At 41.8% G+C, this 144,179-nt stretch overlaps 4 protein-coding genes and 1 long non-coding RNA gene across 26 annotated transcripts in view; 3 read left to right on the top strand and 2 right to left on the bottom strand.

The window, feature by feature from the left end:
- Positions 1–14,184, bottom strand: part of abcc2 (ATP-binding cassette, sub-family C (CFTR/MRP), member 2) — an 87,815-nt gene extending 73,631 nt beyond the window's left edge. Inside the window, exons 1-4 of the mRNA XM_010863984.4 lie at positions 14,034–14,184; positions 13,516–13,579; positions 389–562; positions 1–126 (exon numbers count right to left, since the gene is read on the bottom strand). The exon at positions 1–126 is cut by the window's left edge and continues 21 nt beyond it. Of these exons, the coding sequence (XP_010862286.2) occupies positions 1–126; positions 389–562; positions 13,516–13,560 (345 nt within the window). The 5' untranslated portion in view covers positions 13,561–13,579; positions 14,034–14,184. The remainder of the gene's footprint in view (positions 127–388; positions 563–13,515; positions 13,580–14,033) is intronic.
- Positions 14,185–34,970: 20,786 nt separating this feature from the next.
- On the top strand, positions 34,971–86,379 carry lrrfip2 (leucine rich repeat (in FLII) interacting protein 2). Of its 21 annotated transcripts, XM_020045093.3 has the most exons (28): positions 34,973–35,518; positions 36,979–37,138; positions 64,363–64,449; positions 64,659–64,721; positions 65,653–65,715; positions 65,803–65,844; positions 66,010–66,087; positions 66,750–66,815; positions 69,528–69,593; positions 70,269–70,382; positions 71,000–71,062; positions 72,115–72,171; positions 72,302–72,349; positions 72,841–72,912; positions 73,284–73,400; positions 73,985–74,026; positions 77,913–78,044; positions 78,482–78,553; positions 81,054–81,224; positions 81,620–81,712; positions 82,011–82,103; positions 83,098–83,199; positions 83,618–83,750; positions 83,902–83,951; positions 84,044–84,164; positions 84,821–84,900; positions 85,092–85,196; positions 85,288–86,379. In XM_020045093.3, the coding sequence occupies exons 2-28, from the start codon at positions 37,049–37,051 to the stop codon at positions 85,396–85,398; spliced, it is 2,331 nt and encodes a 776-aa protein (XP_019900652.2). In that variant the 5' UTR covers positions 34,973–35,518; positions 36,979–37,048; the 3' UTR covers positions 85,399–86,379. The 21 variants fall into 21 exon arrangements, with proteins under 21 accessions (XP_019900648.2, XP_019900645.2, XP_019900644.2 ...); XM_020045089.3 differs by having other exon boundaries at positions 34,971–35,518; positions 65,653–65,844; positions 84,044–84,134; XM_020045086.3 differs by having other exon boundaries at positions 34,972–35,439; positions 65,653–65,844.
- A 214-nt stretch (positions 86,380–86,593) lies between these two features.
- On the bottom strand, positions 86,594–93,888 carry mlh1 (mutL homolog 1, colon cancer, nonpolyposis type 2 (E. coli)). Of its 2 annotated transcripts, XM_010863985.4 has the most exons (19): positions 93,634–93,886; positions 93,112–93,202; positions 92,898–92,996; positions 92,648–92,721; positions 92,464–92,536; positions 92,042–92,133; positions 91,887–91,929; positions 91,532–91,620; positions 91,275–91,387; positions 91,088–91,181; positions 90,849–91,002; positions 90,332–90,618; positions 90,019–90,149; positions 88,398–88,506; positions 88,184–88,247; positions 87,694–87,858; positions 87,484–87,576; positions 87,277–87,390; positions 86,594–86,849 (listed from the first exon to the last, which is right to left on the bottom strand). In XM_010863985.4, exons 1-19 carry the CDS (start codon positions 93,738–93,740, stop codon positions 86,694–86,696), a joined length of 2,148 nt encoding a protein of 715 aa, XP_010862287.1. In that variant the 5' UTR covers positions 93,741–93,886; the 3' UTR covers positions 86,594–86,693. The 2 variants fall into 2 exon arrangements, with proteins under 2 accessions (XP_010862287.1, XP_010862288.1); XM_010863986.4 differs by lacking the exon at positions 86,594–86,849 and having other exon boundaries at positions 87,289–87,405; positions 93,634–93,888.
- A 119-nt stretch (positions 93,889–94,007) lies between these two features.
- Positions 94,008–96,243, top strand: LOC105005801. The gene is made up of 3 exons (XR_827345.3): positions 94,008–94,590; positions 95,206–95,254; positions 95,640–96,243. It is a non-coding gene; the product is annotated as an uncharacterized LOC105005801 (long non-coding RNA).
- Positions 96,244–125,905: 29,662 nt separating this feature from the next.
- On the top strand, positions 125,906–142,360 carry LOC105008807 (protein FAM83H). The gene is made up of 5 exons (XM_034292819.1): positions 125,906–126,643; positions 127,161–127,624; positions 127,796–127,960; positions 128,501–128,625; positions 141,566–142,360. The coding sequence occupies exons 2-5, from the start codon at positions 127,181–127,183 to the stop codon at positions 141,594–141,596; spliced, it is 765 nt and encodes a 254-aa protein (XP_034148710.1). The 5' UTR covers positions 125,906–126,643; positions 127,161–127,180; the 3' UTR covers positions 141,597–142,360.
- The last annotated feature ends 1,819 nt before the right edge of the window (positions 142,361–144,179 follow it).

Here is a 144,179-nt window from a genome sequence, read left to right as displayed (position 1 = left end):
AGGGTTGGCATAGAATATCCCAGGGTTCCTCACAGTCGTGGCGGGGTCTCTGGTTGGATTATAATCCTCTCCTAACGTTACAGCAAGACTTGCTATTGCGGTCAAAAACAACAGCCCAACCACAATCTAAGGAGAAGGGTGAATTAGAGGGGTGAGAGAGAGGACATTTTTAAATGAATGTCACAGATACAGATAACAACAACCAAAATGTCCAGGAACAGGTCTAAACAGTCAGTAGTATTTTCACAGAGATTACAATTATTTTATTACACCCAATTGCAATAACATCAATACAATGACTTTTATGACATCCTGGACATTCACCTTAAGTATTTTCAGTATCTGAATTTTCCCACTTGAGTGTGTCATTGACAGGGGGTTAGTTTACCTGTTTACAGAGGTAGAGCTTAGACAGGTGTTTATTAGGTGTGGCTTTTGTGCAGAGGACTGCCAGGTGCAGGGGGGCGCAGAGCCACAGGAAGCCCAGTGGAGCCCATACCAACACGGTCTGCTCGAAACACACTGGCAGGTCTGGGTCAGCGCGCTGCAGGAGCGACAAATTCTAATGCAGAGGAAACACTGGCGTTACGCGAGCACACGTACACATGCAAACATACACACGCTCAAACACACACGCACAGGTCCAAACCTGACCTGTGCACTGACCCAGAACAGATTAGGCCCTCCCTCCAACTCCATAATTTGCAATTTAATTCAATATGACTAACAGGTAATTATTAATCTCAAGACCTGCATCCCACCTGCTGGGCAAAACATTTGTGTTTGTGTGTCTGTCTGTGTTTGTGGTGGGGTGTTTGATTATGTGTTTGATCTTTTGCTTATTTTATTATACACGTGCAATGTTCTGGTTATATTTATTTTCGACTAATTGTCGTCTTGCAATATTATGGCTTTAGTCTTGTTATCATTGTAAATGACAATTGGTTTTCAAATCATATTACATGATGAAGGTTTTGAAATATAGCTTTATTGAACACTGATAAAAACCAACAATCATGAAAAAAGTTGGATGTGTGCTTACAAAATAGGAACATTTGTGACAAAAATAACAAATGAGAAAGGAGCGATAGTAGCAAATGAACGCCTCTACAGAACACACTACATTACAAGTGTTATTTCATAATTGCTTATGCCTAAAAAGTATAGAAAATGGCTATTATTCTCTACAAATTTGCTTTTGTGACCTGGACAGTGATATTTTGAAATGTACCTATTTCCAATGGGAGAACGGACAAATTGTTGTATTTTCATTCACATAAATCCAAATTAACGTTGGCTATTTATAATAAAGTAATACAAAAATGACTACAAAAGATATATAAGTGAGTATTTTTTCGAGATTTACGATTATACTGTAAATAGTGTTGGTGAACGTCACTTTTCAAAGTAACTACTTACAATTACTAGTTACACTTCCCATAAAGTAAGGTTATTTTACTTTGTTACTTGCTGCAGAAAGTAATACTTTAATCAAGAATCTCTTAAATCAACAAATTATTTTGTATTGCAAATGCCTCCACATTTTGCCCTTACACCCGGTTCACAATGTTCGCAATCTTGCTCTGATACATCACGCAGATCTGGGCAGACTATTGCAGCGACTATTGCAGCTGTCCTCCAGCATAACGATCAAGAACATTTCACAAAGCTTTGTGTCATTCAATTTGGTTTGAATAAATGGTCTTCCAGCCCAACTTATTTATACTACTTTTACCGTGAAAATAGATACATTTTGGAGGGAGTAACTGAGAATAAGTAAATTCAATATACATTTTGGTCAATTATATTCTGAAAATATAAAATAAACATGTATTGCAATAACCGTAATATTTAAAGATTTAAATATTTAAAGACTTTTTAGAATAAAGATAGGATCAAGAATTATAACCAGCAATATTATCAGAATTGTCAAGTCCTGATGTGTTTCACCTCCTCCCCTCACCAGGTGTTACCGGTTCCCCATTAGCCCTGTGTACTTAACCCCTGTTCTCTGTTCTGGCATTTTCCAGATCGTCTTGTACAGTTGTTTCCAGCGTTCTATGTCTTGTGTTACCCACTCTGCCTGTCATTCTTTTCCCTGGTTGCGACCCCTGCCTGTTTTTCTGGATTACGAGCCTGCGGTTTGAAAACTACAATAGTGTAATATTATTCATTTATTTTTCATTTTTTATTATAGATTATTTGCTGTGATTTGGTAACTTCCGGTTCTGTGAAAGGATTCTGCTGCAGCGAAGATGAAATATTTCTCGAACAGAGACTTCAGTCGCTAGGGGGCTTTTCCGATTCCACTCTGTTGTGACGGACTTCATTGGAATGAATGACGCAATGTAATGGAGTGCATGAATCTCATGTGAATGAGGCATTATCCCTCACTCACACATACACTCACCTAAAGGATTATTAGGAACACCATACTATACTGTGTTTGACCCCCTTTCGCCTTCTGAACTGCCTTAATTCTACGTGGCATTGATTCAACAAGGTTCAGTACATTCTTTAAAAATGTTGGCCCATATTGATAGGATAGCATCTTGCAGCTGATGGAGATTTGTGGGATGCACATCCAGGGCACGAAGCTCCCGTTCCACCACATCCCAAAGATGCTCTATTGGGTTAAGATCTGGTGACTGTGGGGGCCATTTCAGTACAGTGAACTCATTGTCATGTTCAAGAAATTTGAAATGATTTGAGCTTTGTGACATGGTGCATTATCCTGCTGGAAGTAGCCATCAGAGGATGGGTACATGGTGGTCATAAAGGGATGGACATGGTCAGAAACAATGCTCAGGTAGGCCGTGGCATTTAAACGATGCCCAATTGGCACTAAGGGGCCTAAAGTGTGCCAAGAAAACATCCCCCACACCATTACACCACCACCACCAGCCTGCACAGTGGTAACAAGGCATGATGGATCCATGTTCTCATTCTGTTTATGCCAAATTCTGACTCTACCATCTGAATGTCTCAACAGAAATCGAGACTCATCAGACCAGGCAACATTCTTCCAGTCTTCAACTGTCCAATTTTGGTGAGCTCGTGCAAATTGTAGCCTCTTTTGCCTATTTGTAGTGGAGATGAGTGGTACCTGGTGGGGTCTTCTGCTTTTGTAGCCCATCCGCCTCAATGTTGTGCGTGTTGTGGCTTCACAAATGCTTTGCTGCATACCTCGGTTGTAACGAATGTTTATTTCAGTCAAAGTTGCTCTTCTATCAGCTTGAATCAGTCGACCCATTCTCCTCTGACCTCTAGCATCAACAAGGCATTTTCGCCCAGTAGTTTAGTTCCTAATTCGAGTTACTGTATTAAACACTACAAATCAATTAAATGTTTCTTACTGGAGACAAATGACCAGGTGTTCAACTTGATAAATTAAATCGCGGTCCTACCATCTGGAACAATTGATTGTTTTGGCCTTGGTCCTGACGAAAGTAGCTACGAAATTCCTTTCCTAAAAGCCAAAGCTCTTCAATCAGTTGGTGAAAGTCGCCAACTGGTTTTCGCGATCTCAGCCATTGGTCTCATTGTTGAATGAGCCTATCAATACTATCTTGACTATTTAGAATTGTAGTAACCTCCAATTTTAGAGGGAGATTATATTATATAGGCTGTCAAACGTGATATGCTTGCACAATACATTTTCTGAAATATGTAGAGGAGAACAGGGTAAATTGTCACACAGGTAAATTGTCACACTGCTCATACCTCCAACACCAGAGGTGCTCTCTCAAAAATCTAATTGTGTGACTACAAGTTCTATGGTCAACTTCCTATTCACACGTGATCAAGAACACTGTAATCTGAGGTGAGCACACGTTTCTTATTTTTCCCCTTCAAAAGTAAAAATGTGCCACTTTAAATTTTATTCAATAAAACCTTGTCAGCATTATTTTTGCACTGAGTAGAGTAAACAATATCATGTCTTTTATATTTTATCTGCAGTCCTATGTTGAGCTTAACTTGAGATTTAGCCAACATTAACACACATGTCAGTTTGGGGCAAGTTGTCTCAATGACCTTGTCACATGTGACAACTTGCCCCGGTATAAATAGACACATAGAACATGCTCAAAAACATTGTAATTCCTTTTAATTAGCTCTGATAATATTATTAAATGTTACTGTAAATGGATTATTATATATACGTATAGTTTAAAGCAGCTGACATTTCCATGGACTTGCCTACACAAGACAGGCTCTGGCTTGTCTATGTGTTTGTTTGTGTCTACAAACAATCACTCAATACAATCAAATGTATTTATAAAGCCCTTTTTACATCAGCAGATGTCACAGTGCTTTTACAAAACACCTGGCCTTAAACCCCAAGGAGCAAACAACAGAAGTGTTGAATTTCAGTGGCTAGGAAAAACTCCCCAAGAAGGCCATTAATTAGGAAGAATCCTAGAGAGGACCCAGGCTCAGAGGGGTGACCAGTCCTCTTCTGGCAATGCCAGGTGAACTTATTAAGATTACAATTGTAATAATTTATAAATGCGTGTGAGTCTAGAGTCTATTTAAACTTAGTCCAGGTTGGAAGCATGACCAGATGGACAAGGAAAGGGACCAGACGGGGGAAGGGGAGGTGTCAGCACAGTGGCAGCTGAAATCGTCAGGCATCATCTCGATCTGCAACACAACTAGGAGGACTCTGGACAGGAACAGCAATGGGTCCCCCAAGCCAAGTACTCCGCAGATGTGGGCCAGGACCTCATGCACTCCTAAGTTCAAAACGGGAGGAGACTGGGAAAATTCAGAAAATGCACTCCTCATATCAACAAGGATTTATAGTGGAGAAGGAGAACTGACCCTACTCCCCCAGCACAATAATATAGCAGCGTAAGACCTTGGGACTGAGACGGGGGGGTCTGGCGACACTGTGGCCCTACCTGGGGGAGGCCCCGGACAGGGCCCAACAGGCAGGAAATTAATCCACCCACATTGCCAAGCATCAACCAAAGGGACCAACCATCCTGAATGAGGGCCGAGTATTGCCAGCAGAGTAAAGCCCAATTGCACAAGTGCGCAACAGAGAGACAACAACAACCCAGTGACTCCGCCCCCGAGAGGCATTGGAGGGAGGGCATCCAAGTGGCGATGGGAGCCCACCTGTCAAGACAGCAAGGGTAGACAGTATTTCTGGTCACCTTCACGCCCCTGGGCCAGGCTACACTTAATCATAGACTGTGCCGTAAAGAAGAGTCTTTATTAGACACTTGAAAGTTTGAACTGAGTTTGCATTTCTAACTTTAATTGGCAAATAATTCCACAGTAGTGGTGCTCTATGAGAAAAGGCCCTGCCCCCGGCTGTTTGTTTAGAGATTCTAGGTCCAATTAAAAGGCCTGCATCTTGCGATCGCAGGTTACGTGTAGGTATGAATGGCTGGATCATTTCAGCGAGGTAAGTAGGAGCAAGTCCATGTATGGATTTATAGGTTAACAATAAAACCTTAAAATCAGCCCTAACCCTAACAGGCAGCCAGTGTAAAGAGATTAGTGCTGGAGTAATGTGTTCACATTTTTTGTTGTAGTTAGCAGCCATGTGCAGCACTAATTGAAGTTTATTTATTGATTTTTCAGGGTAATCGGAAAGTAGAGCATTGCAGCAATCTAGTCTAGAAGTCACAAAAACATCAGTTTTTGATAGAAACCTTCAGATTTTTGCAATGTTTCGAAGATGAAAATAAGCAACTCTTGAGACATATTTTATATGTTCATCAAAGGAGAAGTCAGGGTCAAGGGTAACACCAAGGTTTCTTACAGTTTTTTGGGATACGACCATGCAGCCGTTGAGATTCACAGTGAGATCTGCTAATAAAGCTCTTTTTTTCTTGGGTCCTAAAACGAGCATTTCTGTTTTTCTTGAGTTTAAAAGCAAGAAATTCTCTGTCATCCACTTCCTAATATCTAAAACGCATGCTTCCAAAGTAGCTAATTTCTCCATGCCTAATTGAAATATGTAACTGTGTGTCATCAGCATAACAGTGAAAGTTGACATTGTGATTCCAGATTACATCACCCAGAGATAGCATATATAGTGAGAACAATAATGGGCCCAGAACCGAGCCTTGAGGAACACCAAAACATACCTTTGACTTGTATAAAGTATTTCGCAGTGTTGAGTTTAGATCCTTGATTTGATCGTTTGCAGATTTATTTACTCTGTCCTTGATTGTAAGAATATCAAGGAATCCATTTGTAGTCCGAGAATTTATAATACAGGTTTTGAAACTCATTGTTTGCGGTGCAAATGGATTTCTTGTTTAAACAGTGAATGTAATAAGATAGTGATCCGATAATCCAGGATTTAGGGGGGAAATTATTTGATCTATAATACCTATTTCTCGTGACAGGACTAAATCTAAGGTATGATTGTGGCGGTGTGTTGGACGTATGTATTTTTCAAAATATTTTATAAGAAAAAGTTAGCAATAAGTGCTAAAAAGGTTCGACATTCACCTTTCGCTACTACTTCCGCCCTGCTTCCACGCATGCAATTTGAGGCATAGGTTGGATAAATCCAACGCATACACAAGACCAAACGTCCTGCAACTGGTTCTGCACTGAAATGCTGCAAGCCAATTGCAGAGTTCCATTTGAAATGAATTAACTTCCGGTGTATCACAGCGCATTATCGCTGCATGTCTAGACAGTGTTGTGAACGCATCGTTTTGTTGCAAGCCCTTTCCATATCGCTACGCATTATTTTGTGATTCACGACGCATCTATAAATAGTGGCTGATATGTGCAGTCACCGGTTATCCTGCCCTTTTCAATTTGTCAGACAATATTTATAGAGACATTAATGCTACAAATAATGCAGGGAGGAAGATTTCCTATAATCGGCTACGAGCTCAGTAATTTTAACTTTTTGGCTATAAAAAAGTTCTGAACGTTTTGTTATGTAAGCAACTGCACGTTTCTCAGCTCGTATGCCTGTCACTTGAGGATAACTTGCTAGCTTCATACAAACTATTCTGGCTAGCTGGTAGTTTGAATGTGTGTAGAGCAGTGTATTTGGCAGCTTTATGTTCGTTTTGGTCATTATAATTATGTAGGCCATACTTTTTACAAATAATATTTAATATATTTACAAATATATTCACTTAATTCCGTTCTGATAATGCTTTTTTGAGGAGATGAGATGCATAACTTAATAAATTGACAGTTTCCGGTTTGAATGACGTACACGTTTTGACGCAAGAGTAGGAAAAATCTAACGCAAAGGTTACGCATGGTGCTGCATGTCTTTGCATCATAACGCACATGTTCATTGGAAATGACTGAACTTCCGTTGTTACGCATATACATGACGAATAATACCAAAATATCCTGTGATCTATTCATCTATAAATCCGTTCACGCATTATGAAAATGTAGATGCGTAGGCTGCTAGCATTTACATCATGATTTTCGGCATGTACATTCAAAACGTTGTACTTTCTGTCCAAGGCGGGGCGGATGGTTGGGCTAAGCCCCGAATGTATAGTGATCCTAGTGATGCCTATGCACACACCACAGGCGATTTCATCAGGATGGGGTACAATTATTTCAGCGCTTAGCACTAGTCAGTTGTTTGTTTGGCTCCGACTCATGTGTGGAAACATTACAGCATTATTATAATTATTATAATTGTCGTGAAAACTGGGACAATTTGGTAATTAATGTTGAAAACCGGGACAATTTAGTGGTTTGCAGATGTTTTTTAGTGGTTTTGTCGGGACCAGGACACGTACGCGGCTTGATTCAGGGACAATCCCGGCAAACCGGGACGTCTGGTCACCCTATTGTAGGAGGTACTACAATACTGAACAGTCCATAACCTAACTAACACGTTGGGCGAACAACTACATTTAGTAGTACAAGAACAGAAGGAAATGTATAACGTCACACTTAAGGTCTATCAAGACAATTTAAGAAACAATATAGCGTGGTCAAGGATTGTTCAGACTCTCAGACCTACAGTTGCCCTCAATCAGTTACATACATTCAGTGGCGTTTTTATATGTAAAAATATGGTGGGGCACAAACCATTTCAAAATATAGGATGCATACCAGTAAAGCTACAAAAACCCCTCTTGCTACTGATTTGTTTATTTAACACATCAACAAACAGCATGGCTCCACAAAACACTTTTAACAACAGAGTGGCTTGCTTCTACCAGGTGTTGTAGTACACATAATGGAGAGAGAGACCTTTTTGTGTAATTGTTCTCCTTATGGGGGACCTTAGAGTGGGCCCAAGCGCACGACACCAGACACAAATCAGAGAAACAAAAAAGGTGTTTTAATGGTGGCTGGGATGAAAGGACCGAGGCCAGGCCAGAGGGGTTGGGGCTGGGCAGGTAGGTAGGTTGGTGGGTAGGGCGAGGCAGACAGGACAGCGGGTGGAGGTGTTTGGAGGCTGGATAAGGTGGATCTTGGTAACGGGGAATAAACAGGGTTAGTTGGAAGGAACAACTAAACTGGGTGCTTAAACTATGATTTGGAGTGGCCGGGAACGTTACTGCCTAGAAGTAAATAACAACGATCTAGCACCCAACAGATGGAAACCAGGGTATATATAGACAGGCTGATGAGGGAACGAATAGCAGGTGGAAACCAGGGCATATATAGGCAGGCTGATGAGGGAATGACTTGAGGGGCAGTGGGGGAAAGCCCCACATACATGTACAGACAGGAGAGACAGCCTGGCCCGGAATGTGAGGAGGTGGATGCGGAGGGCGTGACACTTCTCTGTCACACACATGTAAAATTACCACTGTCACATTTACAAACCTAAATTAGGAATGCAACCAAGCTCTGAACCATTGTGCCTACAGGGCCATACACGGACAGCAATGAGCTCAACACCACTGAAGGCCACAATGAAGTGGAAAGACAACTTTGTAGGGATACAGATCCATTCTATGACAAAAGCCTTAATAGATAAGCATGGACACTGACACTTGTCTATATCAATCGATCCAGCACAAAAATATGACCAATACATGGACCAGCACCACAAAGTAAGGATGACAAAATATGCTTTCACTCACCAAGGCTGAAGGCTCACTTGAAGAGAAAGGTGGCACAGTGGTTCTTCCGCTGAGCAAACTTTTCGATTACTTTGGGAATTAAGTCATGAAGCTGCTGAATCAGCTGGCTTTCGATGGACAACATGGGCAATGCGTTGAGTTGCGGCTGTCCCATGGTATTGCGAGTGAAGGTTTTTACCCTCTTCAAGGTGGAAAAGTTCTTATCTGACTCGGATGTCGTCATAGGTGTTGTTACGATCATTTTCAGCAGAGTGACAATCTCCGCAAAAGCCTCCTCTAGGTTGTTTTTATGGATGGATCTTAACAGAGACAGGGCCATTTTACCATTGTGAAGCTCAGTGTGGGGCGGTACAGAGTGGTCAGCTCAGACTTCAACTTTTTCTCGTTTCCTAGATGCCACAGTTTCACCACACTGTCAAGCTCAGATGTAGGGAAAGACAGGACAAATTGTGGGAAGAGCAAGCTGTCAACCAGCTTGGCAGCGATCAAGTGTTCACTTTGTGAAAACCTCTGAAACACCTGGGAGATGATTGTGTCGCATGCCTCCTTCATCACCTGCGCTGTGTTGGTTACCCGTTGGCCTGGCTCGCCCATTCATCAGTTTGCTTTCGTATATTCTGGACATTCTCCTTGAAACGGGTGAGCGCACTGCTAATCCCAGATGCATCGATGCTCTGTTTTTGCAGTGTTGAATAAAACATCAACTTCTGGGATAAGGAAGAAGAAAAAAATCCAGCAGCTGCAGAAAGGCTTGGTCCCTGAGTTTTTTAGACAGGTCGTATGCCTCACTTATGGTGGCCTCATCCCATCCTGGTTGTGTGCGTATGTCCTCCATTCACAGGAGCAGTGCAGCGCAGTTTTCCCAAACTGGATTAAAGTTCCATCGTACAGCGAGTGGTCTTGGAATGCGTCTCTGTGTTGCCTCAGCACATTTCGGAGCACCAGAGAAAAAGGTGGCAAAAGCATTCCTCTGATTTCATGTGTTCTATGTGCCATCTTAAATCCTTGTTAATGTTGTGCAGTTTACCGTTCTTCTCTTATAAAGCAGGCCTCCCCTGGTAACCACCGTGTTTCACGTCACAACGCTATGAACTGTTGGCAATTCCCTGCAGTCCTGTTCTCCACTCATTACCTGTATTAACTGCACCTGTTTGAACTTGTTACCTGTATAAAAGACACCTGTCCACACACTCAATCAAACAGACGCCAACCTCTCCACAATGGACAAGACCAGAGAGCTGTATAAGGACATCAGGGATAAAATTGTAGACCTGCACAAGGCTGGGATGGGCTACAGGACAATAGGCAAGCAGCTTGGTGAGAAGGCAACAACTGTTGGCGCAATTATTAGAAAATTGAAGAAGTTCAAGATGACGGTCAATCTCCCTCGGTCTGGGGCTCCATGCAAGATCTCACCTCGTGGGGCATCAATGATCATGAGGAAGGTGAGGGATCAGCCCAGAACTACAGCCCAGGACCTGGTCAATGACCTGAAGAGAGCTGGGACCACAGTCTCAAAGAAAACCATTAGTAACACACTATGCCGACATGGATCAAAATCCTGCAGTGCATGAAAGGTCCCCCTGCTCAAGCCAGCGCATGTCCAGGCCCGTCTGAAGTTTGCCAATGACCATCTGGATGATCCAGCAGAGGAATGGGAGAAGGTCATGTGGTCTGATGAGACAAAGATAGAGCTTTCTGGTCTAAACTCCACTCACCGTGTTTGGAAGAAGAAGGATGAGTACAACCCCAAGAACACCCTTCCAACCGTGAAGCATTGAGGTGGAAACATCATTCTTTGGGGATGCTTTTCTGCAAAGGAGACAGGACAACTGCACCGTATTGAGGGGAGGATGGATGGGGCCATGTATCATGAGATCTTGGCCAACAACCTCCTTCCCTCAGTAAGAGCATTGAAGATGGGTCGTGGCTGGGTCTTCTAGCATGACAACTACCCGAAACACACAACCAGGGCAACTAAGGAGTGGTTTCGTAAGAAGCATCTCAAGGTCCTGGAGTGGCCTAGCCAGTCTCCAGACCTGAACCCAATACAAAATCTTTGGAGGGAGCTGAAAGGTCTGTATGGAGGAGTGGGCCAAAATCCCTGCAGCAGTGTGTGCAAACCTGGTCAAGAACTACAGGAAACATATGATCTCTATAATTGCAAACAAAGGTTTCTGTACCAAATATTACGTTCTGCTTTTCTGATGTATCAAATACTTATGTCATGAAATAAAATGCAAATTAATTACTTAAAAATCATACAATGTGATTTTCAGGTTTTTTGTTTTAGATTCCGTCACTCACAGTTGAAGAGTACCTATGATTAAAAAAAATTGCAGACTTCTACATGCTTTGTAAGTGGGAAAACCTGCAAAATCAGTAGTGTATCAAATACTTCTTCTCCCCACTGTATATAGAGGTGAAATGATTTGCACATCATTGCATTCTGTTTTTATTTGCATTTTACACAGTGTCTCAACCTTTTTGGAAGTAGGTTGTATATGACACATTCCAATTTGTAAATCTGCCTTTCACAAAGCTTTTCCAGGCAACATGGGAAGAAGAACTGAGCATTGATATTCCTACATACTCATTTTAGACTACACCATTTTAAGACTAAGCTACACAAGATCTTCTCCCAAACTTCCGGCGTGTGTGATGAATGTCAAGATGTGGAGGCATCAGTACTGCACAGTTTTTACCTAGTTCCTGACCTGTACTGCTACTGGTCTGGACTCTTCCGGAGCATATTGGATGTGCAATATGTTCTGATAGATCTAAACCGCCTGTTGATAATTCTTGAAGTCTGATTATTACGTAAACCTATTAGGTAAACCTATTGTATCTAATATCAGTTAGGACCCTGGTTTCCCACCAGAACAGCCTGAATGTTTTTGCAGCATGGATTCAACAAGGTGCTGGTAATATTCCTTAGGGATTCTGGTCCTTACTGACTATAGCATCATACAGTCCCTGCAGATTCGGTCATGCATTCATGCTGAAAAGCTTCTGTTCCATCTCATCCCAAAGGTGCTCATTTGGATTTAGATCTAGGGACTGTGCAGGCCATTGGAATAAATCATAGTTACTGTCATAGAACCTTGAGATGATGCATATTTTGTGAAATGCCACATTGTCCTGCTGCAATTGTGCATTTCACAACAGGTAGATAATAAAGGGATGCATATGGTCATCAACAATGGTTAGGTACACTGTGGCCCTGAAAATATATGCAATTACAGAAATGTGTGCCAAGACTACATTGCCCAAAAGGCTGTACCATTGACGAGATGCTGGATGGATCAATGGATTTATGCAGTTTACACAAAATGTTTACTGAACCATCTGACTGTTGCAGCAGAAATCTTTTAATCTATTAAAAATACATCTGTCTCTGGTGAATATTTATAGGCTGGTTGATTAGCTTCCTGCCTTCTTTTGATTGCAGGATGTACGGCATAAATGCCTGACATCTGTGTAATTGACCGGAAAACCATATCGTCAGCATTTTACAAAAAAGTGTGTGTTTTTCCCACTTTTAAAACAGAAACAGAAAACAGAAAAAAGAGAGAGAACAGGAAAGGAATAGACAAAACAAGAAAAGTTTAATCAATACAAACAAAGTCTTTATTTCAACAAAGTGATACTACTTCCAATAATTAACTACTATTTGGTTGTTGTTCATTGTGAAAGAGAGAGGCTGCACTCTGACTTACTAGCAGTACCATGCACCACATGTCTAAAGTGCTGAGTCAAGTTAACGTCATGATCTCATAACCACCCAGTTACATGTTCACTCTCAATCCCTCTGTCCCTGTCCTGACCATGTTTGTAGTGAAATAAGGTCAGTAGATGGATTTAAACAAAGATAGACTATTATGACAAAGCCACTATTAATAATGGGCATTAAACTACATTAACCAGTTCTCCAACAAATACCTTAATGTAATTTGCATGGACTTTTGAGTCAAGTAGAACCCAATTTCTTAAACTGCTTATGAAAAGGATTTTGTAAATAAACGTGATTATTTTATACATACATTTTGATTGTTTCATATTAGCAAATTTTTTCTAAGGTCAAAAATACACAGCAAATACAGAGATTTTCAAATAATACTCATATTAATTTAGAAATTCCTTATAGAAATTGTGTGTACAATCTTTTGGTAAAACATTATTTTTGATATCAACAACGAAAATGCCTTTGGAAATGTTTTTGTAACCTACTAATCAAACAGACACTATTGCCCTCCTGATACAGACCTAACAAATCTGCCTAGTTTCTCTATTTTATCTGTACGTTATGTAAAAAAAGCCATTGTTCTAATAGCCTCTCCTTTTAGAACATATAAACTTTTTGAAGTAAACATCTACTGCCCTCCCAAGAGTCTGCATTTTCAGGCTCTTCCACTACATATCTGAATGTCGAGCTTCTGAGATATTTGGCAGTTTTACTCACCCAAAAGGTAGAACCGCAGAACTCCTCGAGAGCAGTAGCCGGCATGATGTCTTCAGAGTCAGCTCTAGTCAGGAGGACGCCACAACACAACAATGCACAAAACACACGCTCCACAGTCTCACATCAGGTCTTTCTGAAAATTCTGCTCCAAAAAATTTAGAAAACACACGCTTTCTTCACACACACAAACTTTAGGTTTGTCTCCAAGCTGACCGAGGAGCTGGGACACAGTTCGGCCCACTCTGTCCAGAAGACACACACACACAGCACTACACACTCACAGACGCAGAGATAATCACAGGATTTGATTTGAGCTATGAAGCTCTTTAATGTAGAAGAGCTCTCGCAGTCTCCTCAAAGCCAAAGGCAAAAGGACAGTAGTTTTCCCCTAAGCTGTGTAGAGCGAGGTTAATGCTTAACTCAGACCCTGATTGATGAGATTATGCCCTTTTTAAAACGCCTGTCCCTAAAGCATGTGTAATAAAATCATTAAAATCATTCACGGAATAAACACTTACATGAACACCTATGTTTCTCCAATAGAATCACAACAATAGCCTAGATCCACCACCCCAAATGGTCCACTGACATTCACTGATTAAAGACCTGACTAAAGTCAAAGGATTTATTGTGTGTATAAATGACAGAAGAGACCCAAGATTGTGTAAAGCCCTCTACTCTTTCTCTCTAATTCCATTGTAAGTGGTTGAGCTGAGTTGTGTATACAACACAAATGTTTCCTCAGAAGAGGAAGTGGGGAGGGAGGAAAAGAGGGAAAGGGTGGGCCTCATTAATCCAAACATAGCCTCTCTCTGAATTTCCCATCAGTTTCCTACACTTCTGCACAGACCGATTTCTATGAGTTCAAGTCATGTCTGATGAACATCACAGGATAAGTAATGTGCATGACTAGATGGAAGGAAAACCAAAAAAGTGTTGCCTGAAAATGTTTTAGTACCCAATGAGACAGTGTTGGAGACATGCACATGCTATATGCCACACACACACACACCTCTCCTCCTTCCCCACTTTATTTCTTTATTTAGTGGGCTGTAATTGTGGTCTTTATGGATTATTGTTTCTGGTTGATTATCTTTAGGTGTTTGTATAAAAAAAATCAGGTTACACTTTATTTTGAGGAGTCCCAATTTCCATCTGTAGAGGTTGTATATTAAAAGTGTGAACAAACTTTCAGCCAACTTTAAATAAACTATCAGTTGACAAACAACTGCTTGCTAAGGTGAAGGTTAGGTTTAGAATAAGGTTTAGGGTAAGGGTTAAGGTTATGGATGGAATAAAGGTTAGGTTTAGAATAAAGATAAGGGTTAGGAATAGTAGACAGTTAAAATGATACAGATAGTCAGTACACAATCTGTAGAGCATTTACATATGTCACAACTCAGATGTGGACCCAAATGTACGACACAAGAGGCAGTAACTACCGTTAAGTTGTTTAATAGAAGTGAGACGGCAAGCAAGAATGGAGCAGTCAAAACAGGCAGGGGTTCAGTACACAGCTAATCTCAGCGAAGGTACAGGGGGATGATGAGCAGCAGAGTAGAGTAGGTAAACAAGCTGCAGTCTGGTACACAGGAAAACTTGACACAGAGCACTGGGAACACAAAGGAATGAAGAAACGACTTGGAAGAAGCACACAAAACAAACTGGCAATTGGAACAAACAGAGAAGACAGGTTAAGAAGGCAGGGATAACGAGGGAATGGGAGACACCTAGTGGGAGTGGGACAAGACCACAGGTGAACAGAATCAGGGTGAGGGTATGACAACAGGCCCACTTTTGGGTCTCTCAAAATAAAGTGTTACTGAAAATCATGGTCATAAACTGTCATTTTAAACCTGAATGCCAAAAAGGTTGAGCATGCAAACTAATTGATGATTTATTTGGGAAACTTTTTTTGTATTTAAATAATTACATAAAATGTAAGACATTTTGGTGGTTGGGTTACAATATGAAAGATCTTGGGAGCAGATCTTGTGTGCCTTCCTGCTGCCTTTTTACACAGTTTGTAAAGAATTTTAAAAAAGAATGTTGTCACATTCTTATATTTTAGAATGTTTCATAATTCAGAAACTTCTCTTAAGTTGAAGGTTACAAATCATAGTTCAATTAACATTCTTTTAAGCTTCTAAAGGAGATCAAACCAAACTCTGAAACGTCTTGTTTAAATTAAAAGGGGTGCAGTCAAAAATGTATTAACTCACAGACTAACTGACAATTTATCCATACATGACCCTCTGCCCAGAAGCAGTGTATGATAGTTAATGATTAGTGTGGATGAAAAGAACAGATTACTCCTAGTCACACTGACTCAATAAGTCAGTTACACACACAACCAGAAACATGCCTTCATGTACAACCTCTCCCGTTTACTCTCTTGCACAGACACACAAACACTTAATGACAGTACATTTCCACAGTAGTGGATAAAAATTCCTGTTTAATTGCAAAGAGTTGGAAAACAAAATCTGATCAGTTCTGAGTAGAACCAGAAAATAATTATGAAAGTGAAACATCTGTAATTAATTAATCACTTGACATGTGAGGCTGCAGCAAAGTCACTAATATTGCTTCAAATTTACAACTAGGTTACCTAGTCATGACCAAGATGGTCTGATTTGCTTGTTAAAATTATGACTTCTAGGAAGCAAGAACATTGACAGTTCCTAGGTGATTGCATTGCTTGCAGTTCCTAGGTGATTGCATAGTCTACAGTACTTTCCACAAGTATTAGGACATTAAAGTCAAAATTGCTATTTCTACTGTACCAGGCATGTTGTATTGCAGTATTCTGTATAACATGCTCAGCTGTCTGCTGAGCATAACCATCTCTGTTGGGCTGTCAGAGATGTGACTGTCACAGTACGGTGAGCAGCAGCGCCACTGTGCTGTGCACCTTCAGTTCCCATCATTATACAAACGCATCACGTCTTTAATCATACACACAGTATGTGTTTAAATTTTTCCCCTCTGCTCCCCACATTTGTCGATCATTGTCTGATGAGTGTGTCTTTTTTGTTTCTTAAAGTCAGCCCTTTTCTTTCTCTATGTTTTAATTGTGCTCTGTGTTTGTTTATTAAAAGGTCAACATCGACTACCTTCTGCCTGCGCCTGGTTCCTCTCCTCCGCACCCTTGACAGAAATGATCAACCTTCAAAATCAGCAGGTTGTAAAGGAGGAAAACAACTTACGGAACCGCCGCCTCCTTGAGTGCATGCTCGGCACGATGCGCTTCTGACAGCTGGAGCTGGAAGCTCCCTTTACCGAGGTGCGCATTGGGCAGGCGATTGTGGAGGTGTGTGGTCACCGTCAGATCATCGGGACCAAGGAGCTGCTGGCCCGGTATCGGTTTCGGCTGGAGAAGGACATATTCCCCCCTGAACCAAGGCCTCCTTGGGTTATGGAGACCCAGAGGCCTCCCCAGGATATGTGTAGGGGGGGGGGCTATGGGGGTGCCAGAGGAGAGCCTTGACAGCACCCCCTCTATGTCCAGTGCCAGCTCCAAGGCGCTGGCTGTTCCCTCCTGCTGCCCAGGAGCCGCCACCACCCTCTCCTGTCCCGGCCGCTATGCCGCACTCTCCGGTTCAAGCGGTCCCACCGCCCCTGGCCACTCCGCTGCCCCGGTCTGTCCCGGCTGTTCTGCCCTCTCGGCTGGTTTATGCCGAAGGGGGTTCTGTGCTGCCCCGCCCCGCCTCCCTTGGGCCGGGGTTCGTGTTGGGGGGGTACTGTCACAGTACGGTGAGCAGCAGCGCCACCGTGCCGTGCACCTTCAGTTCCCATCATTATACAAACGCATCACGGACTTGTTTCGTGTCACATGTCTTTAATCATTCACACCAGGTCCCAATCATCTCATTAATGTTTAAATGTTTCACCTCTGCTCCCACATTTGTCGATCATTGCTGTTGTTGTCAGTTATGTGTTATGTAACCGATGAGTGCGTCCGTTTTGCTGCTTAAAGTGAGCCCTTTCCTTTCTCTGTTTTGGTTGTGCTCTGTGTTTGTTTATTAAAAGGTCAACATTGACTAACTTCTGCCTGCGCCTGGTTCCTCTCTTCTGCACCCTTGACAGTGACTCTTGCACTGAAATGTTTTCTGTACAATTTAGTAGTGTTCCCAAGTCACAGATCCAGAAGTTTCATCAACGAAGTCCACAGAATTGCAGGTAAGCAGAAATCTAAGCAGAAATCAGTTCATTTAGTGGGTTTCCAGGGGTGATTGGCTGCATAGATGGCATTCATACTCCTATCACAGCTCCTTCAGTAAATGAAGGAGATTATGTGAATAGGAAGTCTTTCCACAGTGTTAATGTGCAGATAGGCCAACAAAGAATTATACTTTGTTCAAGAATTGTATTCATTTTGCTTAGAAAATGTCACTTACTACTTTAATATATGTTGCATGTAACCACTGAAAGGTGTTTAAAAAGGTAGGGGAGGCTAAGCAGTATCACAATTGCTTGTACTGATATTATACTTTTCCTGTTTGAAGTGTATATATATATATATATCTATTTTATCTTCAGCTTCTTCCAAGTACGTTTTGTGGCTGTTGGGTTGCACTTGCATGAATAGATGACCTCACTTGGTCCAGGCAAACGAACTAGGCAGTGAAAAGAGCCCAAAATCAACTACAGGTGCTGGTCATAAAATTAGAATATCATCACAAAGTTGATTTATTTCAGTAATTCCATTCAAAAAGTGAAACTTGTATAATGTATACTATCATTCCACACAGACTGATATATTTTAAGTGTTTATTTCTTTTAATTGTGATTATTATAACTGACAATGAATGAAAATCCCAAATTCAGTATCTCAGAAAATTTGAATATTACTTAAGACCAATACAAAAAAATGATTTTTTAGAAATGTTGGCCAACTGAAAAGTATGAACATGAAAGTATGAGCATGTATAGCACTCAATCCTTAGTTGGGGCTCCTTTTGCCTGAATTACTGAAGCAATGTGGCGTGGCATGGAGTCGATCAGTCTGTGGCACTGCTCAGGTGTTATGAGAGCCCAGGTTGCTCTGATAGTGGCCTTCAGCTCTTCTGCATTCTTGGGTCTGGCGTATCGCATCTTCCTCTTCACAATACCCCATAGATTTTCTATAGGGTTAAGGTCAGGCGAGTTTGCTGGCCAATTAAGAACAGGGATACCATGCTCCTTAAACCAGGTACTGGTAGCTTTGGCACTGTGTGCAGGTGCCAAGTCCTGTTGGAAAATGAAATCTGCATCTCCATAAAGTTGGTCAGCAGCAGGAAGCATGACGATTGTGTTGACCTTGGACCTCAGAAAACACAGTGGACCAACACCAGCAGATGACATGGCAACCCAAACCATCACTGACTGTGAACACTTTACACTGGACTTCAAGCAACGTGGATTCTGTGCCTCTCCTCTCTTCCTCCAGACTCTGGGACCTTGATTTCCAAAGGAAATGCAAAATTTACTTTCATCAGAGAACATAACTCAGCAGCAGTCCAGTCCTTTTTGTCTTTAGCCTAGGCGAGACGCTTCTGACGCTGTGTCTTGTTCAAGAGTGGCTTGACACAAGGAATGCGACAGCTGAAACCCATGTCTTGCATACATCTGTGTGTGATGGTTCTTGAAGCACCGACTCCAGCTGCAGTCCACTCTTTGTGAATCTCCCCCACATTTTTGAATGGGTTTTGTTTCACAATCCTCTCCAGGGTGCGGTTATCCCTATTGCTTTGTACACTTTTTTCTACCACATCTTTTCCTTCCCTTCGCCTCTCTATTAATGTGCTTGGACACAGAGCTCTGTGAATAGCCAGCCTCTTTAGCAATGACTTTTTGTGTCCTGCCCTCCTTGTGCAAGGTGTCAGTGGTCATCTTTTGGACAGCTGACAGAGCTGTTGTCATCTCATGTCTTTCATACCTTCAGCAGTTTACAAGCAGTGTGCGTCCGTTGTTAATTTTAATTACGGTATTCGAAATGTTATTATATACAGGAGTTGTATTTACATATTTACGAAGAAAACAAATGTATCCACATTTTCAGACCTGCGTGAAGTTGGCCCCCCACCCCACGCAAAACTAGGGCAAATAGGCTTAATCATATATATATATACACACACACATAACCACAAACATGGTTATTCAGGGGTGTTACAGGAGGGCTATTTGATAAGGAAATTTACATTGAGCTATTTTCTGTAAGGCAATGTGTCTTTAGCAGATTTTACTTATTATTTAAATTATCCATGAACAAAACTGCCATAGGTGAAGTTGGGAGTGACTGTGTATTGTCTTTTAAATTTGTACATCTAGAGTCATTGTTTGTTTTTTAATACGTTTTAGAAAGAAAATATTACATCTTTTCTTGGCAATGAAGAGGTGTACAATGAAGAGGTGTACAAGAGAAAAAGAAAGAAAAGTAAGATTGGAACCAGTTCACATAAAATGTCCCATGTATGTGAACTGGCTAATAGGAATTCTTGCCGGCTTGCCTGGTTTCTTGTTTAAATACATTTTGCTATGGTTGTAAGATATCAGTGATTTTGAAGACTGTGAAATTCAGTTATGAAATACATTTTGAATCCTCCTTAACTATTGTTTTATAGCTTTATTGATAGGTAATGGTACACGTTCAGTATATTTCACGGTATGAGTTCAGGAGTAACTGAAATGCATTTTGTAGTACTTTTACAGATTTACGTATTTTGCCTTCAAAATAAAAGCCTGTGATGGGTTCTGTGTGTTGTTTATATTTTCAAAGGAGAAACTATGTGGGGTAAAATCTAAATTAAACAAATTACTATTTGAATAATACATTATATAAGGTAAAGAAGGTGGAGCAAATTCAGAAATGGTTAGAGCTTAAGTATGTTAATGTAGAGAACCTTTCTAATATAAATAAAATCAGATTTGTTATATTATAGTGCAGCTTTGAGTGCTTGGTATTGGTACTCAGTATCAGCAAGTAACCAAATATAAGTACTCGTACTTGTACTCGGTCTGAAAAAAAGTGTTATCGGTGCATCCATAATAAAATCCTTCAAAAACGATTAATTTACAACTTAATAACAATTAATACCCCTTAATTAACCTCTTGAAAATCCATTAAACACCACCTTAATTGTATCAATATTAATGGGAGAGTTAAGTACATTTTAGGGTGAAAATTAAGGGATTTTGTTTCATAGTGGTTAGAGATGGGAAGTTCGACCCTTTCTACTGACTCAGATCTTGTTGAATCTTTCTGTAAAAAGTTTGATTCTTTCGAGTCATTTCGTTCATTTGAGTCAGTAATTCCTCCAACTCCGCTAGCAGACGTTGAAATGAACCAAACAACCGTTCAATTGAATGATGAACCTGACAGTCAGTCGTTTACAAGCCTTTTTGGCATTAGAAAATCAACTAACTATATTAATTATTATAGTTTGCGTTCAATTATCAGTTATAAACATGTCTTTATTTCTGTCTTGATTTTTTTATCTCTGCGAATGCACATAGAAGTTGATTGGAGAACTGAGCTGGAGGACCGGGTATGAAGCAAGTGATCATGTTGTAGTAATCCGCTGTCAAACGTTCGAATGAACGATACAATTGAACGATTCTCTAGAAAAAAGGGACTTGAGTCCCGAGTCACTAAAAAGATCACTTGTAGTGGTACAGTGCATGTGTGGGAATCTGACAGTCTGAGTCTGTCGTTGGGTGGCTGACTTTCAGTACGTAGTTAAAACAAAGGTTATGTTAGACATTGCTTTACTTCTACCACTCAATACAATAAAACAAATTTTTAACCATCACCAGCCTTCATTTTCTCTGCATTGAATTACAGGTCAGTCGTTATGTTAGCTAGTGGTTAGCAGATGTTTGCTAGCAAGGTACAGTAACATCAACCAGCTTTAGCAACTGTTTGATTCTGAGTCACTAAGAGAAGCTTGCAGTGCTATGTATGTAGTGTTACTTAGCTGGCAAAGTGACAGCGTTCACATCTACCGTCTGAAAGGCACTCGCGTAGCAAACATGGGCTAATCCAGTAAATTTGTTTTATGTTGGTAGGGTTCACACACAATAGCTGAATTTGCAGAGCTACAGTAGCCAGCAAACCGATAGTGCAAACTAAAACAGTATTACAGCACTATTTTTGGTGTCCCCCTCAAAAATGTTAAGTAATAGCCCCCTCCAAACTTGATATCAAATTTTCGCCCCTGATCTCGGTCAGCAAATTTCTGCCACACTAGCTCACGTTATTTTGCTGCTGATACTGTATTGCTTTTTTCTTGAATATGCATGTGCATTCATTAATATATCTAACTCCACTGGGGAGAAGTATGGGGTCCAACACCTTTTTCTCCTGTTGCCATGATGAATCACGTTATCTGCGTTCCATTGATGAGGGTTTTTATCTCATCATGCACGTGCTTTACTCAGGGTTAACTTAACTCAGAGTTGACTGAACTAATTGTTACCACCTGATCTGAGTTGGACAGCTCAGAGTCAGTCAACCCAGAGTTGTGATTTAAACTCAAAGTATGTTAACCCTGCTTTCTGAAATACCCCCTACAACTCTTAGGATTTGCAGAGTTTAAAGAAAAGTTAACAGCTAAATCTTACACCCTGGCGGCCAACAAAGCCAGGGAGGCTTGTTGGCCGTGCACTGCCAGCGCACTGCCAACAGAGTAAATTCATAAGAACAGTGTTCTTGTCATATGTTCTCTATTTTATCTTCCATGCTTTTCTTTTATTTGTAGTATGATTGAGATGTAAGGACAGTAAAACAGTCTAAATACAGGTGCATCTAAAAAAAATTTAAAATCATGGAAGAGTTCATTTCTTTCTGTAATTCAAATCAAAGTGACACCTTCATATATTCTAGATTCATTACACAAAGTGAAATATTTCAAGCCTTTTTTGTTTCAGTCTAGATGATGACGGCTTACAGCTCATGGAAATCAGTAATCCAGTATCTCAAAATATTAGAATAAATTACAATACAGAAATGTCAACCTGAGAAGAGCTAATCAACTCCCTGAGCCTTTAGTACACACAACCACAATCATGGGGAAGACTGCTGACTGACAGTTGTCCAGAAGACACTCACTGACACCCTCCACAAGGAGGGTAAGCCACAGAAGGACATTGCTGAAAGGGCTGGCTGTTCACAGAGTGCTGTGAAAAACATTTATAAACAAATATAGAAAACATAAATGTTTTCTATATATATTTAGTGAAAATAAAACATTTTGTATAATTGAGAGTGACCTCCACTATATTTTTGGGATACAAATTCCAGTCAATCAGCTGATTTATTCAGCCAATTTAAATTTAATAATACTAATTACTTAGACATAATGTCTTGATTTATCACGATCTACTAAGCCCAAATCCAGATATCAACATTACAATATAAAAGGGCTGTAACAATCCTTAGAATATACATGACAGTGGCCTGCCAACTAAAGGCCTCTACTGTTCTCTGAGAAACCAGAATTTGAGCATTTTCACGCAGTGTACTGTAATGGGGAGCATTGTTTCATGCTGTCATAGTGTCTTATTTGCTTAATTAGGATGTATAGAATATTGACATATGTACAGTGGGGAGAACAAGTATTTGATAACCTGCAAAATCGGCAGTGTTTCCCACTTAAAAAGCATGTAGAACTCTAATTTTTATCATAGGCACTCTTCAACTGTGATTTGTTTTCATAATAAAACAAAAATCCAGAAAATCATATTGTATGATTTTTAAGTAATTAATTAGCATTTTATTGCATGACATAAGTATTTGATACATCAGAAAAGCAGAACTTAATATTTGGTACAGAAACCTTTGTTTGCAATTACAGAGATCATACCTTTTCTGTAGTTCTTGACCAGCTTTGCACACACTGCAGCAGGGATTTTGGCCCACTCCTCCATACAGACCTTCTCCAGATCCTTCAGGTTTCAGGGTTGCTAGGCAATACAGACTTTCAGCTCCCTCCAAAGATTTTCTATTGGGTTCAGGTCTGGAGACTGGCTAGTGTGTTACTAATGGTTTTCTTTGAGACTGTGGTCCAAGCTCTCTTCAGGTCATTGACCTGGTCCTGCCGTGTAGTTCTGGGTTGATCCCTCACCTTCCTCATGATCATTGATGCCCCACGAGGTGAGATCTTCTTGAACTTCTTCCATTTTCTAATAATTGAACCTACAGTTTTTGTCTTCTAACCAAGCTGCTTGCCTATTGTCCTGTAGCCCATCCCAGCCTTGTGCAGGTCTACAATTTTATCCCTGATGTCCTAACACAGCTCTCTGGTCTTGGCTATTGTGGAGAGGTTGGAGTCTGTTTGATTGAGTGTGTGGACAGGTGTCTTTTATACAGGTAACGAGTTCAAACAGGTGCAGTTAATACAGGTAATAAGTAGAGAACAGGAGGGCTTCTTAAAGAAACAAGTCTGTGAGAGCCGTAATTCTTACTGGTTGGTAGGTGATCAAATACTTATGTCATGCAATAAAATGCAAATGAATTATTTAAAAGTCATATAATGTGATTTTCTGGATTTTTGTTTTATAAAAATTATAGACCTCTACATGCTTTGTAAGTAGCAAAACCTGCAAAATCGGCAGTGTATCAAATACTTGTTCTCCCCACTGTATCTCAAATAGGTTCTTTAACGGGCCAAGAGAGAATGGTTTCTCTCTTGGCCCTGCATGCATATCCCACATCGCCTTATGGGAGTACATACTGAAGTGCAAGATGTTTTTCTCTTGTCCAAGCAGCCATGGACCGTCTGTTTCAGTGTCTGCGAGACTGGCTTGGGTTATGGTTGCAATTCAGGGGTCTCCAACCGGAGAGGTACAGTCCTGGTTGTTTTCACTCCAACCCTAATTCAGCATAGCTGATTCTAATAATTAGACCATTAATAACTAAATGAGGCTGCATATATATGGGGTTGGATATCCCTGCATAGTACCTGTCAACTGAAAGGGAATGTACAGTTAAGACTAAAATAACCGTTCCCTGATGCAGGAAACATGTAATTTGGGCATGAAGTCCCCAGTTCAGGAACTGAGGGTGCCTATGTGAGAAAAAGGGAGGCTTGTCCATTTTTTTCTGTTTACATTTGCCATTTTGATGGTTTAACTATATAATTTATTGCGCTCGGTTTGCTGGACACACAAGACTAGGCTTTATTTAGATTGGTCAGACAATTCTGACACACAACCACTCCTGATGGGATCGCTTGCTGATCATATGAGAGATCCTAAACTCTGATTACGCTAGTGAATGTATTTTAGTTCTGATTAATACAAAAAGTCAAACTGAAAAGAAATCTGCAAATAGTTCCAATTAAAGATATAAAACAGAAAATAGAGTGCATATTATTAACCCCCTTTGACATTAGATTCAACTTTGTAATTGAAAAGTACAGCAAAATGCAATCAGCATCTAACCAGATGTGCAAATGACACCTGAATGAGTCGTGGTGCAACCGATTGTCTTTAGAAGTCACAATTAGTTGGAGTCCACCTGTCTGCATTCAAGGTGTTTCACATGATTTCAGGTTAAGTAATGTCTGTGTCCCACAATTCCTAAAAACTACATCATGAACATTCAAAGCAAAGCTTGAAGTGTTTTCACAAGCACCAATCAGGCGTAGGATACTGTAAGAACCATAACATTTAAGTACTCTACCAGTTTTGTCTTAATACAGTTACGAATAGCTCCAAAGCCCTCCGTAACAATGAGTGCCGTCCCTGCTTACATTCCACACTGTCCCTTAGGATAGACCAAACATAGATTTGACACCAGTCCTAATGGATAGTCAAAGCAATATTTGTTTTTAGTAATTCAGAGGCAATTTTAAAAAGGCATGCAGTTGCAATAGAACATAAGGTACGTTTAAGTCTCTTGAAAATCAACACCTTTGGCATGGCTGCTGTCATCTTTATTTGCCCTCGTCTTCTTGGGGAGCAGTGAAGCAGAGATGGTGACGCCAACCAACAAAATGTTCAACTCTTCATTGTTCTGTAAATCCAGTTGGATATGCCGGGGAGCAATGCATACCTTCTTATTTTCACTGCTTGCATTGCCTGCCAGCTCCAGAAATTCAGCACACAGATACTCCAGGACGGCAGGGATGTAGACTGCAGTTCCTACACCAATGCGGTTTGCATAGTTTCCCTTTTTTAGAAGACTGGCAATTCTGCTTACAGGAAACTGGAGACCTGCCCTGGCCGATCAGCTTTTGGACATCTTTTTGGTGACAGCTTTCTTTCCACAACCGGATTTTCAGGTTTCTAAACACTTCTAATCAAAGTGTTTTAGCGTGGACTTTAACGTTAATTATGTCACCTCTGTAAACTAGTAGGTTTAGGCAAAGCAGACCTAAACCTAATATACCTTCACTTCACTTGGTAAATTATAATCCTACAATAGGGTTACAGTTTGCACAGCAAATTATCAGGGCACTGTCACTTTAATCAGAATATGAAAAATATAAGAACAATGTTTTACACAAAAAATATAGCTAAGCAGCAGTGGCCTTAACTATACTTACAATACCTGTCAGACTGTAGGAATAACACAGACTGGAAAGGACCATGGACTAGATCCTAATGCCTAATAAAGACTATTTCATAATGGCAAGAATCAGTGGCATTATAAATAGCACCTGTTTTCCAAGTCACAAGACTCGATTACTTTTCTCATTGGAGAGTTAATTACATAAAAGAAAATTCACAATTGGTACCTTATTTCAATTTGATCCTTTGGCCCTAACACATAGAGAATGATAGAGACTTCTAGTGGCCAAAAGGTAATTTTAAGAAGGACATAATCAATGGGGGCCTGTAACATTTTTATGTAGTCAACTTAAGTAGGGCTCTTAACTTCATTGGCAGATTGTCCTTCTTTATGACCCAGTTGAAGATTGTGTTCCCCTGCTTAGACCTGACATCAAACAATTATTGCCTATGATATTGCCTGTTTAATTGACACACAGATTGCTATAACACAAGTGTCATGTCATTCCACAGAGGGCATTATGTTTTTTTTTTCTATAAGGTGGTTTCCAATTAAGATCTAGACACCTAGGTGAGGGTAGTTATTAACGAATTAGTGACCATAATCAATCAAAAACAAGATACGAGTGAGACCTCTCTTCAACGAGCAGCGCAAACTGACTCTATCCAGAATAGAAAGAGGAGTGGGAGGCCCCGGTGCATAACTGAGCAATAAGCCAAATACATTGGAGTTTCCAGTTTGACAAACAGGCACCTCATAGGTTCTCAACTGGCAGCTTCATTAAATAGTACCTGCAAAACATTAGTCTCAACGTCAGCAGTGAAGGGGCGATTCCAGGATGCTGGCCTTCTAGGCAGAGCTGCAAAGAAAAAGCCATATCTCCGACTGGCCAAAAAAAAGTAAAAATTAAGATGAGCAAAGGAAGAGACACTGGACCTGCCTAGAAGGCCAGCATGCTTGAGTTGGCTCTTCACTGTTGATGTTAAGTCCTCTTGCTCAGTTGTGCACAGAGTCCTCCCACTCTTTCTATTCTGCTTGGAGCCAGTTTGCGCTATTCTGTGAAGGTAGTACTACACTGTTGTACGAGCTATTCAGTTTCTTTGCAATTTCTCACATGGCATAGCCTTCATTTCTCAGGTGAGGATACAGAACTAGTCTAAAGAAGACAAGTTTTATTGCTTCTTTAATCAGCATAAAAGTTTTCAGCTGTGATAACAACCACTCAAGGGTCTTCTAAAGCTTAATTAGCATTATAAAATGATAGTCTTGGATTTGAAAACATAATGTGCCATTGGAACACAGGAGTGATTGTTGTTAATTGGGTCTCTATATGCCTATGTAGATATTTCATTAAAAACAATCATCAGTTTCCTGCTACAATAGTCATGTACAATTTTAACAATATCTAAACTTAACATAAGAAAACTTCTAAGTGACCCCAAACTTTTGAACGGTAGTATATGTCCCCTATTAGTTTGATGACTGTTTGGCTATGAACAATAAAATAAAGAAAAAGTACTTCTGATTCAGTATTTTTTTTAAATCCTTCAGAATATGCAACATGGTCTCATTGGAATACATAAATTTTTTTATGAAAATCTTTGACAGACAAATTTGTAAGATTAAGTAAGGTTAAGAAACCTTAATAAACCAGGAAAGTAATAAACCAGGAAAAATATAATGATTGGCGGACAGTTTTTTGAACCCATATCCTTCAGCTCAGATACGCGTCTCAGTTCCAAGGTATTACGCTGCTATATTACTGTGCTGGGGGATATGAGGAATGCACTTTCTAACTTTTCTCAGTCTCCTCCAGTTTTACATTTTAGGAGGAGATGAGGTCCTGGTCCACACTTGCGGAGTACCTGGTTTGGGGGGCCCGTTGCTGTGCCTGTCCTTGTCCACCTGGTCATACTTTTGATCTAGTCTAAAATCAAATAGACTCTGGATTTAGCCCAGAGAAATGTATAAATTATTCCAATTGGACTCTTAATATCTCACCCGGCACAGCCAAAAGAGGACTGGTCACCCCTCTGAGCCTGGGTCCTCTCTAGGTTTCTTCCTAAAATTCGGCCTTCTTAGGGAGTTTTTCCTAGCCACTGAAATCCAACACTACTGTTGTTTGCTCCTTGGAGTTTAAGGCTGGGTGTCTCTGTAAAGCACTTTGTGACAACTGCTGTTGTAAAAAAGGCTTTATAGATATATTTGATTGATTGATTACTCATTACTCCAAATAGGGACATCTCATTTTTGAGGCGAGTTGTGGCCTTACCAAGGTTGCTACAATGTTTTACAAGTGATTTTTTTTCTAATCATAACCTAAAGCTCAACCCTAACATTAACCCCAGTGCTGCAATACCGAATGTTAACTGTAACCCTAAAATACATTTATTAAATATTGTAGCAACCTTGGTAAAGCCATTAGCTGCAAGTTGCCAGTTCGAGACATGGTTTTGATGTTTGGTGTAAATACGTAATATATATTTTAATAGCGTTTGTAACATGTGATATGTTTGTCTAGCATTCATAACATGATAACATTTTACTAGAGTTCGAAACGTGTGACCTTTATAAGCAATGGCTTAGGTAAACTAGACCAACTGACAATGTCACTCTCCTAATGGTGAGTGACCCACAGCTTCACTTGCAGCTTAACCATTCTATCCTAAATCCCTGTGCTAGGTTTCCATTAAAGGAAGGAAAAGAAACAGAGGCTTTTGTATAACAACATATATCAATTTATTTGAGAATACTTTAAAACAATGAGGCCAATCAAGGCAACACAGAAGGGTTTGTGTCAGTTGAAATGCACTGAAGAGATGATAATTGCACATAAAGTACGGCCTACTGGGCCAATACACGGCCTACTGGGCCAATACACGGCACACTGGGCCAAAACACGGCACACTGGGCCAATACACGGCACACTGGGCCAATACACGGCACACTGGACCAATACACGGCACACTGGACCAATACATGGCACACTGGGCCAATACATGGCACACTGGGCCAATACACGGCACACTGGGCCAATACATGGCACACTGGGCCACAGGTGGGAGGGAGGGAGGGAGTAAACTACGGCTACTATGGTGAAAAAAAGAAAATTATACATTAAACAAACAAAGATAAATTACACAAAAACCTTGCCTAGGAACATGGGATTAACAGCAAACCCTGAAGGTACTACCATTACTGGTTATATATGAAGGATCAGGCTTTTGACGCATCCCTAGGTAAGTCTAAAACACACACGTTGCTCAGTTAATAAATCATACATACAGTCCAACATCATAAAAACTCAACCCAAGTTAAATTCCTACCTCCTAATTTCTGTTGTGTCACCAGATAAGTACAGTGGATATAAAAAGTCTACACACCCATGTGAAAATGCCAGGTTTTTGTGATGTAAATGAATGAGACAAAGATAAATCATGTCTGAACTTTTTCTACTTTTAATGTGACCTATAATGTGAAAAATTCTATTGAAAAACTAACTGAAATCTTTGAGTGGGAAAAATGAAAAAGTACTGTTTATATAAATTGTGACTATAAAATGGATAACAGAGGCTCAGATTATGATCATAAAGCATGGACTCATACAGCAGGAGAGATAACAACAAAGAGACCAGTAATGAGAAAAATAGTAAAAGAGACACAAATAGTGGTTAAGAGTAAGCAGAGAGAAGGAGGACAGAAACAGAGACAGAGAGAAGGGCAGTACCTTAAATACAATAGAATACTAGCAATATAATATATTATAAGAATAAATAATATTGTGATGCTCAGCTGTGTTGTTGTATTGTTTTGTATCCCTAACAGTAGAGGCAGAAACATCAAAAGCTGCAGAGGCAGGAGAAACAGATTTTCTTCTTGTAATTCAAGTGAAATACACAGACTTCCAAGACTTTTAGTCTTGTTACAAAAGCAAGTACCTTTTGCTGCTGTGGCCCAGATTGTGTTTGGTCAGTGTCCATACAGTATACAGTATACTAAGTGTCATGGGAAGCCTCTTGTTGAAGTGGATATCAGGGGCTCAAGTGTAAATTTGAGGTCAGTCTCTGTCTCACCAACAATCATCTTGCCAAAGGCAAAGACATTTAAAAAAAACTCTCAGAGCTAATGATAGTTTTATGTAGAGTAAAAAAATGAAGACATGCTTAATGTGTTTCGAACTTGATGGTATTGCCTAACTGCATATGAATTGACATGTTGAATATAAATGTTCTAATGATTCAAACATAAAAATTACATGTTATTTCTATATCTTATAAATGTATACATTTTTCATATGTAGTGTATGTGTTGGAACAATGTTTTGGTGTTAAGGTATTCAGTTTGCAATATCGGTATATTTATCCCTTGAAACTAAAGGTTTTACATTGTGATGGTGAGATAATTCCGAACCTTATAATTCCGAACAGGATCAGAGCTCTCAGAATTATAAGGTTCCATCTGCATTTGAACTATTCCAAAAGAAAAACATTTCCAATTGGCCCAGGATTTTGACATGACTTACCCTATGTACAACTAGGGGGATGGCATTGTTAAGCTTTAAAAATAAATATACTATGTAAAACCTTAGCTAACAGGGATATAAAATCTTTGATTCTGAATATCTCTGAGTCATATTGAACGCAGGTGTAACCTTATAATTCTAAGTTCACGATATACAAAATCAGATGCCATGGATTTATGTAAAATAGTTCACGTATTCCAATGAGGCCATGTTGCAACCATAGTTCTGGCCTGTATACTTTCTAAATTTTGATTGCATATATGATGTGCACATATAACAATGCGTAGTATACAGTAGTTATCCTATAAATAATTCCTACAAGGTCGTTCGGGAATTTATGACTGTACTGTAAATTTGATATTCTAACAATAACTGTACATTTTTTTAACAGTCAAATGTTTTACGTAATTGGAAAAATAAACTGCATTTAAAATACTTCAAAAGGAGCAGCAACGACCATCCATTCACAGATATGATGGATAATAATAATTTGTTCAACTTTTATTGTGCTTTTCATTTTAACAGAAAAAAAACGTATTAATAAAATGTCTATGAAAAAGAAGGTTTGGACTACAATTCTCTCCCAATAAATTTGTTAACACCTTCAGCAGATTGAGAATGTATGTTCAATGAGGGTGAGAGGAGCAGGTCATAGCCTGCTCCTGAGGCAGACAACACAGGTCACTGTATTTTTACCGAAGGTGTCTCATCCACACCTGCTGTTCCCTGCTGTCACGAAGAAGGTGTAGTAGAATGTGTGGAAGAAAACTTGAGTCAAACACAGGGAGGCGAATAAACGTAACTTTTGCAATATACAAAAATCAAAGGCACGCTAAAAACTGTGCACAAGCGTTAAAACAAACGTGCCTATCTCCAATAACGTCAGACATAGAACAATACCACACAAAGACACCCAGAAACACAGGAACTAATATAGGCAACCTAATGAGGGAATGGACACCAGGTGTGTGCAATAACAAGAAATGACAGTGCCGTGGGAGGAGGAGCGGCGTGACTAGAAGGCCGGTGATGACGCACGCCGAAAACCACATCGGGGGGGATGGCGCGCGTCTTCCACACGCGTCCTCGTTACAGTACCCCCCCCTCGACGCGTGGCTCTTGCAGCGCGCCACCGCCGGCCCGGGGCCGACCCAGAGGACGCCGCACAGGACGATCAGGGCGCCGACGATGGAAGTCGGCAAGGAGCTCCGGATCAAGAACGTCCACTGCTGGCACCCAGCAACGCTCCTCCGGGCCGTACCCCTCCAACTCCACCAGGTACTGCAGGCCCCTCCCCTGGACATCGAGGCCCCCCTCGATGTCCAGAGGGGGCGGAGGGACCTCCTGCACCTCAGAACGCTGGAGGGGACCAGCCACCACCAGCCTGAGGAGAGAAACGTGAAACAAGGTGTTAATCCTGTAATCAGGGGGAAGTTGTAATTTATAAGTTACCTCGTTCACTCTCCCCAGGACTTTGAACGGCCCCCAAACCCGCGGCCCCAGCTTCCGGCAGGGCAGGCGGAGAGGGAGGTTCCGGGTCGAGAGCCAGACCCGGTCGCCCACAGTGTAGACCGGGGTGTCGCTACGCCAGCGGTCAGCAGCGGGCTTCTGGCGTTCCCCGGTGTGCCGGATGTGTCGATGGGCCACGGACCAGGTGTCCTCGGCACGCCGGAACCAGTCGTCCACCGCCAGAGCCGGTGAGTAACTTACCCGCTGGAAAATGTCTGGGTGCCTTACACTGAGCGCACACCAAAGAGGAGGACACATACACCCTCACATCCTTGGTCAGACCAGGCCACCAGTACTTATCGGTAAGGCAGCGCACAGTATGGTCTATGTCCGGGTGACCAGTGGAAGGGGACGTGTGGGCCCAGTAGATGAGACGGTCATGAACATCTAGCGGGACGTACTGACGATCCGCAGGACACTGAGGAGGCCCAGGATCACTGCGCAACGCTCGCTGAATGTCCGCGTCCACGTCCCACACAACCTGTGCCACAATGCATGAGGCGGGCAGAATCTGTGTTTCATCTACCCGCCTTACACCCATGTCGCACAACTAAGACAGCGCGTCTGCCTTGGTGTTTTTCGTACCCGGCACTTATGAAAGCATGAAATCATACCAGGCAAAAAACAGCGCCCACCTAGCCTAACAAGGGTTCAGTCTCTTCGCCGCCCGGATGTACTCCAGGTTACGGTGGTCGGTCCAGACTACAAAGGGGTGTCTCGCTCCCTCAAGCCAATGTCTCCAAACAGTCAAGGCACTAAACACAGCCAATAGCTCCCTATCACCGACGCCATAGTTGCGCTCTGCCTCACTGAGCTTCCGTGAGTAAAAAACGCAGGGGCGACGCTTAGGAGGGGTACCTGACAGTTGGGATAACACAGCACCTATCCCTACCTCCGAGGCATCCACCTCCACTATGAACGGCAGTGACGGATCGGGGTGAGCCAGAACCGGGGCAGAGGTGAACATTCTCTGAAGGGTGCGAAATGCCACATCTATCCTCGGCCGTCCAGGTGATCCGGCTCGGCCCACCCTTCAATAAAGAAGTAATAGGAGCTGCTACCTTGCCGAAGCCCCGTATAAACCCATTGGCGGAAATCCGAAATCCGAGGAAAGAGACGGCTCGCTGGAAGAACACGCACTTCTCTACTTTAGCCTACAGGCCATGCTCCAACAGCCGCTTCAGCACCCTGCAAACGAGAGACACATGCTCAGCACGTGTAGTGGAATACGCGAGGATGTCATCAATGTAAACCACAACTCTGCGCCCAAGCATGTCCCTAAACACATCGTTCACAAAGGACTGAAACACTGCCGGGGCATTCATCAACCCGTACAGCATCACCATGTATTCGTAGTGACCCGTGGTGGTGCTGAAGGCCGTCAACCACTCGTCTCCCTCTCGGATTCTCACCAAATTGTACGCACTTCTGAGGTCCAGTTTCGTGAAGAAGCGCACCCCATGCATTGACTCAATGTATTGGGAAATCAGGGGGATGGGATATGAATAACGGGCCGTCAGTTAATTTATACACATGACAATAAGGCGGCACAGCATCTCCCTTTAGGTTTATAGCACAATCCTGGTCGCAGAGAGTGTTGACAGGGTGGTCTCGGGTGTCAGGAGAGGTGTCTAGGTGTTTCCATTGGTGCAACCTCGGCCGATGTGGTGGCAAACGACTAGCCATGGTCTTAGAAAAGACCAGCGCTAAATCGGCATATTCCGGGGGAATACGCACTGCGGAGACATTGTCTGGACTTTCCAAGGTTGCACCAATGGAAACACCTAGACACCTCTCCTGACACCCGAGACCACCCTGTCAACACTCTCTGCGACCAGGAAATCGTTGGGTTGTGTCCCAACAACCACGGAAGACCGAGCACCACAGGGGAAACAGGATAGTGAATAACATGAAATTCAATCTGTTCTGTATGGGCGTGCTGTATAGTCATAGTGAGGGGCACTGTGATGTTCTCAACTAGACCAGTACCCAGTGGTTTGCTGTCTAAGCCCGTAATGGACCTAGGTCTAGACAACGGCACCAGCGGAAAGCGCAGCCTCTGTGTGTAACCGCTGTCCATAAAATTCCCAGCTACGCCTGAGTCTACGAACGCCTTACACTGAGAATTATTAAGGAAATCAGGAAAGGCCATCAAAAGTGTCATGTGATTCGCAGAGAGCCCTGACAGTGTGGTCTACTCAGTGGGGTGTCATGCTTCCTCCGCTCGATCCTTTTCTGCTGGAAACAGTGGGAGGCAGAGTGCCCCTTCCTCCCACAAAAGGAACACTCCCTAGGCAGCACCGTCTTCCTTTGTGCTGCGCCTCCCACCTCCATGGGTTCAGGTCTGACGACGGGGTGTGCCGGAGGGGGCAGATCATTCCCGGTGCGTCCGCAGGTGGCTAGCAGGTTGTCCAGCCGGATCGCCATGTCGACGAGCTGGTCAAATGTCAACATGGCGTCCTGGCATGCCAGCTCCCTACAGACGTCAGGCCGTAAGTGGCACCGGAAATGATCAATAAGTACTCTCTCGTTCCAGCCTGACCTCACTCAGAATAATGACGAAAGGCTGCAGAACATTGTTAAACCTCTGAAGCATTGACATATTCAACAGGAAAACATTTGCTTATTACAATAAATTGCTGTAGGGTAATTATAACTTATTTTTGGTAGCATTATAAAAATGTTTGTGTACCAGTCGCTACCATAATACATGTAGTAAATAGCCTACTCTCTAAAAGTATAAATAATATCGATTCTAGATTTTATTTGTGCTGTAAATGTATTACACTTTTTACCCTTTTTTTTAAATATTTTTTAAATTCTAAATTCTCCGTTTGCTAACGTTTTCTCATAATACATTTCCACCATTGTTGTGTTTACAGTCTTCAATGCGAGACCTCTATTTTGAAGGGAAGTCGTTAAGGTCATGGCTTTATGCTTGTTAGGTCTTGCTTCTTGGGACGTCAGTCACGTATTGACTTCCCCCAGAGTCTAGAAAGTGGTAAAGAGGGTTTGGGGGGGATGAGTATGGTGGACAAAACCCTACGGATTTTAACAGCTGTCAGTTGGAGGAAGAAAACTGTCAATCCTTATGAAAAAAACACTAATATTTTAGCAGTCAATACAAGGAAACTCTCATCTTGGAATTACTGAAGTCGTTTGGGAGCTTCAACGAGCCAGGCGAATCTCTGGGAATCGTGACGTGAACAGCAGTGTCAGTTTGCGCTGTCACATTCGAAATTGGTTTAGTTAGCTGCTTGCTGGCTAAAATGCTAGCCAGCTAAATTTATACTGCTAAAAGGGATTGGCCTTCTCCTTTGGATTGAGGACGGTTCATTGCACCGGGAAAGGACATCTGGATTTAACTGTACTTTTTATGTTTGGGTCCCAAGGAAGGGTAAGAAACCCAGAGTCATACAAGCATTCCAAGTTTAGAAGGAACGTTTGTGAGAGGTTCTCTCCGTACCTTGAGTGAAGTAAGTTGCAGGCTGTGTATTGTACAGTATTTGCTAGCAGATGAAAATTGCAGACCAGTCAGCAGCAGCTAACGTTCACTTGCCTATTGGCTAACACTGGAACCAGTGGAGGTAACGTTGGTTATTGTTAGCTACCAAACCAAATAGGAATTTCCCAGTTACAATATGTTTAGTTAGCCCTGGAATTAATCTGGTTTACTTACAGATTAACAGTACTATTGTATCGCGTTAGCTAACTTGCTAGATAAATCTTAACTATACCTTTCTATCTTAAACTGTTTACAGTGTTAGCTTATTTAATGTTATCCTACTAGCTTGCTAACGTCAGTTAATGTCTCTGTAACGGTAGCTAGTTTATCATAAGCCAAATATTAAAACGTTGAGGGGACCGTCTTGCTAACTACCTAGCTAGCCAATTAACTAAAAGCGGCTAGCTACTAAAAAGTCTAGCATTACCCAAGAGATATTATTTGTCTAATGGTAGTTCGTTAAATACTTTAAGCAAGCTAGTAATCCTCATTTGGTCATCAATTATTGCCGCTAAGCTATCAAGGTAACAACGTAACCTGACATTAGCTGGTTCTATATCTGGGCGTTTTCTTCTTTCCTATGTTAAGCAGTAACGTTATTTGACTGATTCAATTGCACCCCTTAAAACGAATTCACCAGACGTACTAATGTTAAGTAGGGTTAACGGTAAAACAAAAATAACAAACGTATTCGCTAACGGTAATAATGTGTACAATATCAGTCTCACTTCTATGCTTAGTTTGCGCATCTACCTAATTCTAACAAGGGAACTTCGGCTAATGCTGAATTTACCCTTTGTCCAACAACTTCAGCTGTATGTAGGCAGATATGGCTGATGTCATAATTGGGTATTTAGGTTTGCTATACACAGTACTTGCCTTGGGCAAGACTTAAATGCGCTAGGTTTTGATTAAAATATGTCACTGTCGTCGAACGCATTTACTCTTGGAATACAAGGAAAGGTTGAAAAAGTTGTGCATTGTTTTTATTCCACACACAAGTTCCATCTGCGTGCAAATACTTGTCATATGTTGCATGTTTGTCAATGTAATAGCTTGCTTGTAAACAGCTGGCCATTGTCAGCCGCAAGTGACCATGGCAGTCTATTTAGGAATGTACTGAGATTTTCACTTCGTGCGCTGCACATGCATGCAAGTGCTTGCAGTGAAAGTTGCACATCCTCTAAATATGATAGATTATCAAGCAGTGTTTTTTGTGGGTGTTCAGTTGATCTTAAACTTTATTCAGATGTAAACAACACAGCATCAGTTCAATCATAATTGAGTATTTTTGTACATATTACTGTGGCAAATCTGATTGGGTGAAGATATAGTAAACATAGTGAGTGCATGCATTTTCATACATTTTTCTATTGCCCCCCTGTGAAACAAGTAGCTGGTATAGTTAAATTATATATTTTGTTTTTACAGATTTTTGCCCGGACTTAGTTGCTCTTATTTTGCCCTGTCTGTGTTGGTGGCGCTGCAGTAGCACAAAGCTATGGGGACACCAGGGTCTGGTAGAAAGCGTGCCCCTATCAAGGACCGGTTTTCAGCTGAGGATGAAGCCCTTAGTAGCATTGCCCGGGAGGTAAGTTATTGATCAATTTCAGACTGTCTACCTGTTCATTTTGGATTTGTAGAAAGCTGAAGACCTTCAGCAATTATTTCTATCCAAGCTTCTATCATATTAGAGCTGGGCAACAAAATCAGTATTGCGATAAGTGGACAAAATTTCTTAATGTTACTTACAGTAATTTAATTAACAGAATGTCTAAACTGCATTGGAATATGGCACAATTGTACTTTTTTAACAGTTATTGCAGTATATATTATTAAAGGTAATTGAATCCACTTATTGGAATACAGATTTTTGTTGATATTGCCCAGCCCTACCTCATATTGTGGGCCTACAGTATGTGTGTTGCTAAATGGATTGAAGTGCAAGTCGCATTGTTTATTTTCTTTTGTGGTTAGGCTGGTGACAGCCTTCCAAAATGGGAAAACTATGTAGAAATGGTTGATCATTTTGGTTTTAAGAGTGCTCTGGAAGCCTTAGATTTAGTACTTAAAATGTAGGACTCTCGACCCATACCCACAGTACCACTGAAATGAATGGGGCAAACATCCCTCAAAGGCATCTCACACATGTTCACACAGCTCTGCCTACCCCGAGACGTGCTTGTGGAAATTCAGGTTCTGCTAGTCAAGTTGCCTCTCAACTCTGGCAAGTGCAGACAGCATGTTTGGAGTGCTGCGGTAGGATTGACTTGGAAGAGATTTAGGGGAAAAAGGAAGGTAGGATGGCCTGTAATGACTTGTTCTGGGATTATTCCCTGTTTTTCAGCTATCAGGGCTCTCATTCCTGGCCTTTTAGTAGAGATTGCAAAACAGCTTCATAGAAGGCCCAAGCATTTGTGTAAACGTTGTTTATTGCTGTTTTCAGAGGGCTAATTTACTGCTTTGCATAAGTGTCTGAAAGGAACCATACCACTAGTCCGAAATATTATGAGAACATGTTTAACTGATGTTATTGACTCATGCTTTACTAGTAAATTTCCAGAATATGGACTGGGAGTAAATGTTGTCTGGCTACTCGAAGTCTCAATACTTTGGCACTGTACACAAGGTTCCATTTTCCTTCCTTAATCATTCATTTCTTTCAAATAGAAGCATGAGTCATCTGACCCACCCAGCCAGTGTCCTGTCCTGAATGAATCACAGACTCTTTGTGGAGTGCACTAGGCATGCACTGAACCTTGAGACTTTGTGCAATGGGTCCATAAGGCCAACTTTCAACTAAACTGGCACTGCCGCCACTCCTTTCCAATAAAAAAACCCCACCAGAACAACGCAGTCAACTGCATGATGTCAGCCATCCTCTTTTTGGCTGCAAGGATGCTTGAGTGGTCTGCGGCTGGACGTTGACTGAGAATTTCAGCCTGCATTTTCAGTTCCCCGAATTAAAGACAGTTTACCTTAGTAGGCAGTCTGTCACTCAAAATACCAGCAGATCCAAACATCAAACAAGCAAAAGCATGATACAAAATGTTTTCTGCCACTACTGGTTGGTTTTATGAAGGCTCTGAAGTACTATTTGTGAGGGAATATGGGAGTCAAAAGTTCACAGTCCATGTTATACGGTTTTAGTGCTTTGATGGTAATGATAGTGGTGGGCCTTGCAGCGGACGACTGAAACAGCAAAGTGGGGCGCTGCTTCGTTGTCTGAGGAAAGTCCCTGGCTGGACTAAGGAGTAGAAACTGCCTATCACTGTTTCAGCCAATTATTCCGTCATTGCTGCTTCATTGATGTATGTCGACGACGGCCTAGAGGCATGCAAAGTGAGCCATACAATATTTGTATTTGTTGTCTTATTCAGTTGTTTATTTCCAGTTTGTTGACGTTTCAACTGAAAATCATTTTTTCACTCTCAAACGCAAAACCTTTTTTAATTGAAAAACAAAATTGGTTATTGTACAATAATGATTGAACCACATCAAGACACCATTTAGTCTGGGTGAAGAAATATTTTTTTACATGTAACATCTAGCATTTTTGTCAGCAAAAGTCTTTGAGCTGAATTGTCTTTGGTTAAATGCATTTATTGATCATCACTTCTGCCAGGTAAACATAGGCTGTTTTATAAATAACATATGATGGGGAAGAGTTTTGGGGACTGCATCATCGACCAAAATACAGTTATGTCATTAACGTGATCATTAATGGCTGCGCAGTGGCAATCAAGTACTCATAGTGGTATTTTAACATTGGCTTCTCAAAACATGTTTTTAATGTCTTAGATTACACATTTAATACTTCTATGATCAAGTCAAAATCCAGCTATAATCGAGCCCTTTGAAGTTCAATCCTATTTTGGCTTCATTGGTCAATATATAAAAGAATAGGCCTATTTCTGCAACTATGTAAAGTACATTCTGTGTGTTGAGTTTCACATCCTATTTTTTCTTTTTTTTAGATAACTAAGTTGAAGTTTTCCTGTATTGTGCAGTACACCTGATCAAAACTTAGTTTTGGGTTAAAAAAACCTACCTATGTTCAGGTTATTTTTAGGTTACTTGAAATTGGACGTGTTATTTTGTCTAATCTGACATGGGGTGGGTTTCATTGCTTAGTTAGCTGGAGGCTTGTGTGTGCATTTTTGTGGTGGTTACCTCCTGCGGCTCATAACCCTACCCATGATATTGGCGCTAGCAAAATGCAGCGCTCCACACTGACAAAAAAAATTACGGGAACAATGCCTTTTAAAGTCGAATGAGGGCACACAAAATGGGTTGTGCTTTTATAGATAGAATACACTGTTAAGGCTAAGAACACACTGTGGACTGCAAAATATTTTGGCACATTTTAAAATGGGTGGTCTGTAAAGCCTGTCTAGGAGCTGGGTAGGGAGTGCCTTGGGCCGGACAGAGCTATAGATAGGACAGACACAGAGCTCAGCTGCGCTACAGTCCAGAGCAGGTCAGACTGGTTGACAGGTGCTGAGCATAGAGGCCAGCTCTGCTCCTCTCCCTCCCACTTTACACTCACACATTCACACACATCCGTTATCGCTTTTTGCTCCAAGAGATGTTTTATCATTTATTTCCCCAACCTTTTGAAATGCCCAGTCTGATTGGGTGTGCATTAGGAAACCAATTAGGTTTAATTACACAGACTTGATATGATGGTCCAGAGCAGTTTCTCAACCCTGCTCCTGGGCACCCCCCTGCCCTGTATGTTTTAGAACTGTCCCTGCTGTCTCACACCTGATTCAAATGATCACCTCATTATCAAGTCCTTCATGAGCTACATCAGGTATGTTAGGGCAGGAAGAGATCTTAGACATGCAGGGTAGGGGGGTGTCCAGGAGCAGGGTTGAGAAACACTGGTCTATAGCAATGGTTCTCAACTCCAGTCCTCGAGTGCCCCTAATGACGCATGTTTTTGTTGTAGCCCTCGACAGGCACAACCTTTTTAACTCAGAACCTGATAATTAAAGTTGAATCCTTTGTGCTTGGCTGGGACTACAATGAAAATGTGTACTGTTTGGGGTACCCAAGGACCGGAGTTGGGAACCACACAGTAACGATGGCCCGCTGTTCTGGGGCCAGTAAGTCCTAACCTTGGGCCAGTAGACAAAGACAGTCACTGACCCGTCAGGGCCCGTGCTTAATTTCTGCATCTAAATTCATAGTATCGTATAAAAATGTTTGCTTTACATCTTTGTCATTCTTCCTGCTTCGATTTCTGCTTGTTCTCGCATTAAAATGTTTCTGTGGAGCTTCTTCCCCCTCTGTGTGGTACAGTATCATTGTCGTCTTTTTGACCAATAATATTCGATGGCTCATCTGTTTTGACCAATCATAGTTCATAGTGCATTCTAGGGATGGATCCAAATATGGTATTGTACGAGGCAAAGCAAATGCCCTCATTTGTGTTTTCATGGAAAAACAGGTTCCACGGTTTCGAATACGATAATGGGCAGGGCAGTGTTGGGGAACCTTTTCAAAGTAACTAATTAGTTACTAGTTAGTTCCCATACAGTAACTAGTTGTTACTTAGTTACTTGCTGTTAAAAATAAGGCACTACGTTACTTAGTTACTTAAAGATAAGTCCTTTGATTTTATTTTCACATAGTCAGGTATTGCGTAGTCAGTGTCACTCAGCAGCGTATAAGATTAGCCTATCAATAATTATACATCATGAGTGACCAATCCTACTATGTCAAATAATATTTGCGTCATGTCATGTTATCTTCACACTCGGCTGCAAACCGTCCCAGCACATGCTGAAGGTCCTGGTTAGAAGGGGCCAACATGACAACATCATCTGCAAAAAGCAGAGACAAAATTGTGTGGTCCCCAAACCTGACACCCTCCGGCCCCTGGCTGCGCCTAGAAATTCTGTCCATAAAAATTACGAACAGAACCGGTGACAAAGGGCAGCCCTGCCGGAGTCCAACATGCACTGGGAACAAGTCTGACTTACTGCCGGCAATGCGGACCAAGCTCCTGCTTCGGTTGTACAGGGACCTGACAGCCCTTAGCAAAGGACCCAGGACCCCATATTCCCCATGCACCCTCCACAAGATGCCACGAGGGACACAGTCGAATGCCTTCTCCAAATCCACAAAACACATGTAGATTGGTTGGGCAAACTCCCATGAACCCTCCAACACCCCGTAGAGGGTATAGAGCTGGTCCAGTGTTCCACGGCCCGGACGAAAACCACACTGTTCCTCCTGAATCCGAGGTTCTACTATCGGCCGTATTCTCCTCTCCAGAACCCTGGCATAGACTTTCCCGGGGAGGCTGAGAAGTGTGATCCCCCTATAGTTGGAACACACCCTCCGGTCCCCCTTCTAAAAATGAGGGACCACCACCCCGGTCTGCCATCCCAGAGGCACTGTCCCCGACCGCCACGCGATGTTGCACAGGCGTGTCAACCAAGACAGCCCCACAACATCCAGAGACTTGAGGTACTCAGGGCGGATCTCATCCACCCCCGGTGCCTTGCCACCGAGGAGTTTCTTGACCACCTCAGTGACTTCAGCCCGGGTGATGGACGAGTCCACCTCTGAGCCCTCATCCTCTGCTTCCTCAATGGAAGAAGTGACAGCGGGATTGAGGAGATCCTCAAAGTATTCCTTCCACCGCCCGACGACATCCTCAGTTGAGGTCAACAGCTTCCCACCTCTACTGTAAACAGCGTTGGTAGGGCACTGTTTCCCTCTCCTGAGGCGCCGGATGGTTTGCCAGAATCTCTTCGAGGCCAGCCGATAGTCCTTCTCCATGGCCTCACCGAACTCCTCCCAGGCCCGAGATTTTGCCTCCACAATCACCCGGGCTGCAGCCCGCTTGGCTTGTCGGTACCCGTCAGCTGCGTCAGGAGTCCCACAAGCCCAACCAGGCCTGATAGGACTCCTTCTTCAGCTTGACGGCATCCCTTACTTCCGGTGTCCACCACCGGGTTCGGGGATTGCCGCCTCGACAGGCACCGGAGACCTTACGGCCACAGCTCCGAGCGGCCGCTTCGACAATGGCGGTGGAGAACATGGTCCACTCGGACTCAATATCTCCAGCCTCCCTCGGGATCCAGTCGAAGCTCTGCCGGAGGTGGGAGTTAAAGATCTCTCTGACAGGAGACTCGGCCAGACGTTCCCAGCAGACCCTTACAGTACGCTTGGGCCTGCCGAGTCTGTCCAGCTTTCTCCCCCGCCATCGGATCCAACTCACCACCAGGTGGTGATCAGTTGACAGCTCTGCCCCTCTCTTCACCCGAGTGTCCAAGACATACGACCGCAGGTCAGATGAGACGACAACAAAGTCGATCATCGACCTGCGGCCTAGGGTGTCCTGGTGCCACGTGCACTGATGGACACCCTTATGCTTGAACATGGTGTTCGTTATGGACAAACTGTGACTAGCACAGAAGTCCAATAACTGAACACCACTCGGGTTCAGATCAGGGGGGCCGTTCCTCCCAATCACGCCCCTCCAGGTGTCACTGTCGTTGCCCACGTGGGCGTTGAAGTCCCCCAGTAGAACAATAGAGTCCCCAGTTGGAGCACTTTCCAGCACCCCTCCCAGAGACTCCAAGAAGGTTGGGTACTCTGCACTGCCGTTCGGCCCGTAGGCACAAACAACAGTGAGAGACCTATCCCCGACCCGTAGGCGCAGGGAACCGACCCTCTCGTTCACCGGGGTAAACTCCAACACATGGCGGCAGAGCTGGGGAGCTATAAGCAAACCCACACCAGCCCGCCGCCTCTCACCATGGGCAACTCCAGAGTGGTGAAGAGTCCATCCTCTCTCAAGGAGTGTGGTTCCAGAGCCCAAGCCGTGCGTAGAGGTGATCCCGACTACCTCTAATCGGAACCTCTCAACCTCACGCACTAACTCAGGCTCCTTCCCCGCCAGCGAGGTGACATTCCACGTCCCTAGAGCTAGTTTCCGTGTCCAGAGATCGGGTTGTCTAGGCCCCTGCCTTCGACTGCCGCCCGATCCTCTTCACACCGGCCCCTTATGGTCCCTCCTGTGGGTGGTGAGCCCACGGGAGGGCGGCCCCACGTCGCCCGTTCGGGCTGAGCCCGGCCGGGCCCCATGGGGGAAGGCCCGGCCACCAGGCGCTCGCATACGAGCCTCAACCCCGGGCCTGGCTCCAGGGTGGGGGCCTGGCTCCAGGGTGGGGCCCCGGCTGCGCCATACCGGGCGACGTCACGGTACTCAATCTTTTTCATTATTAAGGGGGGTTTGAACCGCTCTTAGTCTGACCCGTCGACTAAGACCTGTTTGCCTTGGGAGACCCTACCAGGGGCATATAGCCCCAGACAACATAGCTCCTAGGGTCACTCGGGTACTCAAACCCCTCCACCACGTTAAGGTGGCAGTTCTTGGAGGGGTAATATTTGCGTTTAGTTCTTTAATCAAGAATCTTTTAAATCAATACATTTTGTATTGCAAGTGCCTCCACATTCTCAGGCCAGGTTTATTATACAGCCTGTATGAGCACACTTCAATACTAGATAGATCCATTGTGGTGAACAATAAGGAACCAAAATGACATCTGTAGCATTGTTCACTGATAAACATACCTTCTCAAAATGAAAACAGCTATTTGAAATCTCTTTGCAATAATATGCATTAATGTTTCATGACTTTATTCAGAAGTGAATGATTCAGACAAATTGCGTTTAAAAACAGAACATGTATTTAGATGTTAATTTGCTATAAACTATAGTTGACCAAAGAAAATGTTTCTCTGCTTATATAAACGACCACTATTAACATCTCCCATATACAAATACAATGTGGCCTACATAAATAAGTTTATTAACATTACTCTTGTGAATCCCTAACAAGCCCCGCTGCCATCCTTAATCATTTGTTGTTAATATAGCTCTGAAGTGGCTGTTATGTGTTCATTCGGATTAATCAATCGTTTGCCTGGAAATAATGGATGTTTTGGGATCAACTTTGGTTGTCCAAAAGAGGATGATTTATGATCGAACTTTGGTTGTCCAACAGGCAAGTTCCCAACTGGCAAGTTGATCCAAAACATAACAGCAACCGCTGTGATTGGGTATATGCGAGGGTAACGTTGTAGTCGAAATAGTGTATCATGTCCTTTATCTGGAAGAGATGGTGCTGCCATCTTTCGTTTTTTGTTGCCACTTGCTACTAGAGAAAAGTAATGCTACGTAAAGCCTCGTAGGTTGCACTGAGGGAAATTGAGTAAAGCGTTATTTATTTGGAAAAATAACTGGTAAGGGATTGCTTAAATTAAATAACAAATGCGTTACTTTTAAAAAGTAGTCTGACTACTTTGTAATGTATTACCCCCCAACACTTGGCAAGGGACACGTACTGCTGTGCATTTCTGATGAAAGCCGATAAGGCAGGGTCGTTTATTAAGTGAACGAACCACTACCGAAAACCTGCAGCATGTCACGTGTATTGCGTCCCAGGGTTGTGGGAGTGACTCTGATATTCGGGGGAGGAGGCACATCTGACAAAATGTGAATTTATTCACCAACATTTATTTTTAATATGCAGTTCTGTGTTTTTCCACTTCTAGTTTAATTCTCTTTGTCCGTTGAGTACATTAGATATAGACATGCTCTGGTTAAAAAAAAAAGGCGTTGGCATTATTTACCAATGAAGTGCGAATAGGACCAGTGCAACCAACACAGATTTGCTCAGAGGTAGTCTGGTTGAAAATACTGGGGGTGATAATAGTTTCCACAACGCTAACTTGCAATACTCTGTCTGGAAAGGTTGCAGCAAATAGTTACCCCAAACGATGTTGTCTGCTCAATATGCTTTCTGTACTGATGTGTTGATTGGGATCAAGCGTTCAGTGCATAAAATTCCAGAGTGACTTAGAGAATGTAGTGATTTCTAAACATGCGATAGTCCTAACTAGCATTGGTGAATTATACCTTGTGTGACTTCTTTGCATGGTGGGACTTTTCAGCTGGAAAGGCATCTCCGATAGATGATAATGTAACCAGAGTGCATTTTTTAAATGACAAATACTACAATGATGTTGGTAACACCTCGTGTTAGTCCAGCTTTAAGTTTTCCAATCTGCTCCTATAGACAGCCTTGAATTACTACTTCTTACTATCTTACCCGTTGGTTTGTCACCTCTCCCTCGCTCAGCCTACCTTTCTGATATGTGTTATTGTAATGACTGCCTCTCTCCTGAATGAATTAAACACATGCAGTACCATCCTAAATTCAGCCACTGCCCTGCTATCAGAGATCTTATTCAATGACTCTGATTGATTTACATGATGACAGATCAACAGTCTATTTTGGCGTGGCACTTAAATCAATAATTTACCGGTTGGTTGGTTGCCTCTTTCTCTCTTTGCCTGTTTGTTCATTTCTATCACTTTCCTGCCATGATGTAAAAAAAATATTTGATCCCCTGCTGATTTTGTACATTTGCCCATTTACAAAGAAATGATCAGTCTATAATATTAATAGGTTTATTTGAACAGTGAGAGACAGAATAACAACAAAAAAATCCAGAAAACCGCATGTCAAAAATGTTACAAATTGATTTGCGTTTTAATGTGTGAAATAAGTATTCATCCCCTCTGCCGAACATGACTTGGTGGCAAAACCCTTGTTGGCAATCACAGATTTTGAAGTTGTCCTGTGAAGTTGTCCTGTCCCCTTAGCAGAAAAACACCCCCAAAGCATAATGTTTCAACCTCCATGTTTGACGGTGGGGATGGTGTTTTGGGGTCATAGGCAGCATTCCTCCTCCAAACACTGCGAGTTGAGTTGGTGCCAAAGAGCTCGATTTTGGTCTCATCTGACCACAACACTTTAATCCAGCTCTCCTCTGAATCATTCAGTTGTTCATTTGCAATCTTCAGATGGGCCTGTGCATGTGCTTTCTTGAACAGGGGGAAATTGTGGGCGCTGCAGGATTCCAGTCCTTCACGGCATAGTGTGTTAACAATTGTTTTCTTGGTGACTATGCCTTGAGATCCTCCAGTGTAGTTCTGGGCTGATTCCTCACCGTTGTCATTATCATTGCAACTCCACGAGGTGAGATCTTGCATGGAGCCCCAGACAGAGGGAGATTGACTGTTCTTTTGTTTCTTCAATTTGTGAACAATCGCACCAACTGTTTTCACCTTCTCACCAAGCTGAAATTATTTTTTTGGCCAGCTTTGGTGTGTAGATTGTTACCAAGAACCATAGCTACTTACACTCCATTCTTGACTGATGGTAGCTAGCTACTTGCATACCCTATGGTGCAGACTAAGACAGAGATTGTGCAAATCATTTTAGCAGGCGTTCTTCCTTTCAAATCATCCACAATCACTTTTTCACACAGCCATAGGAACTACAGTGTTATCTAGCAAGCAAGCTATTGTAACGTTGGATTAAACTTGAATGTTATGATATCTAGATAACTACGTTTTAACAATTTTTTGTTCCAGAAGAAAGCTTGTATTTTATCATGTTAGTTTGTTCTATAGCTATGAAAATCTATTGATGTTTATACACGTTATACTTACAGTGAAGACAACTTATAGCTACAGTATTCCACTTAGCCAGCCTGCACACTGCTCATCATGAAAGAATGATTAAGAAAGATGGATTCGATCACGATGGAGATGTTACAAGTTCCAAAGTGTGTTTGTTTTTTTCAAAATAAAAGTATTACGCAAAACACAATTGAGGGGGAGGGGGGGCACTTTAACCGGTTTCAAATATTGGGGGGTACATGTCCACTCCATCCTTCCCGGCTCCTACGCCCTTCATTGCGTCCGAACGGCATTACGCATAGCCAAATTGAATAACTAATTACGACCGCCTATCGTGCTATGAAGAGGGAGAAACTATTCACGGACTACGTCCATGACATAGTCCGTTGAATACCAATAGAGAAACCTTACGGACATGGCTTGTCGAAAGTGTCATGTTAACTACGCCTGCCTACGCGCTTGCCAGAAGACAGTCAACCAACTAGTAAAAGTACTGTATTGCTCCACATTTATATTACCTAAATTTATTAATTCAATTATTTAATTGTCAATGCTTTTATGTCACATCAAATAAGCAAGCATCTTCATGACAAGATGATAATGATATTCATAGTAGCTTATATTTTGAAAACCATTTTAAAAGGTAATGGTGTGTTGCATCATAAACAGCAATTGCTTGTATCAGCTCTCATATCTGATCACTTGTAAATCTGTGGTATAAATCATTATTGTGATATATTTACATACTATATATCTGAATAATACACTTTTTTTCATTCAGGCCAGTAGATTTCTGACAAAAGTTAGCGTTGGACCCTGAGAGCCAGTGTTCAGCTAAACAGTTATTGTTTTTTTAATAATCAAATTACTGTTGTGACATGCAGTCTAAAGTACAATCCTGCCTAAATAGACATTTTCCAGGTGTTTTTATTCTATTAGCTACAAACCACCATATCAAAAAAGACCTATTGTAACCTAACTGAGTTGTCTGTTGGCCCATGGTTACAGATTACATTAAAGAGGTCAAAGGGATATTAGGAATCCTGTACTGCAAGCCCGAACATTGGGCAAAAAACCCCATTAATTTTTTTTAGTAGTTGTTGGATAGTGCCCAGCTGATATTAGCATTTCACAGAAATAACAATAATATTTTCAGAGACTGGATGATTACCACTGCTTGTTTGCTGTGATTTATTTTTTAATGGTTGTTGTATGAGTAGCTTGATATATCCATTGCATTTGAATAAATAGTGGCTTTTCGACAGTGCTTGCTGGATAAAGTCCACTTTATCAAGCAAGCAGCCCTGTCCTCATTGAATTTTACTTAGTTAACCTAAGAAGGTAGCAATCATGTGAGCTTAGCAATCTAGCCAGCAGGGTAAAGTAGCTTGCTGCTAGTTTTTAGTCATTTTTAAATGGCACAACATTATTTTCAAGACTGTTGGATAATAGCTAGCTAGCAGCCTGGTTAGTCAGCTAACTAACCAGCTAGCAATTTTAACAATGTAACTAGTGATTGATTGTTTTTTAAAAGCAAAGTTTCATGCAAGCTATCAACTTACAGTAGCATTCTCCACTGTCACAGCTTAGTCTTTTTATCTGAGCATCAGAATATTCAGATGTTTCTGTGAAAACAACGTTCTGGTGGGGAAGAACATTGACAGGTTCTTAATGACTAAACTACATATTTGTTCATTTAGACAGCTTATTGTACAGCATTGTGAACATCTGTTCAGGTGTTTATATCTACTATATTTTCACTTTGCCACTTTGCTAATTCCTGGCTATGGTCAAAGGAAATATTGTAACATTTGTAGATCATGGGCTTTCAAACACATCTGAGGTTCAGGATAATTCAACCCAAGTATATATTTTGGACTGAGCTATTCCTTTTAGCCAAATCAATTGGAACATTTTAGTTTTGCTTGCAGTCCTCATAGTCACACCGCATCAACATGATGGTTATGCCACTCTGCTTGTGAAGATGGAGAAATTGTAGACCACCCGTTGTGTGATCAGCCAGTTGAACATTTCGAGAGGCTTAAGACCAGACCATTGGCAACTCCCAAAGATGGCTGATAGTGCATCTGTCAGAAGTCACCATGTGTGAACTGTTTGACTCTCACATAAACATCCCAAGGCTTACATGTTTGCACTACAGAAGCATGGTATTTTCACCAGTGCACCCCCCCCCCCAAACACACACACACTCTCAACAGGAATAGGCTTACATGTGGCCTATTCTGGCACCACTGATAAGCGGTGACTGTTTGCAGAGAGATATTCTGTGACCTACAGTTGATGCAGCACCCATCTTTTGTTAAATGTTTTTTCCTGCAATGGGAAGTTAAACACGATAGTGTTTGTGGATATGGTGTTGTCATGAGCAGATTAAAGCCATAGGTGTGAGTGTGGTCGTCAAGGGGCCTGTGTGGGGGAGGCAGAGCCTGCTTAAATTAGCGACTGCTGCTTAAGCGCATTGCAAAATTAGCCCTAGTTTGCCCTCAACCTGTGTAGGGGGCAATTTAGGTAAAATTGGCTTAAGTTGCCTATACCCTGAAACACTATTTCCTTTATCTTTTAATATGGTTGTGGAATTGTGGAAACATCTTTCTTATACTAAACATTTGAGTGAAAATTGAGAGTAAATTTTCCCTCTTTGAGATGCTTAAATTAGCCTCTCTAAACTGATGACTAGCACATGTTGGGGACTAGTCACCCCAAGCGCTCCCGCAGGACATTCAAATAGAGCTGTGAGTCATGTGGGAAACTGGTCAGTACATGTGGTCATTGTGGTACAGTAGCTCTCTGCAACTGAGTTCTCACAGAAGAATGTACATTACCGTTCAAAAGTTTGGGATCACTTAGAAAGTTCCTTGTTTTCAAAATATATATAAATATATACATTTTTGTCCATTAAAATGACATCAAATTGATCAGTTACAGTGTAGACATTGTTAATGTTGTAAATGACTATTGTAGCTGGAGAAGCCCATTATTAACAACCATCAGTCCTGTGTTTTAATGGCATGTTGTGTTTGCTAATCCAAGTTTAGCATTTTAAAATGCTTATTGATTATTAGAAAACCCTTTTGCAACTATGTAAGCACAACTGAAAAATGTTGTGCTGATTGAAGAAATAAAACTTGAGATTAAGTTGAGTATCTGGAGCATCAGCAGTTCTGGGTTTGATTACAGGCTCAAAATGTCTGGAAACAAAGAACTTTCTTCTGAAACGTGTCTATTGTTCTAAGAAGTGAAGGCTATTCCATGTGAGAAATTGCCAAGAATCTGAAGATCTTGTACAGTGTTGTGTACTACCCCCTTCACAGAACAGCGCAAAATTGTCTCTTACCAGAATAGAAAGAGTAGGAGGCGGCCCTGGTGCACAACTTAGCAAGAGGACAACTACATTAGTGTCTAGTTTGATAAACGGTTGCCTCAAGTCCTCGACTGGCAGCGTCATTAAATAGTACCTGCAGAACACCAGTCTCAATGTCAGAAGTGAAGATGGGACTCTGGGGTGCTAGCCTTCTTTGCAGAGTTGCAAAGAAAAAGCCCTATCTCAGACTGGCCAGTAAGAAGAAAATATTAAGATGGGCCAAAGAACACAGACACTGGACAAAGGAAGATTGGAAAAAAGTGTAATGAGATTTTCGAATCACAGAACATTTGTGAGATTCAGGCCAAGTGAAAAGATGCTGGAGGAGTGCTTAAAGCCATCTGTCAAGCATGATGGAGGCAATGTGATGTTCTGGGGGTGTGTTAGCGCCGATAATGTAATAACTACCATTAATGTAATAACTGCCAATAACGTAATACATTTTCAATACTTAATGTAATAAAAGTCAATGTAATATCTTACCAATAATGTAATAAAATTTCTGAACCAATAAGGTAATAACATATTTTGCCCATGATGTTATAAGTTATTACATTATTGGCTGGGTACACCAATAATGAGGTCCACAATTCTGTTGTATTCCAAGGTGTTGGATTTCTGTGTTCCAAGGTGCATCCCAGATGTGTTTGATTACGTTGAGAACTGGTGACTTAGGTGGGACTGGCAAGACCCCAGTCTGAGTGTTCCTCTGACCATAATATGGCGTATCTTGACGAGTGTGGCGGGGGCATTGTCCTGTTGGAAGAGGCCAAACCCATCAGAATGAACGCAGGACATGAATGGTTGTAACTTGTCAAAGGATGCACACACAGCGTTCACCTGTCAGAGACGTTTGTAGACATACCAGGGGTCCCATTGAATGCCAGCTAAACAAACCCCATACCATTACGGAGCCGCCACCAGCCTGTAAAATGCCCTGTTGACATGCAACACACACAGATCCTTCCTTCTGCCCGAAAGAGTGGAAAATGTGACTCGTCAGACCAGGCTACTAATTTCCAGTCAAGTGTCCAGTGGCGGTTTTCCTGAGCCCGGGCGAGGCGCATAGTTGTCTGTCGAGTATTCATCAGGGGTACTCGAGTTAGGTATCGGCTCCTAAAGCCCATATCCCAATGGGAACGTTGCACAGTCCCTCACGCTGATGTTTGTCGAGGGCCCAGCATTGAGTGCAGATGTTATTTGAGGCAGTATTGCATGCCTATCGCATGAAACAATTCTTGCAAGCTGATGCTGGTCACGTTCTCCCACAGTCTTTTTACGGCCCCACTGCTGCCGTAAGTTTGATGTTTTTCCAGAATTCTTGTATTCACGGTACAACCTTGAAATGGTATTACATGAAAATCCAAACTTCTCCTCTACCCCCAAAATGACCCATCTCACGAGCTCCAACTATTAAACCGCATTGAAAATCGCTTAAATCGTGATAACTTTCCATTCTCATGGCAGAAACAGCTGTAGGCGCTTCTACACATGGCTATCACTTTATATACAGTTGTGCTCATAAGGTTGCATACCCTGGCAGAAATTGTGAAATTTTGGCATTGATTTTGAAAAAAGGATTGTGATCATATGAAGCCATTTTATTATAATAGTTGTTTGGCTCCTTTTTAAATCATGATGATAACAGAAATCACCCAAATGGCCCTGATAAAAAGGGTTACATAGCCTTGAATGTTTGGCCTTGTTACAGACATACAAGGTAACACACACAGATGAAAATGGCAATTAAAGGTGGATTTCCCACACCTGTGGCTTTTTAAATTGCAATTAGTGTCTGTGTATAAACAGTCAATTCGTTTATTAGCTCTAACGTGGATGCCCTGAGCAGGCAAGATACTGAGCCATGGGGAGCAGAAAATAACTATTAAACGACCTGCGTAATATGGTAATGGAACTTTATGAAGATGGAAAAGGATATAAAAAGAGATCCAAAGTCTTGCAAATGTCAATACTGTTCAATCACTTAAGAAGTGGAAAATTCAGGGATCTTTTGATACCAAGGCTAGGTCAGGTAGACCAAGAAAGATTTCAGCCAAAACTGCCAGAAGAACTGTTTGGGTTGCAAAGAAAACCAGCAGGTAACCTTAGGAGAAATACAGGCTGCTCTGGAAAAATATTGTGTGGTTGTTTCAAGAAGCACAATACGACGATTTTTGAAAAAATAATTAGACAAAGTAGACATTTTGACATGACCTGGTACTGTCAGACATTTCTTTCAGCATGTCCCTTAGAACTCTTCTGTTAGCTGCATGCAATTTTACAATGTTTTGTCATTTATTTGGGGATTTATGACCATTTCAAACTATACATTGTTGGTAGCAGAGAGGACCTAACCGATGGACCAAAGATACAGGAAATTAATAGTCACAATCCATATTAATTACAAACAATTGTAGATATTTATGTTATGAAAAATACAGTGAAAATAACTACATTTAAGAAAATAGGGCATCTCGGAGACTATAACCCTAACGCTTTTTACAACATTTACTAAAACTGTCTGTACTGTGTTTTCTGTAAAATAGGTTTGAAGTGATTTGTGGAACTTCCTATTATATAGTATTTAAAGTGTGAATGACAGTTTCCTTTCTTGTTTTTTTTGTTCCATAATCTTCCATTCCTCTCTGAGACCTCTCTAAATCCCAACCTTGTTTCACAAAATGAACTAAAGCAATATCTTAACTGTATTATTCCAGCTGGATATTTATATATGATTTTGAACATGCTATGACATTACAGTATATGTCAATATTACTGTGGAATTTTGATGTCATTGATCCTGCAAATTACCCTTCAAAATTTTCAATTCTGCCAATAATGTAGGAACTTTTTGTTATTGGTTCAGAAATATTACATTATTGGTAAGTTGTTATATTATTGACTTTATACATTTTCTATTTTTAATGTAGTATATATTATATAAATGGTGGTTATTACATTATTGGCTGCTACAGGTTGCTTTGGGAGATTTGGGAAAAGGGTAAAAGAATATAAAGGTTCTGGAATAAGGAAGGCTATTACTCCATGTTGCAATGCCATGCCATACCCTGGCGCTTTGCTTGATTGCAGACAATTTCTTCCTACAACCGGACTGACGCAAAGCACAGCTCCACTATGCAAGAACTATTTAGGGAAGATGCAGTCAGCTGGTATTTGGTCTGTAATGGACTGGCCAGCAGTCACCAAATCTCAACCCTTAAACTGTTGTGGGAGCAGCTTGACTGTATGGTATGTATGAAGTGCCCATCAAGCCAATCCAATTTCTGGGAGGTACTTTAGGAAGTGTGGGGTGAAATGTCTTTAGATCACCTCAACAAATTGACAAGTAGAATGCCGAAGGCTGCAAGGCTGTGATTGCTGCAAATGGAGGATTTATTTTACAAAAGCAAAGTTTGAAGGACAGTTATTTAAATTAAAGCTGCAAGCAGCACTGAGCGGGTTTCTGCAAACAGCACTGAACTGAAAGCACTGAAAATTGCACCATTTGCGCTGAGAAACAAATGAGTAACACCAAATGTGGCATGGATAGTTTTTTTCAAACTGTCCATCATGGTGAACTCCATTGCTCCCAATGGCAAAACATTTATTTGTGAGATTACCTTACCTCTTTTCAGACTTTTAATCACATAGGCCCTCATCTATCATTCTTGCGTAGAAACGGGCGTATATGTTGCCGTAAGATTTTGCTTACACTCCTCTCACCGCCTGATTTATGAAGCTGTGCGTACCTTTAAAATCCAGGTGTACGCAATACCTGCCCTTGATAAATGCCGCGGCTGAAAACGATCGTCATTAGAATAACACGCCCCTATATATTCAAGTCTCCGCTTCCCCCACGCCCTCATTTTACCCAATGGACACACGGAAGACGGCAAAAAAGAGAAACTTCTCTGACATGGAGATTGAGACGATCACCAGGGAGGTAGAAATAAATAAAATTGTTTCATTTGGCAGTTTAAAAAGCGGAATAAAAGATGTGATGTGGAGTACCATTCATTCACATTAATAATTGCATGACAATTTGTAATATTCGTCTTATTATTTTATGATATTTATTATTAATGACGTTTATTGTTATTTAGAAGAAGAATGTCGTTATTATTATTTCTATTATTATTTAAAAGAAGAAGAATGTCATTTTTATTATTTTGTCAGTCTGAATTATATTTTGGTCATTGAAAGCCTTTTATTACTGAACCCAGTCTGTGCGCAACTGCCGGGCCTAACCCTGAAACGTCATGTAAAGCGCACAGGCTCGCATCTGAAGGAATACATAGAAATCAAATGCTTTGGTAAAGTCACACAAATTAAACCTTGAAGTCCATGTTGCACAAAAATAAACTGAAGTTTGTAATTATGTTGTTGTTTTTTTTACAGTGGGTCATAATATATCATATCTTTTAGTTTGTCAGTGCGTTAGGATTTTTTTTCCTGCGCATTTCCGAACTCAAAACGTGCGTACACCACCTCCTGAGCTGGCGTAGGATTTGAGAGTGCCGTACGCCAACGTCCATATTGATAAATCTCAAAGTCACCGTGGTTTTGGGTGTATGCCAGGTGTACGCTGGAAATTTGGTGTACGCACTTTTGATAAATGAGGGCCATAGTGAGCATTGTGAGCTTGCAAATGTGACCAACTAAATAGCGCCAACTTGTGGTTAATTCCAAATTCCTTTGTTCGATTTGGTCGTTTCGTGATTGTAAACAAACATACCAAGTTGAATTATAATATTATTTTAGGGGTAGCAGTTGTGCTAATATGTGCAAAACTAGGCCCTGCACATGTTCGTTGGTCTACAGCGGCCATGTTTTTTCACAAACAGATGTAATTCATATGAATGTAAAGATCTTCATACATACAGGCACAATATGAAGTTACGTTAAGATTGGTCATTTGGACCTAGTGGAATAAACTTTGAGCTTTTTTACATATTCAAAATGACAGAGTTAATGGATTCCAATGGCAAAAATGTTATATGTAAGGATATCGAGTTATCTACCTCTTTTCAGGGCTCTAACTCAACCGGGGTGAGCATCGTAAAGGTTGCACATGTCAAAAAACTCAATAGTGCCACTGTGAGATTAAATGTAAAGTGCTTGCACACATTGTCTTCTAAAGATTGTGAAGTAAAATCGGATTAAACATGTAGGTATTATGTGCCTATATGCGCAAAACAACACATATCTACAAGTTCATAGGTCAATAGGGGCCATGTTTTTTTTGTCTTACCTGGTATATGTATACATTTTGAAGACCTTTGACCATAGATGCTAAATGTTAAGTCAAGTGAATGTCGGACATTATATCGGGGACATTCTAAATGGCCAAAAAATCATAAAGGAACCCAAATAAGTTAAGGAATCCGAAATGCAAATATGTTCCCTTTTTTGGCGATGGACTTAACTACCTCTGTTCAGGGCTGTAACTTAAATTAGGTGAGCGTGGTGAGCTGGCAATTATAAAAATCACCCCCATGTGGTGGATTGAAAATTGCTTGCACTAATTTTTGTTGTCTTATGGTTGTAAGCATATGCAAGAATTAGAATTATAATACCATTATGCCTGTTGGAAGTTTGTGCCTATTTATGGAAAACCACGCCCATGCGCAAGTTCATTGGTCAATAGCTGCCATGTTTTTTTTTGACAACAGGAGGGCTTCTTAAAGAAAAACTAACAGGTCTGTGAGAGCTGGAATTCTTACTGGTTGGTAGATGATCAAATACTTATGACATGCAATAAAATGCAACTTAATCACATTGTATGATTTTTAAATAATTTTCTGGATTTTTGTTTTAGATTGTCTCTCACAGTTGAAGAGTACCTATGATAAAAATGACAGACCTCTACATGCTTTGTAATTAGGAAACACTGCCGATTTTGCAGGTTATCAAATAATTGTTCTCCCCACTGTATTTGCTGGATTTACTTCCAAAGCAAGCTGCAATAACTACTTTGCTAAGATAGAGAAGGTATAATGAAACGACATCTTTGCAGAGTGAAAGGACCAAAACAGACTAACCTTGTAACGGTGCGCATCACGAGCGTATGTAAATTAAGTGTGAAAGGGCAGCTTTTGTGATTGGACAATAAACGTTCTATGGTTTTTTTCTTGACTATGTTTCACACTGGTTATATTGTCACAATATTTCTGGAGCTAGCCCTGAAAACTCCAGTGTATGGCCAGCTATCCCTAGGCTAAGGGTGGTGCTTTCTCACTTCAAAATATGCAATTGTGAACACTTGTTTAGCCCTGTGCTTAGAAGGCCCTTAGCCCGGGGCTTAGAATGCTCTTAGCCCTAGGTGCAGTGTAAACATCTAATGTGGTTGGATGTATTGCACAATCAATCTCCAAAGCAAATAAAAAACAATAACATCAAAATAGGATTTTTGTATTAGATCTTGTTCTCTCAATTAGCTTATATAAGCTCTAACCATTTCTTCTGTGCTCTACCTGATAATATTCTTTAACCTATGTAAATTTTTATTGAAATTTAAATTTTTTTCATTTATAATTTCCCTCACAATCTTTCCTGTGATACACAACACAAATTAGACACACCAATCTATAATGTAGAGTGTTACTGTTGCTACCGAAGTAAAAAAAATAATAGGCCTGCAAGTATAGAGCGGTATAGTTGTTTTTAACAGTTTAATGAGTGCAGTTCGTTTAATTCCAACTCCTTTACATGAACTGTACACAATCTATTGCATGGATATCGTGAAGGTAGTAAAAGCTGGCCACAATCAATGACATGCGGATACAGAATTCGCAAACTCTTCAATTTCGCAGTTGGAAATCTAAACTAAATATTTAACTAGAATCGATATCAGTATACCCCTATATATCCGCATGTCAGTGTGTTTTCTAAGCCAATATAGCGTAATTTAATTGACATATTAATCATCCCCTCTTGAAAGTCATTAGCCGCTGCCTAACTTTTGTACATGGAAGCTACATTAATCTATTACCTTGCTGGTTAAAACAAACTATTGCTGGTTACAGTCCTAACCAGCTCACCAGTCAAGTAGATATAGGTCAGTAACCAAAATAAATGTTTATTTTGGACGGGCATTTGATTTCCAAAGTGGGGCACTTTATTCTTACCAATAACAATTAGTAATTTCAGCACGAGACGCAAAGCTAATATTCCTAGCATGTATTGCTGCCTAATCCTATGGACTATTAGGCTATTGTCATTCGACGTAACCATCCCATATTCACAGTGACAGTGGAATAAAGCGATTTAACAAGAGGATTACAACACTAGTAATTATGGAAACATGAATGCATGGCGAATGAAACCACCAAGGATGTACAATACCATTAGGCAGTATGACAAGACGCAGCAACACTAATAGACATCGCAAAGCCCAAATCAACGACATTACAGGTACCAAAGAAATAAGAACGTACTCACAATAACAATGTTCCTTCGATGCTGTAAATCAGCTGTACTTTTCGTAGTTGATCGATTGAAAGTGCCACAAATCCTTTCCCTGACTGATACAATTGGTTCCTCGCAATTTCCATGTTTTCTCGAATAAGGCTTTGCCAGTAAATCCACCAACAAATGAATTTCATTGTTCGTTAAGAAACAACTGGGTGCAGTACAAATCTAAACAAAAGAATCTAACCGAATGCACTGCATCTACTACATCATTAGCCTGAACTGTTGCTAGTTTGGGGTTTGGTCGACCTTTCCTCACAATTTCCATGTTTTCCCGAAAAAGGCTTTGCCAGTAAATCTGCCACCAAATGCATTTCTTCTCCTCCATTGTACGTTAAAAACAGGGCTCATTACTAATCCAAACAAAAAATCTAACGCAAAGCACTACATCTAACAATATATACCTCACTAAAGAAAATGTAAATACATCTGAAATGTTCCTACATTACGTCCAAACTAGTTATCTCAGTTAGGTAGCTGGCTGTCAGATCACACCAGACTGTCAGACTGCTACGTGCCAAAGGCCAGGATCCTTATGGCGAACTCAAAATCTGATTGGTTGAAGAATACGACAATCAATAACCTTCTCCCCATTTGCTTCAGCAGAAGATGGGATTAACTCAAAATTCTACAGGTCTCAGGATAGATTTTCACCCGGAGACAGCACATGTGGAAAATCTGATTTGATAAAAGCTCTGATTTATCTGAGCTGCACTGGAAACAGCACAACCGAGGGAGAGGAAAGCAATGAAACTACGTCAGTAGACTGATGGGAACGAACTTTGTAAAATGCATCTAGCGTTAATGAAAATATATATTGAATTATAAAAATATAATTTTCTAATTCTCATATCACTAGGCCAGCAAAAAAGGCCTATCGTCGACAGCAGGTCATAAAAATAAGTGAAATAGTGAATAATCGCGTAAATGAATTATTAACACACAAACCATTGTCTGTTGGTTAGCATATGTTTTATTATTAAGAGAAGTGGAGTGATCCTGAGGAAAATAACACATCTTAGAAGGTTGATCAATAAATATTCAATATACTCTAACAGTACTAATGCCCTAAATCTAAATTTAATTTTAACCAGTTGTAATCAGAATACTGCTCCATATCTATTAAGCAACATGGTGTTTATGGGCTGCTGTGGTTTTCTGTTGTTGTTGTCATAATATAAAATTCTGGAATTGTCAGTGCATCCTGAAATAATATGCATTAAGAAAACACTCAGTGATATTTTAAAATGTACTTGTGAAAAGGTTTAAATCTGTCATTTGATGCTACAGAAGTAGTGTTTGAAGCATCTTTCACAAATTAAGATTAGCTCAAAAACCATTACGCCCGACCAGTGAACTGCTGAAACCCTAATAATAATAATGACCCGGAACAAACACAATATGGTTTTACCAGTGAACTGCTGAAACATTAATAATGATGATGATGATGATGATGAACCGGAACACAAACAATTTTGTTTTACCAGTGAACTGCTGAAACCCTAGTAATAATAACGCTGACAAAAGCCATAGGATTTCACCAGTAAAATCATTATTTCTAACCTTGTCAATGATAACATTTCCCATAAATTTTGCTCATTTCATGTATGTTTTCATGGAATATAAGGACATTTTTGGGTTCAAACAGTAGTGTACACTACCCCAAATGGTAGTGTATATTTGGTCTCCGGGTCAGTGTACTGTTAATTTATTTTTAATTTTGGAAGCAGGTCTCCAGTGTTATTGGTAAACACGTCTATAGCTTGCAGCAATGTGTAGCTCATTTGTTATGCTGTGCTATACCCAAACATGTGCAAACGTGTCCATCCAAAGTCTGTGAGGCCAATCATAGCCTGTAGCATGCTCTTCCAATGCTAATTTTGCTGTCAATAAGAAACTAATTGAGAGGATCCTAATTCAGAAGTTCGCAGCTTTGAGTGTTTTTACTTTCTTTGTTTGAATGATTATAGGGGTTTGGAAAGTATCCATACCCCTTTACTTTCTGCACATTTAGTTGTCTTATAAACTGAATTTATAATTTTTCACCCTACATTGGAGAAGGTAGGATCTGTCGACCAACGATCTGCTGGCAGGTCTGGTCTTCGACTGCGTAGCTTTCGACAAGTGACGCATTTCTAGGTTGTGCTGTTTATTACTTGTTGCCCTCCAATTATCCAATATCCTGCAGCTTGAATGGCTCATTCAGTGAGGTGGCGGCCTTGATGGTGAACCTGCTCGTGGAAATGTCGGATAGATTTTGTGGCAACATGGTGTTTGATAGAGACAAGTACAGGATGCGACTCATCCATTGTGATTTGGGCCTTTTCCAGATGACCCCCGACTCTAAGAAGACCACGTGTCAATGTAAGGCCATAACATGTTTAGTGGACTCCGCTTTGGAAGAGACTTTCATTCTTCAATAAGCTATACGTCCTCTGAAAATACTTGTCTTTGAACAGTGTGAATTATCTTTGTTTTAGCCTGTTCAAGTTGCTCTTTGGTTAAAGGTCTAGTGCAGCTATGCCAACCATTGCCCAAACCTTCCTTGGAGCCTTTGTTAAAGGAGCGAGCAACGTGTGAGAGTAGGGCTAAAGACCTCGAGAGTGCTCTCCAACTCGAAAATCACTCAAACCATACACCGCCGAGCATGTTGCTTAAGAGGCTAGGATCACAGTTTTGAAACCTCTGGGCGCACTTCAACATCCATACAGAGCTTAATGAGGTAGAAGACTTCTTTGTGAAAGTCGCTCTTACTGACATCAGTGAGAGAGACTGGTCCAGTCAACCATGAGGTATGAGCTAACTGACTAGGTGCGATAGCCCTTGTTGCATGGTCGGAGGGATTTAGATCAGTTGGAACATAGTTCCATTTGCTAAGTAGTGTGGAGCGCCTGATGCGCTGTACTCTGTTGTCGACAACAACATAGAACAGCCTGGATTAGTTAAATATATATCCAAGCACCACTTTGCTGTCAGTTAAGAATCTGATGTCGTCGAGTTTTGTGTCAAGCTCGTCTGAGATCATTTTGGTCACTTCAAACGCCAACAACGCAGCCTGGGGATAGTAAGATTTGGTTTTGGAGCAAGATTTGCCTTTCCAAAGATGATACCCACTTCATTCAACCAGTCTACATCTGTAGTTTTCGATTAGACAACAGCACTGATTGCTTTAATAGATAGAATATCTTTCTGCTGAGCTATGCAGAATGGAATAGATGTGTACAGCCTGGGAATATTCAAGCCACCGAGCTCTTGGAGTGAGTTGCTTCACTTTAACCATTTCTCATGTTTTTCTTTGGGGAGGGGTGCATCCCATTCGCTGGCGCCAGCTGTAAGCTCTCTCAGGGTAGACCGACCTTGAATACTGATGGGTGCAGCAAACCAGGGAGGATCATAAAGACTATTGATCGTTGACAGTACACCACGTTGAGTGAAGAGCTTCTTGCTGGGGGCCACTTGAAAGGTGAAAGTGTCTTTAAACAGGTCCCATCCCAGTCCAAGTCTGTGTAGCATGGGGATGCAAGGTCCTCTCCTGGAATGGCCTGCATGACATCTATGTTGTTGGACGCAATCTTGTGTAGTCTAATGTTGGATTGGGCTAACGTCTTGAGCTCCTTTCACCACGTTGATAGCTTCTGCAGCACCAGAGAAGGACTTCAACCACAAGTTTGTCATCTTGGGTGTGACTGAACTTGAGGGGTATACTATGAAGCGAGGTAACTTCAGAAGGAACTTAGTGACGTTGGGTGTAACTTCCCGATTAATCAGTACTACAAAAGGTGAATATGTTTTACCCGAGGTATGCTGTCATGACAATTTACGCTACATCTCTAAACTGCTCCGAGCAGGTTTTATGGGTAGCTCGATGTTAACCCACATTAGCACCGCCCTTCTGCCCAAAAAAGGCAGGCACATTTGGAAGACCCAATCGACATTGCCGCATGGAGGGAGGCTTATGTTTTTTTCAGAGATTGTGTTAACTCCTCTAGTTTACCCCGAGTGTTTTCTAATGAAGATATCTATTCTCATCTGAGGGAATTCTGTATCTTTCCCTGCTTTTAGGGCCAGACGTATCTAATGCCACTCGCAGGAGTAATGCCCTCACTGTTGAAGAGACAAGTGTGCTTTGCGAAATTTTGCCTGCGGACATTTCATGTATTCCATTGGTGATGCTGAACATCTGAGCAAGAATACTGTTATATACAGAACACATTTCTCTGTAGGAATCCCATGGGTGATTGGTGTGATTGACTGCACCGCTCTATCCCCATTAGAGCGCCCCTGGGGGAACATGAGCGGGGGTTATGTGAATAGGAAGTCATTTCGCCGCATTTATGTTCAGATATTTGTTCATTAAATTCATACAGGGAGCCCTACAACCTAGGTGCTTTATGGAGTAGCCAGTATCTTAAATCATTAAATGTTAGCAAATGGATCAATTTCAGAGATGTAGCCCATGTGTTGGCCATATCTGAATTATATACATTTTCACATATTTAGATAGCCTATTTGTAGTATGATTTTCTGACTCTGTAAGACAAAAGAGAACATATGACAAGAAGACGGCTCTTATGAATTTACTGTCGGCAATGCGCTGCCAACAAGCCTCCCTGGCTTTGTTGGCCGCCACGGTGAGAGATTTAGCCGTTCAGTTGTTGCTTTAGCTGTTTTACCTTGCTTTAAACTCCTTATATCCTGACATTATAAACGTGCATTCTTCCAGGGAATAATACGGAACACAAGCCATTGTGCAAAAACTCGGCTTGCGTTGCTGAACTCGCCCCTTTAAGGCGAATGCTCACAAACTCCAGTAAGTTAACACTGAGTCAACTCACAAACATCTTAATCACCGTTGTAGTACCGTTTAACACCATGGAGCCCCGGAACGAGGGGCTCCCTTTAAGAGTGTGCTCCTAATCTCAGTTTGTTACCTGTATAAAAGACACCTGGGAGTCAGAAATCTTTCTGATTGAAATGGGATCAAATACTTATTTCACACATTAAAATGCAAATCAATTTATAAAATTTTTGACATCCGTTTTTCTCGAATTTATTATTCTGTCTCTCACTGTTCAAATAAACCTACCATTAAAATTATAGAATGATAATTTCTTTGTCAGTGGGCAAATGTACAAAATCAGCAGGGGATCAAATACTTTTTTTCCTCACTGTAGGTGATTAGGTTTACATTAGTACAGTCACTTAGGTATCGTGTTCTTTGGATGCAACTCAGCATTCTTTCTCCTCCAAACACGACAAGTTGAGTTTTTACCAAAAAGTTATAGTTTGGTTTCATCTGACCATATGACATTCTCCCAATCCTCTTCTGGATCATCCAAATGCTCTCTAGCAAACCTCAGACGGGCCTGGTCATGTACTGGCTTAAGCAGGGGGACATGTCTGGCACTACAGGATTTGAGTCCCTGGCGGCGTAGTGTGTTACTGATGGTAGCCTTTGTTACTTTTGTCCCAGCTCTCTACAGGTCATTCACTAGGTCTGGGATTCTGGGATTTTTGCTCACCGTTCTTATGATCATTTTGACCCCACAGGGTGAGATCTTGCGTGGAGCCCCGGATCGAGGGAGATTATCAATGGTCTTGTATGTCTTCCATTTTCTTATAATTGCTCCCATATTTGATTTCTTCACACCAAGCTGCTTACCTATTGCAGATTCAGTCTTCCCAGCCTGGTGCAGGTCTCCAATTTTGTTTCTGGTGTCCTTTGACAGTTCTTTGGTCTTGGCCATAGTGGAGTTTGGAGTGTGACTGTTTGAGGTTGTGGACAGGTGTCTTTTATACTGATAAGTTCAAACAGGTGCCATTAATAAGGTAATGAGTGGAGGACAGAGGAGCCTCTTAAAGAAGTTGTTACATGTCTGTGAGAGCCAGAAATCTTGCTTGTTTGTAGGTGACCAAATACTTATTGTACTGAGGAATTTACCAATGAATTCATAAAAATCCTACAATGGGATTTTCTGGATAATTTTTTTCTCATTTCGTCTTTCATAGTTGAAGTGTACCTATGATGAAAATGAAGAATTACAGGCCTCTCATCTTTTTAAGTGGGAGAACTTGCACAATTGGTGGCTGACTAAATACTTTTTTGCCCCACTGTATAGGGGATATTGACATTTGGAGTGCAGGTAGTCAGAAGTTAGCATTTCAAGTGACCAAAAAAAAACGAAACATGAATGTCTGCCATTTACATGTTAAGAAGGGAAATCAGTATGTCATTTTGTAATATGGGTAAAGTTGTTGTCTACTGACCAGACTGTCCTGACACAACAGTTTGTGATAATACTGCCATTGTCGGATGTCTCCATAGTTTTGGGTTCTTTTCCCCATGTGGAGAGCCTTGTCCCACGTACACCGCAGTTGTTTCCCCAGAGTAAGGACACCTGCCAGTAGGCATTCAGCTCTAATGATTGCATTTATGTTGTCTCCCTCAGGCAGAGGCCAGGCTGGCCGCAAAGAGAGCTGCCCGGGCGGAGGCCAGGGACATCCGAATGAGAGAACTAGAACGGCAACAGAAAGAGGTACGCACATACATTACTCACAGTATATACTACAGCCCTTCATGTAGACCTACAACGGGTAGCGATTCTGATGGAATTGAAGTGCTGCATGTTCACAGATCACAGTATATTTTAATGTCTATGATTTTCCTGTTTCTATTTATTATTCTGGAACCACAGTTTATAGCGTAATAAGGTATTTGTGTTTTCATCTCCCTGGCACCGTCCAGCTTTCCTCTCACCGCTCCTCAGCCAGCAGCAGGAAAAGCTGGGGCTCGATTCATCAATGGATGGTAATGTTAGGCCTGGGGACAGCATGGGCCTCTGTACTAACATGTCCTGGTCTGTTGTTTACTGGAGCTGGTCTCTCTCCCCCCAGAACAGTGCCCTCTGATGACAGAACTGTAGATCTCTTTTGATATGTTCTTCTGTAATAATAATAATAATAATAATAATAAATTTTATTTATAATGCACTTTATATCAATTAAATGACCTCAAAGTGCTACAATGCACTAGCCTAAAAGCATAGAACAGCGACATTAAAATAACACAATTTAAACAAAAAAGTATTTTCTAAAAAGTAATGTATTTGAATTGAAAACGCCTTTTATATGTGGTTGTCCTTTGAGAATTTGCATTGGCCTCTTGTCTTATTTGGGCCTTCTATGCTTTACAGTCATTTTGAGGCTAATGTGCATTGGAATGGTTGAGTGAGCTCAACTGATGGGGTAGTTCCCAAAAACAAAGACAAATGTTTGATGAGTCATTACTACTGCTAAGCTAAAGTTCATGTTTGTGGAAGTCCCCCTTGATCAGTTTCTAGTGCCCCTAATTAATAATTAACCGCTAAAGGCATGGTTTGGCCCTCTGTCACTTGCCCTGTAGTGTATTGTGTGGTTTTAATAGTGGTAGAACAGAAGTGTGATACAATACTGTATCCAACTTACTTTGTAAATTTGTGGAGACCCAGAGAATGCATGGCCTGGTTCACTCCATTTTATCCCATGTGTAATTGAACAGCTCTGACACAATGTCTCTGCTGAATTGAGGGAGCTGTACAGCTTTGTAGATGTTCAACCTTTACATTAAAGATTTTTCTGTGTGGTCATGCCGTTGTGTGGAGGCTTATCCTGCTCCGTCTTCTCGTTTTAGTTTTCTTTTTTAACCATCTATTCCCTTCCATCTCCCCCTTTCTTCTCTCTGTAACAACGTTCTCCACCAGGCCGACACCGAAAAGGCCCAGCACTCTGGAACTAGTAGTAGATCCAGTAGGCATCATCGCCGGGTTGGTATCCTTCTGTCTCCTACCCCTTCTTCGCCCATCTCTCTTCTCTTACCTTATTCCCTGACTCCCGTATTGCTTTCCCAACAGGATGATGACATCCTTTCGGTCCGTAGTACTGGAAGCTACCGGGTGTGTATGTTATTAACTGGTGTCCCATTGAGTGTAATGTCCTTTGAGTCTGACTTAGTATGGAGGTGTGAAGCCATTGGACCTTTTTGAGACCGCTTTGGCCAATGTGTATTATAGGCTAACTTAGAGGTTTGTCTAATTCTGTTGTCGTTTGTGATCTTGAAGACAACATCCTCATTGCGAGACCTTGGCAGCTCATCTCATAAAAGCAGAGCCAGCACTTCGCATCCAAGAGACCTTGTGGTGCGTGTCACGTGTCTGCATGTCTGTGCTTCCGGATAAAGATACAAGGGGACGGATGGCATTACTGTTTTTGCGGAAGGAAAGGCCTATAAAAGACCAGTGAAAATAGCTGGGCTATATTTGGAAGGGATATATCCAATGTTGTCATGGGTTGGGCTAACATCTTTCAGTCTTCTAACAACTTTGAAACAGCTGTGATGCCTAGAGGTAGACTAACAGCTAAATATAGACAAATTACTAAGCTACCCTGAATGACTCAGCATGACTTAGTGTTCAATAGACCATTCCATGTCTGTTACTAATTTCTGACCAAATAGTTATACAGCTTTTCATTGCAGTGTTTCGCACCAGTGTTGAATCATATTTTGTGCTCTGCCGTTCCATTCTGATTCCTGTAATCTGCATTATAAGCACATCCTCACAGCATTTTAGTCTTTCTTTCCTAAGAGCAGGGCTCTCAAACCAATTTGTTTTGTTGCTGGGGACCTCATTCTGTCTTCCCCACAACATCTAGAGGGGCTATTTACTAAGACACCTGACCACTTTCAATCAGCTTATGGGCCACATCTGGCCTGCGGGTCCAGTCTGAGATCTTTGTCTTGGAGCCTATTACCTGTTAGATCCTATTATCATGTTTCCTTTCAACCTTGTTTTCTCCCCAGTCTGATGTCCTGTCCAGTAGTTCCTCTTTGAAGGGTAGCTCCTCTCTGAAGACCTCCCGCTCCACTGTATGTTCTCGCCGGCTGTTCAGCACGTGTTGATTGATTCACCTTAAAAGAGGCTTTCATGTGTCTTTTGTTATAATCAGCCATAGTTAAGTTAATTTACTTTTGCGTTTTTTAAATTGTACACAGTGGTTAGTTTATAACAGCCTATTCATTATTTTGCGAGTTGCATGTTGGTGTGAGCAGGATAGGAATAGCTTGACTGCGCAATCAACTTGGGTTGGGCTGATAACTAGCTGGTGTAAACTAAAAATCTACTAAAAAATATATCTCTATCTCCATGTGTTCCGCCCTTTTCTGTGATCTGTTTGTATACATTCTGTTAACGCAATGCACACCTACATGAAGCTAGTCAGCTGCTTGAACAAAACGTTAGCTTTTGTTTGTAGCAACAAGGTTAGGTTTAGGGCTGGCAATTGCAGTATTACAATGATACAATATTACCATTGTTATGTATATTAGGACTGGTCGATATGGCACAAAACTTGCATCACAATATACTCAATACATTTAGTTTGATACAATATTAATGACGATGTATTTATTTGTACATCTACGTCATCATTATTATCTTAAAATATATCCTTTACAAAAACACAACCTTTTCTTTTTGTTATATATTGTTATCATATTTTTTTTCCGGAGCTACAGAAGTGCGGGCGTGTACAGCAATGTGCAGAGTCATTCTGTAAGTGTACTCAACTGGATGAAAAGATTTCAGATGAGAAGTGTTGGTGGTATTGCCAGTCTGTCTCTACCACTTTCCGCATATTTTGCAGAGTTGTTTTTGGCTCTTTATCAGTTTTAAAAAAAAAACTGAACCATTTCCATATTATAGTGGTCCCCCCCTCAGTGACTATTTCTTAGTCTGTTGAAACTTCTCCAGTATCAGCCATGGTGGACTCCTTCACTTGTAGCCCTCGTGCGTGCCATGTTACATGGCTATGTCTGAAAGCTAATAGACGAGCTGCTAATGAGCCTGCTCTTATTGGCCACTAGGGTTCTAGTCCGATATATTGTGGACTACGCGAGCACTCTTAAAGAATGAAACTTGTGAAAGCTTTTTGTATCAGATATGCACAAAACAAAATAATAAAAATATTGTGATGGTAAAGATCACGTTATTTTCTTTATTGAATTTTCTTAAACTCAATAATGAAATTTATCAAATTCTCGCCCATCCCTAAATATATGCTTTTTTTATTTGACTATCCTAAACATTAAAAATGGAATACTATAATATTCATGTCAATCATTTGCCTAAAACGTTCCTTATTTGCTGGAAAATAATGTGAAAAATATGAAAGAATTCAATTCAAGGTTCACCTATTCACCAGAAACCAGACACGCCTATGTTAGGCTATAACATCAATAATAATATAAATGTAGTATAATTGGATATCAATTCAATAGGTGGTTTATTGGTATTTATGGATGATTCCCACCAAAGCAAGCATGTTTGCATAGTGATGTAGTAAAACAAAAACAAAAATTAAGAAATGTGAAATTGCACGAAGGTATTTTAACACTAATTACCTACAAAACATGCACTTTTACACTTACTCTCTTGAAAGGTTGTGGCTGGCTAAGTTCATTTTCATTTACGTTTTCATTTTCTTTGACAGTAGTACGCCTATAAAATCTACTGGCAGATTTTATTGGAGTGCATAGCTAAAACTTAATAACAAATAATGGATTGGAGAATCAATTTTAATATTGTCAAAAGTGATATTGTGATACATGTATCACTATTGATTCTTGTTAATTTTGTCATTAACTAAAGTTTGATTTCAATAGAACAAGTGACTCATCACAGATTACTAAATCAATTCTAAGAACATTTTATATGACTGACGGTCTGGTTTCTAAAATATATGTCAACTTACATTTTTTATTGAAGTGTAAAATGTAATTAATTTACATGTCCAATAGTGTAAACCCTGGTGCTGTCGATGTCGAGATATGTGTTCCAAAGCACCTGTCTTTCTGATTTGATCATGCTGCTCACTCAACTTAGGAAGTTTACACCCGAATAATTACGAGCCCAAATGCACACACTCGCGGGCCTTCCACTTCAAACTAAACTCACAGGCCACAAGAAGTCAGTAGTGTCACGTGGCAAAGTAACAATATTTCCAATTACTAACCCTAAATCTAGGTGATCCTCACCAGTGACTTTGATCTTCACAGGACACCTGGGCAAATTCAAGATTAGGTTTTGATCCCTGATTTCCCATAACTGAAAGTCAATGTAGTACTTCTGAATCCATTTCACTGGCGAGCATAATAGTCTACACTTTTCTTTGTTTTCACTCAAGTCTAAACAGCTAAAGACATATCATTGTACATATTGCATTACCCAGCCCAACTTAACACAAATTATTTTTTGCTTAAAGATTGTAGTGCTCACACATTTTACATTTTAGGAAGGTGTCTTTTCCACCTGCAGACCATGGTAGTTTAGACTTATGTCAGCTTCATCTGTATTTATTTTTAAACTAATTACCTGTATGTCACAAAAGAGGCTGTGCTGTGTACTATCTTTGCTCACCATCTCAATACTACTAAGAAAGTTTGCATATTTGTTAGAGTATTCAAAATTGTAGGCCATACATTACGAGGACCCAGTCGGATGCATATCACTGTCTTGGCTTTGGCAGAGTGAGTTAACCAACATTTAGTGTTGCCCCATTCATGTCCCTTCTTCCTTACCAGAGCTCTGTGTACAGCGACCTGCATAAGAAGACTCCCGTGTCCAGTAGCTCCAGGAAGGACCTGTTGGTTAGTGTGCTCCTTTTGTATGTGTGTTTGGATTCCTGTTAGAGCAAGTGACCAAGACGTCATAACATTTTCTGGACAATTGTGAAATGTACCTGCAGTCATTTACTGGCAGATTGGGCTGTACAGTGGATAATAAATTGCATCATAGTGCAAGAAAGAATTGTTCTTTTCATTTTTGCCTTTGACATGCTTTTGTACGACTGAAATACAGGCGATGCCACATGCCCCTCCACTGGTTAACATTTTGAACTTAAATTGTTTGAGACTGCTGTAGTTCACATACCACTTGGTCATTGAAGTTATTCAACAAAGATACATAGGGATGTTCTTTACTCTGACATTTTTGGTGTGAGAAGTTTAATTCATTTTACTGTCCAGAAGCCAGCAATTGTAAATGTAGCTGGTTTGGATGTCTGTTTTGGATTCTACTGTGGTCATCGTCTGTCTTCTTGGTCAAAGTTTTGTCTCCAACTGGAAGCTGCATCTTGGCCAATGTAATTGAGGAGCTACGTGGGATGTTTTTTCTCTGTGTGTGTGTGTGTACTTTTTACGTCATTGTACCATTAAAGATGCCATTCTTGCCCACTTTTTTCCTAATGGTTAAAGGTTGGGCCCCGGTTGGGCATGTTGGTCAGTGTTAACGTCTTTCTGTCTGTTTCACTCCTCCTCCTTCAGACTGGCTTGTACCACGATCAGAGGACCTACAGCAGCTTAGCAAACAGCACCAAACATCCTCCCTCTACTTCCAACTATCAGCCCCGGGTTGGTCCTCAACTCTCCCCATTTCTGGTCTCTCTCACGCCCCCGCTTCTAAATGGTGAAATCAAGTTAGCCTAACTGAAAACATTTGAAGAACCTTTATCAACTCTCAAGTTTATTGGGAAGTATAAATGCTTGTTGAGATGGCCTTTGTGAATGGTTTATTGTGTGCCAGCGGGTGTGTCTGTATGTGTGTATACACTCAAAGCTTTACAGTACTTACAGTACAGTCATTATTTGATAGGGAAATCCGGTTGGACCTCAGTAACTATATACTGCCTAGTAAAGCGGCAAAGCACTAAAGATATGAAAATAGAACGGCTCAGTTTTGTCTCATTGTCCATGCACTGAGGCTTTGTGTCTTAACCTGACTGGTGGGTCCAAAATCCATATTTTTGAACTTTTTCTGAATTTGCTAGCTAGGTCTTATCCAAATGCATTCAACACCTCATTGACAGTTTACGCAGGGAATAGTCACCATACCACCTCACTTTTGAATTGCTGTAATCACAGTGCTCTAAGTGGGGTCAGGGAAAAGCTTTCACCTTTCTCTTCCTTTTCCTCGAGGACACTTTTCCTACCACCCCCCACCTCTGCTCGATGCGGTTGTCCTCTAACCGTCTCACCCCCTCCCCCCACCCCCACAGGCCGTGTCCGTAGCCTCCCCCACTGCTGGCTCTGGCTTGGGGCTGACGCGCAGCTACAGCCTGGTCAGTGTTTCTGCCTTTACATCTCCTTTCAATCACTTCAAAACATCTGAAAGCCATACCCAGGGTGTTTTTATTCTAGGGTGTTTATTTTCAGGTGTAATGTCACTGCGCTACGATTATATGGTTGGATTGCTGTATTTGATAAGATCAAGCTTTGGGTCAAATACATGCTTTCTAGGAAGAGTGACTCAAAGCAGATGCTGCGCGTATGTGTGTTACAGACAGACAGCAAATTAAAGGAAAAACCTGAATGAGTTCAGGAACATGACTATTGCAGATGCTTCAGATGCTACAAATGAGCAATTAACATCCTGTCGGGCTATGTGGCCTGTATAAAAATGCTGTGCTGGCATAGTTGATCTCAACCTTGAATCAAGATGGCAACAGGAAAGGATCTAAGTGACTTTAAAATAGGTTTCATTATTGGGTCCCTTCCAGGATTAATGTCCCCATACACAGGGCACTAGGGGTCACGGAATGGTTTGAACTGAATATGAAAATCATATGCTAAGGCCTTCACAGTCACCAGATCTCAATGAACATCTGTGTGAGATTTTGTGTTAACAGTTTAGACCGGCCTCTCTACCACCATCAAAACACCAAATGAGGGAAGAATACTATTCCATCTCTCCAGGAGAGTTCCATAGTCTCATAGAATCTTGCCATGGTGCTTTGAATGCCATTCTGCTGACTTGTGGTGGCCCAACATCTTACTGAGACGCCATGTTGGTTTTTCCTTTAATTTGTAACCTGTGTTCATATGTGTATGCATATATATCCCTTTAGTTATTATTGACAAAGTTTTGACGAGCCATGGTGTAGTGGTAACACTGCCAGACACAAGTCACAAATACTTCTCCCCACCAAAGACCATTGTTCAATATTCGCCTCATATTTTTCTGCTGTTCTGCCGCCTGCCTGAAAATACCATAAACAATATCCTTCGATGGAAATTGAAAACATTTATCCTTTGATGGTAATTGAAAATACCATTTATTTGATGGTTTGGTTGTCCATCTTGTCCTAAGATTCTCTCTCCGCTGTGTCTTCAGGCCTCTATAAATGATGACGGCCTGTATGGCTCCTACTCTGGTTCTCAAACTCAGACTGTAAGTTCCCTTTGCGTATCCACAACTAAATATGGTATATGATGTCACCAAGGCCAACTCTGGTCCAAGCAGTTTACTGGTCCGGTCTGTCGCCCCCAGCATTTAAATGCTCTGTCTCCCCTCACTGCAGCCCTCAGAGTACAGCTGGTACTCCAGCTCAACTCGCAGCAGCCCTGCGGTGAGCCCCCAGAATTCTGCCACAATGCCTGCATGATGTCTTTACCTGGTCTGGCAATATCTTACCCCCAAGCTTTGAAGGGACTGAGACTCGACTAACTTATACACAATCAACTACTAATCAGCTGCTTACCTTGACCCTCTCACCAAACTCCAATATACAGTAGCTGTGACTGGTAGACCCCAGACATGTTTTGCTGTGTATGGTTTTGCAGTGCCAACGTGCTCTAGTCTGTGATGATGTCAGCTACCAGGATTACTCTCCTTCATTTCTTCTAGCCCACATTATTTGATAAATTTGCATATCCTGCTTTACACATTTTTAGGGGGTCTTTTGCATGGTACAGAATGCCAGTAGGTTTTATTTGCTTGCGTGTGAAGTTTGGAATTGTTCCAGAGGCTTTGGTAGCTAAGTCATTGCATCTGATTGAAGAGGGCAGTAAGTTAGCAATTGTTTCACGATGGCACTCCGACTGTCTGTGCTCCTCCCAGAACTCTTCTGACGACGATACTGCCAGCACTGTGTCCCAGGACCACTACAGTCGTGGCAGGAGAGACAGTGTGGTGAGAGTCTGGGGTTAGTTTGGGTTGTAAAGAGGATGATGGAAATGGAAACTGTTGTCTCTAGGATGGAAACATGACTTATGTGTTACATAACCTATAATGTGGCACTTTTGGGTGCGCCTCACTGCTGTTTGTGTGCAGAACATGTAATTATATCCTTTTAGATTTTTCTTCAAAACAAGCTTTAAAGTGCTGAAACTATTATTTTGTTATTCTATAGTGGTATTCCATTTCTTTACCCTGACTGGAAGTAGGCCTGTCACCTATGAATACTCTCCAAATGTCAGTATTTATCTCTGACCTTATGTCCTTCGCCTCGTCATCCGTCTCTGACCACCTTCCTGCCCTCTAACTTGGTACCTGCCAAGTAGTCGTCCGATTTCTCAGACATCAGTGAGTCGGCCGCCGACTATTTCAGCCGCTCCAACCGCAGGGGCAGCATTGTGTCTGACCTGGATGACCTGTGCATCCCAGATGACCTGGATGGTGTAAGTTACCTGCCAGAATCACTACTGCATGTTGAAATGCACCATATTGCTGTTGTGGACACCTAACACATTGATTTGGAATGGGTTTGTGGTAAAAAAAAAAATATATATATTGTACTTGGTGATGATTCATTTGGCAATTCCTGGATTTGTTTTATTTTCCAACATGACTTAGAAGAGCAGTTTCAATTAGCCTTCCCCTTGTGGGCTCTGGGATTCGAACCAGCAAATGTTTCTGTTACTGGCCCGGCAGTAAACAACACTCTTACGATCATTTTCAATGTATTGAGTGCTGAAAACATCTGTGACTAAGCTTATTAATAGTATTATAGATGTCTTTGTGTCCTAACAGCATGTATTTGGTACAATAAATATAATTGTATTTTTTAATGGTTCATAAAATTGCACTGTGTGTTGGGTTCTCTATTCTTGGTGTGATCTATGAATATGCAGCACTCCCATACCCATGCCTTTTCAGAGAATATGTTTTGCCTCCAAGGATGTTATTTTGGATCCATAATGTTATGGCATGTGAATGTTTTGGCATTATGGTTAATGATTGTCTTCCCATTATTGATTTTCAGCTGGATGAAAAATGTGATAAGACCTTCGTAGACTACAGTAGGGTAAGTGCAACAGGCAGTAGTGATGTGTAGTGTCCTCAGGGCAGTATAACCATCTCAGTTATAACCATTGCAGGCTTAAGTGAATACATTTTTCAACCAATTTTAATACTGCTGTGCATAGATCCATAGTGTTAGTTTACTCTATGTATACAGTGTCTGGTGAAAGTCAACAGCCCCTGGCAAAGTTTGGTAATGTTTAGGGATGCACAGATACCACTTTTTTTTCAGGCTGAATACAAGTTCTTACATTTGGGTACTTGTCAATACTGAGTACCAATACCAATTACTCAAAGCTGCACTAGGTAGGATTTTTTCAGTAAAAAAGTTTTGTCCCCTATAAACATGTTATGGACCGGGTTCTGGTGTTTCCATGATTCTCTTGTCTTTTCACGAAGTTGTCACTTGATTGTTATTGAATCAGTGTCATTCCCGAATGAAAGACAAACATTGTTGTGCCATGAAATTAAATAACTTTGTCAGTGTGAAGTTTGTCTTCAGTCTCGCCAACAATGGCTCAATTCTTATGTCTTTTCCAAGTAGAAAGATATTAGTAGGCCTATTTCAGGCTAATAAGCTATTATAACAGCCAGTGGCAAAAGCCATACACTTCATTGATGCTATTTCTGGTGGAAGTAAACTTCATAAGAAATGTTATTTTAACACAATGCTTAGTGGTGTCTAGCTAAATATTCAAACTTGGCCGTGATGTCAGTGCATGACAAAATTATCTAATGTTGAGATGCAATTAAATGACAAGTTAGTGTATTCCAGTCTGTCCCAATACTGGCACACAGTGTCTGAATTTTTTCTTTTTGGCTCACCTGCCAAGGGGACTGGTACATAATCCACCAGCCAAGCATACTTTTTACCAGACAAAATAATTTCCTTTTTGTCATGTATTTATACATTTTTGTTCATTTCATTGAGATAAAGTATTTTGTTGAATACAAACCTTTTATGTCAGATGACAAATTAGTTGTTTCTGCTTTTATCTTTAGCATACTGGCCACACACACAACAATTTGTCGCCTCAGCATCATACTGTAGCCAGGCTCTTGAAACTCCTTTATCGCCAAACCTCCAATTCTCACAAAATGTTATTTTTCTATGTGATGCTACAAACGTTTATGGATTGCAATAATGTCATCCCTTTACATCAGTCTCTCTTGTCAACTTTACAGTATTTGACAATACTTATTTACATCATTCCCTACTAGCCTAATTGCTCCCCCCTCAATTAAGCATTCTTAAAAAACTGTTCATGAATTGCCTCCCAGATTTATAACACAATCTTTCTCCAAACCTAATGAGCAAAAGCAAATTAACAACAATAACATCAAAGAGCTGATTTTCTTTGTTAGAAAGGTTCTCTAAAGTAACTTAAGCTCTAACCATTTCTGAATGTGAACCACCTGATAATATTATTTACCTTTATATAATGTAGATATTTGTTAGATAGTAATTTGTATAATTAATATTTTACCCCACACAGTTTTCCCTTTGAAAAAAATACACACAACCCATTGCAAGCTTTTATTTTGAAGGTAAAATACGAAAACTGGAGATCTTATTGTTGCTGCCGAATCTCTAACGTTACCTGCGTTAATCTATTATGGCTATCGAGTTGTAAAAGTTAGCTAGCTTTTTACCTTGAGGTGTGGCTCAGACGATGGCAACCTTTATGTGAATGTGACTGCCACTTACTAACAGTTCAACACAAATGTGTGCAAGCACAGACACAGCCAGTGACTTTTCTCTGACCTCACTAGCTAGCTTGATACTCTGAATGTGCAGGACGTTGTTGCTCTGCTCTGATGCTCTGCTCTGATGTTTGTGTTATAGTAAACTGTGCGTGATTCATTGAATCGTTTTATGATCTACTCTTTCGGGCTGTCTCTGGACATTTTATTTAGCTTCTCCAATGTTGGAGTTAGCTGCTGTTGGGATTCTGCGCTGATAGCATTAGCATACTCATTGAACTCTGCGCTGTGTTCTCTAACAATGTTTGATCAAATTGCTTGTGTTAAGTTAGTGTTTTTCCTTTCCTACTCTTGACAATTTAGCAGAGCTTGCACTCTAGTCATATCATGGCTGACATCTCCGTCTTCCCGCTCTACCAATCTGAGTTCTATATTCTATACTTCTGCGTCCAGAGGCGACACAACCATTGAGTGTTTCCATTAAGTGGTATCGGCATATTTCTGAGTATGAATACACGACATGAGCCCAGTATCGGTCCAATACCCGAAACTTGTATAGGTGCATCCCTAGCATTGTTGCCTTTAACCTAAACAATTAAACAGATTAAATTGGGGTTTTCTCCCACTGAGCTACACAACTGCCCTATATTTAGTAAGCGAACAAAGTTATTGTTTGTGTGATGGTCTTTATATCGATTACTGTGTCAGATATATACTGTATACAGTATAATACAGTATAAATTCACTCCCTTTTGAAATTTTCACCTTTTGTTGCTTTACGGCCTGTAATGAAAACACACAAAATCAGACATTTCCCGCTTTATTTACACACAGTAACCCACAATATATATCCAATAATAAAATAAATATATTTTTTCCTGCTTTTATGCAGATGAAGAATAATAATAATCTTTATTTATAGAGCCCTTTTCAAAATCAAGTTATAAAATGCTACACATTTGCATTTCACGAAAATTAAAACTCAAGTAAAATATTTTTAAAAGAGATCAGACTCAGCCGACCTAATTTCTTCCGGCACTGTTGCAGAGCCTCGGGGCACTGACAGGAAGCTCTGTCCCTTTAGTTTTCAGCCGGGACTCCGGAACAGTGCTCATTAAACACATTGGTAGAAATTCTAGCGTTCCGGAAGAATGCTCCAAAATATATTTTGGGTGTAAAGTCAAGACGTGATGACACTTAGTACCTAATAACAGTACCTATTATTTTATCAAGCATAATGTTGGCAACATCAAGCTATGGGGCTGCTTCACTTCAATGGGGACAGAGGCTGATGGAGGGGCAATGAATAGCAAAAAAAAAAAACTCCTGGAGTCCAAGTTAAAGTTGGGATGCACTGATGTGTCAGCCATCTTTTATTGTTTAATTGTTATTTTATTCTCTGTTGCTGGTTTTTTGAAAACTAATACATTATCTACTACATTTATAATGCACAACTACAGAAAGAGAATGTGTAGTTAAATCATATGTTTACACATTTTCCAATTATTATTTATTAACTTTTGCATTTGTTGAAATTTGAATAATCAGATCAACATCTCTATTAAAATTATGCCAGAGTACACAGGTATGACAAAACATCGGTATTGACATTGGGCAGTTGTTTACACACCTTTCAATTTGATTGAGATTGAAATATAGGTGTTCTAGGCTCATAAAGATGCTTCCACAAATTAGACGTTATGAGGTGTGCACAATTAGGCATCACAAGGCATTGACATTTTTTTCCATTATTTTTCATAGGAATTATCCATTTGTTTATACTTAAATATTTTAGGTTACAGGATGTTATTAAAGATCGAATTTCAGCTCAACCAAAGCTACCCTTTTCCAATGTGGAGTCATCCATTAACAATTTCCAACCAAAATGTATTTGCTGAAATAATTTTGTACAAAAAAAATAAAGCTAGAGAATGTTTTCTTCCCTTTGTGTGTATGGTAAGTTGTGTAGATCAATAGTATACCATTCCAATGTAATCCCTTTTTACATTTCAGTTGAATGCTGCACAATGCAAGGGGTTTGTTGACCTATACTAGGCACTGTAAGCTTTTAGCAGTGTTGATTGGAATGGAGTGGGAGGACCCGGTGGTGTCAGATGTCGGTGTTGACCGATAGTATTTGTGGGTGTGTTTACTTGAGCTTCGAGGTGCTTTGTGTTGTTGTCTAGCCATCCTCACGCTGCACCACCCCTGGCCTTTCGGCGGCCACCCTGGCCTCTCTGGGGGGGACCTCTTCAAGACGGGGCAGTGCAGACACTGGCAGCATCGTCGACGCTGACACCAGTCTCAGTGAACTGAGGGTAAGAGAGACACAAACACCAAGTCTCATTACAGCCGTCATTACAAGGTCTGATAAATGTGGTGTGTCTGTAGTACCAACTCCATCCATTAATAAAATGTAAATATCAGGCTTTTTAAAAGATGTTACAGTCAACCGTGTTTATAGTAGATTCCTCTTCTGTATTTAATATGAACTTGGAGAGTAATGAAATGAAAAACGTTACTGCTTCTCTGCTTTCAGAACATAATGTGATGTGCTGACTCCCTGTATGCATGGGAAGAATGTTTTTTATTTTATTATTTTTAACTACCTATTATGCTGTCCTTGTGTATGTCTGGGCCTACTACATGCCAACTGCATGGGTGCTTCTGTCTGACCTTTGTCCATCTGTCCTTTAACTTCCTGATTTCCCCCCTGATTCACTCCAACCAAGCCTTCCTCCCATCTGCTCTACAGGATATCTATGATCTAAAGGACCAGATTCAGGATGTAGAGGGCCGGTACATGCAGGGGCTTAAAGAGCTGAAGGTAGAGGGGCCTGAGCTCGCTGCATGCCTTGTTTTTCCTTTTCCTCTGGGAGCCTTATGGCATCACTAACCCCACTGTGTTTCCATCTCTTTCATCCCCTGCTGGGGCTCCACCAACTGTAACCTCCAACTGTACCACTTTCTGTTGTGGCTCCCAGTCTGATGGCATGTTCCCTGCATGACCCCATTTTTGTCAAGTTTGATACTTGACGGTTATAGCATGTATCAAAAGCCTTGCTTAAACCCTAGAAGTGCCCTCGGGCATTAATTGTCTTTTCTTACTGGAATCTTCTTTCTGTTGTTAAAAAATAATAATAATTAAAGCTGCAAGCAGCATTTATCGGGGTTCAAGCTGTTAAGGCCTTTAAGCACCCAAACATCAAAAGACATTACGTTTTATTTAGCAAGCATTTAACCACTGAAATAATAAATGGAAAAGTCCATTCACAGCCAATACAGGCATTGTAGCATTGGAAATGTACGTTTTTCAAAGCTTTTTGACAGTTATAGTTGCACCTATTGTCTGATCTCCACAAAACTCTGCATGCTTCTTCACTATGTTATGACACATATGCTCATCTATTTTTGTTTGGGGGTTTGGGGTTTTTCTATGGGATTTATTGGCTTTTGAGTGTATTTTGTCCTGCCACTTGAATAAATTATCCTGTTACAGCCAGGCAAATGGAAAAAATCTACTTTAGATTTAGATCTAGAGAGTCCAGAGAATCATCGGACACCGAATTGGTTCCGAAAGGCCGAAAGTCCAGGTACTAGTTCGCGAAAGTAGGTTTTTAACATATTCGCGAATATTAAATGAACTGATTGACAGTAGTGGTTCTTGAGGCAAAGATTTTCAGCATGAGGAGATCTATCAAGTGATATGCATTTTTTGACGAAATTTGTAACAACACGTGATTAGAGAGCCTTAAAACTCATTAGCGCCAACTAGTGGCCGATTTCTTTCAAAATTCTTACAGACCTCTAGGACCTTGTGCCAAACATGCCCACCAAGTTTCGTTCTGATCAGAGTATGTCAACCTGGTTTAATAGGTGCTCAAATCTCATTGGCCAATGGCGGCCATGTTTTTTGAGATATGCCAATATCCTCTTAGGCATACATGGCCCCTTGGGCAAAGACACTGCATACCAAATTTCAAGTAATTTGGACAAACGGTCAGGTGTCTATACGTTTTTCGTATTATTTTTCGTATTATAGCGCCACCATGTGGCCAATCGGCGCAGTTTTTTTTACTGTGACCTCAGACTGACTTCTAACACATGTATACCAAGGTTGGTGAAGTTTACTTAACTACTTCTTGAGTTATAGCCTTTTTAGTAAAATAGGCTCCTCCCACAACTTTAATTTTGCGCCCCCTAGCGACCATGAATCGAAATGTAAACTTTTTTTTGATAATTATTGATTTTCAGACTCCATAGAACATTTCTACACTGGTTTGGTTCCGATCGGGCGAAAATCCAGGGACTAGTTCGCAAAAGTAGGTTTTTGACAAAATTCAAAATGGCGGAAAATCTATCATGGCGGAAATGAAATCGGAGATATACGTTTTGTTCGTCTTGAGCCAAGGATTACAGGGATATAAGACACTTGAGTCTACGACATACGGTCTAGGAGTTATGACCACTTTCGCGCTTTAGGTCGCTATAGCGCCACCTATGGGCCAATCGGGCTCATATTTTGATAACCTCTCCTCGATTTTTGTACTACCATATGCCAAAGTTTCAAAGCTCCAGCTCTTACGGTTTGGGCTGCACGATGCGTTTTACGGCAGAAGAATAATAATAAAAATCTGTACAATAACAATAGGGTTTCAGCACTTCGTGCTTGAACCCCTAAAAAAATCTGTACAATAACAATAGGGTTTCAGCACTTCGTGCTTGAACCCCTAATAATCCTACTCTGAAAATGACTATACACTTTTATTCACACAGCGCCAAAAAGGGATTTTTCCTTACCCTAAGCAGGTTGCTTTTCTCTTGAGTTGGAGGAAGTCTATTTGTGTTAACAAGGGTTAGTGTACGAACATCCCTGAATGTCCTACACATTGGTAGATCCTAAACAAAAACACCAAACTTGATCCTGTTTGATATACTTTTGTTCTTTGGTCCAAATTATTTTTGTTTTTTATTAGTTCCTTGAATAATTTCTCCAAATGAGTAAGTGCACCCTGGAAGTTTATCCATTTCAACACTTGTCCATCTCAGGTTTGGTGATTACCTAGTGAGACATTTTCAAGGTGGATATCAGAGGGAACGTTGTGATGTTTTAACAGGCCAAATTTCCAAACAAATCAAACTAAAGATGGACAACTGAAGGAACATGAGTGGACTGTCCTGTTTTTAGGTTTCACTTCGGTTGCTACTACTGCACATTTATGATGCACTCTAGATGTAAAGTCTGTTATTTTATTGTGAGAATTGTAGTTACATACTGAATTGAAATTGAAAATGAGCTTGAACCTAGAGGCATGTATTCCTGGTAGGAGTCGCTCTCAGAGGTGGAGGAGAAATACAAGAAAGCCATGGTGTCGAACGCGCAACTGGACAACGACAAATCCAACCTCATCTACCACGTGGATACCCTCAAGGACGTCATTGAGGAGATGGAAGAGCAGATGGCCGAGATGCGCAGGGAGACGGAAGAAAAGTCTAAGGTGAACAGACATCTACACCCACAGGATGTAGGGGAAAACCTTGTATCTCCCGTTAACACATGCAGACTCGGACAGAGATGTCAGTAAGTTCTCCAACAACACCACTTCAATGTGCTCGTGTGCCGACCCAACAGCAACATGGCAACTTGCACAGTGGCCGTTCTGTCAGTGAGATATACTATTACTCTTTGCTGACAAACAGGTGTGAATGGACAAAGTGTAGCAAAGTGCATGATCCAGTTAATCCTAAATGATACATATTCGAACATCTGTGAATCTTGCGTACCACTTATTAACACACTTATTTTGGGTTAAAGGAAGAATATTTGGAGTTGGAATATTTGCCCTTTCGTGCTTTGATTGTCTGCCTCACAGCAGGCCTCTTTCTCTCCCAGGAACTGGAAAGACAAAAGCACACATGCACAGTCTTGCAGCACAAACAAGAGGAGCTGAAAGAGGGAATCCGCCAGAGAGATGACTTCATACAGGTACGGCTGCACAGAGAAAACAAAACTCCCTCCATTTGCACCTACACATCTCTCTATGCTTCCATTCACTCCAGTCCAGGTGTGTTTATGCTGTGCTTCTCTCTCTTGCACTGCTCCCAGTATTTTTTGTTGCTGTTTGTCTCTGTCTTAATTTAAGGTCTCCGTTTTATTTTGTCAATTTTATTTTGTCATTGTTCCTATCGTTACTCTTTCTATGATTTCTGTTTCATTCTGTTTCTGCTATCGTTCTACCCTGTCTCCCTTTTCGTTCTGTCTTTACACAATGCCTCTCCAACAGGAGAACCAGCGAATCCAGGCTCAGTTAGATACCCTCACCAGAGAGGTTTTTGACCTACAGGAAACCATAAACTGGAAGGACAAAAAGATTGGGGTAGGAGGTCTCGCTAGGTCCTCTGAAGGATTCTGAGAGGCAGTGCATGTGCATAGACATCTTCTGCTGTTTAGACCAGAATGTCTGACTCTGACCAAATGGAAATTGAATGGTTGTGTTCAGATTCATTATACCAAGACATGATAATTCACTTCCTCTCCCCCTCAAGTAGTTGATAGCATTTGGTTTGTCCCCCATGATTGAAGTTTCCACCATATTCCTTACCCTGGTCCTATTCTTTTTGAATCCACGAGGGGGAGTGTTAAAAGGAAACATTAAAGCCGAAGGGTGGAGAATCAGACCACACATGTAAACCTGTGGAGTGGCTTGAAGGAAACTCAGATTCACTGACCAATGACTTCTATTGCCTCTCATAGTTGAATGACAGGGGACATGGATAAAAGCCTGAATTAAAGACAATTCTAATTCCCAGTTTAGAGTTTCCCTAAATGTGCATGTGAAATGATGATTGTGGGTTTACTAATAGCATTTTTAAGTTTGGATGCTGTGGTCATGATAGGTTAAAATGTAGGTTTTGAGTACCCTTCAAGTTGGTTTGGAAGATGTGAATCAGCAAGCATTTGCCTTGAGTAGAAAATGGTTAAAGAAATTTATTTTCATCCTGCCTCCAAGAGGCTTTGATTTACCCTGAAATATAGCATGACATCCATTTGGCACATCATACTATCTCTTTCTTTGGGAAAGAAAAGTAGTTATGTATCCCTAGACTCTGTGCTTTGCCTGTACTGTCAGATTCAGTCTGTCATTTGGCCTGTAGTGTTCCTTTCTATCACGGTTTTGTCTGTTGTCATTTGTGCATGTGGGGGTTTAACTTTGGTCACGTTTCCTCTCCAACTCCACACATTTTGGTGTCTTTTTTACATGTGCATGTAGCCTCCAAAAGATGTGCACATCTGTATGTATACCAGCCTTTCCAACGTATCCTCGCCTCTTTCTCTTTTTTTACTTCTCCCTCGTCTTCTGCGCCCACCAGGCCCTAGAGAGGCAGAAAGAGTACTTTGATTGCATTAGGAATGAGAGGGATGAGCTCAGAGATGAGCTGGCTGACATCAAGGCAAAGGCCAAAACTGGAGAGGTAGGTGTTGCCACCAGAGGGCTGTGAAGTCTGCATCCTGCTTTAATAGATCTCGTGTTGGACGAATAGGCTTGCAAGCAACAGAATAATTATAGAAAAACATTGTTGGTACGTAGCTATGTATGTCTAGAGTACCCAATGCCACGTTTGTTGAAGATAATGTCTGTGTTGACATAATGGAAACATCTGCCCACTGCCACTACATATGTAAATCTCAGCTGTTCTGCTTTGTCTTCTAAATGTCATTGCAAAACGTTGACGGGGAGGAAGATCTCTGTAAATGTAGCTTCGCAGCTGACTCGAAGAGCCATCGTATCATTGAAATACACTTCCTCAACGGTTGCTCCTGTGTGTGGGGGATATTGGAACTGTTGTAGGTTCTCTGCTCAACCTGTCTCACTTTTTTGACTCCTCTTAGAAACATGGCCTGGTCATCATCCCGGATGGAATGCCCAACGGTGACGTCAGCCACGAGCAACCAACCACGGGGATTACTGTGGTCACTCAAGAGGCCGCCCAGGTGCTGGAGTCAGCTGGAGATGGACCTTTAGGTGGGTCAAGGGACCTGAACAGGCAGAACCAATGGGAGCATGGGGATGTACGAATTCCAATGTGTAATATACACTTTTTGCTGTAGGAAGGCTATGCTGCCGCCATATGTGCAAGGTACCTGTCGTAATAATCAATATTTTTCTAATGCAGATGTAAGGCTACGGAAGCTTGCAGATGAGAAGGACGAACTCTTAGCCCAGGTATGTGTAATTTCCCCGCCAGTGTTGATTTTCAGTTATGTAAATGCAGCAGCTGGGATGAGTCATTCTGTCCATTCTGTGGCGTGGTTCAGATAAGGAAGTTGAAGATGCAGCTCGAGGAGGAGAGGCAGAAGCACTCGAAGATGGAGAACACCTTCACAGAGGGAGAGAGGTTGGAGAACGGTACTGACCTGCACCTCATCGAGATTCAAAGTATGTTGCTTTCCTGACATGCCAGTGTTTACACAACACTGTTGGACCTCCTGGTCAAAAAAATAACATACACCTGGGGCCAGTGTGGCCTCTTTCCCCAAGTACAGAGCTACATTTTTGAAGAGAAAATATAATGCCAAAGAAATCCCTTGTGTTGCAGACAGTACTAGTGGATTGATGGTGGCATGCACACAAATGTTGTGAATGGCTTAACGATTTCTCCTCCAGCACATTTTGTTTTCAAATTGCATGTGCATTTGGCCCTATGTAGACATTATAATTGTTTATATGAGGACAAAATATCACTAAATAATGTGGGGAATCATGTTATCATCTACTTGCTAAAAATATATATTCAATACCACAAAATACAGCTTTTACAGAAATTTGAGTGTTTTGTTTTATAATCCAACATGGGGGACAACTTCCATGTGTTGCACCTTTAAAGCTGAGCAACTTTACTCGACACTTTTTTTCTTGATGGACCTATTTTTTACTCTGTGTTCTAACGTCACACACAGATTATAAATGGGCCTTAAGCTCACAAGCAGCTGCTCCTTCTCTCTTTATACGTGCCAAGAAAAAATTGCAAGACTCCACCAGCAAGGCTATCATCCTAATCCCCATGTCCTGTTTGACTGTTTTACACTTTGCAGGAGATGCCAACAGACAGTTAAGTGAATACAAGTTCAAGCTCTCAAAGGCAGAACAGGAAATGGGCACAATGGAACAAAATGTGAGTCGTGGAAACAATTACATACTTTCCCTTCAGTCCAAATACACTGTAGCTGACCATATCCCGTCTACTAAGCCAGACAGGACACATTAATTAGGGCTTGAATGAGAATAGGAAAATCCATGTCAGATTCATGTGAATGACTTTGGTTGTCCTTTAGTCATTTTTGTTTAATTCATTAACCTGTACAGATCAACAGACTTGAAGGACAAGTGTCCAGATACAAGGCCTCGGCAGATAATTCTGAGAAAATTGAAGATGAACTAAAAATAGAAAAAAGGAAACTTCAACGAGAGGTAAGAAATCAAAGACGGACCGAAAATAATGAGTGTCTGGCGTTAAATGGCACAATCTGTCAACCTTTAACCCCTCTCCTTTTTCTCACAGCTGCGTACAGCCCTAGATAAGATTGAGGAGATGGAGATGACCAACAGCCACCTAGTAAAGCGCCTTGAGAAGATGAAGGCCAATCGGAACGCCCTTCTCTCTCAGCAGTGAGAGCCGCTGGATCACCACAGAAGCCCTTAAACTCTCACCTCAGACCTTTGACTGCCATTTTGCGTCTGGAGCACATTTCCACTCTTCCACAGTAACACTTAAATTGTGTAGCAAAACCAAAAACACTTTAAAAACACTGGTAGCCCACAGGTAAGTTTTTTTAAAAGAAAGCATTGGTTTAACCACATTCGTGCACCAGTGTCCTTGGAAGGGACTCAAAAAGCTAAAATACTAAACCATAGGTTATTAGGAGATGACTCGAAGCAAAATTATCAACTCTTAATTTAACGCTTTCTACAACATCATGTTATTTACAATGTTTTACTTTTCTCCAGCTGGGTGCTTGGCTTTCTTTTTTTTATATATATATATATAAGTTGCATGAATGAGTATAATGGCGCTTTTAAACTGTTAACCTGTCACGGCTGCTCTCTCTAGCCCTGTACCTTTAACATTATCCCTCACACAGAGAAGTGCCTTCTCACACCTGGAGACTGAGGGTTTTGGGTTATTGGAAGAAAAAACAAAATATTCAAACCAATAAATACCGGTACAGAATTATGTATTTAAAGGTGCAGTCATGATTTGATGAAATATATAGTACCGATTGTCTGTTGAAGTTGTTTTTTTTTCTTCAAAAATAATATTTAAAGATTTCTTGTGAATGTGTAAATGATAGAACTGTGTGTGTGTGTGTATGTATATATATATATATATATATATATATATATGGATGTTTGTTTTTGCATGGGTAGTGGCACATCAAACTTCCTTTTGAAAGACAACTGATGTTAGTTTTTTTTTGAGTGGGAAAAAAAGGCAAGAACTTTAACAGAAGATCGCACTACATACCATCCTTTCTTCAAACTGTTGCTGCTCAAAAAGCAAGCAGTTAAGTCTCAGGACCACACAGTGATTGTGACTGAGGCAGCTACCGCATTTAAATACTCTACAAATAAACTATACCAGATTTACACTGCACTTTGTTTCATTTTGGTATAATTATTCCATTAGTCATCATGAGCCATTTAATTATCCAGATATTATACCCAAACCATGCAAAACTACAAGGACCTCAATTTCATTTATAGAATATTTGTTGAAACTCCATATTCAAAAACCTTTAACAGGGCTTGATTATGTCACAGTATTTCTTAATACAGCTTTGAAGGTAGTTGTCAAAAGGTATGTTTTATTTACAATATTAAACTGTACATAAATATAAAATGGGTTCCTGAATTAAAACATGCAAACATTTGGGTCAGAATTACATTACTCGTCTTTTTTGTCATATCTTAACACCTCTCAAATACTTTGTAGAGGTCTGGAAGGTTGGCGATCTGGAGTATACTGCCATCCTCACTGAAGTGTTTAGGTGGAATGAAGAGGCTCCTGAAGGCTTTGAACAGGATATGCTCAACTTTCCAACGCCACGAGTTCATGACAGCATCCTGCAACACAATATATTCATGCATTGAACAGCCTGGTTCAGTAAATGCAAAATGGGACCAAAAATTTGAATCCAAAGAGCAACTCCCAGTGGACAGTGTTCTGCTATTTTTTCAATAAAGGAATGGCATTAATATCCTTTTCTGGACCTAGCTTCTAAATATGACATTGGTCAGTGGACCTCTGCTACTGCTACCATGCAAGATACATTTTCAAACTGGGGATAAAAAGTCACAAATGTAGCCTTATTACATTTCTATAGTAACATCTAGAATGAACCTGCTCCATTTTTCTTGTATTAAATGACTAGAACCAATTCAAATCAGTCTCCCTACCGCTTGCCAAGATAACATAAGCGTTTCTTAGCAAAGCCCAACAGTCTAACTTTTTAATGAACCCAAACCAGGATGGTACATCTGACTGACAAACCTGCTGCTCCTCTCTTAGTTCCACCTCCAGAACATACTGCTTCCTGATTGAGTAAAACAAGCTACACTCCTTGCTGAAGTCTCGGAAGCAATCCTTTTCATTGTCCCAGTTCACCTACAAAACACAGATCTACCGATTAGTCAGTAGTCTAGAAGAGAGTCATATTGTGGAGGACACGGTCACATAGCAGGAGGTCATGATTCACACCTCAGTGGCCAAACGTAGAATGAACATGGGCAGACCTTCCATCAGGGGGATGTACTTGTCAAGTAGCAATGGCAAGCCGGTGAGATTTCCTTCCTGCACATAAGACATGTACAACAGCCTTTAGCGTTGTCCTGGTGTCATGCTAGAAGTTGATGTTTTGTTTTAAGTGCAAATGTATGACAGTGCCTTGTTTCAGCACAGCAGGCCGACCTGGTCGATCTCCATAGAGAAGTAGTCCTCCAGCATCTCCGATTTCTTCTTCAGGAAGTCCACGATGTACTGCGCCAGACCCTCCTTGGGCCCATCGTCCTCCGACCAGCCGCTCTCCTCTGAGTCCAGAGCCAGCAGGGCCAGGTCATAGAGAGGTGCCGGCTCCTGGAAACAACATCCACAAACTCAGAGCCAAGCACATATTCCTCATGCATTTAATCTAGGATCAGGTCCATCCTGTCCATGTTATTTTATCCATTTTTATCTAAAACCAACCAACATCTGCACTCGTACTATGAGACCAACGTTCTGTGTTGACACAGGCAGCCCAACTCTGGTCAAAAAACTAAAAATATTTAAAAATACATTCACTGTTTTGCATTCTTTTTTGAAAACCAACACGGAAACACAGGCATTGGTTAAATGTTAAGTACCAATCTAGTTAAGTACCTCAGTTAACTTCACTGACATTCATGAACATCAAACTTACAGATAACCTCAAAACACCAATGTTTCCAAAGTCGTAGATCAAAATTTGGTAGAACAGCTCCTGACTGAAAAGAAAAAAATATTTAGCTCCTTGAGCAACCTCACATGAACACTTCTACAGTATATTTCAACAGCGATATCTTGTTGTAAAGCACTTACACAAGCATGTAGGTACAACAATTGTGGCAAATACATGAAGATAACATGGTTCTGACCTAAGTTTGGTGGTGTTGAGCAAGTACAGTTTGGTATGGTGTTGAATCAGAGTCCATTGGGGGTTGACACAACCTACAAATGAATGGTTCTGAAGCATCTCTTGAAGACCTGAGGAAGGCAATATTTGACATGCTCTCAACACAAATCTTTTTATGAAGTGTTTTTACCATCCTTTGTGAACAGCCATCTTTGTTTGCTTTAGCAATACTAGCTATGCACAAGTCCCTTTGTACACCAGATGAGATCAGCAAAGAGGGAGGCCATCCTACTATAATTTGAACTGTAATTCTCTTTTTTTCTTAATTCAATAGTGGGACTATATTAAAAAATATATATTTGTAAATGGGGAAACTAATAAGCACTTTAATACCCTCAAATAAAAGCTGAAAATGTATAGGTTGACGTCATATTTAACCGTCTGATTTCAAATCCAAACGTTTAGAGTGCAGAACGCATGTAGTGGATAGGAGGAGCATGGGATCTATCGGGTAACAGCACTGGGCCAGTAACCAAAACGTTGCTTGATTGAATGTCCCAGCCGCCAACATGAAAAATCTTTAGGTCAGCCACTAAGCAAGGCTTTTCACCCTGACTGCTAACAGTGTCGCTGTCGCCTTTCATTCACTACTTTCAACCTGTGGTAGGACCATAGACAGTAAAAAAAGATACGGCGCTGACATCTTGGACTTGCGCCTGCGCAGATAGCGATCTTGGGACCAGTTCTGCGCAGTAGTTATGCGCAGTAGCGAGCAGGAAGTAAAGCCGTAAAGCCGCAAAATCAACGGCCCCACCCCTGTGCCCCGCCCTCACTCTCCCTCGCAGAATGCGCATACTGTAATCAATCGCAAGTCCAAGTACAGTACAACCTTTGCTTGTTAAACCTAGACGATATGTTATAGCCTAACTTACATCATGTTTAACCTTAATTTAGAATAGGCCTAATACAAAAATAATTGGTAACTTCTAGCTAACGATCACCTGCTAGCTATTAACATGGCTATTAACGAGGCTTGTTGTCTTTTAGCTAACGTTAGCTAGCCCATTACATTTATTTACTAATTAAATAGCTTATAAATGTAACTTACCGAAAAAAATTCAAAGATCGATTGGAAATGCCAGATCGGTTAGCACAATGTACTGCAGAACAACCCATTATGTCCGTGTGAAATTATATCAATTATAGAAATTTAGAGATTAAATGTAAAGCTCCAATCTCCTCAGTCCTCCGAAGATCGCGAAAAAAGCCTGATGGCGCTTCAGTGGCTCCTCGGCTCAGATAGCTGTCAATCACAGCTGTGAATCACGACTTCACACCACCGTTTTTAGAGCATTAAATTACTAACTAAAAACCAACTTATTTTAAAAACAAACTTTACATTAGCGTGATACAAACTACAGTAAATGACAGAAACCAGCTTCGGAAAAAAGATATTTGAAGGGTAATTTAATTGTTTAGTTGGTCTCGCGTCGGGGTTTATGACCTATACTGGGACCACTCACCAGGGGGCGATCGAGACGTTTTGGCTTCACTTTTCAGGGCTTGTGCGGCACGCTTGGGTAGGACCAACAGACACCACTCTAACTGATATTTGACATTGGTTGGACAGAGTTGGGCTTTACCTTTGTGAGCGTGCTCAGTGATGCTCTCTCTGAGCTCCTTAACACTGTTCAGCTTGATGATTCGTCTCAGAGGCGTCGCTGCAGCAGTCAGGTCCTCCTGCTCCACCTCCTGGTCAGCACGGGTACGCTTCCTGAAGCAACCACAACACACACACACAAACACTGCAGCGTCACATTCAGCCAAACACACAATGCTGCTAAATAGATACAAAACTGTCCCATTCATATACCTTGAAATGCATGCACGCATATCCGTCAATATATCAATCAATAGTCAATATATCCGTTATGTCCAGTAAGAAGACCATTTCACCTGGGAAGGTCAGCTGGAGTATTTGGCCTGGTTTCCTCCATTTCCCCTGAGGAATCATGCTCCTGTTTCTCCAGGGCCTCCAGGATTTGTGCATCGTCAATCTCCTCTGTGTCCTTGGTGGTCACTAGCTCCCCTTTGCTTTGCACCGGCTGGAAAAAGGCGTCCAGTTTCTGGGCTCTACTGTCGGTCCTCACCATCTGATGGGCGTAGACCCGCTCGCTGTCCCCTGAGGTGCCGGCGGAAGGTTTCCCCTCGCTAGTGGAGATCGACGGGCCAGGCAACAAGGTCTAAAGAGAAAGATTTTAAATGGCAACTTTTCTCCCCACACATTAATTCCAATATGAAAGCTCATCTTCATTCTACCACTAATGATTATAAGCATCAGTCAATGTGCTAAAGGAAGGGAGAAGATTTGCTTACTGGCCAGTCACTGCCAATTGAGCAGAACAACATCCTATTAAACCAATTACAATAAGACGGCATTCAGCATGTAGGAATACAGAGTTAACTAGAATACCTGAGTGAAGTATGTGCGTGAGGAGTTGGAGCCCAGCAGTTTGGCCTCAATGTGTTTCTGCATACTGTCAATGATGCAGTCCTCGTGGAGAAAGTGCACCTCGTGTTTGGTGGGGTGGACATTCACGTCAATGTTCTGCGGGGCAATCTCCAGGCTGAAGCAGTACAACAGAAAACGGTACACATAATGGGAAAACGACACTGTTCATTTTCCAGTTAAGTGAGTGTAACCTAACTTACCTCAGATACAGAAAAGGGTGAGTGTTCTTCGGAAGGTATGCAGCATAAACACTCTCAATGGCTTTTTTCAAGGAGCTTGACTCCACCAGACGATCTGACGGAGGAAATTAGACCTAATCAGTCAAATTCCATAGAAATATTGAATTACTAGCTAGTTCATCTAACGTAGCATTCCAGTGGCACATACGATTTATGAAGAGAATGAGGATGCACTTCTTCACAGAGTAGTTGGCATTGGAGATGTAGCCCTTCAGCTTAAATGCAAACTTTGGATCTTCACAGCCCAATTCAATCAGTTCCCTAGGAACAAATCGCATGGCAAAATTGGCGGCATAATGAAGCGATCAAGATGAAACACAGAACCAATGGGTGGAACAGCATCTAGTGGCTGAATGATGAACGGATCTCTCAATGAGTCATCTTGGATTGGTCAGTGTTCTATACCTGCTGACTGCATTCCCAAATACCACACGAATATTGTCCAGTATGGAAGCATTGGGTAGGGTTCTGACATCTGCAATGGTCTCTCCTTGCTGAAATCAGACAAATTCATAATTTCATAAATATTTTTTCCCCCATTAGCAGACAGTCTTATCCAGAGCTACTGGTACAGAAATGATTGCTCTAGGGCCCAAATAGACTTTTCAGGTCTGAAATTAGCAGAAACCTTTTGGCCCTACACACAAACCACAAGGCTGTCTGATGTCTGTGAAATATAGCCAAAGGCTCCTCCCTTCAGGGACAATAGCCTCAGGTAAAAACAACGAGGTTAAGAAGTGTGAAAATCAGTAACTCTCACCTTTTTCACAGAAAAGCTTTTCCCAGAGTTGTGTATAGCATACCTGCAAAACCAAAGATTCAACATTCAGCAAATTTCCAGTACATCAGGGAACATATTTGTGATACGTGACCAATGAGATGCGTAATGCAAGGCACTGACTGTTAGCCACCTACCTGCTCACCACCTCCACAATTCTGGAGTACTCCTCACTGGGGTTCTTCAGGGCTTTTCTCCTGGTGGAAACGTTGTAGAACAGATCCTCTGCCTGTCAATGTTCAGATAAATAAAAAGGCATCTCTTGTGATATTATTTGTATAATTAACTTGACACCTTCTCTCTATAGGGAGGATTTCTGTCAACGGCCATGTTGCTAATTGTCCTTGTCCCTTGTGGTTTCAGCTGTGTTCTTTGTATCAGTTCCACTGTCTAGCTGTGTCCATTTTAAATCTTGATTTTATTAATAGGAAATGTTTTGAAAATCATTTATTTCACACACTTCTAAATCATTCTTAATAATGATAAGAGCTTCAAAATTCAATAAAACATCAGTATGAATTATAACCAGCAGTTGTCAATGGCCATTTGAGGAACTCACAATGATCTGTGTCCCCTGGTTTCCAGCACAGGGCTTGGGTTGAGTTTTTAGTTTCCCATCACAGTATGTGGCTCTGGGGAGTGAGGGAAGTAGTTACAGACCAAAGATTTGAACATAGTAATGAGCATCCTCACAAAGGACTGACAGCCTCTTCAAGCACAAGATTAATCAAACATTAGGCTACCTGTAAGCACACTTTGCGTCAGCTGTTTTGGTTGTTATTGTCACATGGGCCACGTGGCTTATACTGGCAAGAGCCTGAAAAATAGACCAACAGCTGGAAGAGTCAATGGACAATACACTGCAGACAAACTGGCAAAAATATAGCTTTTCCATTTAAGAATAACACACCACATACATGCCTATTACAACATCCTCTGAACCATGAGGACAATCAAATAATTCAAATGATTAAACAACCTGAAATACTTTACCTCTCCTCTGAAACCATAGGTTGAGATAGCATTGAGGTCCTCAAATGTCTGGAGCTTGCTTGTTGTGAACCGTTCACATACTATTTCCATATCTTCTCTCTTCAAAGTAAATGTCCAAAAGTCACAAGGACATTTAAAAAAAGAACCAGAATATGGATGTGGTGGGTGTATGCATTTCTGAAATACGCGTGCACCCACCCACGCATGTACGTACCCTGATGCCAGTGCCATTGTCCTGGATCTGGATAAGTTTCAGACCCCCATCCCTCACAGTAACCTGTATGTTGGTGGCCTTGGCATCTAAACTGTAACAATAAAGTTAAGGCAGAATCCATATATGGAAGTACACAAAATTCTCAAAATGTAATCAAAATACATTTTACCCCAACAGATACTTCAATTCAAATATTTTTATTGACTGTAACGTTTATTTCTTTGGGCTGGTATATAAAAACAACAAAACCGTCCCAACATACATTAAACTGGCAGTAGCAAAAACATAACACAACACAGTGGTATCTGTTGCATAATTACAGCTGAACGTTATAATTTATGTTAATTACAGTTGGCTACCAAGCGTTTGTCCTGCTTAGTACAATTGGTAGTCAGCAGAGAAGTGAGCGAGTAGCTAGTTAGCTTTACTCCTATCTTTATAGCTAACTTTGTTAGCAATATAGCTGATGTAATTTACAGGTTTTTAACAAGATTCTGTCGCTAAGGTAGCTAGCTAGCTTACCAGTTTTCAAGCATCTCTTTGATAGCATTAGCAGGACGTTGGATAACTTCTCCTGCAGCAATCCGATTTACTACCGTCTCATCGAGTCTCCGAATCACCCCGGACATAGTGCCAGGATATTATAACTACGCTTTGATTCAGACTTTTAATATTGTAAAGAGATAACACGTATATCTGTGTCAGGTGCTTAAACGTCACCCTTTTATTTTATGGTATTAGCACAAGCTAACTCCGTCTAACATCCCAACACCACCATAGCTGGTGTTAAAAGCAGTGTTGCCAACTCTCGCGAGTCAAACAAACAACCGCAGCTTCAAAAACAAGCCCAATACTATGGGGGCATTATTGTAGCAAAACTATTTACAAATGTGTGTGGAGAATTGTGTAACTGTATCTCAATCCGTGTGTGCGTAATCAGATTTGTAAATGTGTAAAATAATCTGTAAATGCGTACTGAGATTTGTGAATGTGTACAGGAATCTGCAAACGTGTGTTCAGATTCTGTGTGTGCGTGAAATATTTGTAATTGTATTGAGATTCGTAAATGTTTGGACAAATCTGTAAATGCGTACATATATCTGTGAATGAGTAGACACATCTGTAAATGTGTATACAAATATGTAAATGCTTATACAGACAAGTCATCAGTTACAATTCAGATGGGCCTCTGAATTCGCTGTCTTTTTACACGTGACTTTTGCTACACTTGCGTGTTGCGATTTGCAAATGTGTGTGGAGATTTGTATGTTTAGCCACCAGGCGGCGGTAGCACGCACTGATTTTACGCATGACATTGATGGGCTCGTTGTGGTTTAAGGAATGTAATTTAAGTCTATATTAAATAAGTATGTCTCCCAGAAAAGCTTCTCAGAATTATTGAGGCTGCCAACCGCTTCGACGGGACGGGGTATGGGCTCTAATTCAGGACATCCTGGCTTGCACATCCTTTTGATTCATGTAAGAGCTTTAGCAAAATTTGCTTTGTAAAGTGAACATCATTACTTTCGTATTATATGTATGTTAGCTATCTAGATGTTTGTTGTTTGTAAACCAAATTAACATGATCACACTGTGGACACAATTGATGGCAAAATGTTAGATACAGTAGCTAGCTACAGTCCTAATGTAGCTACTTGTGTGCTAATTTAGCACTTGTTTTTGATAATTAACAGTACAGTAACCTAATGTTTGCTTGTGCCTCTGAAGCTAAGCAAGGTCGGGCCTGGTCGATCCTGGGGTGGGAGACCTGTTGCTTAAGTGTCATGCACAATGTGCTGTGATTTGGATTGGATGGTAAATAGGTGCCCAGAATTATCATAACAGCATGGCTACCTAACCATCCCCAGCTTCCAATTGGTTGATCATCTCTCATTCTCCTGTAACTATTTCCCAGGTTGATGCTCTAAATTAGACTTTTTTTCTCAGGCAACATACCTGGTAAAATAACAGGCTAGATCAAATAAAATCTCACCTACAAAACATGTTTCACTCATTTATCTTAGTTGCTCTATTTCTCTTTAATGTTTCAGTCCATCCCAACACTCACCACAACGGTCTTTTTTCATTTTTCAGAGCTCCGATGTTGCAGACTACCAAAGGACAGACGAGGCCCATTGCAACGGTACTGGGACTGAAAATATTAACAAAACAATATATCCGCTCAAATCACCCAGTAATTGGGGAAAACTGGAGAGTAGGCTGACTTTTAGAGTCATTTGCTAGTTAAAAGTCTACAGGTTACATGGTGAAACACGTCCCTGCTTTTATGCAAGGCACCTAATCCTAAATACTGTATTGCCCTGTATAATAGTGTCTGATAAATTACTCAAATGTAAACGTTTGTACAGATTAACGGTGGGTGGGGTGATCAATTCCAAATAAGAAGGGCCTTGCTGGACATTTTGTAATAACCAGACAAACTGTACAGTATACGTTTCTGTTTTGTCACAGTTTTTGTCACTCACCTGTCTCATAGTTTTCTATTCTTCATCTCAACCTCTTTCCAGGTTAACTGCCTGGGGCCCTACACTCTCTCCGCAATTCTGGCCACCAGTGTTCTGGGTCACAATGTTCCACCGTGGGTCCTGACTGCCGAAAACACTACCGGGCTAAACATGCTCAAAGACATTTGTCACTTATCCTTCTTGTAATACCAAACATGCATCTGTGTATTCAAATATTCCACAATATTACTTGGATACTGCATACCACATAGTCTCCATACCACATGTCAAACACACATACAGACCATAAAGCCCATGATAATGACTGAGTCTGTATATGTCAAAGCTGTATACAACCACAGCACAGTATCCATCAAGACTGGAAAACAGTTATTGTTTCATAGAGAGGATAAAACAGGCCAATATTAGCTATTATGGAAACCAGTGAAGCTTGGTCCCAAACTGATGGGTTGCTTTTCAGATTGTGTGAGATTGGCTGGAACTGTAGAGGTACTGGGAGCAGTAAACTGACTCAGGAGGACATGCACTGAAAGTAGTCTGGTCATTCCTTCAAGGTATCTAGAGTGTTTTCCTCTGCACCATTGTGTGTCTAGGACTTAAAGAAAATCAGCAATTAATAAAATGTTCAGTCTTAACAGATGTCCGTGTAGTTACTACCAGAGCGCAAGATTCTGTAGATTTACTGGTTTGGATTCTGGACGAGCGATTACATGGTGGGTGGATTTTTGTAGTGGTTGTCAAAACTCCTCTGGAACCGCCAGTTATTCCATGAAATACTCAACTGCTTACACACCTCATCTAATTAGATTAACATTGCCAAAGAAAGAAATTAACAATCACAAATGAAGAGTTAAAAATGTCTAGCCCTTGAATTGTAAATTGGGTAGTTCAGGGCTTTAACCAATATTTCTCTCAAGCAGCTAGCTTTCATACATCTTCCAATCACCTCTCCCTCCACACGTTTACATTTTGGTCAGTTAGCAGGTACTCAGAGACATAGAGACCAACAGAAATAAAGGTTAGGCCTTGCTCAAGGGTAAACTAAGAAGTTTCATCTGGGAAATTTACCAGTTACCAGCCCAAAATCCAGTTACCCTTCATGAGTGGATGACATAAGAAGAGGTCTTTCACAGGTAGATGCATCTGTAGTTTCCACCACCCCAGATATATGAACTCCTTTTAGACCCATTAGCTGTGGTAGTCTGCAGCATCCAGGCTCTGAATAAACAGACAGATATGGTCACTGATGGAATGGACAGGAACAGTAAAGACATATAGACTAATTAATACACATGAACAGAAGGTTTTTTCATTAGCCAATAAATTGTTATTAAACCTATTATTTTACCAGGTAAGTTATGAGGCCCAAATTTGATATTTTGCCATGAAATGGTCTAAAACCCATACTCATACCGTCAGTGCCATTGCATCTGTAGTGATCAGTCAGGAACCCGTTTAGCAACCCATCCAAAAGTCAGCACAATGTTCATGTCACAGTAAGGTGAGCAGCAGCGCCACCTTTCCGTGCACCTTCAGTTCCAATCACTCCCGAACGCATCCCGGACTTCTTTTGTGTCACAACTTTAATCATGCACCCCAGGTCCCTATCATCTTGTTTGTATGTGTTTAAATGTTTCCCCTCTGCTCCCCACATTCGTTGATCATTGTTGTTCATGTCTCCTTGTGTTCTGCCTGTGGTGAGTTACGTTTTGCTGCATAGCCAGCCTTTAGTTTTAGTTTTCATGTATTAAGTGCTCAGTGTTACTTTTAAGTAAAGATTTGACATCGACTTCCTCTTCACCACACTCACTTGTGACAGTTCAGGACACGTAGAGCAAGTATGGTCTCTCAAATATTGACCTACCCTGCTAACTTGAGAGACCAGCCAGCAATGGGAGACTGAGAACTTCAGTATGCCATGCTTACCATTCTCACAAGTACTCATGTCATCACTACCTGCTCTGCTGGACATTGCCTGTCACACCTCCAACAGTGCCTGTAGGCCAGTATGATCTACAACAAGGGTCAGTGGTTAGGCTACCTGCTCTGCTGGACATTATTCCCTGTCACATCTCCAACGGTGTATAGACCAGCTACAGGATGATCAACAATTAGTGGACACCAGTTCTTCACACCCTGGTACATCTATCTCCTAGTGGTGAACATAAAACAATTGTAAACTAGTCAATATTCAAGCAATTGGCTACCCTATCTGAAGAAACTACTGTATGGACTGAATTTAATTAATACATGATTTATTGGTAGCTACGGTTGCACTTGTTTACATTGATTAACTAACAAGATCAGCATTACTGGTAGCATTTGATATTACTAACAATTAGGTATGAGACTAACTTAGCAAACATCAGGTTTCTGTACTGTAATTTAGCGAAAATAATTCAGCCCAGAAGTAGATACATTAGGATACATTACTGTATCTAACATTTTGCTGTAACTTGTGTCCAGTGTCATCATGTTAATTTGGTTTACATACAACATCTAGATGTCCTGAATTCGAGCCCATACCCCGTGCTGTCTGGTCCCGTCTCGTCAAGGCATTTACAGATATGTCTACACACTCACACATATACACTCACCTAAAGGATTATTAGGAACACCTGTTAAATTTCTCATTAATGCAATTATCTAATCAACCAATTACATGGCAGTTGCTTCAATGTATTTAGGGGTGACAATCTCCTGAATTCCAAACTGAATGTCAGAATGGGAAAGAAAGGTAATTTAAGCAATTTTGAGCGTGGCATGGTTGTTGGGGCCCGATGGGCCTATCTGAGTATTTCACAATCTGCTCAGTTACTGGAATTTTCACGCACAACCATTTCTAGGGTTTACAAAGAATGGTGTGAAAAGGGAAAAACATCCAGTATGCGGCAGTCCTGTGGGAGAAAATGCCTTGTTGATGCTAGAGGTCAGAGGAGAATGGGCCGGCTGATTCAAGCTGATAGAAGAGCAACTTTGACTGAAATAACCACTCACTACAACCGAGGTATGCAACAAAGCATTTGTGAAGCCACAACACGCACAACCTTGAGGCGGATGGGCTACAACAGCAGAAGACCCCACCGGTACCACTCATCTCCACTACAAATAGGAAAAAGAGGCTACAATTTGCACGAGCTCACCAAAATTGGACAGTTGAAGACTGGAAGAATGTTGCCTGGTCTGATGAGTCTCGAATTCTGTTGAGACATTCAGATGGTAGAGTCAGAATTTGGCGTAAACACAATGAGAACATGGATCCATCATGCCTTGTTTCCACTGTGCAGGCTGGTGGTGGTGGTGTAATGGGGTGGGGGATGTTTTCTTGGCACACTTTAGGCCCCTTAGTGCCAATTGGGCATTGTTTAAATGCCACGGCCTACCTGAGCATTGTTTCTGACCATATCCATCCCTTTATGACCACCATGTACCCATCCTCTGATGGCTACTTCCAGCAGGATAATGCACCATGTCACAAAGCTTGAATCATTTCCAATAGGTTTCTTGAACATGACAATGAGTTCACTGTACTGAAATGGCCCCCACAGTCACCAGATCTCAACCCAATAGGGCATCTTTGGGATGTGGTGGAACAGGAGCTTTGTGCCCTGGATGAGCATCCCACAAATCTCCATCAACTGCAAGATGCTATCCTATCAATATGGGCCAACATTTCTAAAGAATGCTTTCAGCACCTTGTTGAATCAATGCCACATAGAATTAAGGCAGTTCTGAAGGCGAAATGGGGTCAAACACAGTATTAGTATGGTGTTCCTAATAATCCTTTAGGTGAGTGTATGTACGCATTTACAGATTTGTTGACACATTTACAAATCTAAATACACTTACAAATATTTTACACGTACAATTCTGATTACGCACACAGAATCTGAATACACATTTGCAGATTCCTGTGCACATTCACAAAACTTGGAACGCATTTACAGATTATTTTACACATTTACAAATCTGATTAAGCACACACGGATTGAGATACAGTTACACAACTCTCCACACACATTTGTAAATAGTTTTGCTACAATAATGGCCCCATACAATACTGTTATAGCGTGTTATGGTCAGTGAATGAGCCTGCAACATATTAAACTGAACGCAAAACATGTATTTTAACATCAACAAGCAAACAATTCTTTACAAAAAACAATCAAACGTCAACAACGCGTATATGGAGGGCAGGCACCATCCACTCGTCTCTGATCACCTGCAAGCAGAATAATGAGGGGACGGTAGCATAAAATACATTAGTACCATATATATCTACTATTAGTAGGCTATATATATATATATATATATATATATATATATATATATATATATATATATATATATATATATATATATATATATATACGTGTAGGCTATGTTATGCTTGTTTTTTGTTATAAACTGTAATAATAGATTCTGCTTTGCAGTATCTCCACACAGCTTTACTGTCATCACGGACCACTTGATGTACACAGTCTGTGTTGTACTTTTTGCTATACTTGGACCACTTTGTTTGCGGCATTGTTTGTGGAAATGTATCTAGTGCTATGCCATCTAATGTCATGAATGATGACTCATCATCACTGCTGTACTAAGTGTCTATAATATTCAATACTTCTACCATACTGTTCATACTCCCCATCCTACTCCTTCAAAAATTGCTGCTAGTTTACATTGTTATGTATATTATTGCCATACTTGCCATAGGCCTATCTATAATTTAAATTGCTTTCTACACTGCTGCTAGTGTACAGTGTTATGTATATTTTTGCTTTCTCTTCTTGCTATATTTTTGCTGTGTATATATTTTTCTTCTTAATTCTCACTACGTAGTTGTATTGGGCTATTTCACCGTTCATTAGCTTATTACACTAATATATATAGGCTAATATTCAATAATTATACCATATTGCTGCTAGTTTACAGTATATTAATGCTTTACTTGTTGTGTATATTACTGCCTTACTTGCCGTATCTATAATCAATAATAGGCTAATACCCAGATTGCTGCTATTTACAGTGCACTCTTTTAAACTGCTGCTAGTGTGCAGTGTATAGTGTTACTTCATTTTGTTTTTGTCTGGCAATATTTTGTTGGGTGCCATGTCACAAGAATGTAATTGTTCAGGATGACGCTGTGTTGCTCGGTGCATTTGACAAATAAACGTTGAAATTGTAACATCGCTTGGAATTCTAACTTGATTTTTTAAACAATGGGAGGGAGGTGGGGGCAGGAAAGATCCATGTGGTGATTTGTAGTAGAGCAGAGGTCTTAAACCGGTTCCACGGAGGGCCATGCGTCTGCAGGTTTTTGGGTTTTCCTTTAAATTGGTTCCCAGTTCAGACCTAAACAACCAGGTGGGGGAAGAAATGTACCAATTACTTACCTAATTAGTCAATTAAGTACAAGGTGAGAGTGAAAACCTGCAGACACTCAGCCCTCCATGGAACCAGTTTGAGACCTCTGTAGTAGAGCGATAGGGGATTTGTAGACAGCGTCAATCAATGCAGTTAGGGAAAGTATCGACCATAAATGTAAAAAACGAAGTCGCTGGTCAGGTTTTCCTAACAAGCAACCAAACCTTTTAAAACAAGCCCAAAAAAAACGCAATCCTTGAATCGTGAGAATTTCAAGCAACATAAAAAAAGGCCCTAAGTTGCATATTTTAAGCGGACTTGGGAACACTGTTTGAAAAAGCAGTGAGTATGTTATCTTACTGTGGTAAACCAAAAAACGTCGAACCAATGTTAAACTGTTCAGGAAGACGGGGAAATGGGCTGCTTTTTATAGATTGCTGAACTTTTTTTATGGATAATATAGATATGCATATATTTGCTATGAACATATTAAAACAAAATGTAGAGTTTAGAATTTCAATAGCTCCTTGATCACACAACCTAGACACTTCAAATCACTCTTGTAATCTTCAGAGGGAAGGCTCACACATTGCACAGCCTTTGGTTTCACAGTTAAGCACCCACACAATTTTAGGGAAGCATTTGAAAATTCTAAATTTCAAAAGCTTTCTCAGAACACAGAGACACATAATTTTGATGCTACATTATTCCCTACATAGAGCAGCATGTTGCACACCCTTCAGTTTTCCCCAAATATTGATGCCAATACTTTTTTAAATGGACATGTATGACTAAATTGCTTGTAAATTCAATAGCTCCCTGATCACATGAACTAGACGCTTCAAATCCATTTTATAATCTTCAGAGTGTAAGGTCACACATTGCCCAGGCATTGGTTTCCCTGTTAAGCACTTACACAATTTTAGAGAAGCACTTTAAAATTATAAATGTCAATGGCTTTCTCAGAATGAGACTGAGACATATCATTTTCATTTTAGATTATTCCCTATATAGGGTAGAATTTTGCACACACTTTTAGTTTCCCCAAAATATGGATCCCAATTTATTTTTAAATACACATATACGTCAAAATTGCTTGTAAATTCGATAGCTCCCTGATCACATGACATAGGTGCTTCAAAGCATTGTTATAATCTTCAGAGGGAAGGCTCACACATTGCACAGCCTTTGTTTCACAGTTAAGCAACTACACAATTATAAAAGTGTCCACCAAAATGTTCATTCTTACCTTCATGTGCAGAGCTAAAACCGCAACCAGTCCGGTCTCTCACGTGTCTAGGAAAAGTTAAGGTTTTGTAAGCATCTACCCTGCAAAACACATTTTCATTCCAAGTTTCAAATTATAACGTTTTCAAATTCACCTGCATGCTTGATGAGCTTATAAGGGACAGCCTCTGTTATGGAAATTCTTGAACTAATGTACATTTGAGAAATGTCTGCCTTTCTGTTACCTGATATGTAACTGCTATGTTTACATTTATGATGGCTACCCCTAGTCATTTGACTGGACATTGGGTTTGGGAAAATACCAATGGAAATCAAGACGATGGCTGTTTTATATGTAGTGTTCCCACCAGAATAGAGACAGTTCCGGCTACCTCTCTGGCCTCGCTGCAAATGACCCAACGGGAGCACGCAGGAACGCTGAACCGCCTGAGGGAGGGGTGCTGACGGTCAGAGGAGTCAACCAGTGAGATCATTCCTTTACACATTCCTGATTTTTCTCTAACCTATTTAGAGGATACAGGAGTTACAGCTTTCAAAGGGTTTAATAAACTATGTGGTTGGGTTCATTATGTCAGGTTTGATGGATTTGTGGAAATAGATAGGTGGTTTTGAGAAAGTACGGTTTGTAGGAGATTTTTTTTTTTTATAGTATTTCTGTTATAGTAACTGTAGTGAAGAAAAGGCTGTTTTTGTACCATGTCATGTTAGCACTGGTAACACTCCCATGCTGTCTTAACGGGGCGATTCATGCAGTATTTTAAGCAGCTCTCTGTAGGTGGAATTGGTTTCCGCGCAACTGTCTGTGCGAAATGCGAAAAATATGTCTTGTTTGTTTTTCGACAGTAGGGGAATTGAGCCCTTATATCTCCTCGTACGACCTGTATTATAGGTAGGGGTAATTTGGTCCCTGTGGGTTAGCAGTGTGACGTCCTCGGATTGAAATCCTGGCAACATGGGGGGAGCGAACCTGTTGCCGACAGCTAACCGAGGCTGTGAGGTTAAGCATTACGCATCTGTGTGGTAGGGCACGACCACTTGTTACACTCAGGGGCCCTCACAGATCTTGTCGGGCTAGATGTCCACCAATTTTAGAGACTGTAGGATGGAGTAGGGATTTCTCCGGTAAAACGCCAAAGTTGTTGCACAGCTTGTGGTTTGACGATTAGTAGAGTTAATGAAGTTGTACATGCACGCGCACCGATTGTGCTTGATGGCTGGCACATGTGGAGTTATTCGCATGGTAACTTAGGGTTCTATGCAAGAATAATGTGCTACATGAAATCTGAGTGCTAAATTGTAAATTGGTACAATGATGTTTCCTAATTTGGTAAAATATAGTCTTGTTATTTTCTTACAAAAGGTTAAAATAATGTTTCACTCTCCTTGTATGGAGTAGTAGAATGAAGAACTACATGGCGAAGGTCATTAACGTTAAGAAAAACACGCTATTTTCACTGCCCGTGAAATTTCATGTCCTATTTTCAATGTTGAATTGGGTTGGAATAAGTAATGTAGTTTCACTTTGTATTTACAATGATAACTGAGATAATACTTGCGTTTTAAGACCAACGCCTGATACTCGTGATTGGAGTTTAAGTTCTGAAATGGTAAATTGTCTGATGCACAAATAGGGTTTGGTTGTAACAGCGTTTACAGGTCTTGTTGGAGTATCCAGGGGATCACTCCTTGATTGTTTCTTGATTTTAGTGACATCATGCATCTGTTTTCTGTTATAACATCACCACAGCAACGATATTAGATGAGTAGGGCAATAACTGTGAACCTTCAGGTAACGTCGGATATCGGCTAAGCATGACGTCTCTTACTACAGACAGTCTGAAGACCATGTCTCGTTTTTGTGTAAAAACTTTCATGTATGTTTCATGAACATTTTAAACAACCCATTTGGCCTTTATGGCCTACCAGAAGTGGGTAAAGCCCTGGGCTCCAGGAAGGGGGGCAGACCCCCTGGTATGGCCTCTACCAACCTTTCCCATTTCCTCAAATCTAGTCATCCCCCATTGTTAACAACTGGAACAATCTTGATTTCAGTGCATGTAATATGCATGGAAGTTGTGATTTTGGTTTTGGCTGACTGCCACTATTTAGAATAACATAGACATTCATCAAAGTTGGAGAAATTCCCTGACATATAAGAGGTTAATTGTGACATGATGTTTGTGTTGTCACAATGTAGTTTGGCCATTGCCTGTTAAAATGCTAATTTTTACATGCTAATTTGGGAGTTGTTTCACTGAGTAAGACCACGTGGTCAATACATGATATGGTTTATAAATCCCTCACACGAGCGAACGTGTTGCATATTTATTGTTTTTTGATTTTGTTTGTGGCTGTTTTTATCCCAAAAAAATAGTTTTTTATTAATATTCAGTTTGCGACTTACTGAATGAATATTAGGTACTTAAAAGGGTTACATGAAGAATTTAGTTTACCTGTTTGTATAGTTATATTAGAAATACTTATATCAGAAAATCTGTTCAAATCTGTATTCTTAGTGTCCATTTACAGTGCTGGTCTAATTTGGGTTTTTGGAAACTGTTTGATACAAAATCTAACATGGATATAGTTGAGTAGAATACATCTTACCATTTTGATTTGGTTTAGCTAAGAAATAACTAATTTGTTGGGATGAATAGTGACTATGAGAATGTGACTGTTTAGTTTGTTTGATATCTGATTAGAAGTAATCATATTAATCTCATGCATTATGGAATAAGCGGGTAAAAAGGTGCAGGGAGCACATTTTTGTGTGACAACTGCGACCTCTGCTGGTTCACCTCCCCCTGCAGCGGGCGGGCCCCAGCGGTCGACGTCACCTGCTTTCTGACGCCACCGTCTCATCATACATTTCACCTGTGTCTCGTTTATGCACCTGTTCCTCATCATCGCTGTTTCCCCCGGTATATATGTTCCCTCTGCTCCCCCTGTCTTTGTGTGTAATTGTCTCTTGCTCATTGAAGAGCTGTTCAACGCTTTGTGAAAGCTTATGCTGATTTTCTCTCGCTGGGATACATTAAACTATCCTTCCATCACGCCTTCTCCGGTTCCTCCTTGCTCCTCTCAACCCCGAAGCCGTGACATTTTGGTTGTTCTTTACATGTTTACTAAGTTTTGTAATGTTTTAATTTAAACTGAGATAGTAATTTTGCATCAAGTTCTATTCTAAAAAAAACAAGTTGAGAAGTTTTACATAGTCTAAATTGTAAAGAGAGGTACAGACCCCCTGGAGTGCACTACTCACTCACACAAACACCAGTGTGTGGGGGTGGGGGGGCTGCTTGAAATGGGGTTTTCACTTGTTTGAATTTCTTCGACAAGAAACAGATTTACTGGTGATATTGTCAAAATAGTTATTCTAATTTGGCTACACAGAATACATTGTGTTCATTATTCTGGTTTTCACTTGAAGGAACTGAAATGTCATTTCCCTGTTTATTTACATATTCAATGACTCTTCATTATTTTTATAGACATGTATACCTATGTACTTAATTTCTGTTCTAGTAGGCAATCATTAGAATGTTAACGGTAAACAGATGTTTCTTTAAGGTGTGAATACTGGGACAAAAAGGTATTTCCTGGCTGGTTTGTTTCTTGAGATAACACCACTCTGTCATATGAGATGGTCCCATAACAGATTGGAATTTGGCCCTTGGGGGGAAGCAGGGGCAATTGGCCCTTTGGGTAAACACAACAGGAAACTTTATGGCATGAAGGATAAGGGGGGGTGGGGGGGGGTGCATCAATCTATGGCTTTTAGTTTTTAGAAATATTTTTGCAAACATTTGAGTTTATCTTTAGAAATTCAGTAGCATCTACAAAAAGTGTGCCATGACAACAAAAGTGCTATACTCGGGATCAGGGGAGGATGGGCTACAATCTATGGCTTTTAGTTTTTTTTTATATTTTAGCAAATATTTTAGTCTAACACTTCCCCGAGTTGGTTTGTTGGAAAGGAGAATAAAACACCAGGAGTCAGGTCAATTACCGTATCATATGTCCATTTACTACAGAAGCTTCTGGAGACACGTGTCGCCGCACAATGTCTAAGGATCAACAGTCAAAACATCATTTTTATACTTCTACTTCTATAAAACAAGTGTGCTATTGGTCCAGTTCCAGTTCTATTCCTTATAAGGATAAACGCAAACATCTTCTTGTCCCCCCCTGATTTCTGTCTGGCCTGTCAGACTATGTGTGTGTGTCTCTAACCTGTGTCTCAAAAGACAGACATACTAAATCTTTCTCTCCCCGGCAACTGCTTAAACAGGGTTTCCTATTCTCCTACTTGCTCCTTCAGTTTCAGCTCATATTACAAACATTTAATATTTTGTTTCATTGGTTACAACATGTCACACATGGTCAAGTCCAAGCAAGTCTCAAGTCTTAACCATCAAGTCTCGAGTCAAGTCTCAAGTCACAGTTCAGATAAATCAAGCAAGTCAAGTCAAGTCAAGGGTTCACCCTAAGCAAGTCAAGTCGAGTCCTTATAAGTTTCAAGTCAAGTCACAGTACTAAAGAGATGAACACACACACTGTCCTCTGTTTCTGACGTGCGCTCGGTGCGAAGTTCGATTTCAAAATCAAATATTTTTCTCCTCCGCGGTACAATTTTTTGGGGGGACGAAGCGGAAGGATCTTGAATCAGCCTGAAGGGGTTGTATTCGCTATAACAATCGCCTCGCTATACCCGCTTATTACATGGCTACCTACCAAATAAATCTATAATTTGACACAAAATATTGATTTCAAAAGGAATTTATTGATTTAAAAACGATTGTATTGCTTCCTCTAAAGAAAATAGTCCGTTCCGTCTCTGGTTAGAATCCTGCTGCGTCCATAGAAACGCGCTGATTTTCATGGCAACGGTCTGTTATCAAGAAATAAAACGCATTCTGCACTGGAATTCAGCCAATCCATGTAATAAGGGCTAATAATAACAACCTTATAAACTAATTATTGTGACTGAAAAACTGCCTAATATGTAAGTACGCTGTAAAAACCTCTTCGAAATGTTTAGGTGCTAGTAATCACATCGGCGCCTCCATGTTAGCCTTTCATGCAATAAAGTTAACTAGGCACAATGCTTTTTAGTTTCCATACGCAGTCCACAAACACTTGAAAATGCGTACATTTAATACAGACATTATAGCCTACGTGTAATAATATACATGCAATCAACATTAAAATTCAGGCTATGACACTGTTATAGTCAAATTCCCTTACATCTATTTACCAGACGTATTCAGTAATGATAATGGTCACATTTCTAACAAGAAAAAAAAATAAAACATAATATGCAACCAAGGCCAAATTATGACAAACAAAAGATAAATTCATTACATTAGTAACTTAATCGTTATAGATCTTAGTGAAACTGAATATAAAGAGATTACTTTCTTACCTTTCCTTGTGGTTCTTAAAATAACGAATGAAATTTGACGTTGTTGCATATTTAGCATCTGGCAAATCTTTTTTTATTCACACGGTCCAGTTCAAAGTCCTTGTATCCAAACGATACTATTTGTGGAGCTCGACTAACGTTACTGTCTGCCATGTTTGGCGCGGTTTGAATTGTGCAGCACGCTGATTAGTGGTGCTGACGTCACAACATATAAAATAATTTTATTGCTGTTTATTTATTATATGTTCAAGTCATTGTCGAGTCTTCCACTTCAAGTCAAGTCAAGTCTCAAGTAACTTGTTCTCAAGTCAAAGTCAAGTCAAGTCATTTTCATACTTTAATCAAGCAAGTCACAAGTCATGAAAATTGTGACTGACTGGAGTCAAGTCATGTGACTCGAGTCCCCCACCTCTGCAACAGCTTATAACAATTCACTAACTTATACAATCACTACATCTACAATTCCCCCTTTTGATCTCTCCCCAGAGAGATCACCCCTATTTGCCAAGCTCCAGTTCTCCCGGGTCATGCTGCTCCAGTAGAGGCATCAGCATCCCTGATGGCGATCCTGGAGCCTTCTCAATGGCTGTAGAGATCACTCTCATGGCAAGCCCTCTTATGCATGGGATACAACAACACCCACAAGTAACCATTATAGCACCAAATGTAGCAAGCGATAAAAGAACACTCATTATCAAACCTTTCCACTGGCTGAACATCGAGATCATCCATTCCTCCAGCGGATTATCTATCCCAGAATGCTCGTATGCGACCCCTTGACATAGTCCAATTCAATCCCCCAAATTTCCTCAAATGTCCTCAGGTGGGGTCGTGAACCTCTTCGCTGGGGGAATGAAGACCCGATGCCAACCTGTAACAACATACAATACACATCATTATTCCACCAATTCCCATATACCATTTAATTCTACTATCATCTCCCCAGACCTTTTTCTGTGACCCTATCATCTTGGTACGAGTGGTAGCCACTCGGTGTCCTATACCCCCTTTTGTTACAGTGTTCTTCAGTTCTTTCCCCTAAGAGTCTATTCCCCTGACGCCGTCCTCTGTCTCCTTCACTTGCTTGTGGTCCCGCCGTGTCCTGGGGTCCGCTCCTGGCACCGGTCCGGCTGGTGTTGGTCCTTCTTCCGTCCACGCTGGGGAAAGCTCCTCCTTCCCGGTTTGGATGAGGTCCATTAGCGACCTTCCTGGCTCCTGCGCTGGTGTACACTGGCTCCAATGGTACCACGTCTCTCCTTTGTCCCTCAGGCGGACCGCATGACTCGTTCTCTCCACCACCTGATGAGGACCCGTCCACCTTGGCTCCGACCAATTTCGCTTGATGACCTTCAACAACACCCACTCCGCCTGGGGCAGGTTCTGGTCCAGCGGGTGCAGGTCCCTCCGTTCTCCGACTCTGTTGGTGAATTCTGAAACGAGAGCTCGCAATTCATCAAAATACACTTTATGGTCTTTGGGCCACTTTTCCCCTTCCGGGACCGCAGGCCCCGCGGCTGGTCTCCCCGTCAGCAGCTCGTATGGGGTGAACCCAGTGGTCTGATTTAACGAGCATCGAATCGTCATGAGTGCCAGTGGCATCCACCCAGTTCAATTTAGTCTGTGCACATATCTTAGCCAACTTGTTTTTTAAGTTTTGGTTCATCCTTTCTACCTTTCTCTGGGACTGTGGATGGTACACAGTGCCAAAAGCATGTTTCAGGCCCAATAAGCTCTCTACCTTCTGTAAATCACTGTTCTTAAAGTGAGTCCCATTGTCTGACCTAATTTTCTCTGGGAAGCCGTGTCTGGGAATGTACTGGTTCACTAAACACTTGATCACTGTCTGACTGTCTTCCCTTCTTGCCGGCCAGGCTTCTGGCCACCCTGTGAACCTGTCCACACACACTAACATGTAGCGGCACCCCCGTACAGTTTCCCCCATGTCCGTGTAGTCTATCACTATCTCTTGTCCAGGTCTCGTCTTGGGGAACGCCCCCATCTCAGGTTTGATCGTCGGTTTTGGATTGTGGTGTGTGCAGATGGTGCATGTCCTAGTGTAGTTATGTACCATGTGTACCATAAACGGGTGCCACCAATGGCACAAGTTCCTCAACATCTGTGCTGGCCCTACATGGCCCAACCCGTGGGCTTCTGCAAATTTATCTCTCCGCATGGCTGGTGGAAGTATTACTCTACCGTCTGGCCCTCTCCAGAGCCCGCTCGTCTCTGTTGCTCCTCTCTGTTGCCAAATTGTTTTCTCTTGTGGGGAAGCCCCCTTTTGATGTCTCACTAGCCCGTCTCTCTCAGGGCCTTCTCCCCACCCCACTTCCTCTTCTGCTCTTACCACCATCACTAGTGAAGTGTACCCTGCTGCCTGTTTTGCTGCTGTGTCTGCCGCTTGGTTTCCCTGAGCTACTACACTATTTGAATTATCGTGTCCTTTGCATTTTATGATGGCTACCTTTTCGGGCAGGTCTAGGGCCTCAGCTAGTTCTCTCATCTCTGCCTCGTGTTTAATCGGTTTGTCTCCTGCTGTTCTAAACCCCGCTTTTAACCACTGTCCTAGCTCCACGTGCGCTGCGCCTACTGCGTATGCCGAATCTGTGTAAATATTTACTCTCGTTCCCTGGGCCAGTCTGAGGGCCTCTATCAGTGCTCTCACTTCTGCTCTCTGGGCTGATTGCATCCCCTGGAGCCTCTCTGCTTTCAGCGTGACTAAACCCTCTGGTGTTAGTTTCACTACCGCAAAGGCCGCCCTCAGCCCGTCTTGTTCGTGTCTGAAACAGCACCCATCAGTGAAGAGGTCCTCTGCCCCTGGGAGGGGTTCTGCCTCCAGATCGGTTCGGGTCTTACTCTCCCTCACTACCTCTTGCGCGCACTCATGTGGTAGCCCCGTCCCCATTCGGTCTGCAATATTTTTCCCTTCATGTGTGAAAATCTAATTTGGAGCTCCAAGAATTTTGCTTAGGTGTTGTTGCCTGAGGGAAGTCATAGTGAACATCTGTGAATTTACATACGCCACTACACTGTGTGTTGTGAGTATCTGAAGTTGATGCCCCATCACTATGTGTGCGCATTTTTGAATGAGTCTCGCTACCCCCGCTGCATGCTGTGTGCAGGTGGGGTGCCTTTTTTTCGTTTTGTCAAATCCTACGCTTATGTACATAAGGATGTTCCTATCTCCCCCTTTTTTCTGAAACAGGACCCCGTTCATGACTTGTCCTGTTTCAGAAACATCTAGAAAAAAGGGTTTTGTGTAGTCAGGTATGGCCAGATCAGCTGCGGTGGCTAGTTGTTGTTTCAGCAAAATGAAGGCCTGGTCGGCCGGGCAAGTCCAATTGAGAGTGGCTTTAAGTTTACGCATTCCCTGCTCCTTAACTAGCGCTCTAAGTGGCTCTGTGAGCCCTGAATAGTTTGGGATGTAATTGCGGCTGTACCCCGTGAGCCCCAGGAATGATAGCATTTCCTGAACAGTAGTGGGTTTAGGATGGTTGTGCGGTGAGCTGGGGAAAGCCCCGCTCCCTTCTGCGAGATTACTCTGCCCAGAAAGGAGACCTGCGTCCTTACCAGCTGTAGCTTTTCTTTTGAGACCTTGGACCCTTTCTCTGCCAGTCTGGTGAGGACCGTCATTGTAGCTTGGATGCAGGCGGCCACCGTCGGGGCCACCAGCAGCAGGTCATCTACGTACTGGACCAAAGTTACCCCTGTCGGCAGGCAGCATCCCTGCAGCGCTTCTCTCAGTACCTGGTTGAATATACCAGGGGAAAGCGCGAACCCCAGTGGTAGTCTCGTGTACCGCCATTGCCGACCCCTATGTGTGAAAGAAAAAATATCCCGAAGTTCCTCTGCTAGTGGGAGAGGAACGGTTTCACCTCCCCCTCAGTGTCTGTCTCGCTCTCTGACTCCGCCTTTCTGCTCAACTTTCTCTTATCTTGCTTTCCTGTGAATTGAGTTATGGGCTTGCTATTCTGTGTGTCTAAAGAAAATATCCCCTTCTCTAAACACTGGATATAATGGTGCCCGGTCTGTACCAAGCACCGCCAGGTCATCTTCATATGCTGGGGGTTCTATCTCTCCTCCCTTTTTCTCCTCAATTTTCTGTCCCTTTTTCTCTTTGTTCAAATGGTCTACGCCCTGACACCACATTGCTAATTTACACCATTCTTTTCTGTGCTTTTCCCATTCCTTCTCCTTTTCTCTATATTTCCCTCTCTTGACCAAATTTGCTGTTTCCTTCTTGTCTTTAACTCTATCTCGATTTTTGGAACACTCCTTCTCCTTATTCCACAAAATAACATGTAATGGTCTCCTTTCCTCCATCCTTAATCCTGCCTCACTCACCACTTGTCGCAATTTCTCTTCTATCCCTTCTTTTTCTTTCTGAATTGGGTCCATCCTGCCTACAACAGTCATTACATTTGCCACCTGTATCCCCAATTGTTTCCACTTTCCTGTGCCTGGACCCCACCCATCGTCATCAACTTCTCTCTCAAACTCCCCGTCCATTTCAACCTGACTTACTTTACTGTGAGTCCCAGACTCAGAATAATTAACAAATGATTAACGGGTCCCTGACCCAACACTTTTTGGGACTTAAACCCAGTTCTCTTATAAAAATTCGGGGAGTTCCGAACTCCCTGGGCCTCTAACCCAGCTGAACCTTTACACACAATAAGTATTTCGAGGTGCCCCTAAGTCCTCGGGCCTCTAACCCGACTGGTTGCCAAGACTCTAACTCGCAACTCTCCACCGTCCCCGTCGGGAAGTGGCGTAGGGTAGTCAACCCTAGAACGATTAACGGGCCTCTAACCCGACTTACAGTGAGACTTTAACTCACACACCGGTAACGGGCCTCTAACCCGACTTACAGTGAGACTCTAACTCACACACCGGTAACGGGCCTCTAACCCGACTTATAGTGAGACTCTAACTCACAGACCGTTCCTCTGACCCCCTGAATTTAAACCAGTCCCACTACGTTTTTCACAGGTCCACAATTTAGTTCACAGCCAATATGCAGATTTAGATATAACAGGCTCTGCTTACCTTTATCATGAGCCGGCTCGGAACCTGTGAATCTCGCGTAGGTTGTCTGGACCAGATCAAATTCCTTCTCCTCTTTCCAATCCCGGACCGAGCCCCCAAAATTGTTGAAGTCTAACACTTCCCCGAGTTGGTTTGTTGGAAAGGAGAATAAAACACCAGGAGTCAGGTCAATTACCGTATCATATATCCATTTCTTACAGAAGCTTCTGGAGACACGTGTCGCCGCACAATGTCTAAGGATCAACAGTCAAAACATCATTTTTATACTTCTACTACGCCCAAAAGATAGAGTCGTTAAATTCACAAAACAAGTGTGCTATTGGTCCGGTTCCAGTTCTATTCCTTATTAGGATAAACGCAAACATCTTCTTGTCCCCTCCTGGTTTCTGTCTGGCCTGTCAGACTATGTGTGTGTGTCTCTAACCTGTGTCTCAAAAGACAGACATACTAAATCTTTCTCTCCCCGGCAACTGCTTAAACAGGGTTTCCTATTCTCCTACTTGCTCCTTCAGTTTCAGCTCATATTACAAACATTTAATATTTTGTTTCATTGGTTACAACAGCTTATAACAATTCACTAACTTATACAATCAATACATCTACATTGGTTACAACAGCTTACAACAGTTCACTAACTCATACAATCACTACATCTACAAAAGTAAAACATTTGCTAAAATATTTCAAACAACTAAATGCCGTACATTGTAACCCATCCTCCCCCGAGTCCGAATATAGCACTTTTGTTGTCATGGCACACTTCTTGTAGACTATTGAATATCTAATTTCTAAAATATTTCTAAAAACTAAAAGCCGTAGATGTTTACTCTTCACAAAGGTCCTTTACACAAGCAATAGTGCAAAAGTCCAAGTCTATTTTATTTATAAACTACCAATGTTGACCAACATTTTGTACACTACGATTTAACAATATTAAAATAAAGTTGAAACAAAACCCAAAACCCTTTAATGACGGAAACATTTTTGAGGACCATGACGTCGCCCGGAATGGCGCAGCCGGGGCCCCACCCTGGAGCCAGGCTGGGGTTGGGGCTCATATGCGAGCGTCTGGTGGCCGGGCCTTTCCCCACGGGTTCTGGCCTGGCTCAGCCTGAAGGAGTTGCCCATGGTGAGAGGCGGTGGGCTGGTCTGGGTTTGCTTATAGTTCCCCAGCTCTGCCGCCATGTGTTGGAGTTTACCCCGGTGAACGAGAGGGTCATTTCCCTGCGCCTACGGGTCGGGGATAGGTCTCTCACTGTTGTTTGTGCCTACGGGCCGAACGGCAGTTCAGAGTACCCAACATTCTTGGAGTCTCTGGGAGGGGTGCTGGAAAGTGCTCCGACTGGGGACTCCATCGTTCTACTGGGGGACTTCAACGCCCACATGGGCAACAACAGTGACACCTGGAGGGGCGTGATTGGGAGGAACGACCCCCTTGATCTGAACCCGAGCGGTGTTCAGTTATTGGACTTATTGTCCATAACGAACACCATGTTCAAGCATAAGGGTGTCCATCAGTGCACGTGGCACCAGGACACCCTAGGCCGCAGGTCGATGATTGACTTTGTTGTCGTTTCATCTGACCTGCGGCTGTATGTCTTGGACACTCGGGTGAAGAGAGGGGCGGAGCTGTCAACTGATCACCACCTGGTGGTGAGTTGGATCTGATGGCGGGGGAGGAAGCTGGACAGACTCGGCAGACCCAAGCGTACTGTAAGGGTCTGCTGGGAACGTCTGGCCGAGTCTCCTGTCAGAGAGATCTTTAACTCCCACCTCCGGCAGAGCTTCGACTGGATCCCGAGGGAGGCTGGAGATATTGAGTCCGAGTGGACCATGTTCTCCACCGCCATTGTCGAAGCGGCCGCTCGGAGCTGTGGCCGTAAGGTCTCCGGTGCCTGTTGAGGCTGCAATCCCCCGGTGGTGGGCACCGGAAGTAAGGGATGCCGTCAAGCTGAAGAAGGAGTCCTATCAGGCCTGGTAGGCTTGTGGGACTCCTGAGGCAGCTGACGGGTACCGGTAGGCCAAGCGGACTGCAGCCCGGGTGGTCGTGGAGGCAAAAACTCGGGCCTGGGAGGAGTTCTCGAAGAGATTCTGGCAAACTGTCTGGCACCTCGGAGAGGGAAACCGTGCCCTACCAACGCTGTTTACAGTAGAGATGGGCAGCTGTTGACCTGAACTGGGGATGTCATCGGGCGGTGGAAGGAGTACTTCAAGGATCTCCTCAATCCCGCCGTCACGTCTTCCATTGAGGAAGCAGAGGATGAGGGCTCAGAGGTGGACTCGTCCATCACCCGGGCTGAAGTCACAGAGGTAGTCAAGAAACTCCTCGGTGGCAAGGCACCGGGGGTGGATAAGATCCGCCCTGAGTACCTCAAGTCTCTGGATGTTGTGGGGCTGTCTTACACGCCTGTGCAACATCGCGTGGCAGTCGGGACAGTGCCTCTGAGATGGCAGACTCTTTTTGAGAAGCGGGACTGGATGGTGTGTTCCAACTACAGGGGGATCACACTTCTCAGCCTCCCCGGGAAAGTCTATGCCAGGGTACTGGAGAGGAGAATACGGCCGATAGTAGAACCTCGAATTCAGGAGGAACAGTGTGGTTTTCGTCTGGGCCGTGGAACACTGGACCAGCTCTATACCCTCTACGGGGTGCTGGAAGGTTCATGGGAGTTTGCCCAACCAATTCACATGTATTTTGTGGATTTGGAGAAGGCATTTCACTGTGTCCCTCGCGGCATCCTGTGGAGGGTGCTTCGGGAATATGGGTCCTGCGTCCTTTGCTAAGGGCTGTCAGGTCCCTGTACGACCGAAGCAGGAGCTTGGTCCGCATTGCCGGCAGTAAGTCAGACTTGATCCCAGTGCATGTTGGACTGCAGCAGGGCTGCCCTTTGTCGCCGGTTCTGTTCATAATTTTTATGGACAGAACTTCTAGGCGCAGCCAGGGGCCGGAGGGTGTCAGGTTTGGGGACCAAACGATTTCGTCTTTGCGGATGATGTTGTCGTGTTGGCCCCTTCAAACCAGGACCTTCAGCATGCATTGGGACGGTTTGCAGCCGAGTGTGAAGTGGTAGGATGAAAATCAGTACCTCCAAATCAGAGGCCATGGTCCTCAGTCGGAAAAGGGTGGCTTGCCCACTTCAGGTTGGTGTAGAGTGCCTGCCTCATGTAGAGGAGTTTAAGTATCTAGGGGTCTTGTTCACGAGTGAGAGAAGGATGGAACGGGAGATTGACATACGGATCGGTGCAGCTTCTGCAGTAATGCGGCCGATGTATTGGTCTGTCGTGGTGAAGAAAGAGCTGAGCCGCAAGGCGAAGCTCTCGATTTACCAGTTAATCAATGTTCCTACTCTCACCTATGGTCATGAGCTTTGGGTCATGACCGAAAGGACAAGATCCCGGATACAGGCGGCCGAAATGAGCTTTCTCCGCAGGGTGGCCGGGCGATCCCTTAGAGATAGGGTGAGAAGCTCGGTCACCCGGGAGGAGCTCAGAGTAGAGCCGCTGCTCCTCCACATCGAGAGGGGTCAGCTAAGGTGGCTTGGGCATCTGTTCCGGGGAAGACCTAGGACACGCTGGAGGGACTATGTCTCCCGGCTGGCCTGGGAACGCCTCATTGTCCCCCCGGAAGAGCTAGAGGAAGTGTCTAGGAAGAGGGAAGTCTGGGCATCTCTGCTTAGACTGCTGCCCCCGCGACCCGGATTAGCAAAAGAAGATGGATGGATGGATGGATGGACGTTGATACAAATAATCAGTACAAAATTAAAAGGGGTACAACAGCGTCTATGCTGGAAGAAAATTGCAACCCAAGCAAATACAGCAGATCTTAGTGCATGCCTTCTCTTCCGCGGCTAGCCGCCAGCATAAAGCAATTGGGCCACTGGTGGAAAGCCACCTGAGATGCAAATTAGGTTATGCAAATTGAGATCAGGAGAAAAGCAGCAAAAGCGGGTGGCCCGCTGGCTGTACGACATTATAGCCTTCTACGGCCCGCCAGCAGCAAAACGCCGGTGGGCCACCATCAATTGCTCACTGAGGGATTGATTCACTTGGCTGTGGTAATGACGAGTTGTAGACTAAACAAATCTGGCTACCGACCAAGTCCATTTAATTATCACGCCTAACGAAAGCATAGCTGTGTATCCCGGCAACATCTGTACCAGTGGAAAGGGTTTTCTCGGCTGCAGGCCTGAAAGCCTATGTCTACTCCAGGAGCACGTGGACATTCTAATTATGATAATAATAGCCTATGGACATCGCCTTATGATTCTTTACATTTTTGTTAAGATCTTGCATCTATGGATGTGCTAGCCAGATTGTTTGGTTTTTGTTCATACATTTTAGATAATTTATTCCTATTAAGCTTCCTTCCAAGGTTATTTTTTATTCACTGGAAAGCATTATTAGGCTTGTTTGATTTAATGCAGACTGTAACGTAACTCTCTTAGTCAATATATTAAGTGTAGTTGTAACGAGGACGCGTGCCACCCCTCCCGACGTGGTGTTCGGCGCACATCATCGCCGGCCTTCTAGCCACGCCGCTCCTCCTCCCACGGCACTGTCCGGTCTTGTTATTGCACACACCTGGTGTCCATTCCCTCATTAGATCGCATATATAAGTTCCTGTGTTTCTGGCTGTCTTTGTGTGGTATTGTTCTATGTGCGGTGTTAACATTTGTGTAAGCTGTCTGCACGCTTGTTTTGCGCTTGTGCGCTCTGAGTTTTTTACGCCCTTTTGACTGAAGAATATAGAGATTGAAACTACCTCCCTGCGTTGGCTCCTTATTTCACGCACCTCGACTACACCGGTTACAGAATACCACACCTGCCGAATGGAGTCAGCGGGGAGCGACCTGATTCTCCAGCATGGGAATATGATTGGGGAGGCCGTGGCAGAGATGGTCCACGCTATGCGGCGGTTGGAGGCGAGGCTGCCATCTGAGCAGCAACCCCCGACACAAGACCCGGCTGGAGTGCCCCTGCCATTGTCTCCACCGTCGCCGAGGAGGACCATACAACTGAGCCTTCCCCAGGGATTCGGCGGGGACGCTGCCCAGTGCTCTGGGTTCTTGCTCCAGTTGGAGCTCTACTTCGCCTCCATCAGCCCTCACCCGGGGGATAGGGAGAAGGTTTCGGCTCTTGTCTCCTGCCTGAGCGGCAAGGCGTTGGACTGGGCCAACTCCGTTTGGTCCACTAACGGGCCGGAGTTGGCTTCCGGGCGTGTTCGATCACCCGCCCGACGGCAGGGAGGTTGGCGAGCGTCTCGTGCAGCTGAGGCAGGGGACAAGGAGCGTGCAGGCCTTCGCCCTGGAGTTCAGGACTCTGGTGGTGGGGTCGGGCTGGAACGACAGGGCACTTATTGATCATTTCCGGTGCCACTTACGGCCTGACGTCCGTAGGGAGCTGGCATGCCGGGACGCCATGTTGACATTCGACCAGCCCGTCGACATGGCGATCCGGCTGGACAATCTGCTAGCCACCCGCGGACGCATCAGGAATGATCAGCCCCCTCCGGTACACCCCGTCGCCAGACCTGAACCCATGGAAGTGGGAGGCGCCGCACGAAGGGAGACGGTGCGGTCTAGGGAGTGTTCCTTTTGTGGGAGGAAGGGACACTCTGCCTCCTACTGTTTCCAGCGAGAAAGGGTCGAGCGGAGGAAGCCTGACACCCCTACACTGAGTCAGGTGAGTAGACCACACACACTGTCAGGGCTCTCTGCGAAGCACATGACACTTTTGGTGGCCTTCCCTGATTTTCCTGCTAACTCTCAGTGTAAGGCGCTCGTAGACTCAGGCGCAGCTGGGAATTTTATGGACAGCGGTTTCGCACAGAAACTGCGCATTCCGCTGGTGCCATTGTCTCAACCTAGGTCCATTATGGGCTTAGACAGCAAACCACTAGGCACTGGTCTCATTGAGCACGTCACGGTCCCCATCACGATGACCGTACAGCACGCCCATACTGAACTAATTGAATTCCATGGTATCCACTCACCTGCTTTCCCTGTGGTGCTGGGTCTTCCCTGGTTGTCGGGACACAACCCGACTATTTCCTGGTCGCAGAGAGTATTGACAGGGTGGTCTCAGGGGTGTCAGGAGAGGTGTCTAGGTGTTTCCGTAGGTGCGACCTCGGTAGAAAGTCCAGACAGTGTCTCCGCAGTGCGCATACCCCCGGAATATGCCGATTTAGCCCTGGTCTTTTTTAAGGCCATGGCAAGTCGTTTGCCACCACATCGGCCCGGGGATTGTGCTAGAAATCTAAAGGGGGACGCTGTGCCGCCTTATTGTCATGTGTATCCCCTGTCGCAGGCTGAAACGGCAGCAATGGAGACCTACGTGACCGAATCCCTGCGGCAGGGGCAGATCCGCCGTTCCACCTCGCCCGCCTCCTCGAGTTTCTTTTTCGTGAAGAAGAAGGATGGGGGTTTGCATCCATGCATTGACTACAGGGCGCTGAATAAACTAACGGTCCGTTATTCATATCCCATCCCCCTTATTTCCCAGTACATCGAGTCAATGCATGGGGCGCGCTTCTTCACGAAACTGGACCTCAGGAGCGCGTATAACTTGGTGAGAATCCGAGAGGGAGACGAGACCACCACGGGGCACTACGAATACCTGGTGATGCCGTATGGGTTGATGAATGCCCCGGCAGTGTTTCAGTCCTTTGTGAACGATGTGTTTAGGGACATGCTGGGGCGCGGAGTTGTGGTTTACATCGACGACATCCTTGTGTATTCCGCTACGCGTGCTGAATATGTGTCTCTCGTTCACAGGGTGCTGAGGCGGCTGTTGGAGCATGGCCTGTACGCTAAAGCAGAGAAGTGCACGTTCTTCCAGCGAGCCGTCTCCTTCCTCGGGTTCCGAATTTCCGCCGTTGGGGTGGAAATGGAAGTTGATCGTGTGTCAGCCGTGCGTAATTGGCCCGTTCCTACCACGGTTAAGGCGGTACAGCGGTTCATTGGGTTTGCCAATTTCTACCGTAGGTTTATACGGGGCTTCAGCAAGGTAGCAGCTCCTATCACCTCCTTATTGAAGGGTGGGCCGAGCCAGATCACCTGGACGGCCGAGGCAGACGAGGCATTTCGCACCCTTAAGAGAATGTTCACCTCTGCCCCGGTTTTGGCTCACCCCGACCCGTCACTGCCGTTCATAGTGGAGGTGGATGCCTCTGAGGTAGGGATAGGTGCTGTGTTGACCCAACTATCAGGTACCCCTCCTAAGCGTCGCCCCTGCGCTTTTTACTCGCGGAAGCTCAGTGAGGCAGAGCGCAACTATGGCGTCGGTGATAGGGAGCTGTTGGCTGTGTTTAGCGCCTTGACTGTTTGGAGATATTGGCTCAAAGGAGCGAGACACCCGTTTGTAGTCTGGACCGACCACCGAAACCTGGAGTATATCCGGGCGGCGAGGAGACTGAACCCTCGTCAGGCCAGATGGGCGTTGTTTTTTGCCCGGTTTGATTTCACGCTGTCATACGTGCCGGGTAAGAAAAATGCCAAGGCAGACGCACTGTCTCAGTTGTGCGACGCGGGTGTGAGGCGGGTAGATGAGACACCGATTCTGCCCGCCTCGTGCATTGTGGCGCCGGTTCTGTGGGACGTGGACGCGGACCTTCAGCGGGCGTTGCATGGCGATCCAGGGCCTCCTGGGTGTCCTGCGGGTCGTCAGTACGTCCCGCTGGATGTCCGTGACCGTCTCATTTACTGGGCCCACACGTCCCCTTCCACGGGTCACCCAGGCATAGACCGTACTGTGCGCTGCCTTACCGACAAGTACTGGTGGCCTGGTCTGGCCAAGGATGTGAGAGTGTACGTGTCCTCCTGTTCGGTGTGCGCTCAGTGTAAGGCACCTAGACACCTTCCAGCAGGTAAGTTACATCCTTTGCCCGTTCCACAAGACCATGGTCTCACCTGTCCATTGATTTTTTGACCGATCTACCCCCCTCACTAGGCAACACCACAATCCTGGTTGTTGTGGACCGGTTTTCAAAGGCTTGCCGGTTCCTTCCTATCCCCGGTCTCCCGACGGCCCTGCAGACCGTGGAGGCTCTTTTCACCCATGTCTTCCGGCACTACAGGGTGCCGGAGGACATTGTATCTGACTGGGGCCCTCAGTTCACGTCTCGGGTCTGGAAGGCCTTTATGGGCCGATTGGGGGTCTCGGTCAGCCTCACCTCCGGGTTCCACCCCGAAGCTAATGGGCAGGTGGAGCGTGTGAACCAAGACCTGGGGAGGTTCCTGCGGTCCTATTGCCAGGACCGGCCGGGGGAGTGGTCGGAGTTCCTGCCCTGGGCAGAGTATGCCCAGAATTCGCTCCGCCACTCCTCCACTTCCTTGACCCCTTTCCAGTGCGTCCTAGGGTACCAGCCGGTCTTGGCACCCTGGCAGAGCCAGCCCGAGACCGGGGCTCCGGCGGTGGACGACTGGTTCCGGTGCGCCGAGGACACCTGGTCCGTAGCTCATCGGCACATCCGGCGCGCCGGGGCTCGCCAGAAGTCCGCTGCCGACCGCCGGCGTAGCGACGTCCCGGTCTACACAGTGGCCGACCGGGTCTGGCTCTCGACCCGGAACCTCCCTCTCCGCCTGCCCTGCCGGAAACTGGGCCCGCGGTTTGTGGGGCCGTTCAAAGTCCTGAGGAGAGTGAACGAGGTAACCTATAAGTTACAACTTCCCCCTGATTACAGGATTAATGCCTCGTTCCATGTGTCTCTCCTCAGGCCGGAGGTGGCGGGTCCCCTCCAGCGATCTGAGGTGCGGGAGGTTCCTCCGCCCCCTCTGGACATTGAGGGGGGCCCGGCGTATTCGGTCCGTTCCGTCCTCGACTCGAGGCGCCGGGGTGGGGGCCTGCACTACCTGGTGGAGTGGGAGGGGTACGGCCCGGAGGAGAGTTGCTGGGTGCCGGCGGTGGATGTTCTTGATCCGGAGCTCCTCGCCGACTTCCATCGTCGGCGCCCTGATCGTCCTGCGCGGCGTCCCCCGGGTCGGCCCCGGGGCCGGCGGGGGCGCGCTGCCGGAGCCGCGCATCCGAGGGGGGGGGGTACTGTAACAAGGACACGCGCCACCCCTCGGCGTGGTGTTCGGCGCACGTCATCGCCGGCCTTCTAGCCACGCCGCTCCTCCTCCCACGGCACTGTCCTGTCTTGTTATTGCACACACCTGGTGTCCATTCCCTCATTAGATCGCATATATAAGTTCCTGTGTTTCTGGCTGTCTTTGTGTGGTATTGTTCTATGTGCGGTGTTAACATTTGTGTAAGCTGTCTGCACGCTTGTTTTGCGCCTGTGCGCTCTGAGTTTTTTACGTGTGCCCTTTTGAGTGAAGAATATAGAGATTGAAAATACCTCCCTGCGTTGGCTCCTTATTTCACGCACCTCGACTACACCGGTTACAGTAGTTTCATTTGGAAAGTATAGTTTTAAGGGACTATATATAAAAATTGCTGGCTAGATGGTCTAATACATTTTGTATTTTGGTGTTATGGCCAAAAACATTGACACAGGACGTTAGCTAATGTTATTGTTATTGATGTTAACTCCATTTTAAATACAACATTGTAATTATTGTATAAAATATTACAATTAACTTTTTATTTTTTATTCAGTAACTGTCTTTTTGACATGAGTGGGTGGGGTCGACTATTTGACTATTGTACAAAAGCTGAGGAATTATTATTGTGAAAATATTTGTCATGCACATCCCTACTTTAAAGGTGTAGGGCAACAGTTGTTAAATATATGAATCTTATGGTATCTAGTAAGGCAACTGTCATTTTACATACTCCACACTTCCAACTTCTTCCTGTGGGTAGAGCCTGGAGGAAACAATGACCCATTGTTTTCAAGATTCCACTTGAATGAGTTGCATCATTCTTTCATATCAGACTATCTTGGGTTTGACCAAGAGTTACAGACAGTTGTGTTGTTGTATGCAATGCGTAAGTTTCTCTGAACTTTAGGGTGGATTATGAATGTGTGATTAAATTGTTCTAGTCAAGAAGTACAGAGACAATCCAATTCCAAGTTAAGAAATCATGCTCCCCACTGGTCAAGTCCTAACTTGAGATGAGCACATATAGGCTGTTCTTTTTTGAACAGGACAGATGCCAGCAAACTTTTTGTTTCAAATGTTTTATTGTGACACTTCAGAACAGAAAAAACTGTGCCACCAAAGGACACAGCGCAACTTCTAACAGACATATATGACAACAAAAAAAACAAGATCAACAAAACTAGTGTATCAAACATAGAATGATTAAAAAATGAAATGAAGAACGAAACCAGTAGTCAGGACAAACAGCCAAAAAAAACAAAGAATGTGCTTCGGGTGTTGTGCTGTTACATGAGTAGGCAAGACTTATTACTTGAGCAGCATCCTCCATATCCACCCACTTAATTTTCTTCCTGTGGCTCTTTTAAACTCTTGCTTGTGCCTGCAGTTCATTCCTATTAATGTAATGACAGAGGACAATTCTGAACTAACCTGTCAAACACCCTCCACTATTGACTGAAATGGGCACAAAGGAATATGATGTCGGTCCACTGTATCTATAAGAACGCTTCATCTGGTACTTAATAACCCTGTGTTGACACCACAAGACAGAAGACAAATTTATTCCAGTGAGGGTTGCTCGGCGGAACTCAGTTGGCAGGGTGTAATACTTGTAACACCAGGGTCGTTGATTCAATTACCACGAATGGCCAGGCTGAAACAGTCTAAAAATGTATGTACTCACAACTGTGGGTCTGCTAAATGATGTAAATCTTAAGTAATTGAAAAAAGTCATGAATGCATACAGTTTAAAAGTCAAATGAAAGGAACTTCAGAGAAAGGAACAGTAACATAATAGTAACATTATGTCTCATATTGCAAACAATTTCAAGTGTGGCATATAAACACAGATAACTGAGAGCTAAGCATGTTGAATTGAAATTGTGTGGGTGTTTTACTCATGATACACTCGTTGAATATATGCAGGAGGATAAGAAAACAACAGTAATTATTGAGTCAAACAGTGCAGGTGAGCTTTAGCCACACTATACCTGATATGAGAACATTATATATGTGCATTATCAGAAAAGGGTGACTTTTTACAATGCATTGAATACAATGAATTGCCACCAAAATCTCTGAACTCCATTCATTTTTTCACATTTTACAGTTTAATTAGTAAAATGTGAAGAAACAGGGGATAGCTGTTTGATTTGTATCCCCTGTTCAGTAGAAGAAACGGGATACAAATTAACAACAAAATAACTTTCATTCACTTTAATTTTTTAAGGTAAAAATAAAAGTTAATCAGCCATATGAAAGTGGCAGTGGGACTAGGTTCTATGGGGCCAGGAAATCAAAATATCTTCAGAAGAGTACATGCCTTTGCAGTCGGTCTTACAACATCAGGGTATTATTAACAACAGTCCTTTAGGAATGAAAAAAAAGAACCTAAGTACACCACGGCAGTTTAACAATTCAAGTTTAAAGAAAAACATTTTGGTTTGGAAGTTAGCTGCAAAGCATATACAGTTCAACCCTTATTGTGTCCAAAGTGTTGTTTCATGTTGACCAGTGGCTCTTTTAGGTCAAAGCTGAAATATTAAGGTCCATTATAGGTCACTAGTTGCTGGACAGAGGAGCCCATACTTGACAAAATGTTTGCCTGGTAGGAGAATTCTCATTATGGTATTGTGCTTTCTGTTTGGCCACTGCAACATGTTAATCCAGAAAAACGTGTATTATCTTGCCCTGGAGGACGGCTCTCTAAATTAAACAACTCAATTCACCAGTAAAAGTGTATATCAAATCGACTGTGTTTATTTAGGGACAAGCTATGTGGAGCTGCTCAGTGTTGCAACCTAGTTTCTCCAATGACAGGTTCCACCAATATTTACTTAGCCAGCAAAACATCCACCAATACAACCATGCTAGTGTTGCAGATACATCTAATTATTTTCCATGTCACAGGGGCCTCCAGAGTGGCACAGTGGGCTAAGGACCTGCCTCGAAGGGCTGATGCCTCACAGCCTGGGTTTGAGCAGGGGTCCCATAAGGGTCATACGCATTGGCCCAAGACTGTTTGGTTTAGGGGACGCGTTCTCATCATTCTCATCCAGCAACTAGAGTTTTTTTTATTTCCTGTTTAAGCAATAATAAGAAACAGTGCGACACATTTGTGGAATGCATTCCAAGATTTTTGACTCTCTTGAGCACAATGAGAGAGGCTGCAATGACACAAGGACTTTCCTACAAAATGGATGGCATGACATTTGGTGAAATATGGGAAGATCTCGCCATGTATCACGAGATCTTGGCCAGCAACCTCCTTCCCTCAGTAAAAGCATTGAAGATGGGTCGTGGCTGGGTCTTCCAGAATGACAACATCCCGAAACACACAGCCAGGGCAACTAAGGAGTGGCTCCGTAAGAAGCATCTCAAGGTCCTGGAGTGGCCTAGCCAGTCTCCAGACCTGAACCCAATACAAAATCTTTGGAGGGAGCTGAAAGTCTGTATTGCCCAGCGACAGCCCCAAAACCTGAAGGATCTGGAGAAGGTCTGTATGGAAGAGTGGGCCAAAATTCCTGCTGCAGTGTCCAAACCTGGTCAAGAACTACAGGAAACATATGATCTCTGTAATTGCAAACAAAGGTTTCTGTACCAAATATTAAGTTCTGCTTTTCTGATCAAATACTTATGTCATGCAATAAAATGCAAATTAATTACTTAAAAATCATACAATGTGATTTTCTGGATTTCTGTTTTAGATTCCGTCACTCACAGCTGAAGAGTACATGACAGACTTCTACATGCTTTGTAAGTGGGAAAACCTGCAAAATCGGCAGTGTATCAAATACTTGTACTCCCCACTGTATTTACCGCCAAACTGGAAGTGTAGCTGCTATGACTGGTTGCCAGAATGCATACCAATCTTTACTACTCGGGATACTGTGATGATTGCACATTTTCATTTTTAGTTTCTGAACCATTTTTCCTTAGGCTTTAAGTTTCATGTAAAGTCATATCTTGTCCAAATAATAACCAGAGTGTAGTCTGTAAGCCTATAACTGCAGTACAATTGCTGGACAAAAAGTTTCCAAGTTCTCCAACTGTGTTTTGATTGCCTGAAAACTGTCTCGTTACCATGGTAACATCTCAGCAGATCGCTTTTTCATATGAATAATATCTTATATGAGGCAACCGTTCGGCTCCAAGCATAATGGAACGTTCAAGAAATGTAAGAGAGTTGAGTTGTGCCCCTTTCTCCAAATGTTCAAATACAAATACACAACACACGAGTCTCATTCCGTGAGTCTGCTGCCTGCTGTGCACTGACTTGTCAGCTTATTGTGTTCCCCACACTTTCAAATAATTCTTACTTTCCTTAAATTGTTTGCCAGAAGGTAAACACGGGCAGTTACGTGATTTCTGACATAAACATGCATTTATTGTAAGGCAACGTTCATGTCCTTTCTGTACAGATAGCATGTGTATTACGTTGTTATTGTATTAATAGCAATAGATAAAAACACTGACCTATTTATATTTTATTAGGCTACTATGCAAGCAAGGAGACTAGACCAATAAGTGCAATGTCTAACATAGGGTTTTCGATAGTTAATCATTATCATGATAGAAATCTCCACTCCACCAAATGATAAGAATTGGCATCTTTATTTTTAATTTGCGGTCGTTAAAGTTGAGGCGGAGCCAAAGTAGACAATAATCTAAGACGGACTTCATTTTCACTTCTCCGACTCTAACATTCTCTCCATACATCAAGCAACCACAAACTGGTTCGGCAGGGGTGGGTGATAAAGCCACGCAGCAAGCTCTTTTCTAAGACTCGAGTCTGGACCAGGAATGCGATACAATCCTTGTTTGGAATACGTTTCGAGAGAAGGACTAAGAACTAGCAACACCCTAAAATGAAACTATGGACGGATTAGGTTCAGGAAGAATCTCAAATGTGCCGTAAAGTGAGTTGTTAGACTTTTTCACGAAACATATGGGATTATTTATGGCACAGCTAATAATAATCCACACGCTTTTTTGAAAAACGTTCGTGGATTCTGTTTTCGGAGAGATTGTGTCACAAATATGTTTTTGTTTAGCAGAAAAACGTAATAATTCCAGAATTTATCCGCTTTTGATAATAGGTTTTGTAAGTTGTTTTAGAATTTATATTTTCCGTTGCATCGTGCATTATATGTAACTTTGAAGTACAACATTTCCTTCGATTTATTTTCATGGCAGGCTAAATATAAACTCACAAATGGAAAAGGAATTGAATGTTGAGCTAGGGGGAGGAGCCACACCCTAAAACTTTTTACCCTGAGGGAAATATCCCCCATCCCAACCACCTTTCTACTTTTTTCGGGTTGGGTGATACAGGAACATGCAATCAAAAATAATTGGTGACATTGCATTTCGTATAAATAAGCAGTATTTATCATAGCTTATAAACCTGCACAAATCTACAAACCCTCTCCTCAGACTGTCTCTTAGGAATCAGTATGGCACACCGCTCTCAGTGTTCCTCTGCCGGGGATGACCCCATGGACCCCAACTACCTGCCTCCCCACTACCGCGAGGAGTACCGGCTGGCCATTGACGCACTTGTGGAGGATGACGTTGAGGGCTATTATGAATTTCTCCAGCATGCAGATATGGTTGACTTTCTTTCCAATCAGGAAATTGAGCACATTAGGCGCACAGTGCAAGTTCCATACCAATATAGTCAGCCTGACCTCCCATATGTGCAGTCTGTGGCAGATGGCTCTTCGGACACTTACTGGCCAGTCCACTCTGACTTGGATGTACCCGGTCTTGACCTTGGCTGGCCCCAACAACATCATGTCATAGGCCCCACTGAGGTCACCACACTGGTTAACCCGTCTGAGACAGATATGCCCAGTATCAAGGAGCAGGCTCGTCGACTTATCAAGAATGCTCAACAAGTATGTTTGTCAAATCTATATTGTATTAACACTGATACTGTTGGACAATATGATGTGTAACAGAAATGATCTTAAATAGCTAAACAGTACACACAGAATAACTGCAACAGCATGTGTATATGTTACTCAGCTGTTATTCTGTCTGATCGTGCTTTGTAATGTCATCTGCAGGTGATCGCTGTGGTAATGGACATATTTACTGATGTGGACATCTTCTCTGATATTCTGGATGCTGCCATGCGACATGTTGCTGTATATATCATATTAGATGAACATAATTCACACGACTTCGTTTCTATGGCATCCAACTGCCGAGTCAATCTCAAGAACATTGATGTGAGTAAAACTTGATGCAGTATATTATATTTATATGCTGGAGTTTCATCACATTGACATTAAAAATTAATTTGTGGGTTTATTGTCCCTCATAACATTTTGTTCTGAAAGTTGGTGGTTGTTAATTAATGGTGGGTAGTTACTCTGAAGTGCTATGCTGCCACCTAGGGAAATTACCTTGTTGATTAAATCGTGTCAGCTGAGATATTGTCTGTTAGACTTGTGGGCTATGGAAATGTTTTTAACTCGGAGCGAGAGTAAAACTGGTGTATTCTACCTAGTAGATCATAGCATTTACCTAGTTTTACAGATCAGTCTCTGGTCAAAGGGCTAGAATTACAGCAGGCATCATTCTGAAACTAGGCTAGGAAAATTTATAGTTCAGCCTCTCATCCGTGAGCATGAACATCCTCAGCCTCTTAATTTGTGCTAATTCAGTAAATAATAACAATTCAATTTAGTTTCATATTTATATTGAACCAATTCCATATTTATTTGAGTCTTGCTAGACCTTAAAAACATAATGATATTATCTTGCAGTGCATGCGTGTTAGGACTGTGTCAGGTGTCACCTATCGCTGTCGATCTGGGAAATCCTTCAAGGGTCAGATGATGGATCGCTTTTTGCTGACAGACTGCAGGGCAGTCCTGAGTGGAAACTACAGGTGAGGGCTAAGTAATTAAGAATGAGATGCAAAGTGTTTCTCAAGCATTATGCAGTAAATTATGATCTAAAAATCTCAAAAGTTTGTATACCCCTGGAGAATAGGTAATATATGTACCATTTGTAAAGAAAACATGAGCAGGCCAAACAAGTGTCTTTTATTTCTTATGGGATTCACATTCAACTGTAGGTCATAACAGAATGGCACAATCATAAAACAAAACATGGCAACAAGGGAAAAAATGAACTCACCCCTGTTCAAAAGTCTGCATACCCTTAGTTCTTAATACTGTATATTGCCCTGTTTAGCATCAATGACAGCTTGGAGTCTTTTGTAATAGTTGTCTATGAGGCCCCGAATTCCTGCAGGTGGTATAGCTGCCCATTCGTCTTGGTAAAATGCCTCCAGTTCATGCAGTCTTTGGTCGTCTTGCATGAACCGCACGTTTGAGATCTCCCCAGAGTGGCTCGATGTTTTTAAGGTCAGGAGACTGTGATGGCCACTCCAGAACCCTTTTCTGCTGTAACCACTAGGGGGTCAATTTGGCCTTGTGCTTAGGGTCATTGTCGTGCTGGAAAATCCAAGAGCGTCCCATGCGCAGCTTTCATGCAGAAGAATGCGTATTGTCTTCCAGTATTTTTTTGATAACATGCTGCATTCATCTGGCTATCAATTTTCACAAGATTCCCCGTGCCTTTACAGCTCACACACTCCCAAAACCTCAGTGAGCCATGTTTCACAGTGGTGATGATATTCTGTTCACTATAGGCCTTGTTGACCCCTCTAATTTTTGTTAAAGTATTGTCATATTGTGATCCTTGCAACAACCACACTGTCTTTTTCCAGAGCAGCCTGTATTTCTCCTGAGGTTACCTGCAGGTTTTTCTTTGTATCCCGAACAATTCTTCTGGCAGTTTTGGCTGAAATCTTTCTTGGTCTACCTGAACTAGGCTTGGTATCTTCTTAATAAGTGATTGAACAGTACTGACTGACATTTGCAAGGCTTTGGATATCCACATGACAGCCAATAAACCCATTGACTCTTTATACACAGACAGTAATTGCAATTTAAAAAGCCACCTTTAATTGCCATTTTTACCTGTGTGTGTCACCTTGTTTGTCTGTAACAAGGCCAAACATTCAAGGTTATGTAAACTTTTGATCAGGGCCATTTGGGTGATTTCTGCTATCATGATTTCAAAAGGAGCCAAACAGCTATGTGATATTAAATGGCTTCATATGATCACTATCCTTAATAGAGGACTTTTTGTTTTTCATGATCAATCATATTTTCAAAATCAATGGCAAAATTTCACTATTTCTTACAGGGTATGCAAACTTATAAGCACAACTGTACTTTCTCTTTCACCTACTGTATGTATTAACGATTATTGTTGCAATGTAACTGAGTAATTGCGTTTTAATTGTACAGTCCCATATGGGTGTCACACCCACAACTTTGGTTTCTTAAGCACTGTCCCAGTGAATTGGTGACAGGCTCAGTGAATAGGTTGAATAATCAGCTGCCCATCACTGCCACAAACATACTGACAAAATGTAGTTGGTGTTAATTTACTGCTTGTGGTAAACAAAATATAGTCAGACTACACAAAATCTACTTAATTTGACCTACTTATGTGTACAGTATGTTTACTTGCAGATTTAGGGAGTCATGGATCACAACGGATTTAGAAAAAACATGTTTACAAAAAAACTGTAATTCGTTACGTTACCAACTAATATATTATAAGAATAGATGTGCGAAATAATTTTAGTTTTAAAAACATAGTTATTTGAACCAAAACAACAATTGTGCGCCTCAGTTGTTGTGTGTGTGATCATCATGCGTGCTAAGGTGGGTGCGCATAACCAAATTAGTGATCGATGAAGCGCAAGTTTAATTTTCTACAATTATGTAGGCCTATCTACAATAATATTTGCTGACACATATAAAATGTGAGTAAATGTACTATCGACGCATCTTTCTCAAAACAGTGATAGGTGATAGGCCTACCTGGTGTTATATCTTTTTCAAGGTTCAAGAATTATTTGTCAAATGCACCGAACATAATTGTTTAGAAGATTAGGCAACTATTTGTTAGATAGCTGTAACATGGCACTGCCTTCAAGATAAAACATTATATGGGATTTATCACGATATATGAGGAGAAAAGATGTTGGAAAGCACTCTGCCAAAGGATGATGATTTGCATTTGATGCAGCCACCTCAAATTCATTCATGCAGGTAGGCCATGTGATTCTGCTCGCTTTGCATCTCAGAAAAGTGTGTTCATTGGTTGTCGTTGACTGCTGACGACATTGACATTAAGCTAAGAGTGCAGGTGTAAGATCACAGTTTATTTATTTGCATTTTGCTGATCCATTGCTGATGGGCCTAATAATAGCATGCAACGTTCGTGCGGGTAAAATTTGTTTGCGGGTGTTCAAGATTGCAAACGTGCATTTGCGTGCCTGGGCTTTCTGCAACGTTTTGACAATTTTGGTGGTTGTGGAGCAAAACATCAGACTACTGCAGATTTTGTGTATGCACGAAAAGCTACGGATATCTTGATTTTTATATACAATAATGTCTATACCCTTTTTGAGAAATTGCCGTTTATTTTTCAACTATGTTTGGAAGCAATTAAAAACATGAATAAAACACAAATATCAGAATAGGCTAACACATGCTTAGATTTTGGGTTTTGTTCAGATAAAAAGTCAGATTCTGGAAGATCGAGGGTTACTGGATTAATTGGAATGACTGAATATCTGACAGACCTTTAGCGTGTAATGTAGAGATATAGCCTAATCATATTGAAGTAGAAAGCAATGGTTTAGAAATCCTTTCCAAAGGCACTGTACATAACCCAAAAGGTAAAACGCAAATTCTGTTTTTAGCCAGCTATGTAAACTCTAACATTGCTTGATCACGCAAAACGTGTTCACTTGGTTGTAGGCTATTCCTATTTGTTTTCTTATGCCTCTTACTAAAAGTAATCGGATTACATTACTGAGTTTGAGTAATCAAGAAGTTACATTACTGATTACAAATGTGGACAGGTAACTTGTAACTGTAATGGATAACATTTAAAAAGTAACCTACCCAACCCTGCTCACTTGTATGCATGAGTGGTGTCTTATAGATTCATTTACAGTCGTTTACTGCAAGTGCACATTCATATTCATTCTTTCATCTGGATAATATTTACATCTGTCTTGACGTATAGAGTTTTGCTATTACAATTGTACAATGTTTAAAATAGCTTTCTACAGTCAGGAGGTGTCAACATGTGGCTAACCTGTTATTATCTGTAAAGAAGATTTACTCTGTTTTTAATTAAGATCCTAAAATCAGTCCAGTGTAGGGAATATTGCAGAGATGTGCTAACCTACAATGGATATAAAAAGTCTACACACCCCTGTTAAAATTCCAGGTTCTTGTGATGTAAAAGAATGAGACAAAGATAAATCCTGTCAGAACTTTTTCTGCCTTTAATGTGACCTATAACGTGAACAATTCAATTAAAAAACAAACTGAAATTTTTGAGGGAAAAAATGAATAAAAATCACAATAATCTGGTTGCATAAGTGTGCACACCCTTAAACTAATACTTTGTTGAAGCACCTTTTGATTTTATTACAGCACTCAGTCTTTTTGGGTAGGAGTCTATTAGCATGGCACATCTTGACGTGGCAATATTTGCCCACTCTTCTTTGCAAAAGTGCTCCAAATCTGTCAGATTGCGAGGACATCTCCTGTGCACAGCCCTCTTCAGATCACCCCACAGATGTTCAATTGGATTCTGGTCTGGGCTGTGGCTGGGCCATTCCAAAATGTTAATCTTCTTCTGGTGAATGTGGATTTGGATGTGTGCTTTGGGTCGTTGTCTTGCTGAAAGGTGAAATTCCTCTTCATCTTCAGCTTTCTAACGGATGCCTGAAAGTTTTGTGCCAAAATTGCCTGGTATTTGGAACTGTTCATAATTCCCTCCACCCTGACTAAGGCCCTGGTTCCAGCTGAAGAAAAACAGCCCTAAAGCATGATTCTGCCACCACCATCCTTCACTGTGAGTATGGCGTTCTTTGGGTAATGTGCAGTGTTGTTTTTGGCACCAAACATACCTTTGGAATTATGGCCAAAAAGTTAAACCTTGGTTTCATGAGACAATAACACATTTTCCCACGTGCTTTTGGGGGACTTGATATTTGTTTTTGCAAACTTCAGTCAGGCTTGGTTTGTTTTTCTTTGTAAGAAAAGGCTTCCGTCTTGCCATCCTACCCCATAGCCCATTCATAAGAAGCACACCACCAGTACTTGCCAGAAATCTCTGCAGTTCCTTTAATGTTGCTGCAGGCCTCTTGGAAGCCTCCCTTGCCAGTTTTCTTCTCGTCTTTTCATCAATTTTGGAGGGACGTCCAGTTCTTGGTAATGTCTCTGTTGTCCCATATTTTCTCCACTTGATGATTACTGTCTTCACTGTGTTCCATGGTATAGCCAATGCTTTGGAAAAATTTTTTACTCTTCTCCTGACTCCTGACTAGAACAGCTGAACTTTATTCGTGATTAATCAGAGACACTTTAAATGATGTTAGGTGTGTAATGACTTCTATTTAACATGAGTTTGAATGTGATTGGTTAACACAGCCACATCCCCAGTTTTCATTCTTCTCATTCTTTTACATCACAAAAACCTGGCATTTTCAACCCACTCATCACATCAACCGTTTAAATTCCTCACAGGGAGCTAAAGCACATACGTAAAAAGGTTAATGCTGCAAAATGTTCTCTACATCACATGCCAGAATGTGTTGAATTGCAGGAAAGGAACTCTTCAACTTAAATATTTTCACTTTGAGGGGGCTCTAACATGTTTTGCAGTAAGGTAGGGTGCCCGCATTCAAATCTTGTCTAGGGATAGTTATACAGTAGCCTCAATCTTTGCTTCAACATGTTTTTCAAATAAAATTTTAATCTCTTTTCGCAGCTTCATGTGGTCTTTTGAGAAGATTCACCGTTGCATGGCTCACCTTTTCCTTGGACAGCTTGTGACTACTTTTGATGAGGAGTTCCGGATACTGTTTGCACAGTCGGAACCTTTGATACCTGAAAATGTTCATGGTCCAGTGCCATACTGCAATAGTGGATTCGACAGCCAATACATCACAGATCAAACAACATTGTTTAGAGATCCCAGAAAGCTCCTACCCCTAGACAGCTCCCGTCCTGTAGAATGGGCTCAACGTTCCTTGGACAACCAAAGGGATATGGTTCAGAAGATGATGCCCCTTGGAAGGCGTGAGCCCATCTATCGGTCATCAGATCATCTTCCGCAAGATATATACAGTGACAAGTACTCCTCCCAGCAACTTAGAATACTGCCGCATTCTTTTACTGAGCAAGGTCTCCCAATGATCCTGCCTAACACAAAGGAGCTTACTGGCTCTAAAAGGCACAGTTATGCAGGAGGCCCTTTGGCCAGACACTCTGCCTCTCAGTTAATGCAGCACCAAGATGTGCACAGCTTTGAGAGGAGTTTGGCAAAGCAGAGCAGAAAAATGCAGAGGGAACAACATTACTATCAGAGACCAGGGCCAGAGCCAGGTCATGATCAATTCAGGGGCCATGGATACCATCCGATGGATCTGTATTCTGAGTCTGGCTACCCGTATGGAATAGAGATAGTGCCACCAGACAACTATGACCCTGTACTAAACTACTTGTCATCATCCAAACTGGCTGTTGAGATTGGACATGGCTCAGACAATCTATCACATTCACAAGACATTCCCTTTGCTCAGTCAAACTCCAGAAGACATAGTGTGGGACAGCCTTATGTTTGTCAGACGTCCCCGACACAACATAACGTTTGTGAACACAAACTGTTTGTTGTTGGTTCTGATGAGGACCGTAAAACTAAGGATCCCAGTGCAAAGCAAGGGATGCGAGATTGGAGGATCAGCTCATTCCTCAGTGCCTGTGATGATGCAGAAGATGGCATTCAACAGCCTTTGGTAAACGACCCCTTTGAAGAGCCCCTGAATCCCTCAGAAGCAAAACCTTTTGCTCCACTGGTATCACATTCCAGGTTTAAAGCCAAAGAGTTTACCAAGACTCCTGAGTTCAGGTTAAGCCAACCCAAACACCCAGCACCAGATATTATTGTTAGCATGGCAACAGATGCCAGAACAACACCAACCACACCTTCAGAGTCGTCATCAATCACTGAAGGTGACAAATCAGAAGAAATTGAGGTAAAAGAGGCCAAACGAGAAGAATCGTTCCGTAGAAAGTTAAATCCTGTTATTCAAAGGACTTCAAAGCTAAGATCTTCACTAATCTTTAGCTCACAACTAGAACAGAATAACTCAGAGGATCTGAACCTTCCCTCAGGCCAGCATTGTGAAGAAACCACTGAGGAAGATGACCAATCAAGATTATCCTTGACCACTCAGATTTTTGGAAAACGGAGATCCTTTAGAGAACCTTTTGCATGGAGTTTCACTAAATCAGGGAAGATTGACAATTCAACAAAAGACTCTTTGAAATCACAAGACACCATTACTGATTCAGGTGATAAGGAAATGCTACATAATCTTCTTGTCAGTACTGACTTGGTTTCCTCAAAGGAACTACCTAAACCTGCTGATGAAAAACAAACCAAAACTACACCATCTTCTCATCCATCCAGACCTGCTAAAATTGAGCAACCAAAACCAGCATTTCTAGAACAATCTTCATTGAGCAATACATCTTTTATAGATATGAATGATCCAGCCATTCGGTTAATATTTTTTAAAGAATTGGCTGCAAAACGAAAAGCTGAAAAGGCTTCAGAGTCTGAAAGCAGCACTGGAAAAGCTTCTGTAAAACCAGACATTCCATTTGACCTGGAAATTAAGGATCCAATCACAAGGGTAGAACCTACCATTCCTGGGGTCCCAATAAATTCCGCAGATAAGTCAACCAAAAATCCAGTTACATTAAAAGGGGGAGGTCTTGAACCAGCTGATACTTCCACCGAAAAGCCAGCTCCTTCAACTGAGGCCCAACTTAATCTATTTGATACTTCAATTAAACAACCAGCAGCATCAACTGAGGCTTCACTTAATCCAGCAGGTACTTTAAACAAAAAGACAGCTCAATCAAAAGAGACTGCACTTTATCAATCAGATATTGTAATCAAAAAGAAATCTACATTAACAGAAGCCTTACCATTCTCCCAGGAGAACAAAACATCCATGACAATGTGTGACTCATTACATCTTGTCAAAGAACAGGAAGATTTTGGTATCAAACATACATTAACTTCTGATGATCTACCAACTGTCTTTACTGATACTGAAAAGATTGAGCTGAAGAACACTCAAAATGAAATTGGGTCTACAGTTACATCTGGAGATACAAGTGTAATTCTTAATCGCACATCAAAACAGCATACCTTGAATGTTGCCCCAAAGGATTTCAGTTTATATAAACTCTCCCGGAAGGAACCAAAGTCATCTGATCTCACTTCATCAAAATGTGCAGCAAAGGATACATATATCTGGCCTCCTAAGCCAACTCCAAACGAATTGAGTGTTTCTTCCAATCCACCACCAAAAGAACTAAACCCTCTTCCTAACACCACCTCAATTGAAGTAAGTGCTGCTCCAGGCCCTACAGAATCAAGTGCATCTCCTGACTCTACCCCCAAGGATTCAAGTGCATCTCCTGACTCTTCCCCCAAGGAATCAAGTACATCTCCAGACTCTATCCCCAAGGAATCAAGTACATCTCCAGACTCTATCCCCAAGGAATCAAGTACATCTCCAGACTCTATCCCCAAGGAATCAAGTACATCTCCAGACTCTATCCCCAAGGAATCAAGTACATCTCCAGACTCTATCCCCAAGGAATCAAGTACATCTCCAGACTCTATCCCCAAGGAATCAAGTATATCTCCAGACTCTATCCCCAAGGAATCAAGTACATCTCCAGACTCTATCCCCAAGGAATCAAGTACATCTCCAGACTCTATCCCCAAGGAATCAAGTACATCTCCAGACTCTATCCCCAAGGAATCAAGTACATCTCCAGACTCTATCCCCAAGGAATCAAGTACATCTCCAGACTCTATGCCCAAGGAATCAAGTACATCTCCAGACTCTGTCCCCAAGGATTCAAGTGCATCTCCAGACTCTGTCCCCAAGGATTCAAGTGCATCTCCAGACTCTATCCCCAAGAATTCAAGTGCATCTCCAGACTCTATCCCCAAGGATTCAAGTGCATCTCCAGACTCTATCCCCAAGGATTCAAGTGCATCTCCAGACTCTATTCCCAAGGAGTCAAGTGCATTTCCAGATTCTGTCCCCAAGGATTCAAGTGCATCTCCAGGCCCTATCGCAACAGAATCAATTGCATCTCCAGGCCCTATCGCAACAGAATCAAGTGCATCTCCAGGCCCTATCGCAACAGACTCAAGTGCATCTCCAGGCCCTATCGCAACAGAATCAAGTGTATCTCCAGACTCTATCCCCAATTATTCAAGTGCATCTCCAGACTCTATCCCCAAGGATTCAAGTGTATCTCCAGAATCTATCCCCAAGGATTCAAGTGCATCTCCAGACTCTATCCCCAAGGATTCAAGTGCATCTCCAGAATATATCCCCAAGGATTCAGGTGCATCTCCAGACTCTATCCCCAAGGATTCAAGTGCATCTCCAGGCCCTATCGCAACAGAATCAATTGCATCTCCAGGCCCTATCGCAACACAATCAAGTGCATCTCCAGGCCCTACCGCAACAGAATCAAGTGCATCTCCAGCCGCTATACCAATAAAATCAAGTGTATCTCCAGATGCTATCCAAACAGCATCAAGTGCATCTCCAGGCCCTACCGCAACAGAATCAAGTGCATCTCCAGCCGCTATACCAATAAAATCAAGTGTATCTCCAGATGCTATCCAAACAGCATCAAGTGAATCTCCACTAAATAACCAGTCAGAATCCAGTGCATCTCCAGACTCAACTGAATCCAAAGGCAATAGCCAAACCGAATCAAGTGTATCCCCAGGCAGTAGCCAATCAGAATCACATTCATCTCTAGGTACAATCGCAACAGAATTAAGTGCATCTCCAGGTTCTAGCCAAACTGAATCAAGTACATCTCCAGTCAGTTTCCCAACAGAATCAAGTGTACCTCCATGCCCTATCTCAACAAAATCAACTGCATCTCTAGGCCCTAGCCAACCAGAATCATGTGTACATCCAGGCTTTCTACCAACAGAATCAAGTACACCAACAGACAATAGCCAAACAGAGTCAAGTGTAACTTCAGGCCCTAACCAATCAGAATCAAGTGCATCTCCAGTTCCTCTGTTAACAGAATTAAGCGCATTGTCAATCCATGGACAAACAGATTCAAGTGAATCTCTAGGCACCATTCCAACAGAATCAAGTGCATTTCCTTGTTCTAATCCAACACAATCAATCGCATTTCCATGGCCTAGCCAAACAGAATCAATTTTTTCTCCAGGCTCTATCCCAACAGAATCAAATGCATATCCAGGCTCTATCCCAACCTCTCCTCATTATACACAAACTGATAATACCTCACTGTTTAACCCTGTGATTGTGGAATCCAACCCATCAAGCATCTCAGACCCAGCTGAATCTAATGCTTCTCATGATACTGTCCCAGGTCCATCTGTGTTTTATGATCTAAAAGAGGGAAAACCAAGTGACCATAGGAAAAATCTAAACAATGAAAGTTGTCCTGCCTCAAAGGGTGATAAGAAAGCAGGTGATCCTGAAACAATGAGCAAAACTGCTCCTGGACAGTCTTGCTCCCCTGGACCACAGAGTCCAGATGAGACCAAAGAGAATAACACCACTATAAAACCAGAAAGCAAAACGCCACCAGCAAAGCAAGCTAAAGTAAGCCAGGCACACTACCATTCATCTACTGCCAATGTTCTCTCTAGCAGCAACCTAAGAGATGACACAAAGCTCCTTTTAGAACAGATCTCGGCTAACAGCCAGAGCAGGACAGAACTCATTAAAGAATCTGCTGTCACTGATGATGCCAAGCAGGATCAGGTTGACCGGGGTGTTAGTAATGAGGGGGAAGCATCAGCTCGACGGCGAAGTAGAGTCATCGGAACGTCTAGAACGGCTGAAGATCGGGAGAAGCTTCTTCAGAGAATTGAGAACATGCGTAAGGAGGGGAAAGTCTACAGCCGCTTTGAGGTAAAGTACTGTACTGTGTGTAAAGAAAACAGTGTGAGAAAGTACATGCATGTCCTATTCTTGCTCTCTATCTAGTAACATAGACAAAAAAACAAGAAAGAAAAACTATGCAAGCCTAGTTTAGCCGGGCTACGAGTAGAAGTGATTGTGGTGAATTAGGGAGGGGGTTTGAAGAGCAGCAATTTATAGGCTAATACCAGCTTTGTTGTGAATGGTGGCCATTACTCTGTTGGTGTGCTAATCTGAAACATAGTATATGGAACGCTATTTGCAAATCATAAATATACATTTAATGCGTTAAATTAGAAACCCATTACTGTAGATGACTAGGTAATAGCTATGCAGTACCCTGTCTATAATGAAAGCAATGACCTTTAACTAGTTATTTTCATAATGACTTGGTTTCCGGTAACTATATTCACTTGGTCTATTAAAAAACAGTTGAACTTAAAATAGACAGAAGAGAAACTTAAACAAAAAGACTATGTATAGGCCTACTACCTATTTGTCAATCAACATAATTTTTGCTGTTGTTAGTTTTTCGCTTAGTTAACTTATTTATTCACAAAGTTCTATCAAGTGCATTAGTAAGACGAGAGAAATGTTTATTTGCCTTCACTCTTAACTGCTCTTCCTGGGTGAGAGAGCAGCATATTTCAAGAAAAAGAGTCCAACACTTCAACAGATTTATGCTATTAGACATGTCGGTTGCAGTTCCTCCATCGCAAAATAATCATTAACTGTTTTACTTTTGGCTTTATGTATAGTTGTGCTCATAACTTTGCATACCCTGGGAGGAATTGTGAAATTTTGGAATCGATTTAGAAAATATGACTGATCATGCAAAAAAAAAAGTTTGTGACTGTTAGGATAGTGATCATATGAAGCCATTTATTATCACATAGTTTTTGGGCTGCTTTTTAAATCATAATGATAACAGAAATCACCCAAATGGCCCTGAGCAAAAGTCTACATACCCTTGAATGTTTGGCCTCGTTATAGACACACAAAGTGACACATAGAGCTGAAATTGGCAATTAAAGGGGAATTTCACACACCTGTGGCTTTTTAAATTGCAAGTAGTGTCTGTGTATGAAGAGTCAATTAGTTTGTTAGCTCTCACATGGATGCCACTGAGCAGGCTAGATACTGAGCCATGGGGAGCAGAAAATAACTAAAGACATGCGCAACAAGGTAATGGAACTTTATAAAGATGGAAAGGATATTAAAAGATATCCAAACACATGCAAATGCCAGTCAATACTGTTCAATCACTTATTAAGACGTGGAAAATACAGGGATCTTTTGATATCAAGCTAAGGTCAGGTAGACTGAGAAAGATTTCAGCCAAAACTGCCAGAAGAATTGTTTTCTAGATACAAAGAAAAACCCACTGGTAACCTCAGGAGAAATACAGGCTGCTCTGGAAAAAGATGGTGTGGTTGTTTCAAGGAGCACAATACACCGATAATTGAACAAAAATGAGCTGCATGGTCAAGTTGCCAGAAAGAAGCCTTTACTGCGCCAATTCCACAAAAAAGCCTGCTTACAATATATGCCTGACATGCTTCACAGCCTCTGGCACACTGTAATTTGGAGTGACGAGACCAAAATAGAGCTTTATGGTCAGAACCATAAGCTCTATGTTTGGAAGGGGGTCAACAAGGCCTATAGTGAACAGAATACCATCCCCATTGTGAAGCATGGTGTTGGCTCACTGATGTTTTTGGGGTGTGTGAGCTCTAAAGGCACAGGGAATCTTGTGAAAATGTATGGCAAGATGAATGCAGCATGTTATCAGAAAATACTGGCAGACAGTTTGCATTCTTCTGCATGAAAGCTGCGCATGGGATGCTCTGGGACTTTCCAGCGTGACACTGACCCTAACCACAAGGCCAAGTTGACCGTCCAGTGGTTACATCAGAATAAGTTGAAAGTTCTGGAGTGACCATCAGTTTCCTGATCTTAATATCATCGTGCCACTCTGGGCAGATTTCAAATGTGCGGTTCATGCAAGATAACCAAAGACATTGCATGGTCTGGATGCTTTTTGCCTTGACGAATGGGCAACTATACCACCTGCAAGAATTCGGGGCCTCATAGACAACTATTACAAAAGACTGCACAATGTCAATGATGCTAAAAGGGGCAATACACAGTATTAAGAACTAAGGGTATGTAGAATTTTGAACAGGGGTCAGTTCTTCTTTTTCTTTGTTGCCATTTTTTGTTATATGATTGTGCCATTCTTTTATGACCTAAAGTTGAATGTGAATCCCATAAGAAATAAAAGACGTGTTTTGCCTGCTCACTCAGGTTTTCTTTACAAATGGTACATATACAGCTCTGGAAAAAATTAAGAGACCACTGCACCTTTTTCTTTCCTGTCCATAAAAGTCGAAAAGGAAGGTTTTGAGTGAGGAACAGAAGTGTTAAAATTAAAAGACCACTGCAAATTCAACACTTCTGTTCCTGACTCAAAACTTTCCTTTTCAAGTTTTTTGGAAAGGAAATAATAAGGTGCATTGGTCTCTTAATTGTTTCCGGAGCTGTATTACCAATTCTCCAAGGGTATGCAAACTTCTGAGCACAACTGTAGCTACTGAACCTCATAGCCAGTGAAGTTTTAGTTTATCCTCAACTAACTTTTTTTGAGTAACAACCCCAACACCTACATGTTTTGTAATGTTTTTATGCTATATTTTGACAGATGCCGCCTTAACCAGGGAACAGAAGGATGAGTGTGAAGAAAGACCATTGCACATTTTCCTCTAGAATTTGTCCTTTAACAAGGCTTATGTTAGTAATTTCCCAAAACTCTAAAATTACAATTTGGAGACAGCATGCTAATCAAGAGATATTATTCTCAGGTTTGTTAGATGGACTATTTATTTTCTACATTTAAAGGATTATATTTTTTGTGAACATCAATTGAAACTCAGTTTCCCAAATTGGACTGTTGTATAAGCAACCAAAGACTATATAGTGTGGACAACGAACAAATAGACAGTGGATCAACAAGGTTGGACTGAAACATCCAAACTCATCTGCTTAATGCGCAGCAAAATATGCTATATATTTGAAAAGGTTTATGTTCATTGACACCCTGGACACAGGTATTGCTGATTTTACGTATAGGTCAAGTGCTATGTTAATTTTGTCAGAACCTGGGTGATTTGTGATCTGTCTGAGAATGTATTTAACATACCAACAGCCATTTTCAAAGCCTGACACAATCACCACAAATCACCAAAGAGATTTTAATAATCAAGAACAGTGGACATATAGCTTTAAAATAGTTAATGGACCACCTTACGTCTTTAAGAGAATGCCTTTTACAGTTAGTACTTATGAGAAGTGCTAGATGAATCAAATAAATGCATGAATAAAAACATCCATACACGGTAAATGAATTACTGTATTCTGAACTTTTAAATGAATAACATATATAGAACATACAGTATCTCACAAAAGTGAGTACACCCCTCACATTTTTGTAAATATTTGAGTATATATTTTCATGTGACAACACTGAAGAAATGACACTTTGTTACAGTGTAAAGTAGTGAGTGTACAGCTTGTATAACAGTTTAATGGCTGTGTGTTGAGTTATTTTGAGGGGACAGCAAATTTAATGTCTAAACCGCAGGCAACAAAAGTGAATACACCCCTAAGTGAAAATGTACAAATTGGTCCCATTTAGCCATTTTCCCTCCCTGGTGTCATGTGACTCGTTAGTGTTACAAGGTCTCAGGTGTGAATGGGGAGCAGGTGTGTTAAATTTGGTGTTATCGCTCTCACACTCCTTCATACTGGTTACTAGAAGTTCAACATGGCACCTCATGGCAAAGAACTCTCTGAGGATCTGAAAAAAAAAAAGAGTTGCTCTACATAGAGGGCCTAGGCTATAAGAAGATTGCCAAGACCCTGAAACTGAGCTGCAGCATGGTGGCCAAGACTATACAGTGGTTTAACAGGACAGTTTCCACTCAGAACAGGCCTCGCCATGGTCGACCAAAGAAGTTGAGTGCTCACGCTCCGCGTCATATCCAGAGGTTGAGTTTGGGAAATAAATCTATGAGTGCTGCCAGCATTGCTGCAGAGGTTGAAGAGGTAGGTGATCAAATACTAATGTCATGCAATAAAATGCAAATTAGTTATTTAAAAATCATGCAATGTGATTTTCTGGATTTTTGTTTTAGATTCAGTCTCTCACAGTTCAAGTGTACCTATGATAAAAATTACAGACCTCTACATGCTTTGTAAGTAGGAAAACCTACAAAATCGGCAGTGTATCAAATACTTGTCCTCCCCACTGTATATGAAATGAATCAATGTATGATTTTATTAAGTGTATACATGCTTATGTTACCCAATCAGAGCCCCTGTCTATGTATCAGTAGAGAAGCATTCATTAAGGTTAATCCTTGACATATTTGCTTGTATTGCTTTCTATCATTCTAAAGTCTGACAGCCTGCTCAATCCATTTCCAACAATAAGTGCACTGACATGTATTTAGATTTTTAAATTACATGAAATTCCTTACAACTTCTACTAGTTTTAAGGTTCTGAATGTGCAATATGGTTTACTGTTTATTTTTTTATCAGGTTTTGCACAAATCATTTTTATTCATTTGTTGAACTGCATTGTATGTCATTGCTTTGCATTTCAACCTATGTGCTCTACCAGGTAGTTTCTATAATGGCTTTTATAGTGTTCTTCTTACTGTATATGTTGATACATTCAACAGTTGTATAGATATGTAGTTACTTTGTCTATTGTTTAAATCATAAATGTACTAACCCAAAATAGTGTCAACGTTAACATTAAACTATTATATTATGTTCTCGGTTAGATTCCATCAGGGAAATACACTTTCTTTGTTTTTGAGTTTAACAAATATAATTATGTGTCTTTGTTCAGTGACCTTGTCACTAAGCTATCTACATTACCTAGAACATGAGCAGTTGCATTTTGTATAATTCATGCATGTTGTACATTCCGTTTACTAGAGGCTCAACTACTAAATTGTCTATGGTGAAAGTCAGCACTCATTTCGAGTGTTTGTTAGACTAAAAGGTGACTGCCTTTTATTACAGCATGTGCACGTGCTTGAATCCGCCCAACGGGTCCAAATAATCAAACAAATAACAACCCAGAAGTACACAAAAGAACAGAAAAATACCCATAACAGCTACCCAATGTCATGGTATGGTGAGCAGTAGCGCCACCGTTCCATACACTTTCAGTTCCAATCATCACACGAACGCATCCCAAACTTATTCTGTGTCACGTCTTCAATCATCATGCACACCAGGTCCC

The sequence above is a fragment of the Esox lucius genome, chromosome 6, assembly GCF_011004845.1.
Source record: "Esox lucius isolate fEsoLuc1 chromosome 6, fEsoLuc1.pri, whole genome shotgun sequence".
Lineage (NCBI taxonomy): Eukaryota > Metazoa > Chordata > Actinopteri > Esociformes > Esocidae > Esox > Esox lucius.
The sequence above is the reverse complement of the archived record's forward strand: the minus strand, read 5'-3'. Positions and strand labels throughout refer to the sequence as shown.

Coding starts and splice junctions, on each gene's coding strand:
- lrrfip2 (XM_020045086.3), top strand. CDS start 37,049: ATGGGGACACCAGGGTCTGGTAGAAAGCGTGCCCCTATCAAGGACCGG. Junction 78,045..78,481: donor CCAGTCTCAGTGAACTGAGG/GTAAGAGAGACA, acceptor TCTGCTCTACAG/GATATCTATGATCTAAAGGA. Junction 85,197..85,287: donor AAAGGAAACTTCAACGAGAG/GTAAGAAATCAA, acceptor TTTTTCTCACAG/CTGCGTACAGCCCTAGATAA.
- mlh1 (XM_010863985.4), bottom strand. CDS start 93,740: ATGTCCGGGGTGATTCGGAGACTCGATGAGACGGTAGTAAATCGGATT. Junction 92,722..92,897: donor CCTATGGTTTCAGAGGAGAG/GTAAAGTATTTC, acceptor TCTATTTTTCAG/GCTCTTGCCAGTATAAGCCA. Junction 88,507..90,018: donor CACTGAGCACGCTCACAAAG/GTAAAGCCCAAC, acceptor TGCCTTCCTCAG/GTCTTCAAGAGATGCTTCAG.
- LOC105008807 (XM_034292819.1), top strand. CDS start 127,181: ATGGCACACCGCTCTCAGTGTTCCTCTGCCGGGGATGACCCCATGGAC. Junction 127,625..127,795: donor TTATCAAGAATGCTCAACAA/GTATGTTTGTCA, acceptor TGTCATCTGCAG/GTGATCGCTGTGGTAATGGA. Junction 127,961..128,500: donor TCAATCTCAAGAACATTGAT/GTGAGTAAAACT, acceptor ATTATCTTGCAG/TGCATGCGTGTTAGGACTGT.